The sequence below is a fragment of the Lynx canadensis genome, chromosome C2 (assembly GCF_007474595.2).
Source record: "Lynx canadensis isolate LIC74 chromosome C2, mLynCan4.pri.v2, whole genome shotgun sequence".
Lineage (NCBI taxonomy): Eukaryota > Metazoa > Chordata > Mammalia > Carnivora > Felidae > Lynx > Lynx canadensis.
In genome coordinates this window covers 42,614,557-42,758,735 of record NC_044311.2, presented here as the reverse complement: position 1 = coordinate 42,758,735, position 144,179 = coordinate 42,614,557, and the positions used below count along the sequence as shown (strand labels likewise).

Sequence of the window (144,179 nt, the reverse complement as noted above, 5' to 3'; positions counted from 1 at the left end):
AAACTCTTATTGTGGTTGGACGGACAGAAACTATTTAAGAGAGATACACACGTATCTTAAAAAACCTAAAAGAAAATCCCCAAAAGAATATAAATAAAAATCTATAGTTTCCCAACCAGTATAGAAAAAAAGGAATATATATTATATAGTATATGATATATTCATATATTTAATATTTATGTATCTAACAAGATAACACAAAATAAAAGGGCAGAAATAACTCTAAATCTGTCAGTCATCACATTAAAATTAAATAGGTGAAACTATCCCATTAAAGAGATTAGCAATTTGTAAGGAAAACAAAGAAAATAAAATTAACCAAGGTGTGGTCGTCAAGAACACTCCTAAAGTAAAACTGCACGGAACAGCTGAGTATCAAGTGATGGGAAAAGATATGCCATGTAAATTATTAACCACAAAGTAGTACAGCAATATTAATCTCAATCGAATAGAATTTAAATGAAAGAGCATTAATTAAGAGAAATAGCAACTGCATATTGATACAAAGAAAAAATAATGATCACAAACGTAGGCAAATAGCTTCAAAATCTATCAAGCAATAACTGACAAATAAAGGGAAATGGAAGAATCTACATTCACAGTGGATTATTTTAGCACATTTAGCGAAAGCTGACCAAGCAAATTAGTAAGGACATGGAGTCTCAGGGGATTGTTAACATGGGTTATTGCAATAATCCCCTAACTGGTCTTCCTGCTTCCCCTGTTGCCTACTTTGTGGCAAGATTATATTATTCAGCTTACTGAATCTGTACGATGTGTTATGCTATCCAAGAGGTAAAGTGTTCTCAATGTTCTATTTTTTTTCTCTTAAAATATTCTTACCAATTATATTTTCCATTTCAACTCTAAAATTTGCCCTTCAAGTTCTAAAAATCAGACACCTTGTTATAAACTTTGAGAAATGCTTTAGATTTAGAGATTAACTTGTGGAAAATTGACATTTTCTACAAATTTGAATCTATCCAGGAAGAGTATACCTCTGCATTTATTTGGGTCCACTTTAACATTGTCAGCAAAGTTGTATAATTGTCTTCATATCATCATTGTGCTGTCTAGAAGAAAATATTCTATATAAAAACTGCTAGTAGTTAAAAGTATAATATGGCAATCTACTTTACTCTGTTGCTTTGACTAACGATGCTCTGAATGGGCTCATCCAGCTTTTTCAGGCAGGTTCACTGTGAAGTTATCCTTATGGAGATCAGTCTTTCATTCATTATCATTCATTCATTCATTTAATACATGTTCATTTGGGACATGATTCACACTCTGACTAAGCCCTGGGATATCAAGAAAAATAAACTATGGTTTTCACCCTCAAGAGGCTTATAACTCTTAGAGTAAGGAAAAAGAAGAAATTCATAGATCCACAAAGTAGACAAGAAAATATAAGAAAAAGATACCCAAGAAGGACAGAAAGAGAAAAGGAGGAAAAATGAAAAGGAAACCACAGACTACATGTCATGAGTTCACAAACAACTCCTAGATTCCTTTCTCAGTCTATACCTATGCGATGTCACATATAATTCATGAAAAGCTACACAACAAATTTAAATATGTAGATAAAATAATTCTGTTAGCAAATGCATACTTCAAATACTGTGATAAACTAAGAAAGAGTAAATTCTGAATCTTATTCTTAAACTAAAGGACACTATCATGTTTTGCCACCAAATACCTTTTTTTTTAATCAGGTATCTGAATTGTTTATTTTTAGTTTAAAATAGTTGATTGTGGATTGCTTTGTGGTGAATTCACTGGCTTACCCTTTAAAATTTAAATATCTAACAGGCATCTGATTGACTGGGATGATTATAATCCTCCCCCAAAATGAAACTGTTTGTTGACATTTTCCAATGGCTTATTACTAATATGTTGCCAAGGACTTTTAAAAATCAAATTCTGCAAAGAGCAGCTTGAAGTAGGTGAACAAAAATAATTTACATTACTCACAAAGATAGTTTTCATTTAATACCTAGGGTAAACTAATTGAAAATCTAAAACTATACTGCTTTCCTATAGCGTATGAAAAGGGATTAGAACATGAAAAACAAAATCTCTTCAATCTCAATACTCCATACCTTTCTTACTCCTACCTCTACTGTCATACCTTGCTATCTGGTGATATTTAAGTCTGTGTTAATGGATTAAGGTCCATTGATCTCAGCTGGAAAATATGAGTCACCCTAACTGATCATTACATGCTGCCAAAGCCGCCTTCTTTGCGAGCAAAGCATGATTCTATTGAAGTTCGTCCCAAGTAATCATCTGTATAAACAATGATATGTGGTGTTAAACTTGAAGCACATTTTCTAACCAGCTGAACTAACTATTTTATTTAACTTTTACTGAGGAGCAATGCCACGTGCTGCGATTTTTTTTTAAGGAAAGAAGGTTTGTTTTCAAAGGGAATATAGTGATTGTTTATTTGATCAGATGCTGGTTGTTCAGCGCAGACACAGCAATTTTTTGCCCAAGGTTCATCATCACATTCAACAATCCATCTTAATGGGATCCTTTTGACTTGTTTCCGATGAGTGTTTAAATCAGAACAATAATTCACTCATTCATTGAATGGACCTTTATCGAACGTGTATTGTAAACCAGGCACCTCAAGGGGTTCTCAGGATGAAAAATGAAAAAAAAATTGTGATTCCTGCCTTACATAGACTATCTCTGGGACGATCAATGCAAAATTATCTAGTGAGCTAAGGGCTAACAGAGTTTAGTACAAAATGCATTTTTGGAAGATTAGAATTTGGGAGGATACATAGAGAGAAAGCTCTTTCTACATACGGGGAGTTGTTGGTGAAATGTTTGAGGTGATTTCCATAGAAGTGAGTCAGATGATGAGTTGATGAAGCAAGGGTGTTAGGGTCACATGAACTGAGTTTACCTCCTGGCTTCTCCACGTTCCAGCTGTGTGACTTTGGCTATGCTATTTGACTCCTCAGTAAAACCAGATCAATCACGTCTACTTCATCAGATTGTGTGAGAATTAAATGTAATAATGAAGGGAAAGCAATTGGTATAGTGCCTGGCAAGGTGAATGTTCAACAAATATGAGCTAAATTATTATTGCTCTCGAGGAAGGGAATGGAGCGCATAAAGGAATAAAATACGCCAGTGGCAGCTTAGGCTCTAGACGACTGAGTGGTGGGAGGTGGGGCTGGGCCAGAGTGCAAAAAGTCATGTGTGTCATGACGTGAAGCTGCTCCATTCATCCACACTGGAACTTCCTTATAATGTCAGGTAGTATCCTTGTTGTTTAAGATAATTTTATATCGTTTCATTACATATACTTACAGTATTCCAACAGATTGACCACCACTTGTGACACGTGACCCTTCCTTCGTTGGGAACAAGAAGGGGACCAAAGGCATAGAAGACAGTTAAGTCCTAAAGGGACTTTGCATGACCAGAGTAGGAGGAGGGGTGAAAAGCCCTCTGCACAGACATTTTCTTCATTCCAAGGAAAAAGAATGAAAGACTAATTCAGGCGGTGGATCTCAGAGAAGTTTGTCAATGAAACAGTATTTTTGCCTTTGTGGCACTCCCACTCTAGAAATAAACAAATACATGTGATAATATTTAATCATAAATGGTGTTAAGTGCCATAAAGGAAGCAAATACGGGGTAGACAGTTGAACTACTTTGCACAAAGTATTTATGAATGGCCTTCTAGAAACAAGGACTTTTAACCTGAACCCTAATATCAGCCATGGGAGACACGGTCAGAGGGGCCTCCTAGCCAGAAGAATGGCATGCATAAAGATGCTTCTAGAACTGAATGGAGACAAGTATGGCTGGAGCATTGTGGATGAGAAGAAGAGAAGCACAAAATCACAGGGAAGAGGTAGGTAGGGGTGAGATCACATACTGTTTGCAACTTATTTTCTGCATTTTATACATTTTTTTTCAATGTGAAAGGATTCCTGTTATAATTAGAACACACACACACACACACACACACACCTCTATGCATGTATATCTTCTGTAAAACCACTCTCGGGGCGCCTGGGTGGCGCAGTCGGTTAAGCGTCCGACTTCAGCCAGGTCACGATCTCGCAGTCCGGGAGTTCGAGCCCCGCGTCAGGCTCTGGGCTGATGGCTCGGAGCCTGGAGCCTGTTTCCGATTCTGTGTCTCCCTCTCTCTCTGCCCCTCCCCCGTTCATGCTCTGTCTCTCTCTGTCCCAAAAATAAATAAACGTTGAAAAAAAAAATTTAAAAAAAAAATAAAAAAACCACTCTCTTATTTTCTAAGTATTTTATAAAAATAATCAGAACACACCTCCAAAAATTCAAGCCAACTAAATTTCCCTCTTGGTCTCATTTCCCTTTCTTTCTTTCTTTCTTTCTTTCTTTCTTTCTTTCTTTCTTTCTTCTTTCTTCCTTCCTGTTTATTTATTTAATCTGAGACAGAGAAGAGTGCAAGTCAGGGAGAGGCAAGGAGAGAGGGAGAGAGAATCCCAAGCACACTGCCAGCACAGAGCTCAACACAGGACTTGATCTCACAACCATGAGATCCCAGGAGATCTCACAACCTGACCCTTAACTGACTGAGCCACCCAGGTGCCCCTCATTTCTTTTTAATTCCAAAACTTTCACTAAGACTTTCTTTATCAAAGATGCCTAAAAGAACCTAAAACCTCTTCAATGAGCAATAAATTGATATGCCAAGTATTTTTTTGGTATGCTATTGTATTCTGAAAAAGTAATCAAAAAATTCAAACTCAGAGAAAATTGCATTACCTTGCTATTTGAGGATCTGACACTCAACTTCTTTCTCATTAGCGTGTAGTTTGTTTCTTGAAGTTTCAAATCTCTAAGGCTTACATCTTAACTAAATATGATTGGCAGTGTAAAACATAATATGTTTACTTCAAACACCCGATACTGCGTTTTTTCTTGAAGAGAAGGCACAATTCCCCTCAGAGGAAAAAGTCATTATTCAAAAATCTCTAATAGTTTTCTCCAAGAAGCTGTAATATAATTCATATTTTTGAGAAAGTAATTTTAAGATCAAGGGACTTTTTCACCGTTCCCTCAATACAATAATTCTCTATAACTGAATACCTATAAACTTATGTTTTGCTTTCTTTATAGCTCAAAACCCTAGACAGAGCAAGAGCTTAATGCAAAATAAAAATCTAAGTACAAGTTGAATTCTATTCTCACTGAGTAACTGTTATAAGCTCTAGTTAGCTAATGACAGCATATCATGGCTCTTTTTGCAGTCTTGCTAACTCTGGCCTCACAGGTACTTTTTAAAGGCTACCGTCCATTTTATAATGTTCTTTAAAGTGAAGGGCTGAAAAGCTTTCTCAGCTCATCCTAGCTACTCTGAGCACTGTAAAACCTTCTTTCCCAGGGGACAGACTTCTAAATTCCTCCCAATCTAGGTCAGGCTAGACCCATTATTCTCTGTCTGCCTACTGGCATTTATTTTTCTCTACAGAAAAGGGTCAGATGTTCTCTGACTGCGGTGTATTTGTTGTTCATTTTAATTGTTAAACTAAATCTGTTGAAACATCATAGAATAGATAATGGAATCCTCTCACCACAGAACAGAATCGGTAGCAGTCACTTGTAGGTGCTCTGCCCAGATCCCCTGGACGTTCACCTTTCCTGCACCTACCTGCGGCTTCTTCACCTGCAACTCTCCCCTGGGACTCTCTGGTGGCAGGAGCATGCGCACCTGTGTCAGAAGCCGGCAGAATCCCTGGGGGTTAATGGCTTCCGGGAGCAGCAGTCAGTGATAAGGTTTAAAAGTTGGTAGACAAATAGCCTAGCTTTCTTCTCATTCTGGTGGAAAAACTAACTCACAGGTGTGTTCTATTCTGTCCCACAGAGTTTGCCAAGGACTCCCAATGTGTTCATTAATACACCCTGTATGACCCCCTTCCTTTACCCATCCTACATCCCTACAACCTCACCGTTGTTTTCTGGAATCTCTTTCCAAGTAAACTGCTTGCTCAAATCCTTGCAATAAGGATAGCATCTGGAGGAACCCAATGCAAGACAGTGCCTAAATTTTCAGAAAAGAAAAAAAAAAGGTAGGAGGAAGTTAAAGAATAAATTAACCAGTCCATCACTTATTTTGGAAAAAAAAATTCGAGTCAGTAAAACAGATAACTTAATTCTTATACACACACACATATTTTGGACAAAATTATGAAAATAAATGTTACTTTAAAAAGTAACACATATGAAGAGAAATACTGTAATCTTTTGGCCTGTCTTTTAGGGATGGAAATAATGAAGAAAGTTTACAGGCTTTGGAATCAAGCTGACCCCTGCCTCCTTCACCAGCTGTGTGACCTGAAACGGGCTCACCTAAAATGGAGACCATGTAAAGAAAGAGAAGGGTGGAGACGGCTATGGCCACACTGATAGGGTGCAATAATCATCAACTCCCTTTCCTTCAGCTTAATTTGTTGTATTTGTGCTGTGGCCTAGACTCCTTTTTAGAAGTTGATGGGTCTCAAACAAAAACTGGATAAATGTCTAAACTACCAGACCTTCAGAGATGACATTGTACTCAAGGTATTCTCAGGCATCATACTTTCTTAGAATTTTTTTAATAGTTGGGAGTCATAGAAATTTATCAAATTTATTGGAAGTTGAAAAATATCGTTAATGGCTGTTTTAGTTATCTTTATTTATTTGTTTTTTAATGTTTATTTATTTCTGGGGGGGGAGGGGCAGAGACAGAGGGCGACACAGAATTCAGAGCAGGCTTCAGGCTCTGAGTTATCAGCACAGAACCTGATGCTGGGCTCCAACCCATGAACCCTGGGATTGTAACCTGAGCCAAAGTAGGACGCTTAACCCATTGAGCCACCCGGGGGCCCCTTTTTTAGTTACCTTTAGTAATGACTAAAAGAAAATATTATGAAACACTCTCTAAAGATTCTGTGTACTTCTCTGGTATCTCCCATGTATATAACATTCGTTATTCTAAAAATAATTCTTTTCAAAATGCAAACCAAAAGCTTCATTTGAAAGAGGCGGTGATAAAAAATATTCTGCTTTTCCAGCACTATTTGTTGAGAATAAAAAGTTTTAGCTACCAGTATTTGGTTGTAATGAGAAATCTTACCTCTATTCCAAAGTCTAGATAAGGATCTAACAATACTAGATTTACATACTTTTGAAAGTTAATAATTAAATCAGCAAATATTGATTGATTGCATTGTAGGAAAGAGAGACATGTGCTAGATGGTCTAGAACGCTACATAACTCTTTTTTACTGTCGCTCTTTGTTCGTTATTCTACAGGTTGCCTAGGGCGGGTTGGACACCCAGCACAGAAAGGTCTTGTTCCTGTTTCACAGATAAGGCAAATCAGACTCATAGACAGGAAGTGACTTTTCCAAGATCTCAAAGCTTAACAGTGGCAGAACTGTGAACTTGAGTCTTCACTCTAATACATTTTCTTCTTTAGCAATGCTCTTCTGTTTAGTTTTTAATTCAGCAAACTAAACAATCCTTATGAAAAAAATAAAAAAACAAACAAAAATGTGATCCCTTTCCAAACCTAACAAATTTCTTTATGGACTTCTCTTACTGAAATGAAGTAAGAAATCAAAATGTAGAGAGCTGAGTTTCACTATCTGATGACAACAGCTAGTTTTCTTCCATGGATATTAAAAATGCTGGCTTTAAAATGAAATGGCAGGAGGTGGGAGGGCTGAGGGATGGGGGAAGGGTTCAGTGATGTGCCCTTGCAGGCAGCTCCTGGTTTTACACTCACAGCATCTGGAGCCCGATTAGCTTTTGCCCAGAATAAGATTTCTTATCTCAGTGATTTTGTCTGTGAAAACTCTGCAGTGTGAAAATTAACAAAATTTTTTAAATTACCGTAAATGACTCAAGTATTTTTAGATGTCTCACATGGTCACACAGGCCTCCTTTGACATCTCCAAAAATTGAATGTTAATACTGATTTTTTTTTTCTTAAAGTCAACACTTAACAATCTGAGTTTCAGCACAGAATTTGTTGTTGAATCTTTTGCACATTCATTCCCAATGCTTCACCCAAAGGGAAAGGGGACAAGGTAAATTGTACATAACTGTTCATTGCAAAGGAGAACAGGAAAAGGATCCTTGCCAAGGGCATCCGATCAGGGCTGTGCCCTGTGCAAAGTGGGGGCACATTCAAACCTTTCTTATCGAGAGATCTGTCTGGCACTCGTCAGGTTGTGTTACTTGATCACAGCAGGATAAAAATGCACACCCAGGGCAAATCTGTAAACACCAGCTTAATCTGCATGGGAAGAGTCACTGTCATCTCCTCTGACAGAAAAAGCCTCCAGGACACATTCCAACAGTGACAGTCACCTCTGTGTCTTAAAAATCTTGTTACATTTAGCACAGAACTGTTAGAAATGTTAGAAAGCTGCATGGGGGGGGGGCGGAGAATGAGTATTTCCTTTACAATTTTATTTCTTTAAGCTCTTAATTAACACTGCGACTGAAATAAAAATAACCTTATTACCCTAGAAGCTTTGGTATCTACAGCATTATTAAATGACAGCATTCTTTTTATGTACTATTAGAGCGTGAGCTATCTGACTACTCCGTGTTTTAGCACCTGCTATCGGATAGAATAGGTTAGAGAGGATCATCCGGATATTTAACTTATTTTTTTAATTAATGGGTGTCAGTAGAAAAAAAAAACCCAAATGATTTGGGTTAATATTTGTGGACAGACATGAGCCGACCTACAGGGACGCCTGGAAAACAATGGTCAGATATTGGTAAAAATTAAACCTGTATTAAGCAACGAAATGTAGCTCACCCACAAAGTATAATTTTCCCCAAGTCCTGGAAATCTTGCATGTGACTCTTCATAATACTCAATTTATCAAAAGATAAATAGCCATCCACTCTCCCCACGCACCCCTACATTACACAGAAATTCTAAAGAATCCTGACTTTTGAAGTCTTACTTCTTTGTAAAATGAAAATTCTTAACATTAGAGGGGTTTGGCAGTGGAGTAGACAAGAGCCCCTCTGAGAATTTGATGAGCGCATTGAGCTTCCTTTTCAGGGGAAAAAAAAATCACACACAGAATATTTGGTATACAGTTTCAGGGAATTCACCAACCCCCTAAAATCCTCCTATCCTGAGTTAAGAACTCCTAATGTACACATTGAAGTGAATGATTGGTTCTGAATGTGGTCAAAGCACTATGGAGGGATGGGCGATTCCCAAAGTCATTCAGAGCTGTCTTCACAGCTGGAAAATGTGGACTTTAAATTTCTTCCTAATGCCCTGCCCCAGTTCACCTGAGAATTGCTTAACTTTCAGCTCTACTTTCATTTAATTCAACATCCTGGCTAATTCTTGAGTAAACATATGTTTGACTATACATATATGGAGAGGAACATATTGAAAACATTAAGTGTTTAAAAAATGGTCTACATTAGTTACTTCCATATATGTTCATTTGAATAAGGTGAAGCATCAAGAAAACTAGTTACCAGGAGCCTTATTTATCCAAGATGAATACCTAGAGGTATTCCTTAGTATTAGTGTCAGCGTTTGCAAGAAAAAATTATCCCATTAAAATAGCCCTCATGAATAATTCAGAGAGTTCAATTTAATGGAGAAAGGGGGAGACAGAAACAGGTTATCAAATTTGTTGGAAACCCGTGTTGCTGCACAGCATTTTTTTTTATGAGCAGTCATAATGTGGGTTATTCTTTGTTCTGTATCTACAAGAAGAAGTGGATCTCAACATTTACATTTTTTTTGCCTTGAGTTTTCTGTTTTGTAGCATTCATAAACACATTTTTTCAAGTAATGTTTTCTGAAAAATGTGTTCTGAACTCTGGGTTCCTGATTCTTCTTCTTCTTTTTTATTGGTTCTTGATTGGAATTGTTTGCCAAAGTTGAAATAGTAACAGACGTAAAGGAAATAGACAAGGGATGGCAAATTTCTGTATGGAAAAGACAATCACTAAGGTAATTACAGTGGGCACTGGTTGTTTACCTGCTGTATTTTTGGCCAGGGTACAGTCCAGAAAACAAACAAACAAACAAACAGAAGCCACTCTAGCAATTCCTTGAAAGAGTGGCTTAGTAGAGAGAATTGAGTTTATACAACATTTGGAAGAGCTGGGAGGACAAAGGTTGGGGAAGGGAGACAGATGGATTAAGGAGAAAGAAGGACGGCGATGGGATCGAGTAGTTCATCAAATATGGAGAATCTCACCTCTTTATGAACATTTCAGGGACCACTGCTCCTCCTGTACAGAAGCCTGCTATATGTAGAATGTTTCAGATCTGAAACTTAACAACCAAAGGTTTTTAAGTTTTAACTATTAATCAACAAGTGCCTTTCCTACCGTGTGGAGAGCGTATTATTTACCACAGCAAAAAAAAGAAAAAAAAAAAAAAGAAAAGAAAAGAAAAAAGAAATATCATATTCCCTGCTCTTCTGTTTTCCTGTGCTTACTCTATAACATATTCATCAACTTACAAGTGTTTTTTAAACCTAAAGTTGCCAATGTTAGTAATTATGAACCAAAGAGCCGCTAAGTTGTGTAGTGCCGATACTTTCAATTACCTCCTCTTTTTCCTTATCATCCTCTTCAGCATCATCACAGTAGAGACACCAAGGCTGCAGGGTGGGAGAAAACTGTGTAAACTGAAGCAGCAGAAACATAATTATGGGAGAGATGGAGCTTCACTCAGCCCTTGTCGGGGGCTTCTCAGGGGGTAGATATGCGAACAGTGGAAATGGAAGTTCTTAAGAGGGGCAGGAAGAGAAGGGTTGTGGATGCAAGTCGGGTTCCCTAGGAAGCAAGAATCTGAGAAGGAGATTCATGTACCAAAGGCTTTCCAAAGGATGGGTTTGGAATCAGCACCTGGAAAAGAGAAGGCAAGGAAGCAAGAAGGGGCAGAGGGAGAAATGACCAGAGGCTGAGAAGTAACAGTCTCAGTGTGGAAGGCTCAGCCTACCTGGTTAGGAGCCCTGCAGGTGGAACAGTCTTTTAGAGCTGTCCCGATTTGGGGCTAGGAGGCCAGGCCTTTATAACCTCACTTCCGTTATTGGGTGTGGGTTGCCCTGGGAAGGGGTCATAGCTTTGGGCAAGAGAACCTTTGGGAACAGGTAGACTCAGAAGTAGGAAGGAGTGGCACAATGAAAAGTAAAACCTGTATGATAATGAAAGTTTTGGCAGTAGACAGGACTTACAATTAGACTAGGCATTGGGAGAGAGTAAAAAAAAAAAATTATCTATCTATCTATCTATCTATTTATCTATTATCATCTATCTTTGCCCTCAAAGGGGCTACTATTGAGTTAGGAAGACAGGACTTCTACCTGAAATAATATTAAATATGATATATAATGATAATGAAGCACCTATTTAATTTCATACTACAAAAATATATTATATAGGAGCCGAAAGGAGGGCGAAACTAGTGGGATCTTGGTCACCAGAGTAGGCTTCACTATGAAGGGAAGACATGAATTAAGCCATGAGGAATGGATAGATTTGCACACACACACACAAGATGGCAGGGATTATGAGTAAAATCGTCAAGTTGGGAATGAAGATTGCACGCTGCCTAGAATACAGGCAGAAATATAGTAGGTTGGCTAATATAGTAACAGAGAATGGAGGGAGGCTGGTAAGTCACACAGGGAAGGGTGGATTTAATGTGAGAGAAGGTAGGGAGGCCCTGACAATGAACGCAATGCAAGTGACTTTCAAGAGCCTGGGTGCAGCCTGGGATGAATTTGAAAGAAGCCAAGACATGAAGAGATCGGCCAAGAGATAACAACCCAGTAACTGAGAGGCCAAGTGCTAAAAGGCGGACTCATATTGTGCCAGTGAGGAGTGGGAAGGCATGGATTCAAAAGATACTTCCATCTTTCAACTAGTGAGTAAATTTTACCTGTGTCCTTAATAAAAAAAAGACAGGAACCAATTGTGACCAATACTGTAGCTCACAGTCATATTACTGCTCAGGGCAAAAGGCTGTCACAGCTTTCCACTGGCCTTGAGGATAAAGGAAGCGTTCACTGAGAAAACCTCTCTAAGAGAATGGTGTGTTTTTCTAACCACTTAGATATTCTTTAGGTCCATGAATAAGATTTTCTAGCTTTATTGATATAAAATTAGAATTTTCTTATTAAATGTATTGTTATTTTCTGTTGTTCTGATTTTTATCATGTTGTGGTTAATAACGGGCTCCAGAATTGGACCACTTGGGTCTTTGAGTCCTATCCCAATTCTATGACCTTGGACAAACCTTAGCTTCCTCGTTTACAAAACAAGAACGCTTTCTTCATTTGAGTGTTAAACGTCTACTTTAATGCACGTAAGGGATTTAGAATGCCCTGGAATACAGTGTTCAGTAGATGTTAGTATTATAATTATTTTGAGGTTAGCAGGTTTCCATCTGGCTCAATGAGGAAGTAATGTGTTATTTAATAAATAACGCTAATATGACATGCTATCTATTTGGGAGAAATAATTATTAATTTTTAAGGAAAATAAGAAAAGGAAAATGAAGGAAACCCTACCTCCAAGTTTTTAACATAGCTGTTTCCTCAAAAAGTTCAAATTTTTCCGGTTTCTGGTCCCCAGGGCTTCTGCGTCATCTCAGTATCTCAGCTTCTGTTCACCACCCACCAGCTTCATTGTCACCACTGGACAGTGTTCAGGTTACTCAGCCTGGAAACATGGAAGCATTGAGAGATGATCTCTCTCAGTGTTCCACCAACATGTTTTCAAGTTATTCATCTTTTCTTGATCTTGATTTTCCTTCTGTAAAATGTGGGTTCAGATATATGCTGAACCTATCCCACTTATCAAGAAGTTCAGAGGAACAGATGTATTTAAAAGTGCTTTGTAGAGACTAAATACTGTTCAAATGTACTTTATTTTCATCAGTAACACCATATTCTCCATTGTCTACCCTTCACATCCAGCACAGTTAACTGACAACAAAATCACTTTCATTTTAGGAGTTTTTCTAGTAAAGCCAACCCTGGGGGGAAATGGGAACTGGGTAATATGTGTGCTGGAAAGTTTGCTCTCTGAATTCCCTCTCTTATCTATGCTTGATGCCCCTTCTTGGTAGCCTGCTCCTAGCCTTCCATTATGTGTTGCTTCTCCAGCATCAGTGGCTTTCCATTAAAATCAGACCCCCAAGGAAATTTTCCATTTCATTTTCAGAGAAATTAAATCTCTCCCTCAAGTGACTGGACAAAGGTTTCCAGTCTGATACACACTGTGCCAGTATTCCATTTTGAGTTAGATCAAATGCTTCAGATCAGAACATATACTTCTGGCCTTTCTGGGTCTCTGACAATGCCTAAGGTCTTCTCACTGGCTAGTAATCTGGAGGCCAGTTAGTTTCATGGAGTTGCCCATCCCTGTCATGCTTAGCCCTCTGGCTCTGGGGTAAGAATTCTGCTGGCATTTTCTCAGCACTGTGTAACTGTGTGCTCCCAGACCTGATAGCCTCCTTCTTCTGAGCCCTATGAAATCCCAAATCCACTGTAAACAGCACCTCTCCTTCCTGAGAAATTCCCTTCATTTCCAAACTTAAGTCAAATTAGCTTCCCTCCAAAGCAAACTACCTTTGAGTGGACACTTGAAGTTGGCTTACTTCTACATGTTGATAGACTTCTACTGGCTTCAACTATGGAGAAAACAGTGCCTGATGGGGCTCATGTGCTAATTTTTCGCTTGTATGAATGTAGTGGTGGCTTTGTCTTGGACCTTCCTCCTACAAAAACCGATATTCAAATACCTCTCTAAACCAAACAAAAAAAAAAAGGTAATTATAAGAATATGGGAAAGGGTGCGAATATAAACTAGTGCAGCCACTCTGGAAAACAGTGTGGAGGTTCCTCAAAAGATTAAAAATAGAACCACTCTACAACCCAGCAATTGCACTACTAGGTATTTATCCAAGGGATACAGGTATGCTGTTTCAAAGGGGCACATGCACCCCAATGTTTATAGCAGCACCATCAACAATAGCTAAAGTATGGAAAGAGCCCAAATGTCCATCAATGGATGAAAGGATAAAGAAGATGTGGTGTACACACACACACACACACACACACACACACAACGGAGTATTATTCGGGAATGAAAAAGAATGAAATCTTGCCATTGGCAACTGCATGGATGGAACTAGAGGGTATAATGCTAAGCAAAACTAGTCAGTCAGAGAAAGACAAAAATCATATGACTTTGCTCATATGAGGACTTTAAGAGACAAAACAGATGAATATAAGGGAAGGGAAGCAAAAATCACATAAAAACAGGGAGGGGGACAAAACATAAGAGATTCTTAAATATGGAGAGGAAACAGAGGGTTACTGGAGGGGTTGTGGGAGGGAGGATGGGCTAAATGGGGAAGGGCCATCAAGGAATCTACTCCTGAAATCATTGTTGCACTATTTGCTAACTAACTTGGATATAAATTTAAAAAATAATAATAAATTAAACAAAATGTTAAAAAGAAAAAAGAATATGGGAAAGAGAACTACCGCGTCTACAAAAAAATCAGTACATCATAAAGTACTCTCTTATGTAAATACTTGATAAAGTCTTTGCTCATACATTGTCGCATTTAAAACTTAAAATTGCCAGGGGGAAGGACAGCTCTTCATCACTGTTAGTCTTTTAAGGAGGAAATTGTGACTCCAAGTTTAGGTAAGTGACGTACTCGAAGTCACCTGGTAAGCGAGAAAGAACTCCCCATTAGACATCTGTTGTCTACTGCTTGTTCAGAACCCTTCTATGGAACTCCAGGATTTCCCAGCTTACAGCATGAATTTTAATAATTTGTATGTCATATGAATATGGGTTTTAAAAAAATGCATGTAATTTTATCATATAATTAATTCATTATTTGTACTTTAGGAACATGGCCTTGCACCAACTGTCTCTCTAATCTTGCACTTAAATACAATGACCCTGTAAGAATGGCTTTCTGCACAGCGGAGCCCTCTGAGCTGTCAAGCTCAAATGCTTGTTTCCCGCTTAATGGAGAGGGCTTGCATGGGTGAAATGGTTTTATCCGAACCTAAACCCCTGCCATCAATAAGCGACTGGCCTGAAGGCATGAAGTGACAGAGTAATACTTTCACAATTAATTTCCTTAACTGGCGTTGCTGGTCTTTGGAGACGGGTCTCCTCTATGGGACATTGCTTAGAAGGAAAAGTGAACATTTTTCAGCATACAGTTGTCGCTCCGTTTCTTTAATCCCATGAGGTGAAGTAAATCTGTGTAAGCTTTGCAGTTCTGTGGCTGATTCAACACAGACTCAGAGAAGTCTATTCTCCACCAAATCTAAAGACACTTTTTTTTTTTTTTTTAATAGAGCAGCCAAATCACCTGTCAGGAGAAGAGAAGATGACTAAGAAAACTCCCATTTTATTGACAGCCTAAATACAATATTCCATCTTAGTCTCCACAATAGTCCTTTGAAGCCAGCTATCATACTTCTCATTTTTTAGATTAAAAAGTTGAGGCTCAAGAATTAAGTAACTGAAATAAGGCCATAGAGATAAAACGTGACAGAATTCTGATACACTCTGAATGCCAGGTCTTCCCCTCTTTGCCGCATAGTTTCACAGAAACTACACAGAAGTGTCTTCTCTGGAGCCATTGTGTAGTCATTTTGGAAATGATTCAATTGGAAACCAATCCAATTTCCCAGTTTTAAACAGGTTTACAGTTTAAAACATTATTGCAGGCCGGTCATTGTTTTTCACATGTATTTAAAGGCTGATCTATTCTGTCAGTGGAGCAGTGTGCACTTTCCTTTCTTTCTTTCTTTCTTTCTTCTTTCTTTCTTTCTTTCTTCTTTCTTTCTTTCTTTCTTTCTTCTTCTTTTTTTTTAGTTATCTGTTTTTTAGAAGGCACTCTATAAACAACATTCTGATTTAGAAAAGAAAGTCTACCTTGAATTTATACTTGGTACCAATTTATGTTGTAACATTACTGACAGTGTCACTTAATTTGCCTAGTTGCCTATGGTCTAAATGTAGGTAATTTACAAACCTTTAACAATTTTCAGCTTTGCTAAATGGTACAGAGAACTGCAATTACATTTAAAATGCACTGGCGCTCTATATGTCAGTAAAAAGCACCTACAAAGACATAATTACAATGTAATTGCCCACAAGTTCATGAAGTAAACATACATTATTAGAAGGCACTCATCTGTTCAATTTAAGTAACATTGCAGCTAACATATTGCATAAATAGGGAGCCATTTTGTGACTAGTTACTGTAATAACAGGAGTTTAAATTAAAATGTGGTGCCTAAGTATATGTATTCTTAAGATCATTTCAGATATGTTACTCAATACCCAGTGGCTTGATTTTAACCTTTAAAAATCGCCTTTTAAATAATGTATTCATTTTATGGAAATATTTACAATCAATGTATAGTGTCAGATCTGACTAAAAACTGGTGTTATAGAAAAAAGCTTTTCAAAAAGTTTTAAACCTGAGAAGAAATACACAGATGCATATTTGCCATAGATTTAGAAATAGATGCACATATACTAGGATGGCCCATTAAGATCTAATGCTGTATAGGGGCACCTAGGTGGCTCAGTTGGCTGGGCCTCCGACTTCAGCTCGGGTCATGATCTCATGGTCTGTGAGTTCAAGCCCCGTGTCGGGCTCTGTGCTGACAGCTCAGAGCCTGGATGGAGGCTGCTTCAGATTCTGTGTCCCCCTGTCTCTCCGCCCCTCCCCAGCTCTCTCTCTCTCTCTCTCTCTCTCTCAAAAATAAATAAACATTTTTTTAAAATTAGAAAAAAAAAGATCTAATGCTGTACGGAAAATACAAATCAGTAACTTGGAATCATTAAAGTAATTTTGCACTGCATTATTATACATATATCAGCCCAGCCTTCATATTTTTATCCATCACATCAAATATACAATATGTATGCCAAAGGATCTGACTTGCATATTTTGGAGGAAAAAGATAACACGTACAGAAGTCTTAGAAATCAGCTTTGGCTCAAAACCTTTCCATGACTCCCCTAAAATGACTGGCTGATCTTTGTTTGAAATACTATGAGGAAGTAAATGGTAGACATGGGTGGGGGGAACAGAAGAAAAAGGGAACCACAAATCCGAAGTTGATATCAGCATAATGTATTAGGAATAATTATACTTGTAGTATAAGACCTTTTGTCCCGAACTTCTCAAAGCACTTATCAAACTCTGTCTCAATAGCAAACCTAGTCCTAGGTTCAAAAACAAGAAGAAAAGAGATAAGGAAGCACAGTGCTTTATCCAGTTGCCCAGGACAGTCAGATTTTAGCCAAAACAAAAGAGAACAAACTAAACCTTTGGCAATATGTTCCACGAGTGCTTTCTAGGCAAGTGGGGTCTTAGTATTGCAAGACAAAAATCTTATTTCTTGTGTACTCTCCTCCGTCTTAGTTCCCCCCCCAAAATAGAGTCAATTCCTGCAAGATAGCATTAATCATTAGAACTCTCCTTGTTTAGTCTAATTAGAGAAAAATAATCAGTGACTTCTGTGTAGACACATTATTTTGCAATGCCTCTACACACATGTTTTATTGATATATTGAGGATTTAAACATAATAATTGAGTCATATTAACCTGTATATGAATTCGAATATAATTACTGACTTACCCATTACAGTTTGGACCTGTAGATTTGTGCCAGTATCTTGTCAGTCTTGCACAGGGCAAAAAAGCCCTTCTCATTTTCAACAATATTTGATAAAAATACATTTGAATTAGTAGAAATGGAAAGGAAGGTTAAACAAGTAAATTCTTACAAAGAATGCAATAAAATAGTCTTTCCTGAATTTATCATTAAGAAATCGTTAAACTCATTTCCTTGTCCAAAGTAACGATGGAAATTTCAAAAGCTTTCTCTCGATCAGAAGAAATGTGGCAAATCCAGCATTACGAGTACTGCTTTCAGCATGCCTTTTTCTAGTTTCTCAGTATTCTTTGGTTTAAGTAGAAAATTTGACCATTGAGTAACATCCATAATCTTCCATTTCCTGTCATGTTTTACCAGCACTCTCTCAATGGTCTGCCTTCACCTAGAACTAACCCTTTTTAAAGATTCATTTCCAGCTACTACATTCCAACTTCCAGGTGGAGAACAGTGAATAGGCCACCATACCCTGTCTAGACCAAGTCCTCCATGATTCTTCTGACTTCTGACTAGCCACCTGGAACCTGCCCAGCCAGAGCCATGATCAGTACCCACCAGAAGGCTGAAATATGGCTTCTATCTCGGTCCAGGCGTCTTGGGTAGCTGAAGTCATAGCTGAGTAAGTGAAGCTCTATTAGAATCCCATTAGGCAGAGTTCATCTTTTGCTTGTGCATTGGAGTTATCCTTTTACTTGAGACACTTCTGCTCTGCAATCATCTTTTCTCTGAAGAAGCTTGCCAGCATCTTAGCATGGTTCCTATAGGCAAGTATAGGAAATCTATAGGGGAAAGAGAAGGAAGGAGATGGACTTTTCAATCCTGTAAAGCAATGAACACTTCCCTTTTTTGGTAGTTTGAATCTCTTTGGGATAAGCATTATGGCTAACACAGTAGCTGTCTTTGTGGAATGATTTCCAGACTGCTGGGAAGAATTTTTATCCCTCTGAATATCTTGCATGTGTGCATGTATAAAATGTTTATTCTCATTTGATAATACCTGGAATTCTGCAGCTAGATATTACTTTGGATGTCTTAAGGAGTGATTTCTTTTAAGGTACAAATGATCATAAGATACATAAGACTTTAAACCTAATTAGTATAAGGTTCAAAATCAAAGTTTTGACTCAAAAGTCAATATGACGTGTTAAATTCTAAAGTGAGCTATGAGAAAAAATGTCTATAAGAAGATTTACAAGGGAACACTTGCTTTGTGAGTGCAAGGGATGCATGAGAATTCTTACTTTAAATGGGCTACTAAGGAGAAAAATACTGTTTGGGTTCTGTTCTGTTCTATTCAAAGAAAGGACCTAAGGATTGCAGCAGGAAGCTAATGCCAAATTTGGGTTCTAGAACCTGCAGAATAAATTATAATGGACCCCTCAGTATAGAGTAGTGTCCATTGGGAGGCAGAGGAATATCCCATTGATAGGAGTCTCCAAGAACCCTTAAATTCCCACTGAGGGTTGTCTTTTATCATCTATCAGACCCAGAAAGTAGAAGGCCACTCAGCCTAACAGAAAATCCCTGTCTCTCACCTTTCCATCTTCTCTTTTGAACTTGAAATGACTTAACACAGCAGCTACCAAGTGAAGTAGAAGGTAAGGAAGGGAATTGAACTGTAATCCTTTTAGGATGTTGCAGACAACCACTAACTAGCTTGTGGAAAGGGAAAGAAAGATTTAACTCATGAGAAAATTTAGTTATTAATTATCTTTTACTGGACACTTCCTAATTACTGAACCAAGAGTGTGTCTAAAAGTGAGCATAACATTCACGGGATCTGCCCAAATTTCTATCCAGGGAGAGAAACATTTGTCTTATTAAAAACATTTTGAACTGATGGTGAGATGGGAAGATAAAGTTGTACTTGGATTATATCACAAATTGTATTTGTTCAACACATGTATTATAACCACTATTGCTTTGTGTGAGTGGGTTTTCTCCCAAACATCCCTAAATAGGGTAGTTGTCAGGTCAGTGGGCAGTGGAAAGTGGGAGTTGGGGGAAATTGGAGAAAAATTAAGAAAAGAAAAAATAGCAAAGAGCACATGATAGGCAGGAAAAGAAGGTACGGGAAGAGCAAAATCAGTAAAGGGAGATGGGAGCATTGGAAGAGCAACATTTTCAGTGGGTTTATTAAGGGAATAAATGAGTAAAAGTGTGAATAGAAAAAATAAGTGAAATAAGTAAATTGCTATCCTTCAGGGAGTTAACTTTGAACTTTCTAGATAGCATACAAATTGCCTCTCCCCGGAAAGACGTATACAATTGAAAAACAAACTATTCCTTGATTTAAACACACAAAGTTGTTATATTTGATTCTGTAGGAAATTCCCAATTGGCTAATTCTTATACTTGCTGTGAAATTCATAGGAGATGAGCAATACAGAACTTTACCTATGGAGAAAGGTCAGAGTCTGCCTCAGGGTATTATTTCATAGACATCATGTTTGTATGTATTTATCTTCTTAGAAGGCCAACCATGTTTTCATTAGGAACACCAAACACATAAGAAGCATTGGCAGGCTGTGTACATAAGTAAATGAAAAGGGATCTTTATCTGTGAAACTGACAAATGCTTTTATTTGCCCTTAAAAGAATGAGATACTATTTAAATTTGAGTATCTTTGTTCAAAAACACTGCAGAGCCACATAACGCCTCCCCAGAAGATTCAAGGCTGATTAAAAGCTCCTTGAGAGTATAAAGACTGTTGTTTGCCTTTACTTTTCTTGTAACTTTTCTTGTAAAATATATAAAAAACATACAAAAACGTGAATATTTTAAGAGTATTCATTCTATTTATGTATTTGCTTGTTTGTTTTTTAAATGTTTATTGATTTTGAGAGAAAGAGAGAGAGTGGGGAGGGGCAGAGGGAGAGAGAGAGAGAGAGAGAGAGAATCTCAAGCAGGCTCCATGCTGCCCGTGCAGAGTCCTACGGGGGGGCCCATCTCATGAACAATGAGATCATGATCTAAACCAAAATCAAGAGTGGGACACAAGTGACTGAGCCACCCAAGGTCCCTTTTTTTTTTTACCTTACCCGATGTGGAGCTTGAACTCATGACCCTGAAATCAAGGGCCCCAGGCTCTACTGACTGAGCCAGCCAGAAACCCCATGTGTGTATGTTTTAAAAGCACCCTTTTACATATTTTATGTGCATATACCCATGATTCTGGGACCACAATCAAGATAGTGAATTTATCTATCATCCCCTAAAATTTCCCCTTGCCATCTCTTCTCCTTCCATGTTTCCACCACACACAGGTGACCATTGAACAGCTTCCTGTCACTATCAACTAGCTTGCATTTTCTAGAAGTTCACTTAAACAGAATCATACACATGTTCTTTTTCATTATTTCTAGATTGAACCATGTTGTTATGTGTACCAATAATATTTATTCCTTTTTATTACTGAGTATTATTTCACTGCGTGGATAAACCACAATTTGTTTATCCATTTACCTCTTGGTAAAAATTTGGGTTGTTTTCAGTTTGGGGTTACTCCAGATAAAACTGATATGCATATTCATATACCCATTTTCCTTGAGTGAATATCTAGGAGTGGAATGGCTGAGTCATATGGTAGATACATGTGTAACTTCTAGGAAACTGCCAAGATTTCTTCCAAAGTGGTTGTGCCTTTTTATACTCATATTAACAGTGAAGGAGAGTTCCATTACTCCACATTCACACCAACACTTTGATGTGATTACTTTTTAAAAATTGTAGCCATCCTAATAGGTGTATAATGTTATTTCATTATGGTTTTAATATGAATTTCCCTAATGAATAATGATGCTGAGCATTTTTCCATGTGGTTTTTTACTATCTGTATATCTGCTTGGTGTAGTGCTTATGAAAATATTTTGACCATTTTTATAATTGGGTTGTTTGTTTTCTTCTTACTGGGTTTTGAGATTTCTTTATATATCTAGACACAAGTCCATTATCAAACATATGATTTACAAACATTTTCTTTCAGTGTATGGCTTGTCTTGTTTTATCCTCCTAGCAGTGTATTTTGAAGAAATGCTCTTAATTTTGATAAATCCAATTTTTTAATATTTTCTTTTTGGATCATGATTTTGGTGTTTTAGATAAGATGTTTTTATTTTATGTTTTTATTTTATGTTTTCTTCTAGAGGTTTTATAATTTTAGGTTATACATTAAGTTCCGTTATTCATTTTGAGTGGAACATTTCCAATGGTAGGAAGTATGATTTTAGGTTCTTTTCTGTTTTTTGGAAGTCCAGTGTTATCAGCTTAATTATTTAAAAAGACTATCTTGTCTTCACAGGATTGCTTTTGCAACAGCATCAAAAGTCAGTTGCCTTCATATGTGTGGAGCTATCTCTGGACCCTTTTGTTTCATAAATCAATGTATCTATCTTGATGTTGATATAGACACTTGATTTTTGTAGCTTTAAAACAAATCTCAAACTTAGGTACTGTTGGTATTCCAACTTAGAATCAGTTTGTCAAATTTTACAAAATAGCCATGCATGGAGACTGTATTAAATCTAAAAATTGATTTGGAAAGAACTGACGTTATAACAAGTATTAACTATTCTGATCCATGAGCACAGTATGTCTTTTCACTTATTTTGAAATTTTTTTTTTTTCAACGTTTATTTATTTTTGGGACAGAGAGAGACAGAGCATGAACGGGGGAGGGGCAGAGAGAGAGGGAGACACAGAATCGGAAACAGGCTCCAGGCTCTGAGCCATCAGCCCAGAGCCTGACGCGGGGCTCGAACTCACGGACCGCGAGATCGTGACTTGGCTGAAGTCGGACGCTTAACCGACTGCGCCACCCAGGCGCCCCTCTTTTCACTTATTTTGGTCTTTAATTACCTTCAGCAATATTTTGTAATTTCTAATGAACTTAATTTTTGTGTGCCTTATATCAGATTCCTTCCTAAGTACTTTATATTTTTGTTGCTGTTATACATGGCATAATTACTTCAATTTTATTTTTGATTTTTTGTTTTTAGCATGTAGAAGTATAATGTAATTTTATGTTGATTTTATACTTTTCACCTTTCTAAACTCACTCATTACTTCTAGTAGCTTTTATTATAGATTCCATCAGATCTGTTACATATATAATCATGTAATATGTGAGTAAAGACTTGCATTTCTTCCCTTTGATTTTGGATGCCTGGTCTTTTCTTGACTTATTGCATTAGGTCCAACATCTAGTACAATTGGTGAATAGAATGGGTAAAAGAGGATATTCATGTCTTGCTCTCGATTAGGGTTTTACCAGTAAGCATGATGTTGACTGTAGGTTTTGTAGCTGTCCTTCATCAGGTTGAGGAAGTTTCCTTCTGGTTTTAGTTTGCTGATGGTCATAATTTTTTAATCAAGAATTGATGTTGCATTATGTGAAATATTTCTCTGCCCCTATTGAGATGATGTGTGGTTTTTCTTATTTTGTCAGTTGATACGGTAAACTGTGTGGACTGCATTTTGAATGTTAAACCTTATTCCATAGGCAAATCCTGTTTGCTAATGATGTAAACTGTTTTATACATTGTTGGAGGCCATTTGCTAAAATTGTGTTGAGATTTTTAAAAATTTATATTCATGGAGAATATTGGCATGTCGTTTTCTTATAATGTCTTTTTCTAGCTTTAGCGTGAGAGTAATTTTGGCCTCATAAAATGAGTTGGGAAATATTCCCTGATTTTCAATTTTCTGGAAGAGTGTATGTAAAATTGATGTTATTTCTTCTATTCCTTCTATTAAATGCTTGGTAGAATTTTCCAAGGAAGCCATCTGGGCCTAGAGTTTTCTTTGTAGAAAGATTATCAATTCTAAATTCAATTTCTTTAGTTTCTTTAATAAAGATAAGTCTCTCAGGTTATCCAATTTCTGAGTGACCTTTGAAAGTTTATCTCTTTCAAGGAATGTATTCACTTAATCTAAACTGTCAATTTTTTTTTGTCAGAGTTGTTCATAATATCCCCTTATCATTTTAATGCCTTTAGAATCTTTAATAATGGTCTCCTTTTCTATTCCTGATATAGTTTATTTGTGTCCTGTTATTTTTTTCTGATCAGGTGACTAGAAGTTTATAAATTTAAATGATCTTCTCAGAGAAGTAGCTTTTGGTTTCCTTTATTTTCTCTATTGATTTTCTGTTATCTATTTCATTGATTTCCTCTTTGAACTGTATTATTTTCTTTCCTGGGCTTTCTCTGAGTTTCGTTTGTTCTTCCTTTTCTATTTTGTAAGGTAGAAACTGAGGTTATTGATTTAAGACCTTTCTTATTTTCTAACATAGGTGTTTAATACTATAGCAAACAAAACTATTAACCTAGCATCTTTACCGACTGGAATTATCTTTCAATATCCGAGTGAGTTTAGTGGTTCTATAAAAAGTTAAACAGAATTATTAAAGATCTAGAAACTCCACTGCTTTAATACAAGGAATATGTTGAAGAAAAGTGTAAGATGGAATTCCAAAGGGAGAGATAAATAAAATAAAGAAGGATCTTAAATATCATTCTAAAGAATCCAATCCTTAATTATGAACAAATAAAAGAATCTTGAAGTCTAAATAGAGGTGTGCTGTGATCAAAATTTCACATTACATTAATCTCCCTGGAAGAAGTGTCAGATGAGTTAGCAGGAATCAAAAAATTATAGTCCATGGGCCAATTCCATCCCACGACTTGCTTTTTGTGAATAAAGTGTTATTGGAACACAGCCATGCTTATTTGTTTACATGTTGTGTTACAATGATAGAGTTGACTAGTTACAACAGAGACCATATGTCCTGCAAAGCTGAAAGTATTTACAATTGAAGACTTTATGGAAAAAGTTTGCCGACCCATGGATTAGAGTGAGTCAAGAATGATTTCACAAACTAATTAGAAAGGTTCTAGCAATAATTTTAATGAGGCACTATAAGAGCCTGACATTTAGCAGGGTTGCTCAAATGTTGAGCATCATTGGACCACGATTTTCACCATTTCCTTCAGCACTAAATCAAAACCAGGAGGCATTTTGTTAACCACCAACTGGTCTCTGCGAATAAAGCAGTATGTGGGCAAAGCAATGTGTGGATTGGCAGTGTTGCTTTGTTCATTCAGCAATGCCTTTCTTGATGCACGCAGTGCTTGTGCTCCCTCAGAAATGAGCCTGAAGCACCTTCTCCAATCTACATCATGGCTCATAAAATGAGTATTCTTCTTCCATAGTTTAGGTGTTCAGAAATTAATAGAATAAGCTATTGAGTATATATCGTCCCTCTGCCTATACTAAGAATGGGTTCCTCCTCTGCAGGTCTCATCCAACTCTAGGTCAAAATCTTTTCACACCCACCTAACGTAGTCATTCTCTTTCTGATTGTGTGCTGTTGAATTATGAAGCCAAACGGTGCCAATGGATCAGGAATTGGGCCAACAGCTTGCCTTGTTTTCTTCTGAGCATACTTGGCACTTTACAGATGGTTTTATATGTTTCTTGGCAATGTGTGACTTGCAAATTGCTCTACTGTGAAGGAAAGGGTAAATCTTGACCATTTTCTATTTTAGCAGAAAAACTCAATTTCGTGCTAAAAAAGCATGATTTGAGGATTGTTCTGGAGAAATCTGATTGTTTTACCAGTAAGGTCATTTTGCTTTTAAAACTGGCATACAAGTCTTCACAGTTTTATGTCACTATTTGAATGTACTTTATAACAGACAATGCCCTGAAGAGCAGAATGGTCTCTGGCTATCTGAATAAAAACTAATTTGGAGATATTACATGCTACATTTGTATTTCTAGTGTTCCTTATCATTTTCTTTAAAGACATTGTGATACATTCCCTGATTTCTACACATACAGATTTACAGTTTATAATCTCACTGGAGCATTGTTCAATATTTAAAACTACGGCATTATTCCGAATACTGCTATTTGATTTTCGAGTCCTTTGCTCCTCAATGAACAACTCTGGAGCCATTTATAATTTTCAAAATTAGGGACTTATAATCTATTAGTTAAAATTTAAAAAAAAACAGATTTAGCATATGGGAAATATATAACAGCAGGAAAAAAATCCAGGTGAGCTGTGTCCTGATAAATAAGTACAGCTGAGATAAACTGATAAACACTTTCTTTGCTGTACCTTCACAACCCCTAATATTGAATAATATTGAATAATATTGAACAATATTGTAAAGATTATTATTAAGCAAGTGATGGGATTTTGTATGATAATCTTAAACAGCTTCCTTTTTTAAACTACTGAAATGCCTGTGGGGGAAAAAAAAAATTGTAGTTGGTTTTTACATCCAAACTACCTAACTCTCTGTGAACCACTTGATCAATTGACCATTTTTGTGAAATTCCAAATTATAAATTTTGGTTAATACTTAAGTATTACTTAAGTTAATTAAGTTAATTGGTTAATACTAAGTAATACTTAAGTAATGTATAAAAGCTATTCAAAAAGTTTATTCAACTCTGTGGCTAATCTGCCATATATCTCAAAATTAAGTGAGAAATTATATACGAATCGCACGTAGGGGAGTATAATAATTTTTTTAAACTTTTAATAAAATATTTTAATCCAATAACCAAAATATTATCATTTCAATATGCAATGAATTTCAAAAATAAGATACTTGACATTCTCTTTTCATTCTAAATCTTTGTAACCTAGTGTGTATTTTGCATATACAGCATATTTCAACTCAAACTAACCACATTTTAGCTGCTCAACAGCTACATGTGGTTTTACATTAAAGAAAATTAGGGAAAGAGAGGATATGTTATCTTTGTCCCCACCCCATGTTGCTACTAATTATATAATTTCTTTCACTTTGTAAAGTCTTTTCACATTGGTTACCTCATTTGATAGGAATATACCTTGCCTTGAATAATGGGTTAGATTTTAAGAGGTGGCTAAAATTCCCACCAAGGGGAAACCCACGGGCAGAAGCAACAAGGAAGGAAAACAGGGGTTTATTAGGAAATTAGAAGTCAGGGAGATAAACCTAAGAAAATATATCAGTCAAGCCCTCAAGCCAGACCAGGCAGACTGGGTGTTATTTGCCAGGTGTTAGGGAGAAACCAAGGTTGTGAGCAAGAAAGGGACACAGTCAGATTAAACAGACAGCTGAGTACAGCATGAAACAGTGAGAGAGGCTAGAAGGAGTTTCTTAGGAAATTAACGCGTCAAATCTCAGGAAACGATCTAGGTAGAAGTATGCACAGAAGAGAGAGCCTAGCATTGTCTGGTACCCAGGAGATCCCAATATTAGCTCCTTTCCTCCTTTGGAGATTAGGGATTTTTTTAAGGGACCTTTAAAAAGAGATTTCTCTCTCTTACCCTCAACTAACAAATATCTTGCATACCTACTACCTGCCAAGGTATGCGATTGACCCTGAAGATACAAAAGAGAGTAAGTCAGGTAGGGTTCCTGGCCTCTTAGATCTTATATTTCCTTAAGAGAGACAAAAACGAATAAACAAAACGATCTCACATTATGATAACTACTATAAAGAAAATAATCATGGAGATGAGTGACGAGGGAAGGGCACTTGGAAGTGGTGGCAGTTAAGCTGAGATCTAAAGAATGAAAGGAGCTGGATTTGCAAGAGGCCAGGTCCAGAGTGTTCCATGTGCAGAATCCTGGGGGCATAAAAGAACTTGAGGTGTTCAAGGAACTGAAGAAAAAAAAAAAAACCTAAAGAGCATAATTTGGGTGGGGACTATTGCAGAAGTTATAGTGAAAGGGGCAAATGAGTGGGTCATGGTGAGTCTGTAGACCATGACAAGGAACTGGATTTTATTTTAAGAGCAATAGGACATCACTAAATTGTAGCGCTTGAAAGGTTGTAGACAAGTGAATGACAGGATTTCCATTTTAAGATCACTCTTGCTGCAGTGGGGGAAAAACTGCTTAAGGCTGATAAAGGTGGAAACTGGGATAGATTTCAGTTAGAAGGCAAGCAGAAGAGGGCAGGTAAGGGATGATGGTGGCACGGCTGAAGTTAAGAAAGGTCCTAGGGAAAATGAATGACCCCCTCCAATGTTCTTGCAAAAAGAATCCTGTATGATTGTGCCACAAAACTTCAGATGAAATGGAGGATGCGGTTTTGCCCTATTATGCATTTTTTCTTAAGGAAATGCTGCTAAAAAGTCAACGTGAAACTAAATTTTTGTTTATTCTAGACATTAGAACATACTTACAATCTTAATCCCCTTTATTTCTTTTTTAAATTTGTAATGTTTATTTTTGAGACAGAAAGAGAGACAGCATGAGCGAGGGAAGGGCAGAGAGAAGGAGAAACAGAATTTGAAGCAGGTTCCAGGCTCTGGGCTGCCAGCATAAAGCCCGACGCAGGGCTCCAGCTCACTAACCATGAGATCGTGACCTGAGCCGGAGTCAGACGCTTGACCAACGAAACCACCCAGGCGACCCGGATGATTTCCAAAATGTAATTTTCAGTTTCATTTTAGTTAAGGTGGTTAGAAAGCTTGCCCAGGAAAATAGGCAGCTATTAGGACTCCATGCAGAAGGAACAGCCAAACCCAAGACCCTGAGATGGGAGGGGGATTGCCATAATCAAGGAACAGAAGGTAGCCCAGTGGCTGGAGCAGAGCAAATATCCATCAGCACATGGTATGTGGTTCGTATTTAAGCAATGATCATGAGCTATCTCCTCAGTAAGAAACAAACAGAGAAAGGTCTCTTGCTACTCCACACTACAGCATTTAATTCATTTTTTACAGTTGCCTCACAAAAGCTGACAAAATCTTCATTACTTCTGGTGAACTAAGAGCAGAAACACTGGCCCTGCGCCCTGAGACACTTTGTTCAACACCCTTAAATATCAAATTCTGGAAAAACTTGAGGAACTTTCCCCTGCAGCAATTGTCCAAGCCACTTCACGGGTGACAGCCTTTGCCTCACCCTGCCCTGGGCCCGTCACACAACTACAAAGCAGCTTCTTTCACCAGATGGTACACACGAGCTCCCTAAACTCAAACCCTGAAGGAGACAGGAAAACTATTATAAAAAATTTAAAGTAAAGAGTAAATACAGGTAAACAAATGGATAGAATGATCATTTAAAGCGCTGTCTATATGGTTTTTTCCTGTTCCATTCCATCGTGGGCTTAAAGAGGCCTAAATGAATACTGGTGGTACAAGAGGCTGATATTAATAACCAAAGGAATCTGATGAGCAGGAAAACGTCATTAAGGAAAAAAAGTCTTTTCTCCCCCCTTATGCTAAGTGTTTTTATAGAATTAAGAGTACTGGGTTTTGAATTTGGTTCAATTTTTCTGGTAGCTAAAAACAAAATCATGGCATTATTTATCTGAAAGAATTACTATTGGATTATCCAATACCCAAATGAGGATGCCGGAAATCTCTCTCTTATTTAGTTCCTACTGACAAAACCTTCCTACCATAGTGGAGCTATTCTTATATTCATTCACTGCCTAATATATTATATATAATTAATAACAAGTGTTGAATTGAGTCACTCATCTGTTATCACCTTCTACTGCCTTAAAGTGTTCATTTTTAAAGTTATTACTCAAGTTTTAAGACATTTTAAGATAAGCCACACAAAGTACCTATCTAATAAAAGATTGTCTTGGTAAAAATTACATGTGTGATAGATTGATGGGAAAGGTATTTTGGAAATAGCCAGACTTTCTTTTCCTCTTTAATCATATCCCATTATACTTAAAAGTAAGGATATTTCTTTTCCTATGTGTAACTATGTGATATTTCCATAGACTAGTAAATATGCTTAAATACTTCTGCATTAGGAACAAATTAGAGCAAAACAAAATTCTGAAAAAGTTATGATTGTTAGGTTCATTTTCAAAAACTCAGATGGGTTAAGATAGCCTTTCAATCCAAATATGGATCAGGTAACAATTTTACATCCAGACCTCAAGAATTACCTGGCTCCTGGCCGTATCTACTTCATCGTCACTTTTAAGTACAACGTTAACAAAAACACTCAGAAAGTTTAACACATGATGCTGTGTTACGGGTGAAAACAAGTACTGACATCCAACACTTACTGACATCCAACACTTACTTACATCACTGACATCCAACAGTTAATCATTTGGTTGATCAGAGAACACATAGATAATTATAATAGAGTAGAAACAATCAAATGGAAAGGACTTGATAATCATTTAGTATCTAAGTTAGAGGTACCACTGATCTGTTCTATGACAAACTAAAACCAATAGATGCAATGAAATGTCTACTTCCCTCGCCAATTAAAAGACTCATATGCTAAAATAGAAATACTGAAACTTCAGAGATGAAGGAACATGTGTGAAAATTGGAAAAATGCCCAGAGAGTTGCGTAGAGATATGATATGTAGGAGCTCTAATACAAAACCTTACACTAGAAATGCTTAAAGCATCTCTTGCCTACATACCTGTCAGCTGTATGTATAATGTATAACTTTGAGAAGATACATTAGAACATTAATAACTAAGCATAGCATTAAATTCAGGATATATCCTAATAGACCTTTATAGGTGTGTTACTTTTTTTATATTAAGAATGAGAAGCAGTATGTTAGTAATTAAGTAAATATTATAGTAAGTATAACTTATACTGGAAGCTTACCACTCCCCAGGGAACAGATATTTAATTTGTGGCCGTGATAATAACAGCCTAATGAACTTCACATCTTTCAGGAGAGCTTAATAAACTTCAAAGAAGACAAAACAAGAATGTATGAGTAAAAGTACATCCTTAGCCTTTCATTAGGCAAAATGAGCATGAGTCCTGGCCCAGCATGGCTTCCAAAGTTAGCACTCCCAACTACAAAGCAAATGTATGCAGAGAAATGTACAACAAAAGACATAGCTTTTAAAGCTCCGGTTGCATTTCCACAAATGTTGCTTACAAAAGCCACCATTCTCTGTGTTAACAAAAAGTTGTGGATCTGTTCTTCACTAAATCCTCTTTTCTTGCATAATCCACCTTGTGCACTTTAGCTTGAGTGTGTTTTATCTGATCTAATCCTGGGCTCATTCACTCTCAGATAGAAGCAACAGGATTATTTCATACTTAAAGAGGTCCAATCTTTATGCGATCCATAAGAGGACACCTGGCTGATACAGAATTTAAGCAAAAGATTAACCAGGTGCTCGAGACACATAATGATTTCAAATCTAATAACAGTTTATGATAAAAAGAATTGCTGTCAGACCATATCAAAAATAAATTTTAAAATGCACGCATTGTCTATTCAAGTATTATATAGAAATTTTAATGCATGTAATGTTCACACACCTATACACATAAGAGTATTCATTTCAAGAAAAGAATGCACATTTTATTAGGAATTTTATGACCCAAAGCGCCTGTTCACATTTTCATTCATGTCTTTCTTTCATATTCAGCACATCTACAGATTAAAATGGTTTGAGTAGGGCTAGGCTTTGTAGCTTAGCAAATCAGTCCCTGGTTTTCTCTTTTAATGCAGTGGACAAGAAAGCTCAATAGAAAATAATCTAAGCCCCCATGAAGCTAGAAAACATGGATTAGTATTAAGTAAGTCTAGCTTCCTTGGTTTGGCTCTACAGGACCATTACATTATAATATGTGTGTGCGTGTGTGCACATGTGTTGTGTTTGTGCATATATACTTTAAGTTTGTTGATTGATTACATAGACATTTCCTGTGGGGCTCAGATGCTAGCGTCTCATTACTAACTTGTCAAAGGATCATATTCACTTATATTAAACACAGTTTTCTGATTCCAGAATCTGCCAGTGTTTTAAATACAAAAGAGTTGAGTTAAAGCCAGAACTATAGAAATATTCTTTTGACGATAAAATCTATGTAAAAATCTATACAATCGCTGTATCTTTTTTCCTTTGAAGTTTACATTCTAGTTATTTTTAAAAGGAAGAAAGTATCAAGACACTCAAAGAAAACAGAGGACAATAGTAACACTGATGTATATCTTGGAGAGTACCTCTTGGTTTTTACATCTGCATTGGAGAAGTGGGGTGTGACTGGTATATGGGACAGATTGGGAAGTACAACAATAGCAACAGTGTTTGCTGGATATTTCAACATGTTGAAATTTGTTAAATAAAATTAATCATCCAAAGAACTGAAAGGCCAATTCCATGTGGAAATAATGTAGGTCAAAATTCTATCTCTTTAAGTATGACTCACCAAAAGTCACCTCTCAAATGATTAATACTTTCTCACCTCCCTGAGGCTCAATTTCTTTACCTGCAAAATGAAGGAGATGGAGTGACTCTTAGTTTCTTTTTTATTTTAACGTTAATCTCCAATAGATAAAGATCCCTACATTTTACTGGTGGGAGAATACATTCCAGATATTTTCTACTATTTTAGAGTGATACATCAATTAATTAATCTTCTAGGAATAAGTAGGCTTCATAGCATAGTTAACAGTGCTATTAAAGTAACAATAAATTATGAGGAGCTGTGTTTCTGTGATTGTTCAGTGCAGTAATTTGGTTTCCACCAAGGTCAGTGTCAGTATAGATGTGCAGAACATAATAATCCTCAGGAAAAATGTTAAGGTGAAGTTACCTTACCAGGTTATAAAAAATTACATTACATGATTTGAAATGTATACTATATTGCTTATACTGAATTTATAAATTTGGTCTTCAAAACTAATATTGAAAAATTTATGAGAAAAAATTAAAAACTAAAGGCTAAGTTTACGATGTCAATACTTAATCAATTGATTCATTCCAGTTTAAAAAAATAACTGATCTTTTTCTTTGGCAATATATTTGCAAAATCATAAAATTATTTCACCTTTAAAATAATTGTGGTCATGTTAACACAACTAAGATACATGTCACAGATAGAAAAAAAAATGTAAAATTAGTTCTCTAGCTTAAAGTGAGTGATGGTCACGTCCTCATCAAATATGACCACTTATCATTGACTTAGTTGGGCCAAGCCTTTTTATTCTTATTAATCAATAGATCAGAAAATTGGTCTCTTGAAGACAATTAATATTCCCGTACATAGCGAACTGCCCTGCAGTCAATCCTGGGCATAGGTAACTTAGATTTCATTGGCGAAATGGAAAATGAAACAAAAGTGAATTTTAAATGTATAGAAAGTGGCATTAAAATATACCATGAACTTAGAAGGAAATCCAAAGAGAAAATGTGTGGAACGGTGAGGTTGGAGAAGAAGAGTTGCCTATATTGCCTATGTACAAATCAATTAAACATAAGTGGTTAGAATATAGAAGGAATAATCAGTACCCAAAATAGACAAGGCACTGTGTGTATATATACATAATTGTGTCACTGTCTGTTGGTAGAAGTCATGATAATAATAGGTAGACAGTTGGTTACTGATTATTATTTACTCAGTACTAGTTCAAACACTTTACATGCTCTATCTCATTAATCCCTAGGCTACGCAAATGAAATTTAAGTATCATTTTTCTCTCTGTTTTACAATTGAGAAAACAAAAACTTAAAAAGCCCAAGTATGTCACCTCATGGCAAGTCTAACTCCTTCTTGCACTTCACTATTCAGAATATACGTCACTTCAGTAGGCTGGAAAGATCTCTTCCATTCTACAGAAAGCTGCTTAAGTCCATACAAAGTCACCTTTGCCAAAACTACTGACAGTGTACCAGAAGAAGTGGAAGAATCCTATCAGTATTTATGTCATTACTTAAATTATCTCTCAGATACCTTATGGAAGTAGCCCAAATATCCATCAATTGATGAATTGATAAGAAAGATTTGGTATATATGTACAATGGAATGTTATTCAGCCATAAAAAAAAAATCTTGCCATTTGCAATGGCATGGGTGGAGGTAGAAAGTACAATGCTGAGCAAAATAAGTCAGTCAGAGAAAGACAGATACCATAGGATTTCACTCATGTGGAATTTAAGCAATGAAACAAATAAGCAAATGGGGAAAAAAAGAGAGAAAGACAAGTTAAGAAATAGACTCTTAATTATAAAGAACAAACTGATAGTTACCAGAACCGGGGGGTGGGGAGATGTGTTAAATAGGTGATGGGGATTAAGGAGTGCGCATGTCATGCTGAGCACCAGATGTTGGGTATGGAAGCGTTGTATCACTATATTGTACACCTGTAGTTAATATACACTGTATATTAACCAACTGGAATGAAAATAAAATTTGAAAAATATTATCCGTGAAATACTTTCTCTAATTTGTTCGTTACTGTGTTTTAAATCCTTTTTTTCATTAGTTTCCTAATCACATAAAAAAATAAAGCAAACAAACAATACCCAACATCACAAAAAGGTTGTTTAAATACTGCTGCCAGGTAACATATAGAATGCCCAGTTAAATTTGAATTTCATATATCCAAGAAAATTATTTAACTGGATGTCTTGTTCTGATTTGCAAATTATAGCAAACTGACTTTTTACATTTTTTACTATGTCAGTTTCCTATAACTGCAGTAATAAATTACCACAAACTCAGTCCTTAAGACATCAGTTTCTTCTGTTACAGTTCTGGTGGTCAAAAGTCTAAAATCAAGGTTTTGGCAAGGCTGTGTTCCTTCTGGAGGCTTCAGAGGACAATCTATTTCCTTGTCTTCTCTACCTTCTAGAGGTTGCCCACTTTCCTTGCTCATGGCTCCTGTCTCCCTTCTCAAAGTCTACCACCTAGAATCTTCTCCCATCTCTGAACTCCTGTCTCCCTCTTATAAGGAACCTGTGATAACATTGAGCCCATCCAGATAATTCAGTGTAATCTTCCCATCTCAAAACCTTTAATTTAACTACACCTATAAAGTTTTTTTTTCCATTTTTTTTAACGTTTACTTATTTTTGAGACAGAGAGAGACAGAGCATGAATGGGGGAGGGGCAGAGAGAGAGGGAGACACAGAATCAGAAGCAGGTTCCAGGCTCTGAGCCATCAGCCCAGAGCCCGACACGCGGCTCGAACTCGCGGACCGTGAGATCGTGACCTGAGCTGAAGTCAGATGCTCAACCAACTGAGCCACCCAGGCGCCCCTATAAAGTTTTTTTTTTAAGTGTAAGGTAACATATTTACAAATTCTGGGGATTAGGACGTGGAGATTTGGGGGCCACTATTCTATCTACCACGCGTAGTTTCTTAAACTTGCTAAAATACTTTATCTGTTGCTATGCAGTTTTTCTTGCACCCCATCCTTGCTCCTGAGCTTACTTTTTCTCTTGCTAATTTGGATGCTGCACTGATTCTTTCAGTAAGAGTCTGTGCCTGGTAGAGCCCCCTGACTATATGGATCAGAAAATGTGTTGTCATTGCTACCCATTCACTCATACTTTGTATTTGACCATACTGTGATTTTACTCTGTCCTCAGCCACTCTTGTGAGTCAGGCCAGACCAATCAGACAGCATTGTTCTTGATTAGGCAGGTGTCCTGTCAATGTCAAAAAGATATACTGATACTTTTGATGAGATTATTGAAAGAGATCCATCCTAGGGGGATTTAAACCAAAGATGACTGCTGTCTTGAGAATGGAAACTATCTGGTAATGGAGCCAACACTCCAGAGAACAGAGTTAAGGATGGAAAGAAACCTCGGTTTGTGACCCTAGATCAAGTTACCAGAAGCCAAAAATTCCCCTAGACTTTTCAATTAGATGCTCCAATAAATTTTCTTCTTTGTTTAAGCCAGTTTGCCTAATTTTCTCTTTACTTGAAATAAAAAGAAACCCATAAATGTATTAAAGTCCATTATTTACATGTTGATGTATTTTATAGTATTTTAATGTTTTTAACGTTTATTTATTATTGAGAAACAGAGAGTCAGAGCTGGAATAGGGGAGGGACAGAGAGAGGGAGACACAGAATCCGAAGCAGGCTCCAGGCTCCGAGCTGTCAGCACAGAGCCCAACGCACGGCCTGAACTCAGGGACCAGGAGATAATGACCTGAGCCGAAGTTGGACGTTCAGTCGACTGAGCCACCCAGACACCCTATGTATTTTATAGTATTTTAAACAACCATCAGTTAATTTTAAGGGAGGGAAGAAAATGAAACCCATAGTTTGCATATCTGTTAATACTGATTCAGAGATCCATACTGTCGATTTCTCTCCTAGTATGGCCACAGTTCTAAAAAGCTTAAAATTTGAACAAAAGAAAACTAAAAGATGGAAAGGATCAAGGGCCCCTTTGGAGATAGCTCAGAGTTCACCATAATCATATTTGGTAGTTTGGCCTCCATTTGTCCCTGGGAATGATTCTATAACCTACTCCTGCCAGGTTCTCCAAAGTCAGTAAAGAAAGCTGTAAGAGGAAGAAAACATTTTCTAATTATTGTGTGGCAATGGGCCAGCTGTATATCCTTGGAAACTCTATAAATTTTCTGGTCTTTCTATTTCTCCATTCCTTAAAGAGCTCTTTTTGATGTCTAGGAGCAGTCTGTGAGTGAATGTGAAGAGAAAGGCTGAGTATTCATTCTTCCCTGGTTCTTCCATTAATGGAATTGGAAAAAAACAAAAAACAAAAAACAAAAAAACCAAAACGACAATAAAAAACCCCAAACTTCAAGATATATGTGTTTTACTGGTAAAAACTAATTGCAACTTTTTGGAAGATACATTAGGTTTTAGGAGAAAGTTTGAAACTTAGCAAAGTTGTGCAAGTGTTGGAAATATGTTCTGATTGAATATGTGTCTATTTTGATTGGTCAGTGGTCATGGAACACTGTTAAATGCTTGCAATGTCATACTTGGGCAGGGGCAAGTAATCACATACTCCTAGCTTCCATAAAGTTATATGCTCAGCCATTGATTAAGTAGTATTTGTCATGGTAACATCAATGGCTATCCCAGTATGCTTAACATGTTCAATGATGCTTTAAACATACGTGGAAAGAAAACATTAGAAATGAAAGCATACACACACACAGATATATACACATAAACATTCATATACATGTAAATATTAACATATGTTTTATTTTATATACAAAGTTATATATTATAATACACATAAATATGCATACATAGGCACATATATACACATGCATTTTTTACCTCATCTTCAAAAGGAAATGGTTGCTTTCACAGAATACAAAAATAAATAGAAATATAAATGTAAGGAAATTGAAAATAAATTGCAAAGACACAGCAATGCATATATATTAGCATTAACAACATGTAATATAGAAAAGGAGAATTCCATATTTTGTCAGCATACAGAGCCCAGTACACCCAAGAGAGACTTAATTAAGAAGCTTCTAAACTGCAAGTTTATTAAATGAGCATACTGAAGAGGCTAAATCTTTACTTTTAAATACAATTTAGGAATTCTACCCTGCTGTTACTTACAGTTATGATCGTTTGTTTATCAGGAGTCTGCAATTTACAGTTGCTACTTATACATTATATGGTATTACATTTTAAATGTGTGAAGTTTTTTCGGGACCAAAAATGTTCCACTGGCATTTATTTATTAAGCATCAATATATAGATTTGCAAATATTATTTTTATTATAATTTAGAAAAGTCGTTTGCAAGACATTTGAGAAACATAAAAACTTAAAATCTACAAATGACCTCACCAGCCAGGGAGAATAACAGATATAACATTTGCATATCTTCATTGTCTTATGTAGATGGGTGCACACACAATTATGGAGACACAAATACACACACTCACATATTCACATGCACGTGTATACACAGCCACGTACTATGTTGCAAGCTGCCAACTTTTTTACCTTGTTAAATTTGGGAGAGGACAGAAGACTTTATCTTTGGGACATACAAATACTTTGTGTGGTAAAATTCTCAATAAACCCTTAGCTATTAAAAGATAAAGATCTTACTATGGGCATTGAAAGTTTGAGATTATGAGGAACTATAAATTTCTGAAAAACAATATAGAAATAAATCTCTCTTCCGTGGTTGAATTTAAGGGTATATAATGGTGAGGTAGCCCAGAGACTTGAGCTGAAGAGAAAACAGATTTTGATTTTGCCCTCTCTTTGGCGGAGATGTGTTGTTGTCTCTGAACACCCCTTTTCTTCCTCTTCAGTAGCAGAATTTCAAATTTATTCAGGGAGGCACATGGTCCTGCAGCTAAAAGGGCCATTTAAATAAGATCTGGCCAATGAGATGTAAAAAGACATATTATGTAGCCCTACAAAGGAAATCTTCATCCAAGTGAAAGAGCAAAACCTTTTTCCTCTTTCCTCCTGGGTAGAATAGGAAAATGATCACTGGAATTCAAATATCCTACTTGGAAACATTGGGGAGGGGCCTCCTTTATGCCTGCGAAGCCATAAGGTCTTCATCTTCCATCCCAGCCCTAGACTGCTGCCTCCTGAGCTCTCTCACACTGTTATCTGGGGGGTTACTGTCATAGCAGAATTCGTTTCATGACTGACAAATTCTCACTGTGGTAGAGAAAACTGGAGGGAAATTATTTAGGGGCATGGGCAGTTTGTTTAGGGAGAGGTAGTCTGACTGTTGACAGATGACCCAATGTCGAGGAGACAGATGGGATCAGGAAGGTTTCAGTCTCAGTCTACAGGAGCTGTGGTGCCAGTAGCTAATTTGAAGGGGTCTCCCCCCACATTATAATTTCCTTTTTTTTTAATCACCAAGACTTCAGTGTAATATATGGAAATGGTTATATCCTGTTATTAGTTATAGTTTAGAAAATTAAGGAATATCACCTTAATTTTTACAATGTTTACAATATGGAGAGGCAGTTGCAAAGAAATGAAAGGTTATCTAGTAATTGCAAGAGTGAGCCAACATGAGGTGACTGGCTGAGTGGAAAACGCGCATGAACTTGTGGAACATCCAAGCATTTCTCTCATATTCTCAGAAATAATTGTTGAGGGGCGCCTGGGTGGCTCAGTCGGTTAAGCGTCTGAGATCAGGGCATGATCTCACGGTTCATGGGTTCGAGCCCTGCATCGGACTCTGTGCTGACAGTTCAGAGCCTGAAGCCTGCTTCAGATTCTGTGTCTCCCTCTTTCTCTGCCCTGCCCTGCTCATGCTCTCTCTTTCTCTCTCTCAAAAATAAATAAATTTTTAAAAAAGAAAGAATTGTTAGGGGACCCCAGTAAAAATCTGGATTTTGTAACACAGGATAACTTGTTTTCCAGTGGAATGGCAATAGAGAATGACGGTTCTGAAGATGAAACAGTGGAGATGTGGAGTTATTAATGCATACCCAGAAAACCCATAGGAGAGCTTTGAAACCCTATTAGTTGTCGGAGTAGTAGTTTTAAATGTTTTCTTTTCTTTTTCTTTTCTTTTTGTTTCTTATTTATTTTTTAAGTTTATTTATCTATTTTGAGAGAGAGAGAGAAAGGCAGAGAGAGAGGAAGAGAGAATCCCAAGCAGACTCCACCCTGTCAGAGCAAAGCCTGACCCGTGGCTTGATCTCATAAACTGTGAGATCATGAGTTCAGATGCTTAAAACCGACTGAGCCACTCAGGATCCCCTACATTTATTGTAAAGAAAGGTTATACATAGTCTAAATAGTCTTCCCCTGTAGACTTACTTCATAAAATAAACACCTAAGTTCCTCATCTATGTTTTTTAGGGAATGAGCTTAATCTCTTCAGCCATGTATACTGATATTGAAAAAGGAAAAGTTCAACATTTTTAGACTTGTAGGGAATGAACATAGCATGATACAAGACAAGGACATATCTAGCAATTCTGACAATTCCATGGTGGCTTTTAAACGCAGTGAGTTGGGGCGCCTGGGTGGCTCAGTTGGTTGAGCGTCCGACTTCGGCTCAGGTCATGATCTCTAGGTCTGTGAGTTCGAGCCCCGCGTTGGGCTCTGTGCTGACAGCTCAGAGCCTGGAGCCTGTTTTGGATTCTGTGTCTCCATCTCTCTCTGCCCCTCCCCTGTTCATGCTCTGTCTCTCTCTGTCTCAAAAATAAATAAACGTTAAAAAAATTAAAAAAAAATAAAATAAATGCAGTGAGCAACAATTAAGAGGACTACAAGACCTGAAAGTTGAAATCAGTTGATAAGTAAAAGAACACAGGAAGAGAATTAGAAACTATATGAAGTAAAGAATAAAAATGAAAATCTAACATATGTTAAGGGGTCACTTGAAAAGCCAGAAAAAGACATTTTCATTCTTGAAGAAAACCTCTGGAACAGAACAACAAATTTTTTTTTCAGAGTGCTAAAACCATAATTTGATAAAGCTAAAACACATTTTTGAATATTTTTTGTACAAAAAATTCTTCCAAAGCAATGTTTCTCATTTTTTATTGTGTTAACATTATTTTAAGTATCCATAAGCTTTCCTTTGGCCAAATAATTTACTTCAAATTCTGTTTTGTATCTTTAGCTGTGTATCATTTATATTATTTCTAACACTTTAATTTTGGTGGTCAATATTTTAGGATAAAATTAATTACTGATTTTTTGAAGAGTTTTTCATTTATTACTTTTTTAAGACATACTTTTTTCAAAAGTTGTCTATAGTAAAGAGAAGAAAAGGTAATTTGTCTTTTTAAAATTTAGACTACTTAAACTTTGTCAAGTTATCTCTTTTTAAAAATTTTTTTAAATGTTTATTTTTGAGAGAGAGAGAGAGAGAGGATGAGCAAGGGACAGGTGGAGAGAGAGGGAGACACAGAATCCAAAGCAGGCTCCAGGCTCTGAGCTGTCAGCACAGAGCCTGATGTAAGCCTTGAACCCACAAACCATGAGATCATGACCTGAGCTGAAGTAGGACGCTTAACCAACTGAGCCACCCAGGCGCCCCTGTCAGGCTTTTTTCATGGTAGAAAGAAGGAAAGGAAAAGGAAGGAAGGAAGGAAGGAAGGAAGGAAGGAAGGAAGGAAGGAAAAGAAAAAGAAGGAAAGAAAGAAGAAAGAAAGAGAAAGGAGGGAGGGAGGGAGGGAAGGAAGGAAGGAAGGAAGGAAAAGAAAGAAGGAAGTTGAGGTTTGCATTATTCTAATTCTTGTAAATAGTAACAAACAGCAACAAGGAAAATGTTTCACTCTTAAGACCACTATTTGGGGCCTAGGTACCAATTGCTACTAGATGAGTCATCAGGCATTGTTTTTAGGATTCTGGGGGGTTGGAAGGAGAATATTTACATTACATATACATCTTTTTAAAAATAAGATACCTTTAGAGTACCAATGCTAATTCATGACCTGAGAGCTTTTACTTCATTTCTTCTATGTAACAACAAAATCTCCTGTCTTTCACACTGGGAATTCTGGTTCACAAGGATACTGGATATAAGACAATTAGAATATTCTACATTTATTTCCTTTATAACTACTTTATACACATAACAGTCTGAGAATAATATGGATTACCACCACAAAATATGATTATGAAACAGTTAAAACAATTTTGCATGTACTCTCCCCATGCTCCCCCCTTTTTTAGGTTTGTAATATAGCTACTATTACAGATCGTATTGACTATATATTACAGCCTTTCTTTAACCCTTTTATAATCCTAGTTCTCGAGGAACTATGTATTTAATGCTTGTCACCAGTTTCCATGTAAATATCTCTCTAGTACTTTTGATGCCTAAAGTTGATCTTATAGTAGATATTTCAGGAAAGGTCACTGTAACAATAATCTCCAAGGTCTGCCATTTTGATAACCTTTGCTTCTGCCCTCTGTACTTGAAGATCATTTTTGCTATGCTAAAAATGTCTTTGGTTTACATTTTCTTTCCTGGACTATCTTAAATATATTACTCTTTTTCTTTGATGATAGACAGTTGCTGTCAAAAGTTCTGATGATAGGGGTGCCTGAGTGGCTCAGTTGGTTAAGCGTCCGACTTCGGCTTAGGTCATGATCTCACAGTTAGTGAGTTTGATCCCCCCATCGGGTTCTGTGCTGACAGCTCAGAGCCTGGAGCCTACTTTGGATTCTGTGCCTCCCTCTCTCTCTGTCCCTCTCCTGTTTGCACTCTGTCTCTCTCTATATACATATCAAAAATAAACAAACATTAAACAAAGATTTTTAAAGTTCTGATGATAATCTAATTTTATTTCACATATAAATCACAGAATCATTTTGCTGAATTCCCCATGGTATATTTTATTTTTCTTGAAGTCCAGGAATTTTATAAATTGTTCTGATGTTGGTCTTTCTGGATTAATATTATCAGGTACAAAGTGAATTCTTTCAATATGTATTTTCAAATCCATGTGTTTGTTTCAAGAACAATTTATGGAGTTATAGGTCTTAATATTGTTTCTGCTCCCTTGTTTTGTTTTTGCTTTTCAGGGACTCCTATAGTCACATGTTGGGTCTACTTTGCCCACCTCCATGCTTTGTTTCTTTCTTTCAAAAAATTGTTTTTAATCTTCATTTCCTTTTTTTTTTAAAAAAAACCTTTCATTTTCTTTACCTTTGTAATAGTCCCAAGGAAGGATATTGTTTCATTTTCTCTTGAGTTTCTACCAGCTTAGTCTTCATATCTAAAAATTTTCCTTATATTTAGATTTTTCCTTAACTTCTATCACTGATTTCTGAGTTTCTCAAATTCATGTTTCTGTTGTTCTTTTATGTCCTGAATCTTTTTTTAATGTTTTTTCTTTAAGCCACCCTAACTTTAATGTCTTTTAACTTATTTTGGAATAGTATGTAATAGTTTGGGGCTTTTAAAAGGGTTTCCTGAGTGGTTCAGTGGGTTGATTTAGGGTCAGGTCATGATCCCAGGGTCATGGGATCAAACCCATGTTGAGATTCTCTCTTTCTCTCTCTCTCTCTCTCCCCCTCTCCCTCTGCCCCTCTTCCCTGCTTGAGCTCTCTCTCTATAAATAAATAAATAAATAAATAAATAAAATGAATAAAGTGTGCTGTTATAGCATGCTCTCCTTGCCCTTACAAATTTTATGTTACTCTTCTTTATTCTTGTAATGTAACTTTATACGGTAATTTACATTGATATATTTATGTTGCATATTTTATGTGAATTTACTTTATCTGCATTTTTAGAATAGAGCTTAGTGCAACTAGATTGCTAACTTTAAAGAGTTCTCCATTCACGTAAGCTAAAATGCATGCCCAAAAAATTAAAAAAAAAATTGTAAGACGTATAAACAAAGTGGCATGCATTGTCTATAGGAAGTTGGTTGTTTATGGAAGGAAGAGGAATAAAAACAGGGATGGAAATAAGGAAAATAAACACATAAATAAAAAAAAGAAGAAAGCCTCATGTGGACAAAGGATGATAATGCCATGAATTAAGGAGCATCATTAGTGCCATCTTTTGCACCTGAGGTCCTCCCACGACAAGAGGACTCTATGAAGAGAATGTGTGTTTATTGTATAAAAAATGGAAACCATAGGAAAGATAAAATTTAAATCACCTTTAATTCTATCACTTAGGGATAATCACCAGGAGCATTGTGAAACTCTTTTCTTGTCTTTTGTCCTGTGTGGATGTATGTGTGTATTATGCAATATTCATAGTCTATGCTCTCTCTGTTCACATGAGAATCCATAATTCTAATCACTCTATAAAGTTCATGTCTTTTCAATTGACATTACTTAATTTCTGAGTTCTCTAATTCCTGTTTCTGTTCTTGACATATTTTCTTGAATAATTTTCTTAACTGTTTTTAATCTTTTTTGAAGTAGTATGTAATAGTTTTGATTTTGATTTATTTATTGTTTTTACTGTTTATTTATTTTTGAGAGAGAGAGACAGACAGAGTATGAGCTGGGGAAGGAGCAGAGATAGGGAGACACAGAATCTGAGGCAGATTCTAGGCTCTGAGCTGTCAGCACAGAGCCCGACACGGGGCTCGAACCCACAACCCATGAGATCATGACCCGAGCGGAAGTCGGATGCTTAACTGACTGAGCCACCCAGGCACCCCTAGCTTTTATTTTTAGAAGTATGTCATTACAGCATGTTTCCACTGTCTTTAGGAATATTATGGAACTTATTTTGTTCCTTTTGTAACTTTATATGGTATTTTACCTTGATACATTTCTAGTGCTTATTTTTTTTGAGTTTACCTTATGTGTATTTTTAGAACGAGGCTTGGTGTAGAGAGCTTGCCAACTTCAAAGAATTCTCCATTGATATGAACCAAAAAGGCTTTTTGAAGTATACCTTCCAAATCATAATTAATAATAACTATATAGGTGTTGGTTATATGTTGTTATAATAATTTAACACTTGTTACTTAAAATTTACATCATGAATCTTACTGATTGATGCCAATTTTTGCTATTATATAGCTGTGATTGGCATTCTTGGGCATAGATATTGGCCTAAGCAACCAATTAGTTCTTCAGAATACATTCCTAGAAATTGAATTATAGTCATAGGGCATGTATTTCCTTATTTTTAATCAGAAATGTTAAAAGTTTGCAAACCATCAAGGTGTTCATTTCACCACTGTCATCGATAATTTGTCAATTTCATAGGGTAAAAATTGTATCTTTATTTTAATATTATTTCTTTGATGAAGAATAAAGTTAAACTTAATATTTTATTGATATTTTAATTATGAATTATTGGTTTTGTAATTTATTTTATAAATTATTTTTCACATCCACAACACCCCAAATCTATCTCACTAAATGGCCCTTCCATCCACTCAGCTCCTATATGATGAAACCATGACTCAATTGCTTCTCACTCTCGATTACCATTTATATTTAGTCCTTTCCCAAGTTCTCCAGATTATGCCTTCAAAAAATATATGTATAAAATCTCCCCAGTTTTCTCCATGCTCATGGCTAACATTTTAATCTCAGCTACCTGGTCTCTGAGTTTCTCTTCCCCCTCTACCATTTTCCACAATGCAGTCACTGTGATTTGAAAATATGATTATCTCTAATGCTTTATGGCTGAAAGGCTTTCCCAAACACAAGATGTTGTACTAGCTCTTTTATGACATTCTTATTTTTATTAGATTCCAATAAAATACATTATGTTTTCTTCATCATTCTTTTCTAGAAATACAGAAATTTGGGGTTGTATTTTTCCTTTGATATGAGATAACTTATTTAAATTTCCTGGTGGAAGAAACTCTTTATTATTATTACTAGTAATTGAGAACTAATTGCATTGTAGTCTGATAACATTGTTTGTATTCTTGTTTTTGGAGTTATTTGTAACCTAACATATAGATGATTTTAGTAGATGTTTATGTGCACTTGAAAAACAAGGCATATCCTGTACTCTGAGGAAAAAGTGCTTATTATATATCTGTAGACTCTATCTTACGGTTTTCAGGTCTTCTGTGTCCTTGCTAACATTTTGTTCTCTTGATGTATTTAGATCTGAGCAAAGTGTGCTAAAGTTTCCTATTTTTAATATGTGTCTGTTTCTCCTTTCATGTCCTATCATTTCTGCTCTATGAAAGCTGTACTGATATTTGGTGAATAGATATTAATATCTTCACTGTGAATGGTAGCCTTTAGCATTATAGAGTGTCCTACTTTGTATTAATTCTTCTTGGCCTGAATTCTACCTTGTTTTAGATCAAGATCATGGCCCCCACTTTCTTCTTACTTGCCTTTATTTGATATATTTTTGCTCCTACTTTTATCTTTCACCTTTTCAATTCACTTTATTTTAGTTATGTCTTTTGCATACAACATAAAGTTGAATTCTGCTTTCTTATTTAATCTGAAAATCTTTTTCTTATATTATGTAAGTTAAGCTCACTAACATATATTGATACAACTAATATGTTTGTCTCAGTTCTATAGTAGAGTATTATATTTTATAAATGTATGCATGTAGGTATGCCATTATATTAGCTGTTTGCTTTGCTATTTTTTTCTTTATTGTTTCCTTTGCTATTTGGAAAGGTTTGGACTTTTTTAATCGTTAGTTTTATACTGATACCTTCCTACAATACTTTTATCCACAACTTTGTGCTGAAACTATTTGTGTTTTCCTATTATCAGTATTAATGTCAGAAAGTAACTGTTTTATTTCCCCTTTGTTAGTATAATCTTAGTGTTGATGTTTGTTGAACAAAATATACTTAAGCTTCTAGTTCTTATCAGTGTTATATGTTTTCACTCCTATTACCGGTGAGTCAATCATCAAGTTTATTCCACTTACCATTTACTCTATGCCTCTTCTTCCCATGTTTTAATTGCTTCTATTATTTTTCTGACATCAGATCCTGTAGTATTCACACTGCATTCTGTCATTTTTATCTCCATCTTTTAGTCTGTAAATGCTTACTGCCAAGCCCCGAGACCTTATATGAAGAAGCTTCTCCACATATTATGTTTTTCTGAAGCTCTTTCTGTAGTATATTCCTCAGGAAAGGTTTATCAGAATAACATTCTTTCAAGTATTGCATGTTCATAAATCTTTGTAGCCTAGATATCAAAAGGATGTTTGGCTGGGTATAAAAACCTCTGTTCATGTCTTTTTTATTCCTTGAGTACTTGAACAAAGTTACTTTATTGTTTTGTAGTTTAAAATGTTGATGCTGAGAAATTTGATGTTACTTTCATTTTATTTCCTTTATTTTTCAGTTGATTTGTATGTGTGTGTGTTGGTGTCTGGATTTCCAAAGGTAATTTTTCCTTATCTTTAAAGTCTAATAATTTTACTAGGCTCTGTCTTGGTTTTCACTGCTCTGGTTCCATCTACTCAAAGTCTTCTTGATTTTTTCTAGAAAAATTTTATTGAACTGTGGTTTTAAATTTTTTTTCTGTTTCAGTACTTTAGTGTCCATCTTTAAGAACAACTTATTAAATACTTAATTAAATATTTAACTTTGTAGGTTTTCTCCATCAGTTTTTCAAATCCTTTTATTATCTTTCTTTATCTTTTTGTTCTCTTTTCACTTGTTAGCTATTTATCTTACCTCCTTTATGGTGTTCTGTTTGGTGTCTATTCACTTCGGTGTTCTGCTTACTTTAGTTTTATTTCTGAATATTTTTCTTTTCTTTTGCCAATTTTTCCTTCAGATCTTCCTATCATCTAGCCATGTAAGTTCTGACATTTAAAATTTCTTAATTGTGCTATTCCTCCAAAATTTCTACTATTTTCTTTATATAACTTAGAAATATTATGTTAGTGTTCCTATCTGTTTAGAGGCCATGTTTTATTCCTGATGTGTTCTTATTGTCTGTTGAAACACATCACTATTTTTGCAACAACTTTTGTTGGAGTAAGATTGTATTTTTCACCCACACTTAAAAAATATTTATTTATTTTGAAAGAGAGTAAGAGAAAGAGAGAGCACAAACAGGAAAGGGACAGAGAAAGTGAATCCCAAGCAGGTTCCGTACTGATAGCAGGGAGGTGGGGCTCAAACTCACGACTATGAGATCATGACCTGAGTGAAAATCAAGAGTCAGATGCTTAACTGAGCCACTCAGACATCCCCCTCCCAACATTTTTATTTTTATTTTTTATTTATTTATTTATTTTTTTAAAAATTTTTTTTTTCCAACGTTTATTTATTTTTGGGACAGAGAGAGACAGAGCATGAACGGGGGAGGGGCAGAGAGAGAGGGAGACACAGAATTGGAAACAGGCTCCAGGCTCTGAGCCATCAGCCCAGAGCCTGACGCGGGGCTCAAACTCACGGACCGCGAGATCGTGACCTGGCTGAAGTCGGACGCCCAACCGACTGCGCCACCCAGGCGCCCCCCTCCCAACATTTTTAGAAGGGATAGATTTCCTAGGCTGTTAGAAAGAGGCTCCTTGGAGGGGGAGTAGGCAATAGTGTAGCTTTTCCAATATTATGGTGCTGTGGTCTAAATGTTTGTGTCCCCTTAAACTGGTATATTAAAAGCTTAATCCCTAATGATGATCGTATTGGGACATGAAGCTTTTAGGGGGTGCTGAAGTCATAAGGGCAAAGACCTCATGAATGGGATTAGTGCTTTATAAAAGAGGCTCCAGAGAGATTCCTAGCACCTTCCACCATATGAGGACACAGCAATAAAGTGCCAGCTACAACCAGAGAGAGAACCCTCCCCTGACCATTCTAGCACCCTGATCTGGGCTTTCACCTACCAGAACTGTAAGAAATAAATTTCTGTTGTTCAAAGCTACACAGTCTATGGTATCTTGTTATAGCAGACTGAATGGACTGAGACATAATAGTTCAAGGGTTTGCTCTTTTGCTGTTACCAAAGGTGCTGAAAATATAGCCTTTCCATATAGATTTGTCTGCTCAGGAAGATTTTCAGACCTCAGAGCTACACATAGCCCATAAGCTCTACAAGCCTTATCAACCTGGATGGTGCTTTCAGTATTGGGTGTTATGCTTCAAAGTACCCTTTGGAAACTATGTCCTCCTTTCCAATCCCTTCCACCTTCTGATACTTCAACCTCTATTTATTTCAGTCATTTCTGCTCAATTTTATTTCTGTCATTAGGTGTGTTTGTTCTTCCCAGTTTTCCCAGAGTGACTTGTGTCCTTCCAGAAGTCAGAAGAGGTTGAGGAGGGGGTTACTGAATACTTAACTAATTCTCAAGGCCATGAATGTTCCTTTTCCCCTTGGTTTGTGGAATGTGCTATAATATTTTTTCATTCTTAGCTTGTCCCACAGCACATCTGCTGATTTGTGTAGGTCTTTGTACTAGTTTAGCCATGTACATCTATATTTTGTAGTTTCTTTATGTTAATAACTTGTAAAATTATAGAACATTATAATTTTAGATTTGAAAGAATCTCGAGGTAACCCCTACAATAATAACTAATTTTCAAGATTAAAAAAAGAAAATCTCAGATCTTCTCATGCTCACAAGATTTATAGCTATTACCACACATTGTAATATTTAATCACCTCCAAAATATTACATTGTATCTCAACTCAGCAAATAGATAGGAAGTACCTCAAATTTGAGGAGAATGTCTTATTCATCTTTGGAATCTTCTATAGTTATCTGGGATGAAGCTATGGGTATATGGGGAATTTACAAGGTACTTAATGAGGTGAAGTAAAATAAACAAATTTGATTATTCAATATTTATTGAGAACTTCCTACGTCTAAGAGGTTCTAGACACTTCTTAGGTAAGAAAGATTCTTTTAATACCCTGGTTTATTAGAGCTTATATTGTCCCACAAGTAGGCAGACCATGAAAAATGAACATGACAAACATGTAAATTATGTAGAATGTTAAAAGATTAAGAGCATGTGGAGCACAGAAAGAGAGATGTGGAATGGAGAATATAATTTTTAATAGTATAATCATCATGAAAATAGTGACATTTGAGGCAGACTTAAAGCAAATGAAAGACCTGATCATGAAGATACTTGAGGAATGTTCTAAGCCAAAAGAATGGACAATGCCAAAGCCCTACGATGATAGCATATCTGCAGAAAAGAACAGTAAGGAAACTAATGTGGCTGAAGACACAGCGAACCAGGAAAAGAATTGTAGGACTTCACCTAATTGACAGGCTGGTGAGAGGGGGTGCTGTATAAAACAGAAGCTGGAGTTAGATCATGTTAGTTTCAGATGCCATGGTAATGATTTTGGCTTCCACCCTGAAAGAGGGAGGAATTACAGAGTTTAGGTAATAAGGAATATCATGATCCAGCTATTTTTTTAAAAAAAATTACTCTGACAGCTGTGTTGAGAATGCATGATAGGAGAAGGAAAGGTGGCAACAGGAAGACCAGTTAGGAGGCCACGTCAGTAACGCCAATGAGAGGATGGTGGCTTGACCAGGTGATAGCAATTGAGGTGGGACAAACTGGTCAGTTTATAGGCAGAACCAACACGATTTTTAAATATATTAGATACACAATGTGAGAGAATCAAGGATGGTCCTAAGGTTCTTGGCTTTAGCAACTGATAGGGTTTGTTTATTCTGGTTTCCTCAGGACTTTCCCAGCTGTAGCAGTGAAAGCCTTTCATCCTGAGAATTCCCTCAGTCCCCAGCAAACTTGGATAGTGGGTCCCCCTAGCCACCAAAACAAAAGCATTGCAGTCCCCTGAAGCTCTAAGTAGAGTGGATTTTTGTGGGAAAGCCAGCAGTCCAGTTTGGGACACATTAAGTTTGAATTATCTATGATAGTTCTGAGTGGAGACATTGAGCAGGTGGTTGAATATACACATGTGGAGTTCAGGAGAATGGTCTGGACTGGAGATACAAATTTGGGAGTTCTTGACTTACAGATAATGTGTACATTCCTGAGTCTGGATAAGGCCATCAAGAGAATAAGTGAAGATAGGGGCAAAAATCCAACATGAAGAGGATCAAAGAAGAGAAGAATTGGGCACAAGAAGATTGAGAAGGAAAAAGCACGGAGGTGGGATAGAAACCAAAAAATTGTGGTGAGCTAAAAACCAAGAGAAGAAAGCATACTAAGGAGGGGGTGAATGATCAATGGTGTAAATAAATGTCAATGAAGAGTCTAGTAAGAAGAGGGCAGAGATCATGACTACTAAATTTAGCAACATGGATGTGACCCTAAAAAGCAAGGTCTGGGTGATGTGGGCACAAGAGCATAATTGGAAAGGGCTACAGGGAAAGGTGGAGAGGAATTAAAGACAGCAGATATGTGGCATTACTTCCAGGAGTTTGTGGTAAATTTTCAGAGAATCGGAGAAGCAGCTGGCAGAGAATTTAGGTTAAGAAAATATTTTCAGGTAAGGGAAATAATATCACGTTTGCATATTACTGGTAATGACCTAGTAGAGAGAGAAAAACTGACTGTATTTTCTCTCAATACAATCAGAAGAAGGAGAAGAAATGTAAGGGGTTTTCTTAAGTACATGAAAGGATAGATTCCACAACAAAAACAAGTTACTAGACAAATGCAGATTTAAACTGCCTACAGCAGACTTTTACCAAAAAATGAGACGAAAGCAAATGAAATGAAATAATATGATATGATATGAAAAAGAAAATGACAGTAAAACAGGCAGGAGTTTTTCAAAATATTAACTACTGAAGTTTGTGCTATAATCCCCTAGGTGAAATTTTAATCTATCAATATGCTAGTTCAAGACCAAATTGTTTAGTGAAGAGAATGACCCAAAGGTATTGCATAATCTTCATTCTCCACAAAATATTTGCTTGTCATTTACTAAGTTAGAAAAAGGCACTACCAATAAGTAGTTTAGAAGGCTTTCCAACCAATATGTATTGAAACAAAGATCAGTTTCAGAGCAAAAATTTCATTAACTCAAATATCTGCTTTCTCAGCACTTTCAATTAAGAAAATTATAATATCTTCTGTATTGAATTGGGATGAATATACAGATACACTCTTCAGAACCTTCTTTGAACTCACAGTTTCATGGTCTACAATGATTCTACTGGATATAAATATAGGTGTATTGTTTTTTCCTTATGTTACTTTTCTTCACTTCTCAGTTTCTTTATTATTTTTATTTGTACTTAATTTAATTTATTTATTTTGAGAGAGAGAGAGAGAAAGCATGACCAGGGGAGGGGTGAAGAGAAAGGGAGAGAGAGAGAATCCCAAGCACAGAGCCCAACAGGTCTCAAACTCACAAACTGTAAGATAATCACCTGAGCCAAAATCAAGGGTCCCCCGCTTAACGGACTGAGCCACCCAGGCACCCCGTTTCTTGGTTTCTTTAAAGTAACCATCAACACGTTTTGATATTAAAATCAAAGTCCATATAATTTTTTAGCTAAATAGTTCTTTAGGTTGCAACCCACTTTGCTAACTCACCTAAATGAAGAGGGGATTTTTTTAAATGTTTATTTACTTTTGAGAGACAGAGAGAGAGAACGAGTAGGGGAGGGGCAGAGAGAGAGGGAGACACAGAATCCAAAACAGGCTCCAGGCTCTGAGCTTTCAGCACAGAGCCCCACTCGGGACTCAAACTCATGAATCCTCAAGATCGTGACCTGAGCTGGAGTTGGATGCTTAACTGACTGAGCCACCCAGGCACCCCGAAGAGGGGATTTATCAGCAAAAGCCAGGGAGATGAAAACCAGACCAGATGACAGTAATTATAGAAGAGGTGCTAATTAACACTATCAAAATGAAACAAATGTGCTTTTGTTAATGTGTCACTTGCACGCTATTGCTCCCCAGCCTGAAGAAATATCCAGTCTATGATGACACCATTGTGTTCTGTCATAATAGTGCTATTAATACATCTGAACGGAGACTAAGCAAGATTTTGCAGCTGTCAGACAAAAGGTATGTCCTTTCATTTCCAGTTACTTTTTCCATTCTACTATTATTTTATTATAATTATTTAAATGTTTTAGGCCATAATCTAAAATACAGACAGACATAGAAGTCCTAAATAGTTTATGTTATCTGAAAGGTCTAAATACATCTTATGAAATTGTATTATGTGACTTTTATAATCCTGTTGAAATGCTTGAATCTGCCTTTTCATGCTGAATACAATGAATTTTATGAAGTCAGCCGTAAGTATTTCTAGATTTAAAAAGTAATCAGGAATGTTTAAAACCGGCAGCGGAGGCTGCACGCTTTCTCTCTCTTCTCTCAAAAACATACCAGAGTGAGAAATAAGAACTAAAAATAGAGTGTATTCTATCCTTAATATAAGCGGAGAATGGCAATAATCACACACGCACATGGCCTCTGAAGAATATGGGCCAGATACAACAAAATTCGAAGCAAATCAACAGAGGACATAGAGTTTCAATATGTAGCCTTTTTTGTTTTTAATCTCTAGAGGATAATAAGTGAGGCAATTCCTGAGTGGTGCTACAGCAAACTTAGGATGAGGAAGGAGGACCTGAAAGGGGAGAGAAGTGAGCCAGGAGGAAAGCAGGAAGGCTCCCTGGGGCCTTATCCCCAGGACTGCCCTTCAGCAATGAGCAGTACACCCCGAAAAAGAAATCCCTGCCCCGGGTCAGGCACTTCAGAGAGTCTCCTGTGTCTTGTCTATCAGAAACATGCAAAAGCAGATTCATGAATACATGTATAGGCCCCTCTGTCATAGCGAGTTCGATGCTCAGCCCTGGCACCACACAATTAAACATGGGCTCTCGCGGCTGACACCATTCACTCTCTGGGACAACTCTTATTCACAGAATGCTCTCCTTTTTTAAGTTTATTTATTTATTTTGAAGGAGAGGGGGATGGGAGAGGGACAGAGTGAAAGCAGAGAGAATCCCAAGCGGGCTCCACGCTGACAGCATGGAGCCCGCTGTGAGGCTCGAACTCACGAAGGGTGAAATGATGACTTGAGCCGAAATCAAGAGTATGACTCTTAACCGACCATGCCACCCAGGAGCCCCTCGTTCACAACATTCTTGCTGAATGCATCTGTAAGCCTTGGTGACCTGCAGGTTGTGCCGTAAGGATGGGGGCAGTTTCAAGCTCAAGGAGGATTTTTGTAGCCAAAGCAACTAGGGAAGGGAAAGAGACAAATTAAGTAACTTGCAAATTCTTTCAGTTCAGATAGTATGAGCGTAATATTTCTTGTACAATATGTATTTCCCAATAGTGCCGACCTTCTATTTTCTCCCTCTTCTTCATGTTCTATCACTTAGTTCCCCGGGGTACTTAGAGTTCCCGACTGCACTTTGTAACAGTCACACACAGGGACTGAGGGATATTTCACAACGTTAAACAACTTACATTCTTCTTATATTTATATAAATGTAAGTCTAGATGTAACAGGATACGTACGGATCCCTGGCATTGGTAGCTACATGGAAACTGAACACTAAGATTGTATTTTAATAACATATTTACTAAGATTTCATCGCTATAGAGAGTGGTTGCTGCTGGTCACACTAGATCAAGATTTTATCTCTTTTTATCTCATTTTATTTGAAAGAATTGAGCAACATACTGCTGTTTTTCGTTTTCTTTAGAACGTTTCAGCATTGGAGTATTGAAAGAACTGTATAGTTTTAGATTTTAAGAGACAGTGAAAGCCTGATATGAGTAGAGCAGTTTGGAGAAAACATTACAAAATATTTTAATTGTATCAATACAAGTTATATGTTACCCCATTATAAAGCTCAGATATGGTCCACATTTGTCAAACCACCAGAAAATAGGTATTGAGGCTGCATGTGGGATCTTTCTACCATTGACTACAAGTCATTTCAGGCTAAGCTCTTTCCTCAAAACAATTTTCAATATTAAAAATAAAATAATTGAGATATAGTCCACTAAAAGGGAAAGTTGTAGCAGAATTCGTGTTCAAGGCAATATCTACTTTCTTGAAGGGTATTTTGTGGAACACAAAAACCTCATTTTTGTATAGGCAGACTAAGCACCCAACAAAAGCACTTGAGTCACAGGTCTTTCACTCACCACTTCTAGTCAGGCTGACATGTTCTCATGACCGTGAAACTACTGAGATCAGGAAGATGCTGGCAGATATACCCATGGCCGAGGACCGGGCTAAAGTGGTCAGAGAATGCATAAAGTATTGACGCTGTCTGCTCAAGCTGCCTCACCCACCGCCTCAACGTCCTTAGGAACACGGAATAGCCGAACAACGGAACATAAGCAATACACCTGCCCAGGCCTCTAGCTAAGAGTCTAATGGTCAACGGGGTTAACTGGGAGAGAGTTCAAGGAGGGTCCGCTCACAGGAATCTTCGCCCAATGCTGAGCTCCTCCACAGCCTTAAGAAACTGGAAACAAAACGCTGATGGGGCCAATGAAAAATTTCACTCAAGGGGAGAAAAACAACATAACAGATGACAGAAAAGTCAAGAAAACATTTTGGAACACTTATTCCAAAAAATAGAATGCACATTTATAAAATGTGCCTCTGAACCTTTAAGCAAATTTGAAAAGACGGACTCTGTGAATAATAAAATCTGTAAATAATACTACTTATGCCTTATCCTTTCTAGATCTATAGGTTCTATTATTGAATTACTCTTCTGAAACAATATTTAAAATATTAGTGATAGCATATACACTTATCTTTAGTATTTTTCTGTGAAACATAATGCAGAACACAAATAAAAATATATCAAAAATGGATGGTTAAAAATACAACAGGAAAATATGAAAACTCAAAGTAATGTGTACAGTATTAATATTGTAAAATTTTCAATGGTAAAACACTGAATTAAAACAGTGAGCATTTTTTATTCATAAGGGGCCATATGAAATTTAATTTTATGAACAGTTGTTCACGTACCAAATACCATAGCATCAATGCCATCAAGGTGATCCAAAGAAAAAAGTTCTAACGAAACATCAACTATGGTTTGAGATGATTGACCTCAGAAAGAAACATAACTCCACCAAGGAAGGTAAGTTGTCCTTTGTTCAGGAAAACAGTAAAAGTTCAGTATATCTTATCACTTATCTAGGAAATCAGTACAGGATAAAATTTTGAGTCTGCAAACCCAGTATGTGTTTATTTAAAATTTGTAGAGTTGTAATGTTCTACTAATATGCTACGCAGTTGTTTCAAAGGACATGGATTATTGAGATGGAAGTTTTAACATTTTTCTCTCATTTACCTGAATGTATCACCATAATTTGGAGACCACTGGGAATTCTGCAGTAATGGTGGCTACACTTGGGGTGAGCAGAGCATAACAGACAGAGTTGTGCAGTCACTGTGATGCATACCTGAAACTTATGTAACATTGTGTGTCAACCATTCTTCCGTAACCAACCAACCAGCCAACAAACAAAACTGTTTTGCAGAATGAACAGCAATTCATAATTATCTGTTGGTGTCGTATGAATAGAATATGTATGACTTTCACCATAGTAAAGGCTTAAAAAAGCAAAAAAAAAAAAAAAAAAAAAAACCAAACAAACCCATAACTATCTCAACTGATTATAAAAAAGACCTTTATTAAAATTCATCTGTGTGCGTGTATATACCTAGAGCAAGTTTTAGGCCTAATAACTAAATACAATAAATAATCCTGTATAAATTAAACCCAAATACATTTATATGCAGTCACTGCTATTTTTTTTTTTTAAGTAAGCATTACATTCAATGTGGGGCTTGAACTCTTGACCATGAGATCAGGAGTAGTATGCTTTACCAACTAGGCCAGCCACACGCCCATACACTCACTACTATTTTTCACTGTTGCTTCAGGAGACCTACTCTATAATAGGCATAAATATGGAAAGGATATGGTGAAAACGGTGTAATTTGTAAGTTACATAATACAAGGAAAATCCAGGAAAGTCTTCAGAAACAGTAAGAATTCAGTAAAAGAATTAATCCCAAAATAAATATACAAAATTATTATGTAAATATATCAGGAAAAGAGAGTTATCAACAATAGCAAATACGATAATAAAAAAGAACACAGAAACCATAAAACACTTCGAAATAAATCTATCAGGAATGAACTTAACAAGAAGTAGGCAATCGGGGCGCCTGGGTGGCTCAGTTCGTTAAGCGTCTGACTTCAGCTCAGGTCATGATCTCGTAGCTTGTGAGTTCGAGCCCTGAGTCGGGCTCTGTGCTGACAGCTCAGAACCCCGGGCCTGCTTCGCATTCTGTGTCTCCCTCTCTCTCTGCCCCTCCCCCACTCATGCTCTGTCTCTCTCTCAAAAATAAATAAACATTAAAAAAAAAGAAAACAAGAGATAGGCAAAATTGTGTAAGGAAAACTTTTAAAAATTCACTAAAGAGTTGAAAACTGCCTTAAAGTACAGAATCACATGCAATATTCTTGGATGGTACTGCTCTGTGTCTTAGAGATATGTTTTCTAAAAATTAACCCATGAGGTGCCTGGGTGGCTCAGTGGTTAAGTGTCCCACTTCAGCTTGGGTAATGATCTCCCTGTTCATGAGTTCGAGCCCTGTGTTGGGCTCTGTGCTGATAGCTCAGAGCCTGGAGCCTGCTTCGAATTCTGTGTCTCCCTCTCTTTCTGGCCCTCCCTTGCTCACTCTATCTCTCTCTCAAAAATAAATAAACATTAAAAATTTTTTTAAATAACAAGAAAAAGAAAGAATTAAAAAAATTAAAAAATAAAAATTAACCTGTAATGAATACTAATTAATAGCCCAATTGAACTGGAGGGAAAAAAACCTTACAATTATTTCAAAGTTCATTAAAATAATACTTACATGAATATAACTAGAAAAATAATTTAAAATAAAAATAAGAAAGATTTGCTCTACCAAGTATTAGAAGTCTGTTTTAAAAATATAATGAAATTGTCCCTGGAAAAAAATCAGTGGAATGCACTAACAATTCCCGAAATAGATTTATGTGTATATGAGGATTTAGTATGTAATAATAAAGGTTTTTCTTACTGTGGTGGGGGTAGGATGGATTAAAGAAAACATGGCATTGCAACAATTTGATTCTGATGAAAAAAATATTGTATCCTTTCTTCATACCAAAGTCTCAAGTGAATTAATGCCAAAAATCTGAAATGAATTAACAACTTAACGGGAAGAAAATAATCACAAAATTAAAAGAATATTTAGGAAGTTATTTTTATAATTTTAGGGTGGGAACAACTTTCTAAGCAAAAGACTGATAGTTTGAATTACATAAACACTTATAATGAACAATAAAACAATAGAAAATGTAGTAATGAGCAGGATCATGAAGAAAAGAATATATAAATGGCCAAAAAAAAAAACACATGAAAAGTTGTTTAGGAAGATATTTTTCAGGTATGAAATTGGATAGGACTTAAACATTAACATTTTAGTATCAATATGAGTGTAAATTAAACACTGATATCTTTTTAGATATAAAGTAAGTAATATAATTTGAGGTTACTAACTTAGACAGTTATCCTAAGAAAGTAATTAGATAAGTGTGTGAGGGTTTGTGTATAAGGGTACTTTTTGCAGTTTTGTTTATATTTCTTAAAATGGTAAAAAATTAATGTCCAATGGTGGGGGTTTACGACCATTTAAAATGGTTGACATTAAATAGTATATATACCACATTGTTAAGAGAAAAAGAGAAAGTTATGCAAACAGCTGAAGGCAGATAACCTCCAAGACTATTTTATAAGGGTGCATAACGACAACTGTTAGTAACAATTATCTCTGGGTAGAAGATCTTTATTTTCTTCATAATTTTCTGAAAAGTTTGCGGTCGGTGAGGATGAATTTTTCTTACAATTAGAAAAGATGAAAAAGTTGACATGGCTATTTTCATTAAAAGAGTCTTATTTAACTGAATAAGTAATGAATGAACTAATTCTTCTGTTTTCACTTAGTTTCATACACTATTTTGTTGGGGCCATAGTTTTCCAACATCCAGTGACTTTATCATTTTGCTTGTAACTCTCCAAAAATATGACTTTACTCATTTCTAGATAACTTTATTTCAAACAATACGTAAAACTTGGAAGCCATTAAAATATTTAAATACATGACTGAAACTTAAAAACAAGACATGCATTTGCCATAATTGCTTCATTTTTATTTCCCTACTTTGTGCTTAATAAATATCATGTTTTTTTTTTTTCTTTCTGTGATGCAGAGTATCAGAGATCACCTGTGAACCAGGGATATGTAAAATTCCCTTCCCACATGGCACTGAGTACAATACATATGCTTTTGCCTCTCACTGTATTGTAATTAACTTGCTAAAGTTTCACAGGACATTAATCTACCCGTTTAATCGTTATAGTTCATTAAGCACATTATTTAGTATGTGGTCATATTTTACATTCACAACATTCCTCAAAACAATTTTATTAGTTATTTCTCACATATTGTTATTAAATTATGAAATATAATCCAACAGAACAAAAGCACTCAAAAATAAAGTTGTCTCTAGTTCTGGCTCCAGAGAGAATCTGGTACAACAAGTAAAGCCATGGAAGTCCTTTTCTGGATCAGAGCTGTTTCTACTAGATCTAAGTTAGTTTAAGAAAACCTAAAATGGTCAGAAAATAACTGGTTTTACCCTTCAGTCTTACTACACGATGTCCAGATTTTCAAAACTATGTTTAGCTGATATTGCATGTGACTATTAATCCTAAAACTCACCATGTGAACTAGATTTCTTGTTAGCCCTTCAAGGAAGTTCATTACTGATTGATAGTGTTTCCATTTTTCTACCTGCCAATACGGTGTGTTTCTTTGCATTTTCATGTATTTTTATTTAACGTTCATAGAGAACACGGATTGGGTTTGTGTCATTCCCTTTAATTACATGTCAAGTAGAAAACCCACGTGGTGCCATGGCCACTCAAGAAAAAACAAGCAAACAAACATGGGAAGGTTTCCTCTACTCGTCTTCTTCCCAATACATCTCCAAGTTCTGTGAATTGTTCTTTTAAATGTATGTAGGATCTTTCATTTTCTCATCTCTTCTGTCCATCCATTGCCTGGACTTTTTTAATAGCCTCTACATTGGCCTTCCTTGCTTCAGGACTTCCTACATAGCCCCACCAGAATGGTCCTTCTAAATTTACCCCTCAAGATGTCGCCTGGACCTTTAAAACCCTCAGTGGCTCTCATCTGCCTGGCAAGAGTGAAGCTCCTTGGCTGGCATCATATGGTCTTCATAATGGGGCTCCTTCTTTTAATCTTCAGCCTCATCATCCTCCATCCAGCTTCACACCTGTTTGAGTTTGGATAAGTTGCTACCGCTACCTAGGATGCAATCCTTATAGAAAATTTTGTTGGTCATTTAAGGTCTTCAAACTTCCAGGTCTACAAGTATCATTTATGGTACTGTTCCAAGGGCCCCATACCTTGAGATCCCAAGGACCTGGGTATTTCCGACATAGGTAATGAGCCCTGCACTGGTGATTTTCCACCCAGGCTGCACATTAGAATAACCTAGGGTCTTGAAGAAAGGTGGGGTGGCACTCACAAGAAGTTTGGACAATGGTGTGACTTAAATACTTCCCAGGTGACTTCTAATGTTCATCAAGAAACCACTCAGAACCACTGAACTAGACTTTGAAAACACTGCTTTAAAAACCATGTTCAGAAAACAACTCTTCTGTGAAGAATTCCTTGATCCTTGAGACAGAATACATCACTCCCAAAGAATTGATTCCCTGCTAGAATAAAAGCCATGAAAACAGCCATTCTATATTTGCCTTTGCAAACTCAAACACCTAGCCAAATTCCTATGTAAGTGCCCTCTCTTTCTCTCTCTTTCACACACACAGACACATACTCACAGTTTCTCTGCCTCTCACTCCTCCCCCTTTTCTCTCTCTCTCTCTGCCCCCCCCCCTCTTTTTTTTTTCTTTTGTTCTCTCTTGCTCATGAAGATTTGAGAAAACCCTCTGGAGCTAAAGGTGATATCATATTCTATGTCAGATGAGCTATGTAGTCATCACAAACCATCCCAACAAAATCAACCAATCAATAAAAACCATTTTGTTCACTAAGCACCCGGTCTTGTAAAAAGGAAATATAAATGATTAAAAATGAAATTGTCCTTAGAGAGTACAAACATTGTTTTCCTAGATGAAAAACAATCTTCACACTATGTATTGTACTCGATCACCTCCTAAATACTACTTTAGCTGTACTTTCAGGGGTCAGCTCTACTTTTTCCTTTCCTTTGTAGTGTCTGAGTGTGAGATGGCATGTATTTATTTGGTAAACAAATTAAAAACATTTATTTATTTCCCTGCTCTGAAAACTTTTTTTTTTTTTTTTGAGAGAGAGAGAGGTGGTGTGTGTGTGCGTAAGCAGAGGAGGGGCAGATGGAGGGGAAGAGAGACTCTTAAGCAGGATCCGTGCTCAGCACAGACCCCGATTTGGGGCTCAATCTCACAACCATGAAACGATGACCTGAACAAAAATCAAGAGTGGGATTCTTAACCAACTGAGCCACCCAGGCGCCCCTGAAAACTTTCTTAAATCTCAATAGTTTCCTTCTTTTTTCCCTTCGTTGTTATTAGATGATAGTCTGACTTTTAGGATTAAAAACTTACTCTCTTAACAATGCTTTAAATCAAATGTCCCAAACCATGAAGAAATAAAGACATGCTCCTTTTAGCACGTAGGGACCATCATCCCAGCATTTCCTGGATATCATCCTTTGTACCATCACTGTCACTTAACGGACTGGCCTTACTGTTAGCCCACTGGGTGACAGTCCATTGTGTTTATATGGGAGAGCTGATATGTACATGAAAACCCTTATAAAACTTATAAATACATAGAGCAAAACCAAGAAAGAGAGAGCAACACAGGGAGAGATTGGGCAGAAGCAACAACAAAGAACAAACCATAAGAAGTGGTTATAGCCCCAGGGAACATGAAAAGGGGAGAGATTGGCACGAAAGTAGGGGAAACAGATTCAGTATAGAGAAGATTTTGCTTGGGATAAAGATGACATAAGCCCTAGAAAATACTTCAAGAGACATAAATTATGAAAAGAATATTAGAAAACTGCAAATGCATGTGAATGCTCCTCACATAGATCCATTCATGGGCATGGAAAAAGAAAACGTCGAGATAAGTGTTTTCTAATGCTACTAATTGTTTTCATTAAGCAATTATGTGCTTGCCTGAACTTTGAGCACATGCTGTTATTTATATGAAATGTTTACCACACATACATGGTCCAAAGGAAAGAAAGCTGGAAAAATTGAGTTAAGTCCTCAAATATTCCATTATAATGCTTTCATTCTCTGGAAAGCACAAATGTAGATGGTATTTTTTATTTGTGAAGTGTAAAAATAAATTTTACTTTAAACTCAATAGTGTAGTGTGTATTTTTATATTATTATTTACATTTGTTTACTTGTATATTTAGATATTATGTACATTATATATTTTTATATATTTTATTTATATTTTTCTTATATTCATCTTACTCCATATTCTTCCACATTCATATAGAAGAAGTTGGCTACATTTGGAGAGAATATCCAGCTATCCATTACCTAGAGAAAGTTAAGACTGTGTTTATGGGGAGGTCATTATGATTTAATCATGCCAACGTGTGCTCTCTGTAGAGAACTGTTTAAAAGTGAATTGGAAATTTCAACAGTCCAAAAGCCAGGGGAGCTGAAACCTTTGAATTTCTATTGGCTTGATCTGGACCTCATGGCCTAACTATTCATTAGCAACTACAGAAATAATTTTTGTTAAAATGGTCCTGACCTGATAACTCAAGTTTTCCGTATTGAAATGGGATTCAATGCTGTATCAGGGAAGCCTAAATATCTGCTAAGTTAGATCATCAAGCACAGGGTGGCCAACAAGTCCTGACTTGGTTTTTTGTTGTTGTTGTTGTTGTTGTTTGTATATTTCAAGGTTGGCCAGACAGTTACCTTGCTGGTTTTTCTTACCCTGACTTTTAGATGCCAAACTGGAACCTCAAAAAATGGTAAGCCATTATAAAGGTAACACCACAATATTGAGAGGTTGTGCTTACTAAAGAGTTCATAGAGTAGGTAACTGTCACCTGTTGTTATCTCCAAGTTTCTGAATCTCATTCTCACATTTGGTAGTCCCATACATGGGAAACTTTTCCAAAATAGAATTTTTTAAATCTACATTTTCCTCCTCTGTGCTAAGTGCATTTTCTACTAACCAGATGCACTTGTATGAGGTTTAATTTGGAACAGATGTGAGGAGAGGGCATCAGGTGTGGAGTGGCAGAGATGGAGATATCTGAGATTTCCTGTGGCCTTGGCAGTTTTCTTGTCATGGAACCAAGCATGCTTCTGGGCTTGGCGATGGAAATGGCGGACTTCAGCAAAAGTACTGTGGTTCTGATGTGGGCAAGGTCAGTTCTGCGGTGTGATGAGTGGAATAATTACTGTTAGCTGAACCTAGAATCTATTCCCTCAGTGCTTCCAAAAGTTCTGTTATATTTCTAATATTTCTTAATAATCCTCTACAACTTAAAATAACTGGAATAGATTCTACTATCTGCAACCAAGTGTATATGTTAGAATAGAGAATTATAATTTAAAATAATACCTCTAGGGACTCCTGGGTGGTTCAGTCAGTTAAGCGTCCAACTCTTGATTTCTGCTCAGGTCATGATCTCACAGTTTGTGAGACTGAGCTCCACACTGGGGCTCTGTGCCGACAGTGTGGAGTCTGCTTAGGATTCTCTCTCTTCCCCCCGCCCCCCCCCGTTCCTCTCCACTCATGCTCTCTCTTTCAAAGTAAATAAGTAAACATTAAAATATAAAATAGTACATTATTAGGACCTACCATTTCATTTTCCAGGAAAAAAAATATTGGAGACTCCTCCTTTCGTGAAGTAACGTTTCTCCAGGGACAAACAATACTGTCTGATTGCTACTGTGCCTCCAGAACAGCATTACATGTTAGAAATAACTGCTAAGATAATTGGACTAGTCACTCTCCCCATGCAGCCTATGCAGCTCTGAAATAATTTTAAATAATGAAATGTTTTAAAGTAAGCTACTTTGTTGCAAATTAGAAAATTGGAAGAAAATGTTAGTAATGTCCCTTGAAAGAGGCCAGTTATCACCTAGATTTTCATATTCTTACTTTGTGAAACATTCCCTGTAATTTTCTTCCCTTACTAAATCTCTAAACACTTCTAATGGTTCAAAAAATGATTCATAGAGAACTTGAAGAAAGAGCTAACCATCGAGTGATGAGGAAAATGAAAAAGATGGACTGGGTACCAATTTCTGTTTAGAAAAATCTGAACACACTTGGGAGGACCACAAAAATAGAGATTCCAGCTTTCACCATCAGATGAAAAATTTGGTGAGCGTATGCATTGCTTAAAAAAAATCTCATTCATAGAATCCTAAAATTTATAGAAATATGAAACCTACGTGATCTAGTTCAACAACTTAATTGATAGGCAATTGATTCACCTACGTTGTGGGGGAGGGGCTTAAAATTTATTTATGCATTTCCTCATGCGTATGTGTCTTTGCCACTCATCCAAAACATGTGGGCAAATGCCACTCTCAAGTAAGCCTTCATGCTTCCCACTTTTCTATATCCAGTAGCATACCCCCACATGTGTATGTGTATGTGTGTATATATAACTTTGGGAAATGCATCTTATATTTTTCTTTCTATGACATCACAATACACAATTAGTGGTTTCTAGAGCCATTAAACTTTGCTTCCGGAACAATACACATAAATCTGTATATTTATACACATATACAAATATAATTGTGGTGGGTGGAATGACATGAAATAAGACTTAAGGGTCTTTTACTTAGAATTAACCTGTATCCGGTGATGATTTATGGGAAATACAAAGGCTAGAATGCTATGCAGATGTTCATTGTACAGTATGAATAGCATGTTAAAGTACATATATAGGAATCTGGTCTCTTACCTCCAGAACAAAAGCCTCGATTCCGGCCATCCTCCTCGATACAAAATTATCTTGGGAGAACAGGAAGAAAACTCACAGAAATGCAGCAAAAAAGTACATAAACAATCGAAATCCAGCAGCAAGGAAGACATAAAAAGTCCTTAGTGAGTCAGATGTAAAGTTTACAGTCTTGTTTTTTCTTTAGTCTGCATTTCAATGGTCTTTCTATTTTGTTAAATGTACGTGAAGGGAAGAGTCTTATTAGAGGTTTGTTGACTAGCTGCTCACTTTGATATGCCGTACATGGTGCATTGAGACTTTTAGCTGTCAGGTACAGATGGAAAAGGAAGTATTCTTAGATTTGCAGTGACTATTCTCCACAATTCTCACAAACACATATTTTGAACTAGGTATATTTGCTTTCTCTATCAGCTAAATGCTGATCTTTTACCAGAAACAATATAGAATCTCAGAGTCTGTACATATATTGTCTTTGTAGAACAAGATGGTCAATGAAGCAGTCACTGTTAAAACCTCATGAGAACAATTAAATCCCAGCAATTAAGCTGATGACTAAATTTGGAAGTAGAAAAATGTTAATGACATACTTTCTGTAGCCCTTTCTGGAAGGGCAAACTTACTTTCTTCACCCCTCCCGCAACCCAATTCCTTTAATCAAAATGAACAGACAGAAATGATTAAAAATACCTTATGAGTACCTAGAACTAGGACTTGGGAGGCTACAGCTAGAAAGAGCTGGAAAATATATTCTCAGAGTGTCAAAGTTTCAAGCTTTTCTTTTTATATATACAAATATTTTAGACAATCAAAATGTATTCATATGAAGATCGTTTAATAATAAGCCTAGAAAAAACACATTAAACTCCAAGGCTTTTTTGCTAATCCATTTAGGTTAGGTTTTTACAGCATTTTGTATGGGGAAAAGAAATAACTTATTATTTGTGCTCAGTGACCTTGAACTCTAAAACTGAGGGTTGAAAGTGACTAGGAGAGGCAGGAAGCAAAACCCATAATTGAGTCTAAATATAAATGTGGACTTTTGTGTCTGAGTGAACTTCAAACTGTTTTGATATGATAGATCTCTTACCTACGAAAGAGTTCATCCAAAATAGTTGTTTTCCTAGTATTGCATAAGGAACAACTAAGGATGTAAATGTATTATCTTTTTTTTGTTTAACAAAAATTTGAGTAGATATAACGTGCCAGGATGTTTTGCTAGATCCTGGAACTACAGAACAAATATTCTACCCTCAAGAAACTATTTATTTGAGGAGACCAGATGCATATTTAAAATGTTTATATGAATACTATAATGCAAATGTGCACAGAGTATTCTGAGAACACGAAGAAATACCTCTTTTAGCATGAGGGTCCTAGGCCAAAGGAGGATTTGACTCCTTAACTGTGACTTCAAAAATGTACTTGGACTAGGCTGGATAGAAGACAGCAAAGGACACTCAGGGTCCTGGGAACAAAAGCATGGATGGAAGACATACTCTAGGGGATTTGTTGGTTGGTCTAAATATATTTCCACAGATGTGGGATTCTATCATTAAAATATATTTGATTTTGTAAGTTTGAATTCACTTTGAGAAACATAGGAGCAAACTTTAAATAGATATTGTGATAATTATTTGTCGATTCAAAACCACTCTGTGGATGAATTTATTTTTCCTTAGGAACAAGGTATCGAATTCTCAGTATTTGCTTCTATCAAGAAGTTCTAGAGACTTTTCTGGACTCTTCCCCAGGCAAATTCTTCTTTTTAATGTACTTTCTACCTTTGATCTACATTTTCTCCGGAAATAGATGAAGCCTATAGGCTTACCACAAAAGCAGGATTTCCAGCCTCAGCACTACTGACATTTTAGACTAGATAATTCTTCGTTGGTCTGGAGCTGTCCTGTACATTATAGGATGTTTAGAAGCTTCCCTGGCCTTTACTTATGAGGTGTTCGTGGAAGATTCCCACCCTTCCAACAGTTGTGACAATCAAAATATCTCTAGACATTGTAATACATTCTTTGGGGGACAAATCACCACTGGTTGAAAACCACTGCACTAACATAAGCACTAACATAAGCTGAATGGGGATCCAATGTTTGACTTTTAGTAATAATATAACATTGAAAGATTATTAGGTGACTTATGTAGGTAGTATTCAGCCACCAAGTGCCAAATCACTCACAATAAAAGCCAAAAGTATACTGGACAGACATATATTAGGAAAAGTCCTATGCTGGTGCCAGCATCATAACCCCTGCTAGTGACATTGTCATTCCTTCCCTGAGCACACAAGGTAGGTCCAGCTCATCTGTGACAAATGACAAATACTGTCATTCCAGTAAGAAAACTGGAATGACTAAATCTTCTTTCCTGAAGTGATGCTACACTCTAACCCATGGTTCTCAACTTCAGGTGCCCTGTGAAAACTTCTAAGATTTATTTCCATTTTTCAATTTTTTAAAAAAATTTTATTTAAATTCTAGTTAGTTACCATGTAGTGTAATATTGGTTTCAGGAGTGGAATTTAGTGATTCATCACTTACATATAACACCCAGTGCTCAACACAAGTGCCCTCCTTAATGCCCATCACGCCTTTAGCCCATTTCCCATCCACCTCCCCTCCAGCAACCCTCAGTTTGTTGTCTATAGTTAGGAGTCTCCTATGGTTTGCTTCCTTCTCTTTTTTTCCCCATCCCTATGTTCCTCCTTTTTGCTTCTTAAATTCCATATGTAAGTGATATCATATGATATTCACCTTTCTCTGACTTATTTCGCTTAGCGTAAAACACTCTAGTTCCATTCATGTGGTAGAAAATGGCAAGATTTTATTCTTTTTGATGGATGAATAATATTCCATTGTGTGCATGCGTGTGTGTGTGTGTGTGTGTGTGTGTGTATCGCTTCTTCATCCATTCATCGGTTGATGGATATTTTGCCTCTTTCCATAGTTTGGCTATTGTTGATAATATTGCTATAACATTGGGATGCATGTATCCTTTCAAATCAGTATTTATCATCCTTTGGGTAAATGCCTGGTAGTGCAATTGCTGGGTCATGGGATATTTCTATTTTTAACTTTTTTGAGGAAACTCCATACTGTTTTTCAGAGTGGCTGCACCAGTTTGCATTCCCACCAACAGTCCTCAAGCATTCCCGTATTGTTTGTTTGTTTAGTATTTGTTTTTAATTTTTTTGAGAGAGTAGGGGAAGAGCAGAGAGAGGGGAATAGAGGATCCAAAGAAGGCTTTGCACTGACAGCAGCAAGTCTGATGCAAGGTTTGAGCTCAAACTGAAATTACGACCTGAGCCGAAGTCTGACGCTTAACCCACTGAGCCACCCAGGTGCCCTACCAGGGTTCCCCTTTTGGAGGAGATTTAAGGAATAGTGAAACTTTGATTACTCTGCAACGTTCTGATTTAATTTAAACAATACTGATACCCCAGTTACACCCAGAGGTTTGGATTTAATTGGATTTAATTGGCGTGAGGTGAGGCCTAGGTATTAGAAGTTTTAAAAGTTCCCATGAGATTTTAATGTGTTGCCAAGGTTGAGAAGCACTGCTCCCTTTACCTTACCTTGGGCTACGAATCACCCTTTTTTTTTTCTTTTTAATCTCCATTTTGTTTAGGGATATTGAGAGGCAGTTAACTCTTCAGTTATACATATACATAATTATATATCATTAGTTTTTATAAAGGTCATAAATTTAGTGTCTACTTTAAAGCTAGTAATTTAGTTTTTAGAACTGGGAATTTAGTCTTTAACCCACTCTTTCCCAAACTTGTCTGCACATCAGAATCAGCTGATTTTTGTATTTTTCAGGCTCAGGTCACATCCCAATTAATTCTCAGTCTCTGGGGGTGCTCCAGTGTATCAGTTATTGGTGAAGTTTACCAAGTGATCCCAGTGAGCAGATGTGTTTGGAAATCACTGTTTTAACCAGATCTGGAAAGGGATCTAATTGTTTGAGCCCAGTAGATATAGATCATTGGTTCTCATCTGTAGCTGCACATTAGAATCACCTGGGGAGCTTTTAAAACTCCTGAAACCCAAACTGCACCCCAAGTCTATTAAGTCAGAATTGCCTGGGGGAGCGGCCAGTCACCAACAGCTCTTAACATTCCTTAGATGATTCCAATAAGTAGTCAAGCCATGGGTCTCAGACTCTAGCATGCCTCAGAATCACCTGCAGGGTTCAGTAAAACAGATTGCTGGGTTCCATACCCAAACCTTCTAATTCAGTAGGTCTACATTGAGGCTCAAGACTTTGCATTTCTAGCAAGTTCTCAGTTGCTACTATTGTTGCTGGTCCAGGGACCACACTTTGAAATCTAAATCACTGGTTTGGAAAATCAGGTTAATACGGGCACCTCGGTGGCTCAGTTGGTTAAGCTTCCGACCTCGGCTCAGGTCATGATCTTACCAATGTGAGTTCGAGCCCCATGTGGGGCTCTGTGCTATCAGTTCAGCACCTGGAGCCTGCTTCAGATTCTGTGTCTCCCTCCCTCTCAGCCCCTCCCCTGCTCACACTTTGTCTCTCTCTCTCTCAAAAATAAATAAACATTAAAAAATTAAAAAAAAAAGAAAATCAACTTAATAAATGAAAGATGGAAAGTGACACATGGAAAATTAAGTCTAACTTCCAGGAATTTCTCCAGTGCTGCCTATTTTACTGATTTTTGAATTCTATTATTTAAAATTTCCATGAGAAGGACCACCTGACTGGCTCAGGAGGAAGAGCATGCAATGCTTCATCTTGGGGTGGTGAGTTCCAGCCCCATGTAGGGTATACAGAGTACCTAAAAATAAATAATAAAATCTCCATTATAACTATTTTAATATTTTCTTTTTCTTATATTAATTCTCTTCCACTTGAATTAGTTTTCCCTTTTTTATATCTTTCTTCTTCTTCTTCCTCTTCTTCTTCTTCTTCTCCTTCTTTACATTTCATTAACCCAAATGAGGGTATCTACGCAGCAGCAATAAATACAATGTCTGATGAAGGAACAATGATTGCAGAAGTTGAGGCTCCACAGAGGGAGAAATGAGCACCTGCAGCAGAGCAGGGTCTGCTTTAAGGTATGCAGATTGTCCACCAAGTGCTAAAGTACTTATTCCTCACAGAAGGTTTAAGCTGCATGGAATCCTTGCCCCATTTCTCTGGCCCCAGGACTCATTTGGGAATCTCAGGTATCTGCCCTCCTACTTTAGACAGTAATATGTATAGCTTTAGGCAGATGATGAATGTTTGAGTCAACCACTCAGAAAGCTCTGGAGGAAGTTGCTGAGTTTGCCATTCTATAGCGCAATCATTTTCTTGTTTCTATAACAGTCTATGTGACGCTATTCTTCTCTCTCCATACCTTCCCCCATGTCCACCCCCACAAACACCAAAAATAAAAGAAAAAAAAACTTACTTAGAAACAAATTAGGGAATTAGAGAAAGATCAAACAAACTGTACAGTAGAAGTAATCAAACAAATTGTGCAGAAGTAAACTTGACAATTAAAAAACAACAGCAAAATAACCAGACAGAAAATCAACACATGAGCAACATCTTACACCAATTGGATCTAACAGACATAGAGAGAAAACTCTATCCACCAACAGCAAAATATACACTCTTCTCAAGTATACAGGGAACATTCTCCAGGGCAGAGTGCATTTTATGCTACAAAACAAGTCTTAGTAAATTTAATAAAATTGAAATCACACTAAGCATCTTTTCTGATCAAAATGGAACACGACTAAAAATCAATACAAGGAAAACTGGAAAATCTACAAATATGTGGAAATGAAATAAGACATTTTGAAACAACCAATGAGTCAAAAAAGAAATCACAAGAGAACTTAGAAAATATTTTGACACAAATGAAAATAAAAATATGACATTCCAAACTATGGGATGCAGTGAAAACAGTGCTAAAATAGAAATATATAGTTGTTATTGCTTACAATAAAAAAGAAAGATTTCAAATCAAGAGCCTAATTTTATAACTTAAAGAACTAGAAAAAAAAGAACTAAACCCAAAACTAGCTGACATAAGGAAATTACAGAGATTAGAACAGAAATCAACAAAATAAAGAAGAAAAAAGTACAGAAAATTCATAAAACCAAGAATTATATTTTTAAAATATCAACCAAAAAAAAACCTTGGCTAAATTAACTATGTAAAAAGAAAGGAGATTCAATTAAATTGGAAATGAAAAAGGAGACATTATAATCAATCTTACAGAAATAAAAGAATTATAAGAGAATACTATAAAAATTGTATGCCAACAAATTTGATAACCTAGATAAAATGTATAAATTCCTGAAAACACAGAGCCTACCCAAACTAATCATGAAGAAATAGGAAGTCTTAGCAGACCTGTCACTAGTAAAGGGATCGAATCAGCAATCAAAAACCACCCAGTAGGGGCTCTTGGGTGGCCCTCTTGGTTAAACGTTCAACTCAGGTGACTTTGGCTCAGGTCATGATCTCATAGTTTGTGGAATTAAGCCCCAAGTTAGGCTCAGTGCTCACAGCTTGGGATTCTGTCCCTCTCTCTCTGCCCCTCCCCAGCTCATATTCTCTCTCTCTCTCAAAATAAATAAATAAACTTAACAAAAACAACAACAAAAATCTCTTACCAACAACAAAAAAGCCCAGGACCAGAAGGCTTCATTGGTGAATTCTATCAAATATTTAAAGAAGAATTCACATCAATATTCCTCAAAGTCTTCCAAAAATTGAAAAGAACACTTGAAAAGTCATTCTATGAGGTCAACATTACCCTGATACCAAAGCCACATCAAGACAATACAAGATATGAAAACTATTCATCAATGTCCCTGATGAATATTGATATAAAAATCCTCAACAGGGGCGCCTGGGTGGCGCAGTGGTTGAGCGTCCGACTTCAGCCAGGTCACGATCTCGCGGTCCGTGAGTTCGAGCCCCGCGTCAGGCTCTGGGCTGATGGCTCGGAGCCTGGAGCCTGTTTCCAATTCTGTGTCTCCCTCTCTCTCTGCCCCTCCCCCGTTCATGCTCTGTCTCTCTCTGTCCCAAAAATAAATAAAAACGTTGAAGAAAAAAAAAAAATCCTCAACAAATACCAGCAAATCTATTTATACACATTTATACACAATAACCAAGATTCCAAGATTTATTTCTGGAAGGAAAGGATGGTTCAACTTATAAAAATCAGTCAATTTTGTATGATCACATTAATATAATGAAGAACATAAACCACATGGTTATCTGAACTGATCCATAAAATATCTGACAAAACTCAACATCCTTGCATGATAAAAACACACAACAAATGAAGAATAGAAAAAAAAAAACTACTTCAACATAAAAAGGCCATAAGTGAAAAGCCCATAGCTAACACCATATTTGATGGTGAAAGACTAAAATCATTCCCTCTAGGGGCGCCTGGGTGGCGCAGTCGGTTAAGCGTCCGACTTCAGCCAGGTCACGATCTCGCGGTCCGGGAGTTTGAGCCCCGCGTCAGGCTCTGGGCTGATGGCTCAGAGCCTGGAGCCTGTTTCCGATTCTGTGTCTCCCTCTCTCTCTGCCCCTCCCCCGTTCATGCTCTGTCTCTCTCTGTCCCAAAAATAAATAAACGTTGAAAAAAAAAAATTTTTTTTTAAATCATTCCCTCTAACATCAGGAATAAGAGGAAGGTGTATGCTTTTGTCACTTCTATTCAACATAATTCTGGAAGTCCTATCTAGAGCAATTAGGCAAGAAAAAAAAGCATCCAAATCAAAAAGAAAAAATAATACCTTTGTTCAAGACAAAATAATGTCATGGGTAGAAAACCCTATAAAGATCCCACAGAAATACACATTAGAACTAATAATAAATGAATTTGGCAAAGTTGCAGGATACAAAATCAATACACAAGAATCAGTTGTGTTTCTATATGTTAACAATGAATGATTCAAAGAGGGAATTTAAAAAACAAGTTTACTTACAATAGCGTAAGAAAGAAGAAATATTTAGGAATAAACTTAATCATGGAGGTAAGAGACTTGTACACTGAAGACTGAAGGAAATTAAGGAATGCTGCTGAAGGAAATTACAGAAAACAATGAAATGGAAAGACAGCCCCTGTTTATGGACTGAAAGATTTAGTAATGTTATGATGTCAATACCACTCAAAGTGATCTATGGTTTTAATGCAATCCCTATCAAAATCTCAATAACATTTTTGAAGAAACAGAAAAATCCATCCTAAAATTCATGTGGATTCTCAAGAGACACCGAATAGCCAAGAAAATCTTGAAAAAGAGGAACAAAGTTATAGATCTTATACTTCCTGATTTCAAGACTTATTACAAAGCTACAATAATCAAAACAGTATGATACTGGCATAATGACAGACGTAAAGACCAATAAAATAGAACAGAGATCCCAAAAATAAACCCTCACATTTATGGTTAAATGATTTTCCACAAGGGTGCCAAGACCATCCATTCAGAGAAAGAGCAGTTTCTTCAACAAATGGCATCAGGAAGACTGGATATCCTCATTGCAAAAGAATGAAGCCGGATTGCGAGCTTACATCATATACAAAAATTAGCTCAAAACAGATCAAAGACTTAAATGGAAGACCTAAAACTATAAAACTCCTGGAATAACACAGAAAAAGCCTTCATTACATTGGATTGGCAAGTATTTTTTTTAATATGACATCAAAGCACAGGCAAGAACAACAACAAAAAAAATAGACTAATGGAACCACATCAAACATACAAACTTCTGCATATAAAAGAACCCAATCAGTGTAAAGGCAACCTACATAATAGGACAAAATGTTTGCAAGTCATGTATCTACTAAGAGCCAATATCCAGACCATACAAAGAACTTCGAAAACTCAACAACAGCAACAAATAACCCAATGAGAAAATGTACAAAGAACTTGAATAGACGTTTCTCCAAAGAGGTGACGCAAATGGCCAACAAGCAAAGGAAAAGATAGGCAACATCACTGGTCATTAGAAAAATGCAAATCAGAGCTAGAACGAAATATTACCTCACACCTGTGAGAATGGCTGCTGGTAAAACAAAAACAATACAAAATAACAAATGAATAACAAGTGTTGATGCAGATGGGGAGAAATCAGAAATCTTGGCACACTGTTGGTGGGAATGGAAAATGGTGTAGTCACTATAAAAAACAGTATGATGGTCCCTCAAAAAGTTCAAAGTAGAACAATCATATGATTTAACACTTTCACTTATGTGCATATACCCATAAGAATTGAGAGCAGAATCTTGAAGAGATATTTGCACACCTAGGTTCCTAGCAGCACTATTTACAATAGCCAAGAGATGAAAACACTCCAAGTATCCATCCACAGATGAATGCATAAACAAAATGTGTTATATGCACAAAATGAAATGTTATTCAGCTTTAAAAAAGAAAATAATACTAGCAGAGGACGTTTGGACATGAACTACAACAGCTCTTTTGAAGGGCCTTTAGCCTGACAACCTTTGGATGTAAACCACAGCATTGACTTTTCCCTGGGGCTTTTAGCTTGCCATTCCTGTGGATTTTGGACTTCCCAGACTCTATAACTGTATGAGATAATCCTTTAAAATCTCTATCTCTATCACTATCTCATCTCTATCTCTATCTCTATATCATCTCTATCTCTCTATCTATCTCTCTCTATGTATGTGTGTATGTGTATATACATATGTATATACATATATATGCATAATCTCCTATTGATTCTGTTTCTCTGGAGAACTCTAATATAGAACTCTGAGCAATAAATGGATAAAACTTGAGGACATTATGCTAAGCAAAATAAGCTAGGCACAAAAAGACAATGATAAATACTATATGACTCCATTTATATGAAGTATTCAGAATATTCAAATTCATATAAACATAAAAATGAATGGTGGTCGCTAGGGCCTGGGAGGACAAGGAAATGGGGAGTTGTCTAATGGGTGTAGCATTTCAATTGTGCAAAATGACAAAGTTCCAGAGATTGGTTGCACAACAATGTGAATACACCTGACACCAGTGAACTGTGCTCTTAGGAGAGTTAAGATTGTTTTGTTTTGTTTTGTTTTACCACAATTAAAACAAAATGAAGCAAAACAGAAAACAATGACAAGCTATCAATACCTGCCTGGTTCTACTGGATCTGAAATAAACTACAGAGTTAAAATTGGGAAACATCTGCAATGGTTTCAATGACAAAGAGAAGACACATGAGTTGGAATGCACACCCAAACTGAAATTGAATCAACAATTTCCAGCTGGCATTACAAATTGTGGCAAATCAACAAATAGACAAAAGGTCAAACAAATGAGATATTTTCCTATATATAGCATGCAAGGATGCATGAGGTACAAGGGCAAGGACACACGCCTCTATTCCACTCTCGGTGGCAAGTTCCTTATGGGATCTTAAATCCATTTAAGTCAACACAGGATGTGTGGGAAAACTGAAGTTATTCAGAAAGGAACATCTTAAGAACTGAAAATATGTATTATAGGAATGTTATTTGAATGTGGAGGTTAGGTGTTTTACATATAAAAGTTAAGGGAATCCAGATTTCTTGATGTATAAACTAGAGTGGAAGAAAAAAGTTACTAAGTTATTATAAGGAGGAGGTTTTCCAACAGTTCTGTCTCCTTAGCACACTGAACTGAAGGATATGGACTTCAATTCAGTAAAAATTTTCCTGGGAGCAAGAGCAGCTAAACATTGACAAAGAGAATGGTAGGCTATCGGTATTGGCCGTGTAACAAAGAAGTCTGTACCCGAACTTAGGTGCTTAAAACAACACACATCCACTATTCATTATTTTACCATTTCTGTGGGTCTGAGCACGGTTTAGCTGGGTAATTTGATCAAGGCCTCACAAAATTTACATCAGAGTATTGACTGGAGGTATAATCTCGTGTTATCTCAGAGTCCTCTTCCAAGCTCACTGGTTGTAGGCAGAATTCAGCGTCTTGGGGCCCCTGGGTGGCTCAGTCGGTTAAGCGTCCGACTTCGGCTCAGGTCATGATCTCACAGCTCGTGGGTTCGAGCCCCGCGTCAGGCTCTGTGCTGACAACTCAGAGCCTGGAGCCTGCTTCGGATTCTGTCTCTCTCTGTCTCTGTCTCTCAAAAATAAATAAATGTAAAACAAAAAAATTAAAAAAAAAAAAAAAGAATTCAGTTTCTTGCAGCTGTGTGGACTGAAGCTCCCTTCTCTGGCACATGGCCCTTTCCACACCATTGGCATTTGCTTCTTCAAGGCAAACAGGAGAGAGTCTGTTGCTGCTCCTTGTGTCTTGCCTCTAGACTCTTTTTGAAATGGCTCACCTGATTAATTCAGCCCACACAGGATAATTCCTTTTTTGATTAATTCAAAATCAACTAATTATGAACTAATCACATCTGCAAAATTACTTCACTTTTGTCATTTAATATAATAGAATCATGGGATTAATACCCCATGATATTCGCAAGTCCCACCCACACTAATAGGGAAAGGACTATATTATGCATGTGAAAGGCCAGGACTCTTTGAGGCCATCTTGGAATCCTGCCTACCACACGATCTCAATTTTTGCATATCTGACTCCAAACTGTATCACTTTCTATTTAATTGCTGAATCTCACCCTAACTATGGAGTAGATAGAAGTCCCATTTGTTCCTATCAAAAATGCTTGCAGAACATTTTCCCAAGAGGAAAACTTGTGGATGGGCCAGCCCAGCATAGAGGTAGAATAGTCAGCCTATATGTGGTTGAAGGGGTGCCATATGACCATGCCTGCCTAAAAGTGCCTTTCCAGGCTTGCAATAAAACCCGACATCACCTTCAGTAGAGCCACTCTGTGGGATTCATCCTCCAGAAATATCCCCAGTTAAAAGTCAAGAGGTAAATGAGTTGGCGGGGATTGGTCTGAGGGTGGGGGGATTCAAATTTAATGTTGATGACACTCTTATAGGAACACCTCAGTGTTCAACTGAGATAGGAGTAATCTCCATACTTCAGGATTGACATTACAAGCATCCACATACGTGTCTCCTAACATAATATCCATTAAATAATCACACTTAAATCCTTTGTTGACTTCAAAACCAAAATGTCACAACAATCTCCCCTTTGCTTAATGATCTACAGAACGGTTGGGTTATTTTCCTTGAGGTTATTCCCATATTTCATAGTTGCCAAGCAGATTGAAGTGATAGGAATTGCACCATTCCCTTTAGGAGACTATTTTTTTGTTGTTGTTTCAAATACATCAGTAGAGTTATGTTACATTTTCTTTTCCCCAGGGGAAATTCCTTGACTTTGCATAATAAATAAGGTGTCTTTATTAACAAACCTCAGAACTTCATCATTTATTATATTGCTTTAACTTAGCTACATTCTTTTTCCCCTTCTACTAAAGAACACTGTAGGTATTGACTAAAACATGACATTTATTCATTTGGCATGCTTCCCTGTTTGTATGTCAGTGGAACATAGCATGATCCAGAGCACGCATGACGTTCTCTTCAGGAAAGAAAAGGCACATGTTTATATAAACTGTGGCTTACAAGATGTGTAACAAGTTCTGATAAAATGTTGATTCAATGTCCTGGCTGATTGTGCACATGTCATACGTGCTATTTAAGGAAAGTGACCACATTGTATAGATTTTTTTTCTTAGTGTCTGTTAAAGCAATAACACAGGAAGCATGTTATTATAACCTACAGGGATCATAAATACTAACCCTATAGCGTTTTTATTACCAACTTATATCAGAGGCAATCTGGCACTCTTTACACATAAGATCCTCCCATTAGTAAGCAGTCTTATATTACAGACATAAAATATTTGTAAGCATTTTTGACTTGGCCAAACTACTGCAGCTGTGTCACATTTGTTTTTCCTTATTTTAATATGAGCTTATTTAGATGAAATTGGAATTGCCTTCTTCTCCTGTAGATGACAGATCTGGTTTAGTGCCAGGCCACTTAGTGAGGTCTATCAAACAACGCTCTATTATGTACAGTGGCATAATTTGAAAATCACAAGACCACTAACTCATAACACATGTGAGTGTACTCAGTTGTTTCAAAGTCTAGCTTTTTACAGATGATTTTATATTCCATTTTAGAATGCTCTTTATTGTCTCTCCTGCAGATAGTTCATCTGATCATCTCTGAACTATTTTAACATTTGTTTTACATTTTTAATGGAATACACAGCTGTATATCATAACTAAACAAACACAGCAAAACGACAAGTCAAAACAAATTTTCCTTCACTTTTGTGTTGCATCAACTTGCACTTGGGAAATCTATGAACTGGATCGGAGAATGAGGTTTTCCTAATTGTGACTTCCTCTCATTCCCCTATCACTGACTCCCCTACCCAATGCTGGGCTATACTGCTCTCATTCAGGGGCTTCTCTAACATCCTAGGGAGTTGGTGGTTCCTGTCACCCAATGTATTTCCAGTAGTATCAAGCAGTAGCAAAGTAATTCCCTTTCTCGATCTCCTCTCAAAAACTGAGAGAGTGAGACTCTAATCCTCAAGTTACATACTCCAAGGTTAGTGAGCAACAGAGGTTTTAAGCAATGCTTGTTTTTCAGGATTAATATGAAAGCCTCATCCATCTACTGGGCACAGACACTTTCTCAACTCTGAATAATTTCATAACAACTTCTCTGAACATCTGTTTACAACAGGAGACATTCTCACTATCCTGAAGACCCCCATGGGGGAAAAATTCTGCTCTCTGCATTGTTTTGCTTTGCACTTTAATCTCTGCTTGACTGGTCTGGATTTTACCTGTTGGCTCAGCTCTCAACTGACCTTGATCCTAAATACTATGTAGCTCCAAATGTATGTGATGAGTTACATATTCGTATCTGTTTAGTTCTTTTCTCAATTTTATGAGTAATCACTAACCTCTGTATTAATGGCTTTAGACTGTTCTATTAGTGGTTTTAGACTACAAAATCTTCTAGGGCTGGAACTATAATGATAACTAAACAATGAAGCAGTGTCACAGCGCCCTGTTGGGTACCATCCAGGTTAGTAAATACTCAAAAAGTAATTATCAGTGAATTACGGCAGTAATGATTTAGTGCATCAGAGAAATCCCATAAGGTACCCCAATGAGAAAAAGCTACACCCAAAGTGTAACTAAGTTGGTAATAGAATAATAATAGTATATTGCCCCTATAAGTTTCTGGCAAAGGGGACAAGCCGAACATAACTAAAACAAGGGAATGAAAAAGTGAAAAAGAGCATGGCCAAAAGTCCCAAAGAGCAATGTTTTTATAATTATCACCTGTTGAAAAAAATTTAATGCAAGTTCAGCTTCAGATATACCTGTAAAAGTGTGGTAAATTTTCGTTGAGGATCAGGAAACTAGACAAAAAAAAATCATGTTTGTTACGCAAAGTGTGATTTTATTATTTGAGTTTTAGTTTCAGCAGAAAACATTGAAAAGGATGCAAAAAAGCACAGAACAATTGTTTTGACTGAATTTAACATTATCAGCCATTTTCCTTTTTCCTTCCCTTAATTACCTGGTTTGTTGACATATTTAGCAAGTTGGTTGGATAATCAGCATCACAAAATTCTGTAATTAAATCACAAATAGCTAGTGACCGGTTCTGTTGCCATAAAAACATTGCAAAGAGTGGTTTGCATGGGCTCAGAAAAAAAGGCTTTCTTGCCATTCCGCTATTAGGAAACAAAAATGGCAAAGGACAGAATTTCACATTCACATGATAATCAAAAATAGTGTTCTCAAGGTCCATGTAAAGAAACATGGAACCAGATTACTTATTTTTCAGACACGTGTGAGAATTCGCAACCAATCAAACTTTCTTCTTTCCTCTTCCAACAAACACAACTGAAGTGCGAACTTTTAGGGATAAAGAGATAAAGTAACGTGAACACTTTTGTTTTCTTCGTTACCCAATCAAAATTCCCAGACTGTACCTTTCATTAATTCTATGTTATTCTTCTAAAACTCCGTTTTTTCAAAAAATAATAATAAAGACAAAACATCTTTTAGAACAACATATACTAAGTTTTCAGTTGGGGGATTTTTTTTTTTTTTTTTTTTTTGATGACTTCTGAAAGCCTTTTGACGTGGACTCCAAAAAAGGCATATATATATATATATATATATATACTTAGAAATGCGTTTTTAAAACAGTAAAACCCTGAGAATTGCAGAACTGGATATTCTCAGCTGCCGCTGTGAGAAAAATCGCGGTAGAGGGATGAAGCCTGAAAGTAAAATTTTAGCTGCTGGATAACGAGGAGATTCAGCGTCAGAAGGGGATCAGCTGGCCAAATGGTAAACAGGCCCTCTCGGAGCAGGGTAGCTTGAAGCCAGTGGAGCTATTTGCGAGATGGGGAGAGAGGCCCACGTGACGCGCGCACGGATGGCGCGCACATGGCCCCTTCCCCCACTGGGCCTGTCCAGTCGGCTCCGCCAAGTGTGGACTCGTGATTCAAACTGACAAGAACCTTGCTCCCTCCCTGATCCAGAAAGAAAGAGCCTTGTCAAGTCGAATATCCTGCTTGCTACACAGGAGCCGAGGTGCCAGGAACAATGCGGGGAACTCAAAATGGGCCCTGGATCAGCCAGAGGCCTCGGGCCCTGGCGTGGCTGCTCCCAGGGCAGCGAGAAGTGTAACTGAAGCTTAAATGGCATTGCGTTCCGTTTTGGAGGAAATGCTGGTTCGTTTTTGTTGTTTTGTTTGCTTTGCTTTTCTGTTATTTGCTTACTTCTGAACTTTGAAGGCCAGCTTGGAAAGTAAAATACACATGTTTTGTTGAGGAAAACAAATAAATACTCAACAGACACTTACCCAAAAAACAAATTCTGTTCAACCGAATAATAAACACATTAAACTCCCCTTAAGCCAGATGAAAGAGCCATTGGGGGTGCGGGTGTAAAGATGAATAAAACCTTTGGTTTCCAGGGGACTGACACAGGCTGTAGGGGGTGACACTGTACATTTACAAGATACAGGAACATCACAGAATTTAACGGTTGAAGGCCTGCTTTTGATTTTTTTTTATTTCCCCTCTGCTTGCTCTGTGATCTTTGGCCAGTCATTTGACTTCTGCGCCCTATTTTTCTACCTGTGAAATATTTATGAATAACTAACTCACAGGAGAAGTATGAGAATTAAATAATATATGTAAAAAAAATGCATTTTGAATGCATGAAGTGCTCTACAAAAAGTTAGTTATAATTTGGCCGGAGGCAGGCAGGCAGGACCCGTGGTTTCTAGCTCACATTCCTGACTTGATCTTGCTCTGTATTTTCAGAGACAAGGTAAGGTCCCTTTCAGAGCTCAGATTCTATCTTCCAGCAGAATATATTTCAAGAAAGAATTAAGTATAATAGATAAGAGGAAGTGCCAAAAATAAATAAATAAAGCCCTGAGGAATAAAGGACCATATCCAACTGGGGTAATAGCAGAAGGCTTCTCAATTAGAGCTAACACATACCTGATGGAAATGGCAGATTCCCACAATGGGCTGCTTTATGCTGGTATAAATGCCCCAAAACCAGTGATCACTGTTTCCTAGGATTTCCATTCACAACTCCAATCTACTGTGTGTGAGCGTTTCAAAGAGATTGGTCATTAACAAGTGAGGAAGCAGGATGCAGTGCACTGGCACCTAGAGTTGGCTTTGCAGTTCCATCTTTTATCCGGAACAATAGAGGAAGGACATCTGTGCTTGGAGGCTGTCCTCCCCACCAAACATAATGATGTCTTCCCGTTGTTTAAAGGGAGAATATCTTCAAAATGAGAACGATTTCTGGGAAAATAAGTTTTCTGTAAGGTAGTGAGGAAAGGGTAAAAGAGAAGACGGTTGCCAGGTGAAACACAGTTGTCACAACCCAGAAGGCTGATGTTGACGTTTGTGAAGGAAGGGCTAGGTCTGTAGCCCTGCAGCATCAGAAATATCTTGAATACTCATTAGAAACAAATTTCCTGGGGGTGTGGGAGGGGTGGTGGGAGAAGATGGTTCAGTTGGTTAAGCGTCTGACTCTTGGTTTCGGCTCAGGTCATGATCTCTCAGTTTGTGAGTTCGAGCCCTACATCAGGTTCTCTGCTGTCAGCTCTCTCTCTCTCTCTCTCTCTCTCTCCCCAAAATAAGTAAACATTAAAAATTTTTTTTTAGACACAAATCTCCTGAAGCAATAACTCTGATTAGAGTTTAGAGCTTGGAACTCTGCATTTAAAAAGAAACCCACACCAAGAGTGAGATGTATGAAGTTCCTGTCCCAGACAAAATTTTTATGTGGGTATTTAAGAATTTGTATCAGCGGGGCACCTGGGTGGCTCGGTCAGTTAAGCATCTGACTCTTCTTTTCGGCTCAGATCATGTTCTCACAGTTTGTGAGTTCAAGTCCCACATCGGTCTCTGTGCTGGCAGTGGGGAACCTGCTTGGGACTTTCACCCTCCCCCTCTCTCTCTCCCTCTCTCTCTCTCTCTCTGTCTCTCTCTGGCCCTCCCTCACTCATGTTGTCTCTGACTCTCTGAAAATAAATTTTAAAATGTTTTAATTTAAAAAAAAAGGATTTTTATCAGCATCTGATATTCTCATGATTCAACCTACAGACCACTTGCTTCTCGTGAGAGAGTCGCTGAATATACACGTACCAGGGACCTGTAAGTGTTAGCAAGTCCCAGCAATGAGGAAACCTCCTTTCCCTCCGTTTAGGCTAAATCTTATAGGACCCCAACTGTGACATTTAGCACCTTTCACTGCATTGATCTATCAATGTGTTTCTCTCCTCACCCTTGACTCAAAGATCCTCAAAGGTAAAAATGATTTTCTACAATTTTTTTTTAATTTTATTTATTTTGAGGGAGAGCGAGCACAAGCAGGGGAGGGTCAGAGAAAAAGAGAGACAGAATCCCAAGCAGGGTCCGCAGCATCAGTGCTGAGCCCCATGCGGGGCTCAAACTCAGAAACTTCGAGATCATGACCCCAACCGAGATCAAGAGTCCCCCGCTTAACCGACAGAGCCACCCAGGCGCCCCACGATCTTCTTCATTTTTAAATCTAAGGCCCTCATACAGTGTCTGGCAAATTTCAGATGCTCAATAAATGTTCATTGACTAGAACTAAAACTTGGGCGCCAAAGAAACTTGCCTCAGCCGTGAATGTTAGCGGAGAGCCAACCCCAGAGAAGCCGCTGCAGTTGGCAGCTGTGGAGCGATCGACGAGAGACGACAAATGGTTGGTTTGGCAGGAGTGTGGAGTTGAGGCTGGAAACAAAACAGGGCAGTCCCACAAAGGAATGCACCGGCTGTATCTATTATAAACTCTAGTTCAAAGGAAAACACAGAGGAACCGAAGAAAAACAACTTCAAAGCGTCAAGCATTCGGCAATATTTATTAAGTAACCACTATGGGCCAGGTAGCCTGCCAGATTCTGGGGACGCAGCATTAAGCGGAAAAGATGTGCCTGCCCTTACAGAGCTAATGGTCACACACATATCAAGGTGCTATGGGGGAAATGTAGAAGGGGCTATGAGGATGTGTACTAGGAAGGCCCGAGTGTGTGTGCCTCTGTGTGTAGCTATGGCTGTTAAGATAAGGGCTGAGGGGCTCGTGGGGAAGATTTGTCTGAGAACATAAGATACAACCAGAACCCTGAAAGGATAGGCAGGCCGTGATCAAGGGAAGAACAATCTAGGCAGATAAAATTATATGTATAACATCTCTGAAGAGCTTGTCACATCAGAGGAAATTTTAAACATTTTAGGTAGGTCATTAGAACAACAATGCTTAATGTTTAAAAAATTTTAAGTATGTCATCAGAACAATGATTTTTAATGCTTATTGGTTCCAAGGCAGTCACCATTATTTCCTGTGGCTGGCTGTTGCAAAATCTGCCTATCCTAGCTACCAGAAAACCAGAAGCTCCGGGGTAGACTTCCATCCTTAGGCTGCTCCTTAAGTCGTTCTGTAATGGTGACAACTTTCTTTTTGTATGTTTATTTATTTTTGAGAAAGAGAGAGAACGAGTGTGAGCAGGGAAGGGGCAGAGAGAGAGGGACACATATAGAATCTGAAGCAGGCTCCAGACTTTGAGCTGTCAGCACAGAGCTGGAGGCAGGTCTCCAACTTGTGAACCACGAGATCATGACCTGAGCCGAAGTTGGATGCCTAGCCAACTGAGCCCCCCAGGCGCCCTATAGTGGTGACATATTTAGCCAGGGAAGTCCCATTGGAGAAGTCACTTGATTTTGGCACGTCCATGGTCTGAGGATGTAGGAGAGGAAGGATTTTTGAATATTCTCAATTGACCAAAATACTGTGCTTTACAGAATAAGTTTTTTGGACGTGAGAGAGAATTTTGTAGCCAAATTGTATTTTCCCCAAAAGTAATGACTTATACAGGAGGTTTGTAAAACTCAATCTCTTATGCTTGTAGGAGGTCAGATTGCACTTCAACGTCAAGAGTGCTGGCACGATGGAATACCACCAGCAGCCTGACATGTAGTTCTTGGCAACTCTTTTTGGTACCCCCAGTTTTTGGCCACAGTTATGAAACCTTCTTGCCTCTTGATGTTATCAAAAAAAATCTAATTTTCTCTTCTGAATGAACATTCTAGTAGCACTCCATTTCTTCTGTGTGGTATACACTTCATCTCCTATTTTAATCATTTTTCCAAGATCCTGAGTGTCATCAAGAAACTGGGGTTCTTCAATAGCTTCACTCTCCCTGTACAAAAATAATTTGTATGCAATGTTTGTTCTTTGCCTAACAAAGGGAGCATTTCACTCTTATTTTGATATATTATATGTGGTATATACACTAGCTGTTTCAGCCTAGGGAGAATTTTTATGACCAACTAACAAACCCTAGAACAGTATTTATAATGTAAATCCTGATATACCATTATTTATACTTCAGTTCAGTAGCAAAAATTGGTTCTATGATAAATAAACTCTTGTTACCCAATCATTAGTCTATTGTAGCCACACTGACAAGTCAGGCCACAGGCAATGCAATATCACTAACAAAATGAATTAATTTATCTTTTTCAAAGGCACATTGGGGAATTGGAAATGTATATTTTATAGCAACACTCCAAATAGAAAATATACCTAATAATTCAACATTTTAGGCAGATGTTTCAACCCATCAAGTTTATTTTATTCAACAAATGTTTATTGAGTGCTTCCTATGTTCCAGGCACTTTTCTAGGTGATGAGAGTAAACTCTACTGTGGAAAAGGAAACAGAGGATACGCAAATAAAGAAGAAGAAAAAAAGACAAAACAAGTACAGATTCTGATAATTGCTTTGAAGAGAGAGAGAAAACAAAACAAAAACAAAACAAAACAACACAAAACACAAGCAAGTCAGGTTGATACAATAGTCACCAGAAGACTGTGTTTCCTAAAGTGACCAGAAAATACTTTACGTCACTTGAAGGCCTTTTTCTGCTATGAAAGTCATGCTGATAAATTTACACTGAACCACATGAAATTGCTTATAATCAACATTTTCATTCATAAAAATGGCAAAAATGGCATATCATTTGGTTCAACATAATAGCTGGTAACCCTGAGAACCAATAGCAGACAGAATCTTTAGACCTATGGTTTTTATATTAATGCTTTATTTCAAATTCATAATTATTGTGGGCCTGAATTATCTGAGATTCAGCTTTTCATTCTTTCTTTTTTTTTAAGACCCTGCATCTAGTTGAAAAATTTATCACTCCATAGGTCAGATAGATTCCTGAGCCTTATGTCTAGTCCATAAATAGACTTTAAGGACAGGATGTCAGGATGTCTGAAGAAGAAGGGGCCTGTTGGAGCTTCTGTAAATAACACAGTAGCACAGCACTAGCTCCAAAGTTTCTGCGCACCGCATTGGTGAGAACATAGTGCCTTCGGAGCAATGTTCCTTCAAACTCAGCTCTTCCAGCTGCAAGATCTGCAGTGTGTCATTTAACCTCTCCTAGCCTCAGTGTTTTATCTTTTTTTTATTAAGTTTGAGAGAGAGAGAGAGAGAGAGAGAGTGCATGTGCTTGTATGAGCAAGTAAGGAGGGGCAGAGAGACAGGGAGAGAGAGAATCCCAAGCAGCCTCCCCTCCCAAGAACCCAACATGGGACTTGATCATAAGAACCATGAGATCATGACCTGAGTCAAAATGAAGATGCTTAACTGACTGAACCACCTAGGCTCCCCTCAATGTTTTATCTTTTAAATGAGAATAATTACCCTACCTTTCAGGATTGTTGCACATCTTATGGATACAGTAGAGTAACAGGATATACACATTCACTTAGCGGTAATACAAATTCAAATTTGCACTCTTGGGTCTCAAAAGTGGGACGGAAAAGAAAGAGAAAAGGCACTTGCAAAAAAATGTAGGAGATTCCACCTACTTATGTATTCAAAGAACTCATGAGACAGTGTGAGTGAGCGTTAGCTGAGAGGTGTGAATCCACACTTCCTTCAGTTGGTCTCAGGTCCTATCCATCTCTTGTGGTGTAAGCATCTTACCATCTTGAGTTATTTTTATAGTGCTTTAAGATAAGCATTTCTGGGGGCGCCTGGGTGGCGCAGTCGGTTAAGCGTCCGACTTCAGCCAGGTCACGATCTCGCGGTACGGGAGTTCGAGCCCCGCGTCGGGCTCTGGGCTGATGGCTCAGAGCCTGGAGCCTGTTTCCGATTCTGTGTCTCCCTCTCTCTCTGCCCCTCCCCTGTTCATGCTCTGTCTCTCTCTGTCCCGAAAATAAATAAACGTTGAAAAAAAAAATTTAAAAAAAATAAAAAAAATAAAAAAAATAAAAAATAAAATAAAAAAAAAGATAAGCATTTCTGTTTCGGTGCAAGCTAACTATTCAATCTATGAATTAAAGCAAGAAAGAACATCCTGTCCCAAAGCTGATGGAAAAAAAAAAAAAGAGCGTTGGTTCTGGATTTATTAAGAGATGGAGTTTCCATCTCCATGGTGATGTTATTGTAAGAGATTTCCAGGAATAATTTTGATATTTGGCTCTACAAAGTAATGTTAGAAACTAAACTCACAGAAGATGCAGTGTTAATGTGAGGTATGTCAAATGCCCCTGGCCGGTGCCTGACAGACTGTAGATGATCAACATGGTTATTTGCTCCTTCGGGGGAAAAAAATGGGGTACTCATCCAGGTGGTGGACACTGAGCCAGTATATCTGGCTGTCACAATCTGAATTTCTATGGACAAAGTACTTCCTTGGTGCAATTTTGCACTTTTCAGGCTTGGTCTTGTATGTCACTGTGTTCTCACCAGCACAATAACTTATAAATGATGTCTCATACACTGGAAGAAGTTGAAGAAACATTTCTCGGCTGATTTAATTTAAAATTGATATTCTTTTTTTTTTTTTTTTTTTTTTTTAATTTTTGGGACAGAGAGAGACAGAGCATGAACGGGGGAGGGGCAGAGAGAGAGGGAGACACAGAATCGGAAACAGGCTCCAGGCTCTGAGCCATCAGCCCAGAGCCCGATGCGGGGCTCGAACTCACGGACCGCGAGATCGTGACCTGGCTGAAGTCGGACGCTCAACCGACTGCGCCACCCAGGCGCCCCAAAATTGATATTCTTTAAGAATCTTTCCAGTTGCATTGCAGGTCCCAATTTACAGCTAACCCATTTTGTCCAACAGGGAGTAGATGGAAAAGCAAAAACTATCTGTCATTCTCTTTCTTTTCTGTGTTTGTCATCTGGGAAAAGAGAAGCCATGTAAATCACAATAAGGAGCAGCCAGTATCCTCCTGTATCAGAGCTTGTATCACAGTTATTTATAAGGGACAATTCCAACTGGTCACTACCCCCTCTGTTCAACTGACACCCATGCCCTTAAGGTTTTTTACATATTTAAATATCACTCATAATATGAAGGACATTAAGCTGTTGTTGTCATAAATCAGTTCTTATTTAGAAGTTTCGTAGGACAAAGTAAGTTCTCTTTCAGTTTTTTTTATTTATTTTTATTTTTTTTAATGTTTATTTATTTTTGAGACAGAGAGAGACAGAGCATGAACGGGAGAGGGTCAGAGAGAGAGGGAGACACAGAATCCGAAGCAGGCTCCAGGCTCCAAACTGTCAGCACAGAGCCCGACGCGGGGCTCAAACTCACGGACTGCGAGATCATGACCTGAGCCGAAGTCAGACGCTCAACCGACTGAGCCACCCAGGTGCCCCAATCTTTCAGTTTTAAAAACTATTCTGTGGGGCCGCCTGGGTGGCTCAATCGGTTAAACAGGGCCTGCTTGGAATTCTCTCTCTCCCCCTCTCTCTCTGCCCTACCTCACCTCACGCTGACTCGTGCAGGCGGTCTCTTTCTCAAAATAGATAAATCGGTAAACTTAATATATTCTGTGCATTATATGGGGGAAAATAGCTTCTTTGTTGTTATAAGGAAGACACGTATAATTCTAAGAGTGTGTATAAATTCATACAGAGAAAAGTTTTTTCACATTTCTATAGTTTTCATTCACTTGTAGATTCAAATGAATCTGATAAACCGAAATGTAGAAATAAGCATGCCACAACTGTTACAGTTTTCTGTCTGTAAATGTGATTCACAATCCTGGTGGCAGGAGTTGGAGAACAGGGGAGAAGGTATATGATTGATGGAAGAGATGGACTTTGTAAAATAAGCAGCTTAGATAATAAAGCTCTTATTCATATAAGCTCTCCAGCCAGCATTTATTTAAACAGTTAGATAGGCAGCCTTGAGAAAAGGACATATAGACTGTGCATACAGACTGTGCAATTTGAGAAAACCTTTCTCTCACACACTCTATCTGTAGCATTTGGCAGAAATATCTTCCATTTGGAATAGTCATCATTTCAAATTTTCAAGAGTTGTAGTAGCTCTTTTTTAAAGTAGGAGCAGATTATGGTCCAGGCTGGTTTTTCTTGTTTTATTTTGTTCGTTGTTTTTGTGTCACTGTTGCAAACGTAGTGACGAGAAGTATGTTAGGCAGAGCAGTGACCTCATCAGTAAATACACTGACAGAGTGAATTAGCCATGTACAGGTTCTGATGGGCTCTGTGACTTCAGAGGGTGCCTGTTCGGCTGTCCCCAGAGCCCCCACCCCTGCTAACTCTGGGCACCGTGAACAGAGGATTCCCAGAGCAGCCACACAATGCTAAGGACCACAGACAAGTGGACAGTAGTGTCATGGGCATGTTTTCGAATCCCCAGTGTCTCTAGGAAGCACTAAATAGAGTTTGCTACCTCCGGTAGAGGTCTCTAGGGGTCAAGAGCATGAGAACTGATGGGGGCAGAAGGAGTCCCTTAGCAGCCTCTATTAGAAAACAAGAAGTGTCCCTGGCCTCACAAGTGTCACAGCTGAGCTGGACATCAAGGCCCTGACCTGTCACGTATATATACCTGAGAAGTATCAGACAAGCCATTGGATTCTGCCAAAACCGCTTCTCTAACACAGGCCAGACGTGTGAACGACAGGTAAGGGAATTTCCTGCAGCTCGACAAGGAGAACAGAGCCGAAGACCATCCCTGAGCTCGCAGAGGGGGAAATGTGATTCTTCACTGCAGGATACATTTCTTTGTTCATTTAGAAAGACGTATCAGAGGTAGTTTTAAAAATAAGTCGTCCGTTTATAAATGCAAGCTTTACAAGGAGTATTTATTGAAACAAATTGTCTAAACACTCCACCAGCGCAGTGGACTGAATCCAGACTTGAACTTAAAGATGCAGGGTGGTCTAATATTGTGAAAGGGATGTGTTTCTGAAGACCTCACATCATTCAATGTACACATGATTTAAGATGGACTTTCCCATGGGAATAAACATAAAGGTTGTGTTTTTGATTTGCATAAATTTCTAGCCAATGGGGCTTAGAGACACCTGGCCTGGCTTTTTGTAAAATCTTGCAGCCATTTCATGTCACATATTCTTTTCCCTCCTGTTTTAAAAGATTATTTTTTCCCAGTTATAGGACGTATACGAATCAAAAAGTGCCTTCTTTTACTTGACACTTTCTGTAAAACTACCCCAAGTACCCTCTCTTAAATTAAGAGCACAGAGTATTATGGGAATTCTAGATCCTTTTCAAAGTGTATTTTTTATTACAGCTAAACAGCTTTCCAAAGTTTTTCATCTTTTCAGCAAGTGTTAACACAGCAACTTAAGGAGAACTCGAGCGACATTATTAGAGCTAGGACTTCAGTTTTAGTATGGATACTTCAAAAATTAATACTATAATCATTTCCAAAATTACTCACAAAATTTCTGCGATATGTACGTCGTGATCAATGATATCGTTTATTTTGTATTTCCGTCTGTCAGCAAGTGACAATAGCAGATACAATTTCCATTTAACCTCACCTGCCCCTTTAAACCCACAAAATTCTTGGGGCACCTGGCTGGCTCAGTTGGTTAAGCTTCTGACTCCTGATTTCATCTCAGGTCATGATTTCACAATGTGTGAGTTCGAGCCCCACATCAGGCTTTTTGCTGACCATGAGGAGCCTGCTTGGGATTCTCTCTCTCTCTCTGCCCCTCCCCACCCTCAAAAATAAATAAATAAACATTTAAAAAAATCGAACTACACAATTCTTGACCATTTTCCAAATCTGGTGTACAAAATGAGCGTACTAATTTTCATGCCTTTTGCAATTCCCTTATTTCAATCAAGTGACCTATACAATAAAAGCCACTCACTGACAGAGACTATGTGATAGGTACTAAAGTGAGTGATGTTTATTTTTGATTATTTCCATTTTAGAGAAAAGGATATTGAGGATCCAGTTGGGTTGAGTAACTTGAGAGGGTCTAACCTACCTCTTTGTGGATTGCTTTCGTTCTGCCAATATTTCTGAATGCAGCACCGTTTTGAGAAGGGTTTGATGGTGATGAAATAACTGATATTGATGTGGTGGCCTTCAAAGCTAGATTTTAGGAGACTGAGAAGAGAATACATGGCAAGGACACAAAGCAAGTAAGAGCCATCCCCTGGATGGAGCTTTTTGGCCTCAAAAGTTAGAAGGAGGAAAACAGTGATTATAGGAGGCCCAAGGTTCCAAAGAAAGCTTTTTAAATTTAGGTTAGAGATCTATATATTTATAGGCATGTTTCTCTACAGAAAGTAGAAACAATTTAGAAGGGGTTTGTCTCATGTTAACAAAGTACAGAAATCTTGAGTCTCAATGTCTGACCCGGCTCAATGATAGAGAAAATTGTGAATTAGGCAAAGAGTGGTTTTTCTTTTAACATTTTACTTTTCACCCTTTTACTTTCTTCTAGGGCTGTATCTCTAATAAAAATAGCAAAAATAATGATAATAGTTGCACACGTTAAAATAAGTAAGTTTAATGGCAAATTTAAGTAAATTGACTCACTCAGTTGCTCGAGCCTCCAACTCTTCATTTTGGCTCAGGTCATGGTCCCAGGGTCATGGGATCAAGCCCTGTCTCAGGCTATGTGTTGAGCATGGGGCGTATTGAGATTCTCTCCCTCTCACCATCTGCCCCTCTCCCCTGCTCACTCGCTCTCTCCCTAAAAAAAAAAAAAAAAGAAAAAAGAAAAAGAAAAAGAAAATTTAATATATGTAAAACTCTAAGTAAGGTTCTGAGCACTTTATCTAAATTAACTCATTTAATTTTCATAACATTTAAAATAGGACAGTATCATAATCCCAACTTTATGGATGAGGAAACCATGCCACAGACAGATTATGTAATTTTCTGAAATTGTCCACTGTCAAAGTACTTATGTTGTCTCCCAGGATCATCACTATTTTCATGGTCTGAGGGCCTGTGTCTTTTCATTTGTCTTCTTGCCTTTATCAAAATGTATTTGCCCTGTGTCTCATATAACTCATTGATGAGGTAGATTCAGACCCAATCATTTAGCTTAATGTGCCTTATTTCCAAGGTAATATATTTGTATCAAATAAAAGAAGGAGGTAATAGCTGGGTCTTTTTTACTATCAAAATTCGCCAACTCACAGAAATAAAAATCATTTTCACACCCGAAAACAGAATTTTACTTATCTAACGCAGACATTGGGTTACAGAATTAGAGCAGAATTGGTTTTAGACTTTTTTTTAATTAAAAAAATAAGAAAATATAAGTTAACAAGAGGTATTATAACAATGTATTTAAAAATAAGAATATAAAAATATTTTTAAAAATAAAACCATGACAACATTGTGGCTATATGTCATCTCCGTGTAATGATGACTGAAGGAAATAAAAGGAAGATGAAGAGTATAGACCAGTAAAGACAAAACTCTTAAGCATAGAGAAAAAATGAAGAAAGTTTAATTTCTTGTCTCCTTCAGAAAACGACTCTTCCTTCAACATACAACCTCCTCTTAAAGGCCCCAAATTCCTCACGATGGCTTCAGATTTCATACTCCAATTCTCTCTACCATCAATCCTTCTTCCGCAGTTCCGCTGTCCTTCATGGTAAGACTTTCAAGAGCAAGAACAGTTTGCCCTGTAAGAACAAGAAAGTCAGCGGGCCAGATGTGAGTCCAAATCTCACCCTTCCTAGCTTGGTGAGCTTGGTAAATGGCCAAGTGATAGGCAGAACAAGATCCCTTACCCCAAAGATGTCTATGTCCTAACCCTTGGAATTTATGAAAATATGAGGACACATGGCAAAGGAGAACTAAGTTGCAAGTGGAATTAAGTTTGCTAATTAAATGACCTTAAAGTGGGAAGACTATCCTGGATTATTCAGATGGGTGCAGTGTCATCATAAGGGTCTTTAAAAGTTGAAAAGGGAATCAGAAGACAAACCGAGAGAGATGGCAGTATGTGAAGGACTGGCCCCATGTTGCTGGTTTTAAAAATGGAGGAAAGAAGCCATGAAATTAAAAAATGTGTAAAATCTCAAGAAGCTGGAAAAAGCAAGAAAATGGATTCTCCTCTAGAGCCTCCAGGAAAGAATGCAGCCGTGCTGATACCTTGATTTTAATCCAATGACAATAGATTTCTAAAATGCAGAACTGTAAAATAATACATCTGTGTTGTTTTAAGTGACCACGTCTGTGGTATTTTCTTACAGCAGCCATAGAAAATTAATCACTCCCAAAACCTTTTTCTTTTTTTTTTTCTTGTGCAAAACAAAGATACAGAAAATAACGCATAGTCTCACAGAATTGTTGCAGACACTAAAAGACATGATGATTGTGAAGAGAGCACTGTAAACTAAAAAACACCACAAAATTTTTAGATATTATAACTTAAAAGAATTAGTCCTTCTTGCCCTCAAACTTTCTCTAAAAAATATTCAATTGAATTGATTGAATTCTCAATTTAAAAAAAAGTTATGTTTACTTATTTTTGAGAGAGAGAGAGAGAAACAGAGATAGAGACAAAGTGCAAACGGGGGAGGGGGAGAGTGAGTGGGAGACACAAAATCCCAAGCAGGCTCCAGGGTCTGATCAGACCCGACTCAGGGCTCAAACCCATGAACCGTGAGATCATGTCCTGAGCTGAAGTCAAACGCTCAAATGAATGCGCCACCAAGGAGCCCCTGAATTCTCAATTTTGCATTTGGCATTAACAATGCTATTTTGTATTTATGAAGAAGTCGTAAGTTGGCATTTTTGGTTTACCATAATATACAACTTGATTCTGAAAATAGAGCATAAAGTATGGTGCTCTCAGCAAAAAAAAAAAAAAAAAATTATAAATTTTTGCTGGTAAATATGCCAAATTATTTCATGTTTTGAACTAAACAAAATGGGCCTTAGATATGATTCTTAAAAATAAAACTGTCATCCATAGATCACAAACCTAGAATTGTGGAAAACTTCAGAAGTCAATGAAAGATGTCAGTTTTTTTCAAAACCTAAAAAGTTTTTATTGAGAGTTATTAATAATAGCTCTAAAATCTGTCCTTTTGTGAGTATAAGATTTTATCTCATGTAAGAAAGATGACAGATAGCTAGATCTATAAAGGCTACTTATTATATACTAGTGGCTCTCCAGTGCAGTCTGGGGACCTCAGGGTTTCAACCTCCCTTCAAGGAGCCTAAGAGGTCAAAACTATTTTCGAGAAATACTGTTTTAATGGCAATATTATTTAATTTTCCATTCTCATTTTCTTGCAGGCATACAGTTCCCATTTCTAATCTGGTGAGTAGTGATAGATAAAACCTATATAAACAAAAGTTCTTTGGGGGTCTTAACAATTTTTAAGAATGAAACGTTGTTGTGAGGTATATTGATCAGTCAATTCTCCAAACTATTCCAGATAAAACAGAGGTAGGGAAATGTTATGGCTAAAATGTATTCTCATAGAAAGGAGCTAAGAAAGAGAAATACAGTGGCAAGCCTCATTAAGAGTTTTCCTTGAGGCTAGAGTATCCTGAGAAAAGCATGTGTGGGGAAATGGGGTGGGGCCAAGGGGGTGTAGCAGCTTACCTAATAGCACCCTGATGGCTTCAAAGATGTGATGCGAACTTTCCAAAAGTGCCTGATTTACTCCAGGGGAGTAGTTCACACCTCATTATGGGCCCACAATTGCAAATAAATGCACAATAATGAGAGCTACAATAATATTGCAAAACTATGCCAGGATAACGACAAAAGAACAAATTTGTACACAGAATTCTCCCCAACCATAGAGCACCCTTTGCTAATTATTAATATCCTGTGTTAACTATATAATCTAGCCATTGGACTCTTTCTAAAAATTATTTTTGACTCATTTGCTGATGATTACAGAACGAATCATCTTTGATATATCCTCCTTTGATTTCACTGCAATTCTCTGACTGCTGTCAGTGAGGGGCCCCCATTGATTTCTTTTATGAAATAGCTCATAGCTGTCAATCCCTCTTTATTTTCAGTCCTGATACTCAGGATCTTCTTGCTAGGCTGCTCTGATACACTTTTTTTTTCCATTTCATATAAATAGATTAAAAGGTTTCAATGGTTAATTATTTTCATTCATTCAATTGAACTTATTTTCTACCTTCTACATCTCAGGAATGCTTACAAAAATGGTTTTTAGGCTCGAGAAACACGGTGAGGAACAAGACAAACAGAATCTGTGTTCTCACAGAGCTTACATCCTGGTAGAAGTAGACAAATAATAAATAGGTAAACAAATACATAAAGTATTTCACATAATGATTAAAAATGAAGGAGAAAATGCAAATGAGTAATGTTATAGAGAATGATAGGGGTGATATTTTTTATTTTATTTTATTTTTTAAATGTTTATTTATTTTGAGAGAGCAAGAGAGTGAGTGCAAGTGGGAGAGGAGCAGAGACAGAGGGAGAAAGAGGATCTGAAGCAGGCTCTGCACTGACAGCAAGTCAGATGCGGGCTTGAACTCTTGAACTGTGAGATTATGACCTGAGCCAAGTCAGTCAGTTAACCAACTGAGCCCCCCAGACACGCAAGGGGTGATATATTTTTTTAAATTTTTTAAAATTTTTATTTATTTTGAGAGAGAGAGAGAGAGCTCGAGCAGGGAAAGGACAGAGAGAGAGAGAGAGAGGGAAACACAGAATCTGAAGCAGGCTCCAGGCTCGAGCTGTCAGCACAGAGCCCGACACAGGCCTGAACCCATGACCTGTGAGATCATGACTTCAGTCCAAGTCGGATGCTCAACTGACCTAGCCACACAGGCACCCCTTAGATAAGATGGTCAGGGAGTGCTTCCATACGGACTTCATATTTAAGGTAAATCTCACATAATGAGAAGGAGAAAGCTATGTGAAGATAGCGAAAAATATTTAAGCATACCAAAAGATAAGGTCCTAAAGCCTATCAACCCCACATACTATCTAGAAAATGAGAAACATAAAGAAGACATGACTGGAGCATGGAGAGACTGAGGAGTTCTTGCACAAGATAGGTGGTCATGTTAGATTACACAGGTCTTCTAGAACATGGTAAGGAGTTTGAATTTCATTCTAAGTTCAAAATGAAGTTACTGAAATGTTTTGAACACACCTTGCATGGAAAATGGAATGCAGGGGGTCAAAGAGTGGAAACAGAGAGAATGGTTTGAATTCTCATAGTCCTGGCAAGAAAATGGTGTGAACTGGGTAAGGTAGTAGCTGGAATGGTGGATGCTTCAGGATATTTTTTGGAGGCAGAGTTCACATGCCTTGTTGATAAACTGAAGGTAATGAAAGAAAAACGAAAGAAAATGGAAGAATCAAGCATGGCTCCCATGGTTTCCAGCAGATGGGTCCTAACCTCATTTGTCCAGCCTTCAAAGCAAGCGTTCTACATCCCGAGCTCCCCTCTCCATACTACAAAACCCCAGTCATCAATCTTCCTTATTCTTTTCGCATACAGTGCTCATTCTCACTTTGCCCAGACGGTTTCCAGTCATCACTCCTCCACGTTCACCAGTGCTGATTATTATGATTCACATTGTAGTTTGTATCTCCTTACTGAAGTGCCATCTTTTATTATGTGTTGCTTCATATTAGTGAATGCTTCATATTATGTGTTGCTTCATATTAGTGTCCCCAGGTATATAGTAAGTAACTATCTTATGTTCTTTAAAAGCCACATGCCGACTAACCACATTTGAGAAATAAAGCCTTGCTGTTTAATGGCAATATTTATTCTTTGTAGCACCTATACCTAATCTGATGCTATCTAATTTACCTGTTTATTATCCGTTTTTCTTATTAGAAAGTTCTTGTCATGAGAGCAGAACTTATCACTTCTTGGACCCTAACACTTGCAATACGTCCTGCCCAGAGTATCATATTTTGTGTCAGGAACTGTTCCAGATGCTAGGGATAAATAAATAAAGCAATGGTAATTGCCCTCATGAATTTTATATTCTAGTGAGAGACACCCACAATACATAAGATTAATAAGTAAAATAGATAGTCTATTAGATAGTGGTTAAGCATTAAAGAAGATAAATAATCAAGCAGAGCAAGACAGATAGGATGTGTACATTTGTGGGGAGTGCGAAGGTGCCACTATCAGGATGGGCAAGGAAGTCCTCATTGAGAAAGTGACATTTGAGTCAAAACGTGAAGGAAGCAAGAGAGTGAGTCTTGTAGATAGCTGGGAAGAGCTTTCTAAGCAGAGGAAACAGCAATGCAAATATCCTGAAGCAGAAGTGCACCTGGAGTTTTCTGGGAATGGTTTAATTTGTTAAGCCTCTGAAACAGCATGAGCCAGGGGGGAAAGAGGTGGGAGATGCAATCAGAGAGGAAAAGTGGGGGTAGAAGATGGGAACAGATAATTTAGAGTCTTGAGGCCAATCAAGGGCTTTGGCTTTTACTCTTAGTGCAATGGGAAATGACCGGGAGATTTGACACAGAAAAGAGCCATGAGATCACTAATACAAGGGCAGAATCAGGGAGATCTACTGAGAGCCTACTGCAATGTCTCAGGTGAGAAATGATGGCGCCGCTCAATGGAAGAGTAACAGTGGGATGGGGAAAATGGTTGACTCTGGTCCTTGAAAATACTTGTTAAACTAATGAGTAGTAAAAGGTTTCCCATCTCAACAGTGATGGCTAACACTTCGTTTAAACACAATATAGCCTGTTCATAAATTGAACAAAAGACATGTACAAATATTTTTATAGGCATTTTTTTAAGTTTATTTACTTATTTTGAGAGAGAGAATACACACACTAGTGCACTCGGGGATGTGGCAGAGAGAGAGAGGGAAAGAGAAGGAATCCCAAGCAGGCTCCGCATCGTCATCACGGAACCCAATGCAGGGCTTGAACTCAGGAACCCTGAGATCACGACCTAAGCCGAAGTTGGACGCTTCACCTACTGAGCTACCTAAGTGCCCCCAAAGATTTTTTGAAATTAGATCAATAGATATTCTTTTTAAACGTCCACAAGTAAACATTTCTACTTCTGTTAATATAAATTCAAGGAGTATTTATTTATAGACAGGTAACATTTACTTTTACAGATACCAAATGGATTATGCATCTGGTTTATTTACCATACATCTCCCTTTGAAAATAATTCCGACAAGATGGTGGCATTTGTAGAAAAGTCAAGGAGAATATTTTTGTTTGGAAGGAAAAACAAATTAAACAAAGCTTGAGATCTGCTATTATTCTGTCTGCTTTGAACATAAGAGAGATGATAAATATTTCATTTAAAATTCTAAATTAATAGTTTTATGAAAATGAAAATCCTTTTCCCGTCTGTGTAAAAGTGTTTCTTTTAATTTATTTTTATTTTTAGCGTTTTTATCTGACACTTCCTAATTGCTTCTTCTGAATGAGTGTTAATATATTTTCACAGTGCTACCTGGCTAGATGTCATCCTTAGACACAGGCACTTGAGTTCTACCTTATGTTTGTTTACCAGTAAAACTGGTTTTGAATGATTCCGTAAATGAAGTTTATGTTCTGGAGCCATCCTCCAAAAAAAAAAAAAAATTCAGAACATGTGAAATTTCTTTCTTTTTTAAGGAAATTAATTAGCTTGTTGAAATTGTCTTATTGTGCTTTTTTGAGTTGGTTTACATTCAAATCGCTGTTTCCAAAACAGAAAAATCTGTGATTAGCTGGAGTTAAAAATCTAAACAAGAGATCCCCAAGCTCCAAATCATGTAAATTGTAATATCCCTGACAGTTTACAACTTCTTTCCCCCCAATGGGAATATCCTATGTGGTTTATTACAAGCCATCAAAGGCAGAGCTCTCAAAATCTGCAATATGGTGTCTCAGTAGCCCTCACAAACCCTAGCTCAAGCTGACAGGTTGCAAAAAGTCAAACACAAACAAAGGAAAACATATTTAATGTTTTCAAAATATGACGATGCGCACAAATCACTCATATTCTGTAGACTCGGTGCCTATGTGTTGCTTCGGGCAGCTTTAGCGATGCTTGAGGCTATGGCACCCGTAACAGCACATTTTACAATCATCTAAAATGCACCGGCTTTTGATATCACCAATCACATTCTCTCTGGCGCACAGAGACAATTTTGTTTCCATTTCTAACAGATCTGTGGTCGCATTCGGGCAGTAAGGACACTATTAGGAATAGAATAGAAAAAGAGGACCTGTGTTTGTTTCCGAATTTTTGTGAAAGATATTGGATTGCCTTCTCTGACACAGTTCATAAACAAACTTGGCGAACATCAAAGGCTCTAGCATTACAACCTGCTGAGCCTAGATTACATACCTCAAAAGTAAATGTTACCTCAGTGAAAACTCTTCTGAAATGTAAAATCAAATAAAACTCACAGTGTCCAAATGGTTTCGTTAGAACTCAGGCGTCGTGTGTGAGAAATGTTTTTTACAACGATTTTACAATGATTGGATCATTAACCCTACATTTACTCAATTATGTGCAATCCCTAATTTGTTTGACACCAGTTTGTTTCCTCTCAGTTTATCTTCGCACGTATAGTCCTGCCACATGGGCTTTGGCCGTGGATATGGGAGATACTGGCTGTACTAGAAAAACAGAACTACAAATGCCCCTTTTATTGCCTTTAACATACACTGTACTATCCATGTTACAATACAGGTAAATTATTCTTTTTTAATTCTTTTTTAGTTTTTATTTTAGAGAGAGAGCATACATGCAAGTGGGGAGAAGAGCAGAGAGAGAGACAGAGAAAGAGAGAGAGAGAGAGAGAGAAAATCTTAAGCAAGCTCCACGCCTAGCAGATGCGGAGCTCAATCTCATGACCCTGGGATCATGACCTGAGCTGAAATCAAGAGTCAGTTGCTCAACTGACTGAGTCACCCAAGCACCGCTAGATAAATTAATCTTGAATATGAAATTCAAAGATCGTATCACTAGCAGAGGTAGCCACTTACAAGCACATGGTTGGCCTGGTTGGCCTTCGTGAAGCCTTATTTCTAATGATTCCCATCTAACTGTTTTACTGATACACACACACACACACACACACACAAACACACACTGCATAAATGATTGACTAACTTCAAAACAAAGACAACATCAAAGTGAGAAAGATTCCGCCAACAAATCCTGTTTAATATGTTTATTGGTGACCCTCAAACAAAAATCCAAAGCACTGAATTTTTTCATACTTGCCCAGATGAACATGCATCTGTGAGAATGAGAATCTCTTCTGTGGGAATCCACAAAATCATGTTATATAGTATCCTTAATTATACATCCAACACAGTTATTTGGGAAGATTCCAAAAATCTGAAAGAATTTGAGAGAAAACATCTCTCAATTCTTAAACTTTGTTCAAAGTGACTCCGATTGCACACAACTGTAAATCTTCATGTAAATCATGTAAATCTTCACTGCTAATATTGACTACTAGTAAGTCTTCAGTCTCAGGCATTGTATACCTACAGTCCAATTTTATCGCCTCACTAGCCTGCTTCCTCAAGTGAAATTCACTGCTCCCTCACCTGTGACCTAGTAGGACTGACCTAATAATATATGAATCATGACAACTACTAGACTATATTATAATTACACATTATGTGTCTGTTTCCTCAGATAGCATGGGCTTCTTGAGGGCGGGGCATGTATTACTCATCTTTTATCTCTAGCACCTAGCATCATGCCTGGAACATAGTCAGTAGCTGATTATCGCTAAATGTTGATAATCTCAGGTCAAGTCACTTCCCTTGTATCTTAGTGGAAAACTACTATCTGAAAAACTTTGGTCTTTACCGATAACATATTTTCAGAATGTGACTTACCACTGAAGATGCTAAGACCTTATTATATTTGCATCACAATTTTATTAAAATGATAATTTGTGCAGAAACTCTAATGTTTGTGGTAAAAGTATTTAAAATCACATTCAAAATGATATATTCCTATACACCTATTGGCATGGCTAAATACCTCAATACCTACTGGGACTCCTACATATTGCTGGTTGAAAGGCAAATGGAACAACCATTTCAGAAAAGTTTGTTGCTAAAAATTTTAACATATATTTATGATGCAATGCAGAGATCCCATTCATAGATAGCTACACAAGAGAAACGAAAACATATTTTCACACAAAACCTGTGTGCTAATGATTGGAGCAAACTTTCTCAGATCCTCAAAAACTAGAAGCAACCCGAATGTCCTCCAGGTTGCAAATGGATAAACAAATTGAGATAATCCATTCAGTGGAACTCAGTGATCCCTATAACAAAATGAATGAATCTCAAATGCAACATGTTGAGTGAAAGAAGCCAGTTGTAAAAGGCTACACCTTCTATTATTTCATTTATATGACAATTAAGTTTCTATCTCTGCATAACAAATTACCACAAACTCAGCAGCTTAAAACAGCCTCCCTTTATTAGGTCACGCTTCTGTATATCAGCAGTCAGATCAGGCTGATACTCAAGGTATCAGTTGGGCTGGGCTTTTACCTAGAGGTTCAAGGGAAGAAGCAACTTCCAAGCTCATTCAAATTGTTGGCAGAATTCAAGTCCTAATGATTGTAGTACTCAGGTGCTTATTTCCCTGCTGCCTGTCCATCAGGGATTGCTTTCAACTTCTAGCGGCCATGTTCAGGTTCTGTCCATATGGCCATCTTTATCAGAGGAGGCTTCAAATCTCTGCTTCAAATCTCTGATTCCTTTTCTGTTATCAGCTGGCAAAAATTCTCTGCTTTTAAAGAACCTATGTGATTATGTTAGACCCACCCATATCATGTAGCATAATTATGGGAGTTGTTATGGTCAGGGTTAAATGCCATCTTAAAATTGTGTTCCCTACAACAACTTTCTGGAAAAGGAAAAACTGTAGGGAAAGAGAACAGATCTGTGGTGGCAAAAGGGTTAAATGTAGGGGAAGGGGCTGGCTACAAAGGGACAGCAAGAGAACATATTTTGGGATGAATGAAAACATTCTATATATTGATTTTAGTGGTGGCTACCTGACTTTCTGAATTTTTCAATACTCTTAGAACTGTTCACCAAAAATAGTGAAACTTACTGTTTGTTAACTTAAAAAATAAATTGAAGAAGAAAAAAATGAGATTAAAAGAAGTCTGTTCCTTCCAAGACTGAGCTACCTTAAATATCATCTTAAGTGAATCTAAATCTATTATTTCTATCCTTGATCAACTTGGGTACTATCTAAAGGACAGAATAATCTGTTGTAACACATTTTTATTAGAAAATCTAATGACAAATTGGAAGGAGGCAGAGTCCTTCATGCACTTCTTCATTTTATCTCACATTTTCACTAGGAATTCTTGTTCAATTTTCAAAGCTTCCAATGAAGTCTTTCTTCAACTATTCCAACATCTGATTGCTCTGCTCTCTGAAAGTCATATAACACTTGACTTTATGTCATCAGTTCTTTTTTTAAGTAATCTCTACACCCAACATGGGGCTCAACAAATAGCCATCAACTAATGAATGGATTAAAAAAAGATGGAGTTTTATTCAGCCATCAAAAAGAATGAAATCTTGCTATTTGCAACAATGTGGATGGAGCTAGAAGATAGTATGCTAAGTGAAATAAGTCAGTCAGAGAAAGACACCATATGATTTCACTCCTATGTGGAACCTAAGAAACAAAACAGAGGAACATATGGGAAGGAGGGGGGAAAGAAAAGAGAGGGAAACAAACCACAAAAGATTCTTTTTAAAAAAAATTTTTTTAATGTTTATTTATTTTTGAGACAGAGAGAGACAGAGCATGAATGGGAGAGGGTCAGAGAGACAGGGAAACACAGAATCTGAAGCAGGCTCCAGGCTCTGAGCTGTCAGCACATAGCCCGACGCGGGGCTTGAACTCACGGACCATAAGATCATGACCTGAGCCGAAGTCGGACGCCCAACTGACTGAGCCACCCAGGCACCCCAAACCACAAAAGATTCTTAATGATAGAGAACAAACTGAGTGTTGATGGAGAGAGGTGGGCAAGGGATGGGCTAACTGGGTGATTGGCATTAAGGAGGGCACTTGTTGTGATAAGCACTGAGTGTTGTATGTAAAGGGATGAATCACAGAATTCTACTCCTGAAACCTACACTGCACTGTACGCTACCAACTAAAATTAAAAAAACAAAACAAAACAAAACATGGGGCTCAGACCCACAACCCCGAGATCAAGAGTCGCATTCTCTTCTTCTGAATGAGCCAGCCAGGTGCCCCTGTTATCAACTGTTTCTTGTACTGGAAGGTTTTCTCCTGAATTTTCCTTAATTTCACCTCTGGCAATTAAGCCCTGAAGTCATACTGATTACTATAGGTCATACTATAAGCCCTGAAGTCATACTGACTACTCTTCTTTTCTAATCTCACGTCCAGTCAGTAGTCAGGTCTTGTTCATTCTACCACGGACAGAGCTCCCATATTCCCTCGTTCCTTCCCACCATACTCCCTCATTCATGAATCCATTGCTTCTTGATTAGATCCTTGTCATAAATTCATGTTCACTTTCTGTTTTCCATTTCCAGGCGTTCTACTTATTAGGTTTTTTTTTTCTGCTACCAATTTAACCTTGTTAAATGACTGCCCCAATTAATTCTCTTCCTCAGAAATTTCAACACCATCCTTCATACACTCTCCTGATTGAATAAAGTCCAGTCTCTCTGACGTTGACATTTATGGTTCTCCCAAGTCTGGCAGAAGTCTTCCTTTTTAGATTTTTCCCTTTGTATATGACATACAATGAGAAGATTTTACTGAAAACAAGCCCCAATATTTTAACTGTATCCATGCTGTTTTCTCAATCCTGCATAACACATCCATTGCAATCTGCTGCTTTATTTTCAAGGCCCCAATGAAATAAAATTCCTTCTCAGAAGTCCTCCCTAGGGTCTCACCACTCTCAACTAAAGTGAATCTCTTTCCTTTTAATATTCACAGCATTTTCCCTTGAATATATTAAAAACACTCTATAGGTTATATACTACATTAAATTTTTGTAGTTGTGTTGTTTCTTTTTATTTATCTATAAGTCACTAACATTCCTCAGAAATGAAATTAAAGGATTGTTGAATGGATTAAAGTATGAATTTGTAGCAATTAATTATTGTACAACTAATGTTCCCTGGTGGAAGCAGAAGAGATAACAAGCAAAGTTCCAATTGGGTTAAATTAACCAAAAGGAGAAGTGAGGCACCACTACTGTCCCACAGTATATGGTTTAGTTAGAGATTAAGAATATAGGGCAATATACTGTTGTGTATTGTGTACTCACACTTAGGCCAGACACAAGGCATGACCTCTGCCTGGGCAAAGATCAGACACAGAAACCCAGGGCTGGAGATGGGCATGGTCTTTGTCTATGAATTTATGTGAAATTGGATGAAGAACAAACAATGTGGTTTAATATCATCTCAATGGAGGAGAGTCTTCATCTGTAAATATGAATAAATGGAGGTGGAGTATATTTGGTAACATTTCCTCACCTAATTGGCCTTGTCCTTTCCCCTAGATGTTTCTAAGCTCAGAGAGGCAGGAGCTACAGTTTTGTAGTAGATGGATGTCTCCAGTAAGAAAAGAAGGGCAAGTTAATTACCAACCATCAGAAAAGGATGTTAAAGTAAAAATCTTTCTTTCTTAGCTTTAGCTGAGACCCCAAAAGTAGAGAATAAACATTATGCATGCTGAGAACTCCAGAATGGGGGACTAGACCACGCAAGACCTACAAAAGAAGGTGGTGAAGAACCCATCTTCTGATTCTGAATTTAACACTGTCCTTGAGGATATTTACAGGTTGGAGAGGCCAAGAAAAATGACTGTTTCTGGAGAAAGAATTTCTCTGGGGAAAATTATTGAATTTTCCCTTGCCCATAAAGAAGGGATCGGGATAGAAGGGACCACTTCCATAGAGCTAACAATGTGTCTTCTTGTATCAGATGGCATTTGACCTGCACATGGGAAAGTAAAAAGCTAAAGTCTATGACTGGAAATATCTGTGCAGCTGGTGAGCAAAGACACATGATGACATTGAGAGAAATGGCAATTTCCGTCTTCATTTGGCAGAAACGAAGGCACAAGTTTCCCATGGGCCAAATGTGGACCATGTGAAAGGGAGTCAGACTCAAGCCAGCCTGAAAAGGACTTTCCCAAGTGAGATGCCTGGCATGACAGCAGAGCCTCTTCAGTGAGAGTCTGTGTGCCATGGACCGCCCACGCTCTGAGGATGGCAGTTGTTAGCAGCTAGCCAAATGGAAACCTCACCATATGAGATCATTGCAACCAGAGCATCTCAACAAGGTATTCTCGAAATAATCCATAAAATTACGCTCTGGGAGAATCAGAATTAGGAATCTAGGGTGTCCTTCCTAAGAACAACATCGTTGGATTAAGTTAATATTGTCAAATAAGATCTTTACTATGTCTAGCTTCTCCTTTTCCTCACTCCATCTGTAAGAAGGATTAGAAACCTCAGCTAGCAAGAGGAGCAGATACAGGAGGGAGGTGTTAGGGATAAGTAACAAAGACGGAGCTGGCCATGTTCTTCCTCTTCTTGCCCGATGCCTAAAGCAATACCAAGCTGGCAAGGAGAAAGAACTTTGACTTTATGTGAAATTCATGTCATATTTAATGTTACCATGAATGGGACCTTTTCATAATGCCTGTGAGTCCTTGATTTTACCGAAACTGACTAGAGGACTTACTACCTAAGGATGTCCAGGGAAAGTAATGGTACTTGCTTGAAATTTCATCCAAGGAGCAGAGAAGAACAAGGCTGGAGAAGAGGTTTGAAAGATTAAGGTGAGGATGGAAGGGAGTGGAAGGAGTAGGGAGAAGGAAGGCAGAGTTGAATTCTGGCTGCACCCTGTGGATCCTCCCTCTTTCAAGGTGCTAGTTACGCTGCAGGAGATGACAGGCCGATTAATCAAAGGAATATACAGTGGAAGGCAATCATTCATACACCTTTAAGTGCAATTTCACATCTCCATATCTTTCCATAGACCACGTTTACTGATAATTATGCTTCCTTAATAAAGAATTTAAGGTGGGGGACAAAAAAGGTATTGATCACATTAGTCATATTTGGGGAAATAGTAACCCCTGCCTGGAGAAAATTGTGCTCCTTGATATGCTACAAAACAGGCAAATGCACTCATATAAAAAATGACAAAATTCTTAACTGGTGTGCTCATGATTGTTTGAAATAGCCATACACAACTTTCACATCTTCTTTTTCAAGCAGAAGCAAGAAGTGTAAAATTTAATGTTTCCTTTCTATAGTCTTAAAACATTTCCATGATATTTATTTTATTTCCTTTAGGTATCCAGTGCCCTCCTACTTTCTAATATCCAGGTCCCAGAGAAACAAGAAAGAAACCTTTCTGGCAAACCTTTTCATCCTAACTTTTCCAATTATTGAAATAAAGCATTGAAACCTTTTATTACTGAAATTGTGAACTCGCTCCTTTTTTTTTTTTTTTTTTTTTTTTTTTTTTTGCTTTTAGAAAACAGTTGAGAGGGAAGAAATCACTTGGTGGTGGGGGGCGGGGGGTGGTGTTAAGTGAAACCTTCTTATTGCCCCTAAAACTTAATGATGTCCATGTTGACCCTGAAAGAAAAATTATTTTTGACATTTAATAGCATGTAAAAGGTGAGGTCGGAAAACTAGAAATTCAGATCCCGCACCTCACAATTACCAATCTAATTGGTTTACAAACTTTAATTTCATTTTCTTGTGGCAAGGGATCATGACTGATATTTTCTTACCACAATTCTTAGAAATTCCTTTCTTTCACAAATATTCATTGAGTGATTTTTATATTGCAAGCACTTCTCTGACCATTTGTCATTCTTATATGTGTTGTGCAGTCAACTGGGTCTGACACTAAAGAGACTCTGGGTAATTAAACAACATTTCTTTTTATATTTTGTCTCCCAATCTAGTGTACTAGAACTGGTACTAATCTCTAATACAAAACTTTCCAATGGGCTCAGCCTGATTTTGGGTCAACTTTGAACATCAAGGTCCTAGCTATTGCTTGGGACTTTATTCTAGGACAAATACAGGGTGACTCCAAGAATTTAGGGCTGGACTGCAGTTGACTATCCAAGAAAGAATCGACCCAAGTTTCACTGTTTTTTTCGAAGATCCTATTAAATAACAAATTTTACCATATTCTGACCTTGAATAAATTACCAAACCCAGATCTGGATTGTTGCCAGTTTGACCTCAGAGAGTTATGAGTGAGCAGTTAGGGCTGGCATGGCAACAAAAAGAAAATATGCCTTGCTAAATTTTCTTTCTTGTACCCAAATCCTTTTTTGTTATACATATGGCTCCGGTGGGAGTAATTACAATGTGTCCAATGTCATCCTTGAATAAACTATGCAAGACCTAGTCTTTATATGTTCCATAGAGCACCTGGCATTTTGTGAGCATTTAAGAAGTGTTTAATGATGCAACAATGGCAACTAAGAATCTAAACCTTGGTTTCCTGTGGCTATGGTAATCTAAGTGGAACTCTGCTATGACAAAGGAAGAGGAAACATCACTTCGGTTACTTTATTACAGCCTATTATCCCATCTGATCTGTTTATTAGAAATCCCCACACTCTATTTTACTTTAAAAAGCACTTGGAACACAATTTTGTTTTGAGAATAAAACAAGCTCATCTTCTCAGAGCTCACAAGTATCTATAATGCTCTCATTAAACCTTATTGAATATGATGAGATTTGCAAGGGATGAAGGAATGTTACATGACACTAGACTTTGGCTAGTTGCATATATAATGACACTTAGGAAATATAGAAAATCAAACTTTTCTTTTATTACTAAAATATATTTGTAAGAAGAGGATTCCAGAAGCCTTGTTGGTAAAATGACCACCATCAGGCAATACACAGAAAGTAGCAAATTCAAAGGACCACATGATCATTTTTCTTCCACAGGGGAAAAAAAGTTTCCATTTTTAACTTGACACAAATAACTTACACTCACGAATTCTTAGAGGTGGGAGAATATTAGAGATTCTGTAGCCCAAGTCTAGGACCCGGCATGTATAAGATTATTTGGTTTAACAACATTGCTTTCATTAGATATTAAATGTGGGTCTTAGATTCAGAGGGTCATATTCATATTTTTAAAGGTCAACACCAGCCAAACGATCAAAAAAAAAAAAAAAAAAAAAGACCCCAGAACAGATAAAACAAAGGATGGAGGGAAGAGACTGAGAAAGTAACTCAGAAAGAAAAATAAAATTGTCAAAGAAATGGCTCCAAAGTCAAAGAGAACTCCCATCTCTCTCCTCCTCCCCCCACTTTTAAGAAGATTTCACTTTATCTAAAGAGTAAAGCACATGCTTTTAGATCCAAGGGTACCTGGTTCAAATCTCAGCAGGGGCAGATTTCTCACAAACTAAAAAGGCACTCTCCCTATTAAAGGTGCTGACTTAATACAGTTATATGGACCATTACTGTACAGAATGGGGATTCACAAACTATTTTCTAAATGGGGCCTTTTTGTGCATGTACAGTAATTCCTATAGAAGCCTTTTACAAATAAAAAAAGGAAAAAATGTGGAGAAAATCTAAGAACCCATGATTTGAGCCTTTAATAACTATTGGTGTATTAGAGACAGCCATCTGCAGTAATATAGCAGATCAGGTCTTCCTGGAAATGACCTGAAAAAGCATTCTAAGGATAAAAGCTTAATATTTGTGCAGACGTCAGATGCCTAGAAAAGATGAACAAAATACACCTTGAAGTTTGGCCTCAATGGTGGACCTCGAAATGCATGCTTTCCACGGAACTCCATTTCAACAGGAAGTAGCACTCAAACAGTTCCTCAGTAAAGACTATTTTGCTTGAGATTTCCACAAGAAGACTTCATTGAGTAAATTTTTTACATGACACCATAACTTGACGGCTGAAAATCTTCCTTACCAGTGAAACCATGAAAAAGTCATGTGGTAAACATTCTATCTAATCCACCTTATGAAAGAACTCTGAGGAAATGGTTAGAAATCTGCTTCTACCATAAATTTATATATGGAGAGCTAGCCTTATTTGGTTCCACATATTTGTGATCATTTATATCACTCTCCTGACAACATCACTATTCAGAATAATACTGAATTTTGAAAATACTTCCTTCCTCACCAGTTTCATTATTTGTACTTCTCTGGGACCTACTGGAATGGAAATAATTGCAAATTTGGGCAGAGAGTCCAAAATATGAGTGACCCAACATATGAACAGTCCTTGCAAAAAGAGGATTTTTTTCTTACAGAATAAATCTGAGCACTGGGTCAATATTTCAAGTATAGACTTTGGAGAAAGTAATTTATTTTTTTAAAATTTTTCAATGTTTATTTTTGAGAGAGAGAGATAGACAAAGTGTGAGCACGGAAGGGGCAGAGAGAGAGGGAGACACAGAATCTGAAACAGGCTCTTGGCTCTGAGCTGTCAGCACAGAGCCTGACATGGGGCTTGAACTCACGAACTGTGAGATCATGACCTGGGCTGAAGTCATACGCTTAACTGACTGAGCCACCCAGGAGCCCCTACACCCAGAATTTTATGAATCTTATCTTTATTCTACTGGCTTCAAATGACAAAAAAAAAAATGAAACAAAATTTAAACGCCCAACTGATTTAAGAAAAGATGTAAAAAGAATGGTTGTTGGTTTTCATGAGTAATAAAAAGAATAAAAGAACTGGTTTGGGAACAAAATTGGATCCAGAAGTTTGAAGGATGACATCAGAAGTCAGCCTGCTTTTCCCTACCTCTCATGGGGTTTTCTCTTTAGGCTGGCTCCTCTCTCAGGCAAGCACCCCTCTTGGTTCCACAGGAAGGCTGTCAGCACGTGTAAGGTTGCACACATCTTCACAAGCTCATATCCTATGGCAATAGCTATTCCCTTCCCTTCAATGTTGCAACCCCCTCTTGACACTCAAGAAAGCCTTGATTGTTGTTTAATCGAACTGGCCTAGATTTAAATGGAAAAAAAAATGTACGGGGATTTCCTCTGATTTTAGCCAGTGGAGACAAAAGAAAACCATGTGGATTTCTTACGAGTTTGACCAAGACGGTGACCAAAGGACATTCTTTTGGTTTCAAATGTCTTTTGCATAACAACTTTTGACTCACTCAATTCTGACCTGGAGTATATCCAGAGGTACACATACACACACACACACACACACACACATACACGCAACAAAATCGTACAATTTTGAAAACAGACTGAGCAATAATGTAGGGTCAGAATCTGGAAACAATTTTAACCAAGTATAAAGCTACTGAATCCTGATAAAAGTAGAATCTTGATAACATAAAAAGTAGAAGACGCATAGCTGATCCCCAATAAACATGAATAAATGAATGAATGAAGTCATTTGACAGAAGAAAAATGAGGTGAGTGGTGCGTCATGGAAGCTGACAGAAGAAACTTCTCATGAAGGCAAAGAAAATATATTTAATGCTCTGGGTGTATTAAAAGTGAAAGTGGCTTTTTCCTTGGCAAGAGGGCAGAGTACAACTTGACTACTTGCATTGCACACTTTTTGGATCCACATCTAGTCTTTCTGTTGCTCAAGTTTCTGTCCATGGGAGAGATAAATAAAGAAAAAGAATTATTACAAAGGAAATAGGATCTTCTTAATGTTACCAACATGACAGACTTTGCTATGGATGTATACAAAAATCTTTCTTCTGATGATATTCCACATGCTTTGACAGAAGAAAAGGACCACAGTTGTAGCACAGCTGAAACAGCTTCAGGGAGAAACTAAACCGATTTTGAAGATGTTGGAAGATCCAGAAACTACAAGGCAAATGCCATCAACCAGAGATGGTCAAATGCTGCTTGACCAACTGATGGACAAGCATGGCAAGAATATTTAGATACATTCTAAATATGCAGAATTCCAAATATTTGTGGGAATTACTCTGGAGCAGCAGAACATCTTTACTTCTTTAGAGTATTGGTTCCAGCAAACACAGAAATGCTTTGGGCAGAAAACTGGCCTCTGAAATCTTAATGCAGAATTGGGATGCAGCTATGGAAAGTCTTACATGCTTAAAAGAGATCATTGATAATTTTGTGAGATCTTAATTTTGGTCTCCTCAGTAATGAACATGGCTCATCCACTGGTCTTTATGTGTTGCCTTTGACCACCCCAAAAGGTGTGATAACATGATCGATCTCTTCCTTTACCAGTCACACTATCTTAATGCAATTCAGACCATTTGTCCACATATTTGACTACAGTTGTCACAACAAACAAAAATGTTCAAAAATGCCAGCAGGTGCTAAAAGATCTGATTAAAGTCTTTCAGCAGGAGTCTTACACATATACAGACACAGACCCAATTACAGAATTTGTTGAATGCTTATATGTTAACTACAACTTTGATGGGGCTCAGAAAAAGCTGAGGGAATGTGACTCAGTACTTGTGAATGACTTCTTGGTGGCCTGTCTTGAGGATTTCATTGAAAATGCTCATCTCTTCGTATTTAAGACTTTTTTTCACATCCACTAGTGTATCGGCATTAACATGTTGACAGGCAAACTGACCACGACTCCAGAAGAAGCTCAAAGGCGGATTGTAAATTTGATTAGAAATGCAAGTTTGGATGCCGAGACTGATTCTAAATTAGGTCATATGGTTATGAATAACGATGTAGTCTCACCCTATCAGTGAGTGATTGAAATGACCAAAAGCCTTTCATTTAGAAGGCAGATGTTGGTCAAAAATATTGAGAAGAAACTTAATCAGAATAGTAGGTCAGAGGCTCCTAACTAGGCAACATAGGACTCTGGCTTCTGCTGAAGAACTATATAAAGACAAGATGAAAAAACTATAAAAATAAAGATGAAATAATAAAACCATTATATAAAGGGTGATATACATTTAGAAACAATATATTGAGTATGCATTTGGGGAAATTTGAATAAAATAAGCTGTTTCTTTTGTTTGTTTTTTAAGTGAAAGTGAGTTTGGGAAGCTATAAAAAAAAAAGCCTGGATAAAAAAAAAAATCAAATGAGATACTAAATAACATTCTGTCCTGATTAATATTTAGTTATGGTTTGAAAATATTAAATCTGTAAAATAATTCATCCATCAATTTAGCAAAGAAAACAATTATTGAGCATTTATGTCTGATACCATGACACGCACTTGGGATAAAAAATGAAATCAGGTACATGCTTATCTGGGTATCTCTACTGAAAACAACAAGCAGGTAAAGGTGAGAATCAGTAGAGTAGGAAAAAGTCCAGAGAGTTTGCTAGACTTGAGTGGCTAAGTTCAAGGCATACCGAGTGCTGAGTGAGGGGTCAGGAATAACTTAGGGAAAATTAAACAATTGACCCCAAAAGAGAGCTGACCACATTCATTTCACAATAAGAAATCAATAGAATGTTTCTATACATACAGCAAGAGTGGAGTTGAGGGTGACACCTAGGAGACAGATGTGGACAAATGTCTGGGCCAGGGGAGATGAAATAAGGTACTTGAATAGGATGATGTTATCAAGAAAGAATCTCAGCATGGTGGGTCAGTTTCTAGACACATTTCAAATATTGCCCAGTGAAGCTCAAAAATTTCTTCCAGATGGTTTGCCTAACATGTCTACCATTATGTTTATTCTTGGACTTATTGGATTAATAATTATTTAATAAACTCTGTTATTAATTTTTGCAAGACTCACTAAAAGGAGCCTTGAAGTCTAAAGAAGTGGTTTTCTACTAGCCTATGGGATAGCCATGTTTTCTAAAAAGATCTTTGCTCTCATCAAAAGAAGGTGGAGTTTGGTTTGGGGAGAACAATGCTTTAAGACTGGATAATTCAAGAGTTTATAATCCAATAATATTTAATTTCAGAATTCCAAAACATAACACCGAGCATTTTAGCCATAAAATTGCTCTGAGCCTCACATGCCTCAGCTGTATAATACAGATAATGGACACATCACAAGGTCATTGGGAAAATTAAATGACATGATATATGGGAAACCATAGTACAATACACGGCATTGTATAAACTCATTTCTTAAAGTTTTGTTTTGGCCTCATTTCCTAAGTATACGCTAAAAAATCCTCATGTTTGTCTTAGTTTCAATAATTCCTATTTAAATTTTCTGGTAGTCATAAAAAAGTCCTGGCAGTGAACTTCTCAAGTGGTTGAAGTCACTTGACCTTTAGCCTCCTGCTTTAAAAAATCTCTCAAGAGATATGTTTAATGGCCCAGAAATATACTGCCTGTCATGTCCTATTGCCTAATTAATGGCCAACTAAGAGGCCCTGTATGGACTGCCCCGAAGTAATTGTGAACTGATCTTGTACTCAAGGAAATGAATTGGCTCCACGACATCAGCACTGTCATAGAGCATTTACTGTATTTAAATTTCCACATCCCTTAGAACAGACAGAGCATGCAAGGGCTGGTTAACTGAGCATACAAACATCGGCTGAGCGGATAAAAAAAAAAAAGTCACATTGCTCACTGTGCCAGACAGAGAATCATACATTATTGGTTTCTGAAAACCCCTTGAATCAACTAAAAACCTACCAAGTAAGCATTTTTATTTTAGCCATGTTTGTGATAGAAGTCACTGAATTCTTTTAATGATAATCAGAAAAAACAAAACAAAACAAAACTTGTGGTTTGAAATTGTTCCGTTTGAAGGTAAATGAAACTCTGGAGAATGGGAAGCAAATATATTGTGAAAGTTCATGATTTGAAATGGGTGGTAGAAAGTATATATCCCCAAATCAGGGAAAAACTGGGGGTCTTTTAAATTCTTTTTTCTTTCCAGAGAGAGAGAGAGAGAGAGAGAGAGAGAGAGAGCAGTAGGAACTAACTTGCTGGTAAAATGCCACCAAGTAATTCTGGATCTTTCCTAATGACTAAAAAGTATTTAAGATTAAATATGAATGTTAATCTCAGGGTGTCTAGTCTGTTCATCTGTAAAGAATTCAGATCACTAGTATTTAGAGATTCATTGGAGTACCCTCAAAGTAACATTTTCAGTATTCCTGTGAGGCTGTGACATTTTTAGCTTTAAAAAGGTACTTTAAGCCACTTTGGGAGGGGGAAAAGTGTCCAGATGGATCCCTCAACTTGAAAGCAACCATCCCCTTAGCTGGGCTCCTGGAAAGGAAGGGAGAAAAAAAAAAGGAGGGAGAAGTAATTGGCACATAAAGATACGAGAAAAAGAAAGATCAATGAAAGGAGAAAAATAGGGAGAGGACTGGATAAACAAGCCAGGATTACTTAAAATCCCTCAGATTTGGGAAAACAGAGTCAAAGCTCGAAGGATGAAGAAGCAGTGCCACGGGGCTACGTTTAAATCAAAACGCTATCTTTTTAAAATGAGATGATTTAAAAAAAAAAAACATTAAACTAATTCCTAATTTCGTCTTTGCATAATGACACTCTTCCCATGTCCTCATCTTGATGCCCCCTGTGAAAACACCACATCTACTAATGAGGGTAAATGGGCATAGCATGTGACCAGCACGTGACCAGCATGTGACCAGGAGTGTTAACAGTTCTGTGGCAGTTACTCAGAGGCCACTGCAGAATACATTTATTTAGGACACCACACATCCCTAGGGTGAGTGTTTGTTTTATAGTCTTGGCTTCTCCGCCTGACCCCTATCCGGGTTGCCAAGAGTAACATCATTCAATTTGTAATTCAATGTTTCACCAACAACGTTCGTGTTTTGTAGACACACAGAAGACAGAAATCTTTGAAACCAAAAGGTGCCTGAATTAATGGAGCTGACATGCAGCCAGCAGTAAACGGCAAAGGACCAATGAAAACAATCACCGTGTCCCGTGTCAATTCTGTTTCTAGGTAACTTTGCCTTCCTGCCTGACACGTGGATTTTGTATCATCCTTAAGTTGCTCTAATATTGAAACGTGAAATTTGGAGGATTTGAAATAAATGTAGCTAAATGGAACTTTTGGATGAAGGGCCTCTGGTTTGTTCAGATCTGTTAAAGTAATAGGGAAAGGCACAAAGGATCAAGGCAAGAAAGGCCCCAATCTTTGTTCGATGAGTGATAAAACAGCATTACTTGGGGAAAATTGGCCTGACCTTCACCTGCATGATGCTTCCGCTGCCTCAGTAATTCTTGCTTTGCTCTGATTAGGTAAAGATTGCCCCTTTCCCTGCAGGAAAAGTCAAAGAACAAAAAGGGGAAAAATTCTTGACTTAACTATAAAGAATTTATTTTTTTAATCACAGTTGGGCTTATCCAAGCCAGTTTCTAATCTTATTTTTTTAGGCTTAAAAAAAAAAAAAAAAGAAACCTATCTTTTAAAAGAAATTCTTTGGATCATTTTCTTTATAACCCCTAGTCTAGATCTCAACTCACATTTCTTGGATGTATTAAGAAAAAAAAAAAAAAAAAAAAAAACCTCTTCCTCGCTTGAAATGATAGCTTTTTCCATTTCTTTTAGGCTCTCGTCTAAGCTCTGCCAGGAATGGACGGAAGGGAGAAAGACATAGGCCCTCTCAGCTGGCTGGAACAGCAAGCAAAATGCATCAGTTGGCAGAATCCTGCCAATGTTCCAAGGAAACCTGAAGCGGGTTCCCACCCCCACCCCTCCATGGATGCCCGTGGAAGACAGAGCTCCATGGAACCATGATATTAAGTTGCAGACTCTGCCTGTTCGTATAGACCAGAGCTTTTCTGTGACATTACTGTCAAACAGCCCCCTGTGTGACTAATATTTTTAACAGCATGCTATTTAAAATTTGACAAGGATATAATAATTCATTCTTCAGATAGTCAACATACTATGAGAGTAAGTCATGTCTTCAAAGTATCTTTCAAAGGGGCTATTAAAAGTAGGTTAAAGTTTTCCCCCTACAGCATGCAATTTCATTTTGGCTTTACCACTTCAACCACATAAAATTAAATTTTGACTTGAGAGTGACCTACTGAAAATTAGATGGAAAAATAAGGGGAAAGATTTAAATTACTGATTCAAAGGAAACTAACATGTCTGTCTGCAATTTAGCATACAGTTTGCTGAGCCTTCCGAGAATCTTATGTTTCTGGTAGTCACTATTTTCCTCTTAGGATTCAGATTGTATTTTTAATGGAAATGTTGTAGAACTTAATGGAATGTAATATCTTGTGATATATAGACTTAAGGCAACACAGGAAAGAATTAGCCACACATATTTTCTGCCATAATCCTCCTCTCTACTCCCAGCCTTCTTGTAACCTGTGATCTAGCCACCCAAATCAACTAGACATTCTCTCAAATAAACTATGCTGTCTAAAGCTCTGATAAAGTTGTTACCTGCTGGTCCTTCTCCTTTGAAATTCTTCACCAGCAATCAAGATTTATTCTACATTGTTATAAAAATAAGGTGATTTCGAAGGTTTCACTTTTGGAAGGGGATACGGCAATAGGCATTGATGTGATTGTCCTAACAAAAGTAGAATGTGAGTGTTTAGAGAAGACTTTCGGACATTTGCTACAGAACTATATGGAGAATATTGCACTGAGGCCCATGGGAATCACAAAAATGACGTAGGATATTTCACAAATGGATTTTTGGTATCTTCCACTTTGAATTGTTGTAATTATGAAAATTATCTTTCTTTCTAATTATAGATCGATACATAGACAGATAGATAGATACACAAACACACATACACATATTGGTTAGGATAGCCTAGGTTGTGCTGTGTTAACGAGCAGCACGTTAATACCAATGGTTTCACGCAACAAAATTAAAGTTTTGAGCAGGCAAATCTACCGTGGTCTCTCCTTGGTCACTTTCCACAGCACCTGTATGCCACGTATTTACTTGGCATTCCGGCATGCTTTGATCCTGTAGCACACATACTTCTGTGAGCATCTCTGCAGACGAAGAGCAAGAAGAGAGTTCAAGTCATCAAATGCTTCACCCAGCTCCTCTGCTCATATTTCATTGGCCAAAACATGTCCTATGGCTGACACCCACTATTAAAGGGGCAGAGGAGTGCAATTTTCCCTTGTGCCTTATCGAAGACAAGAACCAGAGATGGGTGGTCTGTACTTGTGCCTACCATACAGGCAGACAGAATTTCACAATCAAATGCCTTGCTCTTTTTTATCTCCAAATTACTCTCATCTTCACTCTGTGGCTTATAATTATTGCCAAGAGCAAACTGTGTTAAAAAGCGAACACTACCAGCATTCATCCACAGAACCGGTTTATTTTACCATTACTTAAACAAAGAAGAACATCATCCTTCAAAGCCTCAAGTGTTTTTGGCATCTGAATATATCCGTTTAACATAACTTTTCACAAAGTATTCCAAGTATTAGAAAGAGTGAACCAAGTACAAGAATTTGTTACAAAATCACCCACAGTAAGAACAACCTAAGTGCAATATGAGATAAAATGCTTTAAACACAGGTTGATACTTTTCTTTCCTATTCTTTTATAAAAGTATAAATATGTAGTCTATACCTGCCAATTTCAACTGCTTGGCAATTCTCCCAAGGATTTACTCATGTCACGCATTTAATGACAAATGTATCGGCATCATCTGAGATGGGAATTGAGATGCTCAAAACTACAGTCAGTATCTCCTATTGCTTTATACTCCATCAAAGATGATGCAAGCTGACTTCAAAGGGAGCTCAGTACTTGCATCAACTCTGCAGGGGTGTTGAGTAAAATGAGGAATGGAAAAAAAAAAAGGAACACCATTATGTTTTGAATTTCAAGTCCTAAATCATTATTTCCTAGCTGTGCATGAGGTTACGTAGACAGAAAGTGAAATGACAACTGGTCATGTCATTGGGATGATGATATAGGAGGATCAGGAAGCTTAAGAAGATGATTTTTTTAAAGTCACATTAAAAAAATCTCTCTCCCCTGGTGTTCAGATATTCCTAGGACATTTTTCAGTGATGGAGCGACACTCTGGTACCCCCATAACGTCCAGGTGCCTGCTGGGGATTGACCTGTTTCAGAACTCTCTTCTCAGGAGTAATAATGTGCTACCCCTGCAGATAATTAAATGTGAGGTATCCAAATAGTCACTTACATCTGCTGTCGGGCCTCTATTTCTAAACGGAATCTGTATGGTTATTTGTCAGTAATGGAGAATTCACTTGTTATTAATCTTCAAAAATGAAAAGTATTCAATTTTATTTTAAAAACACATTTATTTTGCCATTGCAAAGTGTGTACAAAATGCTGTTTCCCACGTGGCGTTGTATTCATGGTGTGGACCTAATGGCTTGAAAGAAATTCATATGATCCATTTGTTTAGAAAAAATCTTTTCAAGTGCCTAAGTATTTAGTTATAGTCAATTGCTAAAATAATATTTATCTAGAAATGTGTGTGTATGTGTGTGCGCTTATGTGGGTGACAAAAGGCAAAATAATTTATAGCACGAATTTGGGGTACATATTCAAATAAGACAGAATTCGTATTTACTTGAAAAACAGGAATGCCTCTGGATTTAGTTAAGTATCTCAGTATAGTACCATGTGATTTATAACTTTCCTGGAAGTGTTTTTTACAGCATTACTTTTGAAAAATAAATGAGGAAAATTTAAGCCAAGGCAGTACTTAAATTATGGTGTTATGATACCACATGAAGCACCAGAGAGACCCAAAAGGCAAAATGAAGCTGGAACTCATTGTGTTTCTCCTGGTATCATCAGAAGAGCAGCAGTCTTTACCAAAAACATTTGGCCGCTCTTTTTAAACTAAACTTTTACATTAGGTGACCTCTAAAGATGTACTGCATAATACCTTTTTGTGCATTCTACAATTATGAAAAACATCCCATACAGTCAGGTGATCATTTTGATAAAAGCAGGATAAGAAATCTTTTTAAAAATTGTTTAAATGCTTATTTAATTATTTTGAGACAAAGAGAGAGACAGAGTGTGAGCTGGGGTGGGGGAGGGTGTGAAGAGAGAGAGGGAGACACAGAATCCAAAGCAGGCTTCAGGTTCTGAGCTGTCAGCACAGAGCCAGACGCAGGGCTCAAACTCAGGAACCTGAGATCATGATCTGAGCCAAAGTCAGATGCTTAACTGACTGAGCCACCCAGGTGCCAAAAGAAATCTTGATAGTACCTCTAAACTACTGCAGTGTTAATGATAATACCACTATTATGCCTCTATTTTTCCAGAACTGCAGGTCACCATTCCTCACTGCAGTATTTAGTGTTTCCTTCGTACATATTGCTAAAAGATCCCTTTCGCCATAGGTCCTGGACCGTACCCTTTGTTCCTTATGTACATTTAGATCAGTGACTTCCAAAGTAGGGTACCTGCAACTTAGCCTGTGTGCAAGTCAATTCTTTACATAAAAGTACCTTTAAGTAGAAGTTTTACTTCATCGTTTTAATTTTGTTTATGCTTTGTAAATGGTATGTTGAGTATAAATATACTTGTGTTTCAAGTTAAAAAATAGATATGTTGGGAATGTACATTTACACATTTATAAGGAAAAGGATATACACATAAAAAAAGTTTTAGATCACTAGTCCACCTACCACTCAGCAAAGGTTAAAGATATATTTATTATACTTTAAATGCCTAGGGCTAGTTTCAAATTAATACGGCATGTACTTAGATTGGCAATGGAAAAATTATTGTTATCAGATAGTAGTTTTCTCAGGGATTCAGCATGGCATCCTAGATGTGTTTGATAGAGTATTTTGTTTCCTAATGTAAAGTGCCTGATCTATGAAATCAGATTAAAATTTAAATATAGGAAAAAAATTTTTTAAAATTCAATATAGGAAATTAGCTTTACATACAAAACTGTTGGCTAATAATTTTAAAGTCAAATATTTCTAAATAGGACTAATAATTTTCTGATTGAATACTCTGCTCCTGGTATGTATCTTCACATCATGGTGAATAGAGACTAATTGTGTCAATGAAAAGGGGTTCCCCTAATCCAGAAACACTGGGATTCGGTATGTGCCATTTAACATTTCATCTTCATATAGCATTACCCCAACTTCATAAATTAATTTCAGTAGAAATAGAATGCTAAGGAATGTTTACATTTTTATTATTTGATTTTACTTTTATTATTTTTTAACATTTTATTTTTAGGTAATCTCCATACCCACCATGAGCTTGAAGTCATGACCCTGAGATCAAGAGTCATGCTCTACTGACTGAGCCAGCGAGTTACCCCAAGAATGCTAAGGAATATTTTTAGGTTAACATGCCATCCAGCCAGGTTTGTGAGTAAGAGCTGATTTTTTTTTGTACCTTCAAGAGACTAGAAGGTACAGTTACTGAAACGCTTTGTTGACATAAGAATGGGATTGCTTATTTCTCCTTCAAAAAAAAAAGTGTCAATTACCTTAATAATATTCACAAACCTCTTTATTCTAATACTTAAAAATTATGTCTATATATATACAGGATATAGGATAAAAGACAACCTTTTACTTCCCAACATTTCCTGTTGAAACTATGGTCTCTTTTCTCTGAGAAATTTCTTTTATTTTTTTTTATTTTTTTTAACGTTTATTTATTTTTGAGACAGAGAGAGACAGAGCATGAACAGGGGAGGGTCAGAGAGACAGGGAGGCACAGAATCCGAAGCAGACTCCAGGCTCTGAGCAGTCAGCCCAGAGCCCGACGCCGGGCTCGAACTCACGGACCGTGAGATCGTGACCTGAGCCGAAGTCGGACACTTAACCGACTGAGCCACCCAGGCGCCCCGAGAAATTTGTTTTAAATGATAGATATTTCTGCCTTTTTGTTTACAGCAATAGTCTTTAGTTTTAGGAGCACTGATATTTCCATTATTCTATTACATATATTCGTCTGGCCCAAAATGAAGAAAGAAACTTTAAAATTATGTTTTCCACAGTGAGTAATATAGTTTGATCAATCATCAATAAAGTGTTAATAATTTCCTACTTGGTATGTTGGTATGTTAGGGTTGGGGGCAGGCACTGTGTCAAGCTAGGGTGATAAGATAAGCCAGTACTGAAAGGTGTTATATGCTACATTCCACAGAGTTCCCGGATGAACTCAGCAAAGAGAAAAAGAAACACACACACACACACACACACACACACACACATTCTCATGAAGAAATTGCAATGGTATCAGTAGAAATGTAGGATTTTATTTGGACCTAGAAGGATGGACACTTGACAATGGGTTAGGGAAGGGTGGGTGTGAAAAGGAGGCCACTGATTTCAGATAGAGAGTATGGCCTGAGCATGTTTAAATTTTAGGTCCTGGGCTAAACTGCAAACAATCTTGCTGCCCCTTTCCACCTCCATCTTCCATGACCTCTCCATGGAGGTAGAGGTAATCCACATGTGATTTGGGTGTTAAATCAACAGATGGTATTTATTGAGCACCTACTATGTTCCTGGTATTATTCTGCATATTAGGGGTATATCAGTAAAGAAAAAACAAGGGACAAAAATCCTTTCCCCACCCCCTACCCCAATCCATTTGAGACTAGAACAGTTCCCCATAAAAGTCCATATCTTAAATGCTGGAAAATATTCCAAAACATCACAGCTATGTGTGATGTCAAGTATTCCTTGACATGACCAGTGTCATAGACCACCATAACATCCACTTGAGATCCTAAAGCTTAACTTGGCTTTACTGCACCCGATGTAGTTGGGCATTAGATTGGGAATTGGCCTGTCTCTGTGCAGTAATGCTACCCCTAAGCTTCCAGCCTGTCTCACCTGTTACAATTTAGTAAGAAAAATAAATGACAGCAGATGTTATACCCAGTGACATTAGGGAGAATTGCACCCATTTAGTTCAAATCAAGCCATTCTTCACCAGCTGAAGATAAGAGAAGTTACTTTTAAAGGCTTCTGAATCAATGGGAAAATATTTGCTGAAACAATGAACCCAAAAGAGATAACCTGACTACTCCTGGGGGAAACATTTTATTAAATTTCCCACAATTTGATATGCTATTCTGTAAGGATAGAGTGTTATAAAAGGATATATTCTGGTTTCTATGAAGATGAGAGGAACTTCTTTATATAGTATTTCATTTTCTTGCATTTATTAGAAAAACGATATTTGGGTACATTGTATAAAAATAATTGTGAGCAGCAATGCTTGAGTCCTTGCAATCAATGCAACTTAATGTCTAGTTGCAAAAGGAACTTACAGGATCAGGAAAAGTGAGACAATAAAATAAAACTAATCAAGCAAGATTAAAAGACAAAGTCTGATGAAGTTGCCAGGCTTGGCTATGAATCTATGCGACCTTGGGAAAGTTAATTAATCTCTCTGATTAAGAGAGCAATTGTTACAATCATAGCTTCAAAAGAAGCAGCTGTGAGTTTTGGATTGTGAGACTTGTTTGCTCTTAATTGTATAATCACCCTGAACTGATACAAGCAAGCTTTTTTCAGATTCCAGGACCTCAAGTTGGCTATTCCAAAATGGAAAATTATTTTTCTCTTTCTCTCCTTTCCTCTCCTTCTTCACTTGCTTCCGGAATGCTTCTTTGCGCTTATTGTACGCTAGGCATTCCCTCAGCCAATATCCAATTGTCTTCCTACCACCCACTGTCAGGACACCCAATGACTGTGCATGACATCTCCAGTCTTCTTGCCTAACAATTACTGGTTGTAATAGACACTTGAAACAGCACGGTCAGACCCTGATGCTCTGTTTCTAACCCACTACATTTAAGAAAACTCACAATGGTGGATCTCTAGTAGAGGGGAAGTTAAATAGGTCATATATTTAACAAGCCTAGGTTATCAGTACAACGGGACACTATCCTGTGACCTCCCCACTTTCTCTCCCATACTCCAGTCTTTTTGAGTCAGTGTCAGTTATAGAAACTATGGAAAAAATCCACAGAGAAAACTCGTATGCTGCTATGCTTATGTTCATAGTCAACTCCACGCCCTTCACATTACTTTGACGCAGAGTAGGCAAGAAAGGAAAACCTTTTAGAATTCAAGTGTTTCAGTTCCTCAGCTTTCATAGACTTCGGTTTTTTGTCTCTAACTGGCTGGATAAAAAAGTGGCCCACATCAAGTAGTCCCCAAACTTATCTTCCCCCTTGTCATACCAAGATAATATGGCAAACACTTTAGTTGCCCCCTCCACAATGCACAATTATCTGCATTTGGATACCCAACTCAATTATATTTCCTACTCTCCCCTGTGATTAGGTATGAATAAAAAATTCATTTTTCATTGATGAAATATAAAAACAAGGAAGCAGAACTTCTGCTTAAAAGACACTAGCCCTGGACATGCTATTCCTGTTTCCTTCCCATTTGGCTGAAAATGAATATAAATGAATAGAATAACCTTGGAAATCATATGTAGAAGACGGATTTCTATAGTTTCCAATGTGTAGCCCAGTAACTAGGAGTCTTGACTGCACATGGGAATCAGATAGGACACTTCTAAAATGAACTAGTGGCTAAGCTTCAAACATAGGATTCCAATTTAATTATTTTGGCTTTTGCCCCAGGAATATTATTATTATTACTGTGCTATTATTGTTTCAGATGCCCTGGTGTTTCTAAAGTAAGAAGCCCGAAATGTCGCCCAGTGCAGTAAATGGTTACTCCCTAATTTGCCCTTCCCTGCTCCCCCTTTCCCTTGAGATGGATGCTTTCCATGCCCTTAAGCACAGGATTCAACTAATCTATGCCTACAAAGAAATAACAATTTTTTTCCTGTAGCGGCTAATTGGAGTGGGGAGATTCTACAGGAGAGAATCAGAGTTCTCCATCTAATTGTTTTTTTTTAAATGTTTATTCATTTTTGAGAGACAGAGAGAAACAGAGTGTGAGCAGGAGAGGGGCAGAGAGAGAAGGAGACACAGAATCTGAAGCAGGGTCCAGGCTCTGAGCTGTCAGCACAGAGCTGATATGGAACTCGAACCCATGAACTGTGAGATCATGACCTGAACCGGAGTAGGACACTTCACCGACTGAGCCACCCAGGAACCCCTATAGTTCTCCACTTAAAACAAATGAAACAATGAAACTTACTCTTCAGTTACCAAATTTGCCTCCCATGGGTCTCTCTGCCTTCACTCTTGCCCAGGCAGCCAAAAGGAGCCCTTAAAATGATGAATCAAATTATGTCACTCAAAGCCCTGTAATGGCTCTCCATTTTAATCAGAAGAAAAGCTAAAGTTGTACAATGTCTTAAAAGGCCCACACACTATGGTGCCTCTGAGCTCAACACCTACTTCTCTTCCCTTTGTTCATTCTGTTCCTTATCTACTGACCCCTTTGTTGTTCCTGGTGTATGCCAAATACTTCCCACCTCAGGCCATTGCACATACTCTATTTCTATCTAGAACACTCTTACCCAAGTATCCAAGTGGCTAATTTCCTCACTTCCTTCAAGTATTTGTTCAAATGTCACCTTTTCAATAAGGTCTACTCCTCATCCTACTTAAAATCTCAATTTTACTACCCTCAGCATTTCCAAATTTTCTTTTGCTGTTCTACTTTATTCACTTGAAAATTAATACATTACTACAAACTCTATAATTAACTTATTTATGATGTTTACTCTATTGTCATCTTACCCCCACGAGAATGTAAGCTCTATGAGAATAAGGATTTTTTTTTGTTTTTGTCTAATTTGTTCATTTCTATATCCCAAAACCCCTAGAACAACACAGAGTAAGTACTCAAATGTTGAATGAATTAGTGAATAAACTAAAATTTCTAACTCATTCTAGGAAAGGTTTTTTATCTACTACAGAGAGATCAAAGAAATATAAATGGTTTCTGTCCCCAAGGATTTCAAAGAAATGTACACAAATTTGGTTTTTGAAGGTAAAGAAAATGGTACCAACATTATGTGATCTGTAGGCCTTCAAGTACAAGTCTCACTCCAAAACATCTTTCTACACACACACACACACACACACACACACACACATTGCCTTATTGCTTTATGTTAGCATTGGATTTCAGACTTAGGCCTTTATAGGCTGATGCTTAGAAGAGATTATAATTGAGAGAGAAAAATGCGAGCAGGTAGAATTGAAGAGCGATCATTCTGGGAAGGCAAGAAGCAGAGTCTCAGGAGAGGGAAGAGCAACGTCTCTGAAAAATTGACTTGCTTCACAATATTGCCTAGAAATTACCCAAATCACACAATTCTATTTTAGTCAGTGGAGGGAGGTTAGAAATCTGCTGTGGCACAATGGCTGGCACATAGTAGGGACTCAATAAATATTTATTTAATGAATGGATGAAGCGAGAGTAAGCAGCATGATTTATCATTGTCTTTTTATCATTTATTTTTCCCTACAAAATAAGGTCTACTTATTTAGATTAATATGCTCACTTTTTGTTCTTCCTCTCCCCACAAAAAGGCTGGGAGGTAAAAGGATAAAACAAATGTTTCAGCATAAAAACTATGTGCGATATTTGTGCAATATCTTTCCATCTGTACCTGCTGTGCATAATTTCAGAATTCACTGCTTTCATCAAGTAAAGAAAACCCATTTGCTCTTTCATCTGTGTATCATCTCACACTAATTTTCATCAAAACCAGCCAAACCTTTATGGACTACCAGTCCCCAGGATTCCTGCAGGACTCCCCTGTCTGCCTCTGATATAAGCAGAATTAGGCTCTGAGTCTGAACTGTGAAAAATTTGAGTTGTTTTTGTAAGCTACGGTAAGCACAGTGTTTATATCTGGAAAATTGACCTATCGATTATTGATGATTGTTTTCCTAAACAGAGAATCTCATGAATTTCACATGCTTTTGACTTTTTTGGTCTTTAAACTCTTATTCCAAATCTGACATCTTCTGCGTGCATCAAGCGGACCAATCTTAAATACAAAGAAATGCGATCTATTATTATCTCATATTCATGAGAAAATAAATGCCATTGCTCTATGCATCCTACCTCTTTTTTAGGAAGTTGTCCCTCTCCATACCAAATCCTCATTCATTTACTTATGAAGTTCTTTGTCTCAGCTGACATTGTGATCTGTTCTTAGTTCAATTTGAACACTGACTCATTATCTGTTGCCATGGATGATGAGATGACAATGCTGCTCCGGAAGTTGATGATACTCGCCTAGGTCTACATCAAAGCTGCCAATATTTATTGCTGAGAGTACTGCCTCTACAAGAGCTAAAATAGCTATGGTTTGAGCACAGAGTCTTATCACTGGAACAGCCATGATGCCGGGTCCCAAGGCCATAGAAAATTTAATAAGCCATTCATATGCCAAGGCCACATTATGTATTCTGTAACTTACCTTATTCTAAAATAATGACGTATTTCATATCAAAATGACATCAATCACTTTCCCTTATTTAAATTTCAGTGCACTGAATGCTTTGAGTTCTGTGCTTTAAAAATCTTACAGCCTCCATTTATTATGGTTTTGGCTCAAATGCCTTAGTGGCAAATGTTGTGTATATTGGGGAGAAAGGAAATCCATGAGGAAGTCAATTGGGGTAGTCTAGTAAAGGAACAGTGTAAACTAAATTCTGCCATTTTTCTCAGCCTTCCATGACAAATTCATTGTTTGCTTGGTCTCTGTCTTCCCACAAGATGAATTCGCTCTAAAGGGACCCTATGAATCCCTGAAAAGTTTAACTCCCTGGCGTTTTATCCTCAAGCCTCCCTAGTTACTTCTATATGTATTAACTCATGATGAGAGATAAGACACCATCATACCACTTCCATTCCATTATGTAAAAAAAGGTTTCAGGTACTAAAGGTTTTACGGATAGAGTCTCAGTCAAATATGGGAATATTATATGTCAGCTTCAGTGACAAAACAAACCTTAAATATAACAATATTAGTTTTATATTTTAAATTATAATTTAACTGAAAAGAGAACAATCCTATCGGTGTCATCATCTTCAAGCAAAAGAGTACAGAGCTGAGTGTACAGTCATTGTTAAAATGAAAGAAAAGTACATAAATCAGAACACTAAGAAAGACGATTATAGATTTGGAGGAGAGAGAGAATGGAGGACCAAGCTTAAAATTATAGGAATTTCAGAGTGAAAAAAAATGGAAACAGACAAAATAATGAATGACATAATAGAAGAAAACTTTCCTGAGCTAAAGAAATTCTTCATTCTATAGATTAAAAAGGATCAGTAAGTTTGTAGCAAATGATTTAATCAGGTATGCTTTTGTAAAAGTACACATGCCTAAATTCAATCCCTGAAGATTCTGATTGATTGATAACTGTATTTTTTAAATGCTTCACAAGTGATTCTGATATATATCCTTAGTTTCACAATGATTCTTCTAAACATACTTGTTATAGAAAAGAATAAGTATATATCTAGTTTTTTTAAAAAAATTGAAAGAAGTAGAAGGGGAAAAGAAGAAAGAAGAAAGGAAAGAAAGAAGAGAAAGATAGTTGATGTTTTAAAATCAGGAAAAGAGTAAGTAAGAATCGTTTAAATGAGGTAAATCCTTACCTATTTTAAATTTATTATTATTATTATTACTTTTTTTTATTTTGAGAGAGAGAAAGCAAGGGAGGGACAGAAAGAGAGGCTCAAGCAGGCTCAGCACTGTCAGTTCAGAGCCTGACACGGGGCTGGATCTCATGAACTGTGAGATCATGATCTGAGCCGAAATCAAGAGTTAGATGTTTAACCAACTGAGCCACCCAGGTGCCCCAATTCTTAGCTATTTTAATATGAGTTTCACATATATTGTAAAAAAGTAATAAATCAATAAATAGTAATATCACATCACCTGGAGAAAAAAAGTTAATCACTGGAAAACAGTTACAATTGTTACAAGTGGTTTCCTCTATAGGTTAAGTCTTTTGGTGCGAAGGACAGGCAAATATTATAAGACTGTACATAACAGTTTTATTATTCCCATGCACTATTTTCAAATACAATGCTAAAAAATGAAAAAGTGATATCATTGTATTTATAATAATTACTAACACTTATTGAACACTTATTCTTTCCATGTTACAACCATACTAAACATTTTAACTGTATTACTTATTTAAACATTGAAAAAATCCCTATATAGTAGGTAAAATTATACCTATTTTCCATAGGAATAAACTGTGGCTTAATGAAGTTAAGTAACTTGTCTAAGGTCATAGAACTAAAAATTTCTTCTAGAGTTAACATAAGTATCAATGCTTATGATAATTGTACATAATAATTAGGAACCTCTTTCATATCAACATGTTTATCATATTTTAGTAGTATTTTGAGAAAATAAACTTTTACTTCAATTTTACACTTTCAGAAATATGCTGAAATTTGCTAATATGCTAACTGCTAGTTTTCATTTTGTTCAGATTATGTTAATTTTCTTAACAAACGTAACACAGTAATGAACACATTATAGAAGGTGTCACTTTCACATTTCTCCAGAGAGTCTCAAGGTTGCAACATCATTATTGAGAGACTGTCAAATATCAAAAAACAGCTTTCCTTTGGAAAAACAAAATTCAAGTGACTTTGCCTTCTTGTTTTTTTTTTTTAGCTTAGTTTCTCACCTCTTCTTCACTGTTTTTCTTCTGCATTCCTGATCTTCAAAGAAAATTATTAATCTCTGACATTCAGTATGAAGAAATATATAAAGCTGATTCTTCCAGAGAAGCAAAATATTACACCAAAAATAACATAAAATGAGTCAAACTGTGGAGTGAATGTCTGTCCAAACATTCCTCTAGGACAGGGATTGGCAAACTCTGACCCACTGGCCAAATGCAGCCCAGTGCCTGGTTTTGTTTTTGTACATCTCGCCAGCTGTAATTGGTTTTCATAATTTAAATTGGTTGGGGAAAAAAAATTGAAGAATAATATTTTGTGACATGTGAAAATTATGTGAAATTTACATTTCAGTGCCTATAAATAAAGTTTTAGTGGAGCAGGGTCTCAGTCCTTCATATATATATTATCTATGACTGCCTTTATGCTACAACAACAAAGTTATATTTGCCAAACAGACTAGATGCCTCTGAGAGCCTATAATACTTACTATCTGGACCTTTGCAGAAAAAAAAATTACCATATTCTGCTCTCGGACAATGAAAACTTTCTAAGTGTCAGTACTAGCTATTATTAATGGAGAATAAACACTGTCCAGTTTTAGAGGTCTTAATAACATCATCACCACTTTCAGGCAAATAACAAACCAAAAGTTACAATGCAGATGTAACCTACTCAGGCATTTACATGAATTCACACAAACTATTAAGAAGACAAATGTAGTGAGCAAAAAGTTCATTTTTATTTTTTGATATTTAGATATACACTGGATACACCTCAAGTTTGTTGGAGACATTATCTCCCATAGTTCCATTATTTTCAATAAAAAGACAATTGCTTCTGTAGGAAGAAAGCATATCCTGCTACAGCTGTATCAACAGAATATTCTTTTCTTTTGGAATGCAGCTGACATTGCATGTCAAGTTTGACATACTTGGCCAATGATGCAAAATATGACCTTCAATGCCCATGAGCATAAGTTTGGAAGACTTCCCCTGAATGAGTTTTATTTTTTTTTTAATTTTTTAAAATTTTTTTTGGAGGAAGGGGGCTGGAGGATAGAATTATGGGTCCTTATTTTTTGATTTTATAATTTATATGCTTTATTTAATTCACAATTCTATAAAGTATTTGATTAAAGTATTCAATCTTCTACAATATTTTCCTTATGTAGAGATTTTAAACGCTATATTTAAACACTAAATATAGATTTTTAACACTATAGATTTGGAGTTTAAACTAAGTACTAATCACTGACCATGGTCAATGTCAGGGGAGATTTCTAAGAACTGTTTGCTATTGAATTCAGAATATTCCTCTAGCAACCATCTATTCAAATAAACTCTGTTTTGATTTTTAGCATTCATAAATTCTCTTAGTGAACAATAAACAAGAACAGCAATAACAACAACAATAATATTTCCATGTTTCAAATGTGTTCTTAAATGGTTCCACCTAAATCTCCCAAACTCCAGATCTGGAAACACTTACCGATAATAAAATAACTTTCAGTTGGTTAATCTAATATTCTTGGTCTATACTAGCATTAAAAAAAACATAATTTAACTGAGTAAACTTAAAGTCAAATTGGCATTATTCAACAATTCATGAATTGGGGAGCATCCCATCTAGCAAATTGAGAGGAGATCCAAAAAGCTGTACAAAATGGAAGAATTTAATAAACAGAAGGGGGCAGGGGCAAAGAAAGAGAGGCTTACCTCATCTTCTGGGGGGCGGGACAGGAGGGATCTGTCAGGCAGGTTTCCTTACTATTGCTGACCAGGAAATTTCGGATTGACTGGGTTAAGATACGATTACTGGGAAAAAATAAAACTGCAATTAGGTTAGGTACCAAGTCTTGGTTTGCTGAGGGCATTTAGCACAGCTGACTCCGTTTTGGACCTGTTTCTTTTTTAAACACCAGCAAACCCATCTTAATTGTCATTTTAAGTCGTTACAATAAAAGCCTACTGAATGTTGAAGACTTATCTATCATAGTTATATTATAAAGTTATATGTAGTTAGCCTATAGTACATTGACAAGCAGATAAGCTACATTGTCTGACTTCTAGAAGAACTAAACACAATTTATATGCATATGAAATTGGAGGCTGATATGCACCTAAGTAAATAGACACTTGCTTTATAGTCACTGTGAAGAGGTACTGAGACGAGGGCATTCAGAAAGTCCCATTCTCTGTGTGAGCATTAACAAACGGAAGAGCAAATATAACTTCATCCATTGTCCCCAAAAGAACAATGACATCACTAAATTATTACTGTAGGAATTAAAATATTTTCCTAGAAGATCTAAATCGCAGGACGGTGGATGAAACACATTTTACACGGTCTTTCACTTCTTTGACCTATTGAAAGTGTCCAATGTTGTTTATGCTTACCCTGAAAGTCAAGAGTTCCTTGTGAGGTATTAAATAAATCCTTTCTTTCTTGAAATGATGTAGTTTTACATGATAAGTATACTTTTGAGAAAAAAGGTGAGTAATGCTCCTTCAAGTGACACTGGACTTCCCACCAAATCCTGCTCACCATAGAGGGACTCTAAACAGGTGATTTCTGGGGCACCTGGGTGGCTCAGTCGGTTGAGCGTCCGACTTCGGCTCAGGTCATGATCTCACGGTCCGTGAGTTCGAGCCCCGCGTCGGGCTCTGGGCTGATGGCTCAGAGCCTGGAGCCTGCTTCCGATTCTGTGTCTCCCTCTCTCTCTGCCCCTCCCCTGTTCATGCTCTGTCTCTCTCTGTCTCAAAAATAAATACACGTTAAAAAAATTAAAAAAAAAATAAACAGGTGATTTCTGCCTAGACTTGCCCTTCCGCTCTACAGAGGACATCACTAAGATGAACCAGGTTCTACCTGCCATCCATTTCTTCTTTTGTTTTTGTCACAAACAGGTGGCCAAAAACAGGTTGTTCGTTAGAAGAAACACCTCCAAGTTGTTGCCACCTTCCATAGATTATCTAAAGACATTATTTGCGGGTTTCTCTTTTAAAAAAATTAAAGAATAAATGCCTAGAATCTAAAACAGTCTTCGCAACGCTCGATTCTTTCCAGTCTCTCTGAATGAGATGCTATTGCAAATGTAAGTTCCGATAATTCATCACCTTAAATCATTGGTCTGAAAGAGCAGGGCAAGACTATTAGAAGTGTTTTCAACATATTGCACTAAAAAAAGTGTCAGTATCTCTCCTTTCTCTGACTTCAAGAGAATCACATGGATGGGACATTGGAAGCAGTGGTTTTGGGTGCATATGGCAAACCTCCCATCTCCAAGTTTATGATGAATGTCAGTGAAGTTTGTGGCTGGATAACAGTAGTCCTACATCAAGGAGATTTATGGGGAGGATGCATTTAGTATTATTCATGAGCCACTTAACAAGCTTCAGCCAAGGATACAATATAGCCTTTGTTTATAGTCCCAGGAGGTCTTTAGAAGGCCTTTGAAAATTGAAGAGATTTTTTGATAAATGGTAGAGGATCTTGAGGTGGGCCTGAAAGCTATAAGTGTATTTTCCTGTTAACTTGAAGAGTCCTACATTTCATCCTAACTTCCCTGTTTCCTCAATAAAAAATTATCAGATATTCTGCTGGTATTTTATTTTGCTATTGTTCTGCTACATTAAATAACCAAGAGGGACACATTTTGTAGAAAAATGTTCATTTCACTCTCTATTACAGGAAGTTGGAGCATCTTAACAGGCTATCCAGACTATTTGAACAGAAATGAAGCAACATATGTTTGAAACTGTCTTTTATATTATATTCTTTATGTTTATGACCCACATTCTTCTCAATGAATCATTATTTATGGCAACTTATGTGTATAATAGTTTCGACTTAACCAAGAACTTCAGTTCTGCAGCTAACTGAAAGATCTGGGAATCAGACAATTGCACTGGTGTGGCAGGGTTGAATTAAATTAGGAAAACAATTCCACCAGTCTTATTAGTGTGAGAAAGAGTAGATGCCTGATAGAACTGTTAACTAAGGGCTGTAGTTGACATATTTAGACAGGAATTGTTAAAATATTTTGGAATATCACTGACTTTCTGAGCAATTTACAACCAAAAAAAATGTGACCATGTTAATAAGCAGGAAATCAAAGTACTTTTATTTTAATGAAAACAGAGAACATGACAAGGATTTCACCTTACTTGATTCTTAAAAGTGCTTCAGAAGCATGTTTATTCAATCCATTTTATGGCCACTTTGCATAAGGTCTTGGATTGGAATGTGCCTGAGTCTACAGTTTGAGCTTTAAAAAATAACCGTACCGTTGAAGAGGGAAACCTCATCGGAACGGTGTGGCTTATAGGTTTTATTTTATATCTGATGCTTTTTATGCAGAAAGCTTTATGCTACATAAACTGCTTCACTCTCAAGCCCATTCTTCCCTCCAATTTCAATTATGGAGCCACTCAAACCGCAAGAGGTAGGGCCTCAGACTTCCTGTCCCCTACAGTGTCTAATATCACTCCAGCGTGGAAGCAACTCACAGAATCATCTGGCTTAAGTCCATTATTTATTAGATGCAGACACAGACAAGTTACTTACAAAACATCACACCATTTGTGAGGTGCAGGAAACTTCTTTATAAGAGTTTCTTTTTTAATGTTCGGTTTATTTATTTTAAGAAAGAGTGAGAGTGTGCAAGCGTCAGGGGAAAGGGAAGAGCAGAGACAGAGGGAGAGAGAGAGAATCCCAAGCAGGCTCCACGCTCAGTGAGGAGCCTGACACAGGGCTCGATCCCACAACTGTGAGATCATAACCTGAGCCAAAATCAAGTCCCATGCACAACTGACTGAGCCACCCAAGAACCTGTGAGGGTTTCTTAATCTATCTCTTATCAAATCCCAGAGATGTTTGAGGATGGTTTAAGTGCCCTGTGAGACAGTCAGCAAAACTACTAAATCAATGTGCCTGGAGAGAACACATTTTTAAGAAGACGTATCTCGGGGCGCCTGGGTGGCTCAGTCGGTTAAGCGGCTGACTTCGGCTCAGGTCATGATCTCGCGGTCCGTGAGTTCAAGCTTCACGTCGGGCTCTGTGCTGACAGCTCAGAGCCTGGAGCCTGTTTCAGATTTTGTGTCTCCCTCTCTCTCTGCCCCTCCCCTGTTCATGCTCTCTCTCTGTCTCAAAAATAAATAAACGTTAAAAAAAATTTAAAAAAAAAGACATATCTCATAACTGCTTGGACTTTAAACCAAGTTTAAAATATAGCAATATTGAAGCATCGAAATTTAAATATAGTGTGGCTGTTGAAAAAAAAATGTGAAGCCGTCATAAACAATCTACTGGCTAGATACTGAAAAATACACCACTTTAAATAATTCAACACACACAAAAGACATGCTAAAATAATTTGAAGGTTAACACATAAAAGCAGGGACAGAGAGAGGAGGGAAAAAGAAGGCTCACTCAAAAATTCTATTAATCCTCACTAATGTTCTGTTTGGCCTCCCCTAGGCACTAATTCTTCGGGAGAATGCCAAAATGCTAGATGATATTACCTTGAGTTTCCTGAGCAGAGAGCTCCTTTTAATAGTATGATACAGCAATGTTTATGTTATAAAGGCTAGCAAGTAAACAGGGGATAATGTTTGTAAAGTGGAAAGTCAATCTGGAGTTCATGAAAGGTATTTTGTTTACACCTCAAATAAGCTCGGTAGCCGGCCAAATAATTATCATGGCCTTCCTTCATTGTTGACATCAATTGCCATTAATACATGCAATGAGGAATTTTGCTGGGGCCAGCATTTTAAAATTGAAGACCATCTCTAGGAACATACTTGTTTATTAACTCCTGTGGCCAGTGGCACCAGCCCTAGCGTGGGCAGTGAAAATGGTGCATTTCTTTACTTTAGCTGCTGGCATTTTTTAACATCCCGCTAATTCAAATCTTCAGACTAATAATCTATATTGGGCAAGGCAAGCGTGCTTTAAAGCAAGGGTGCTGACAGTTTGCAGATAAAGGGAGCAAATGTCTTTTAAAAATCTCTACAGGTGCTTATCTTGTTCTGTCAAGGCAGTGATTAGAACACGCAAATATGATCGGGTTCACTGATCAAGGTGATGTGAGTGACTGCCAACAGAAGCCCCCGACATAAAGATCCGGGCCTGGTATTATGTCTGTTTTCAAAGTTAAACTTATCCATATAATCATTTCTTTGGTTGAAATAGAGATCATCTCTAGAGGTGACAAGCAGTTGGCCCTCTCTCTCTCTGCAAAATTTTATCTCCTTGTTAATAAGAAGTGATTCCGTGCCCAAATGTAAAGTTTGTATTGGAAGTAAAATTCTTTTTTCCTTCTGTAAACATCACAGAGAATCAGTTTCAAGATCTTGAAAATGTTGTAGGTTTTCATATTGAAATTCACATAGAAACATAGTGGGACGTATATGTTCCTGATGTGAGTTCCCACTTATCATCCCTCCCCTCTTTCCGGAAGGACCTATCAGCTTGGAAAGCTGTGCTCCGACTTTGGGTTCAGGCTGCAGACAGGTCGGAGTGAATTCCAGGTGGAAGCAAATGGAAAGTGGAGAAATGGAAGCAAAGATGAGAGAGCAGAGCAAAATCTGTCTGAGACAGAATCAACTCTCATCAGATGATTAAACTTCTAACCATTGCAATCCACTCCCCTTTATTCTTTCCTTCATTCGCTACTCGTTTAAGAGCTCGGACTACTGAACACTGAAACGGGTAACTCAGGAGTTTTTTTTAAAAGAAAAAGAAACCTGGGCCCCTGCCTCCAAGGAGGTTATGTGGGAGACACCTGCATGCAAGTGACCCTAGTAATAATTTAATGCCTACCGTGTTCCATGCTTCACATAAATTAACACTTTAACTCTCTTATCAAGCTTGCAATGTAGGTACTATTTTGATCTCCATTTTACATTTGAAGAAACGGGGCGTAGAGAGGTTAAATAATTTGAGCACACACAGCTGGTAAACGAGAAAGCCAAATTTCAGACCTGGAGGCACGAGGTCAGGTTCTTACCCCTCAAACCACCCTGCCACTTAACCTACGAGGGACAGACAAGAGAGTAAGAGACACAGGTGGGAGTGCAGGAGGGGGTGCTGGAGGAAGAGGTGTGAGGAGCATGTAGATGGATATGATCAAAGAATCATTTCAGAGGAAAAAAGAAGGACAGGAGTTGGAACTTTATATTTGACTGACAGTTCCTGGAAAGAAGCAAAGAGGCCTTGTAACGGTTTTGAAAAAAATATTTTCATTTCCCTCTGCTTGTATGTATGTATTGTGTTAACCTTCCCCTTGGTATCAGTTGTTCAGCAACCTGAAATTTGCAGTGAATCTCTCAACAAAAAAGGCTATTCTGTAATCATAATTTAGTTTATCTGGAAAGTGTGACTGCACTTCTCAAAACACAGACATGACTTCTCAACAGCCATGGTTATTTTGGAGGTTAAACACCTGGATAAAACAGGAAATAGCTGCCTTGTTCCTAGTTATCTAAATTTAAATTTAATGAAATTCAATGAAAAGATGTGTTTTTACCCTTTTTCTCTTGTTTCTCTGCAGTTTGGCCCAAATCGCCTCAATAGTCTCCCAGTTGTGATTTACACTTCAGCGGTTAGGAAAGCTGAACACCGTTGGCTCTGAAAAACGAGTAAGCACAGAAAATGGGAGGAAAGGTTTTGCATTTGGTCAAAAGTATATTCCTATAAAATTCCATGCAGACAAAGTAAAGGGATGTTATTTGATAGAATGTGCTATTTGAAGTAACAACTTTTGGTTGGAGGCATTTTACACTCATGGTCATAGACAAATATTGCCTCTCCTTTCCTTCCTTCTTTCACAACAAATGTGTATGTTAACTAGAAGCCGACTGTTTCAGGAGATGCTATATTGAATTGTAGGATAGTAAGAAAGTCGTGCAGCTGATATACTGTGAGGGGAGCAGCTTAACAGCAGCTTTAACTGATAATTCCTAGTTTTCTGCAGGCTCATTAGTGTGAACAGTGCGGAATTGGTGAAACACTGTCCTAATCAGTACAGTTGTAGGTTAGGCATTAGACGTTAGGGTTTCCAGAAATTGGACCCCTGATAGCTCTTAGAACTAGAGCCCATGTCTTATTTCACTGTCCCAAACCACTGGAAAAAATAATAGCCACAGCATGTTTAATTTCACTGTCTTGTAAGTATTTGGGGGGAAAAATCTTTTAAAATCACTTTTGGATTTTCATTAATATCTCTTATAATCTCTTGAGAAATTTCTAGCAAAGCAGCCAGCGTATATGTGATAATCACAAGGTGTGGATTATAACGGAGTATACTTTTGTGTGCTTTTTATTCAGGTGCCTACCATGTCACAAGGATAGTATTCATAATTTGTGTTCTCCCTTCTCAGATTTTCGTAAAAATTGCCTTATACGTCTACATTTTATTTGCCGGAACATGATTATAATTTTCCACTATTTGTGGCCTAAATGGAGTTTCGGAATTCAACCCAGTGGTCACCTAATACTTCAAATAATGAAAATAACATGAAAAACAACCAAGTATTCTGCAACGACATGAAGTGTGAAAGTTTAAGTATTCTGGTGACAGCCTGTAACAAGAATAGAAAGTGGCATACCATTAATCAAGTTACTTGATATGTTGTAAAAAGGTAGAATTGGTGGAAAACACAGATATTTCCATGATATTCTCAAGACAGTAATGTCTGCAGGTATTCTTGTGGAGCCTTCGTGCTGAGGACCCTTTTGTCCAAAGCATTTTAAGAAGGTCTCCTGTGAGCCCTTTTCATTAATCACCGGCATAGTCCACACAGGAGTTTGCCAAAAGGGCTGGAGGAGAGTCTTGTGTTGAGAGACCTTCAGAAACAGATGACAAGAGCACCCCAGCCCCGAGACGGGGTCATGTAGAGTGGAAATATGAGCTCCTCACCCTTGACCCCGTTGCCTCTTTATTTTGATTCCTTGAACAATGCACGGTTGGCAGGCACAAGCGGTGGCCGGTCCTTCTTTCTTTTGTTAGGCTTGGGAAAAACTCAGGGCAGCTCACTGTGACTCCCACCTAAGGGCTTGCCTGGTTTTTAATTAGAAAGAATTACAACTCACACCATATTTTTTCAAATCATGGTTTTTGAAATGACCCAAGCAATAACACATTTTTCAAATTTCCACAGTCACATGAACTTGTTACACAGCACCATTTATTTTATGAATGAGAATTTTTCGGTGGATCTGCTCGCATATTTAAACTGTAGCTGTTGTATCTCTCGGAGTTAATGTCTTTTCGAAGTGGTTCCACAAATGCTAGTGGACCCAGATCATAGGAGGACATTAAGAAAAAGGACTGCAACTCTAGAGGAACAAGATTAACATTATCTATATATATATATATATATATATGTCTTGGAGAAATAACAGCAACAAAAGTTATAGCAATTTCTCATACAACTACCCATTCAAGTAGCAAAAATTATAAGTACAGCTCTTTCTAAAAACACAGCTTAACCTAATTTACTACTAAAATAATCTGATCCCCTTTATAGTTGATGATTCTGAGATTCTAAAAGCTTGTGTATGTGTTGCCCCAATCAAGTAAGTTGCCATGGGCTTTTGTCCAAGGAAAATAAAAAAATGTAACATACAAAGAAACTGTGGAGTAAATGTCACATGGCTTTGGTCCCAACAACTCAAAGAAGAATAAGCAGAGAGTTAATACAACTAACATTCTGGTACATAATACCAGAAAAAAAAAAGATCCTGCTTTTCTGTTTTTCCTAGAGAAATATTTGTCCCTGAATTCCCTTTCTTTTTTTTTGTTTTTTTTTTTCAATTTTCCCCTACCACTTCTTCCTGTTCCCACACAAACAGAAATATTGAACTCAATATTACCATTTTCAGTGAGAGCTGTTTCACTGGTTAGTATTTACATCCCATAATCTGCCTAAACTTTCAAAAAGTTCCTCGGGGTTATTATGGAGCTGGTGCTAGCAAATCTATGTCACATGCAGCCAAAGTAGTTCCATTTGTTCGACTGCAGCTCAGATTCAAGCACAAGCACCAAGGTTGATTATTTTCATTATGGGTTTGAAATTTTAACAATTCCCTTAGCATTTAATGAGACTTTAAAGTAGACTTCACACTTAGTGTTGTTTGTTTTTTAGGCTACTCCATAAATGCTACATCATTACCTCCTCAATTAGGTGTGTGGCCAAAAAATAAATTAAATGGGATACTTTTCTTCTCTTTGGAACGCATGATTCCTGTCCTGGCACCCTGGAAAAGTGGAAGAATGCATTATGCAATTATTCATTCATTTAAAAAACACTATGTCTATCAAAATACTTCGTGCCGTGTTATTTTTCATCTCAATTACCTACTAAAAAAATGGAAAGAAGCAGGTTTGGGGAGGAAGATTATGGCATGTAAGGTGAAACATCCAAATGTCAAACTTTGGAAGGCAGTTAGAAGTGTAGGCCTGAAACCAGAGCTGATATCAGGAGAATGGACACGTTCACAGGGGAGATATTTTAGAGACAATAGAAAAGATGCTAGGACATATGATTTCCATAAACATCCTTATGTTTTTTCACAATAGTAAAGATAAATTATTGCTTTTTTTCCAGATTTGAAAGCATACTGCAGCACCTTTAATTTAAAGCAAAATAAGTCAGTCAGAAAGATCTCATATGATTTCATTCATATGTGGAATTTGAGAAACTTAACAGATGAGCATAGGGGAAGGGAAGGAAAAAATAAGATAAAAACAGAGAGGGAGGCAAACCCAAAGATACTCTTAAATCCAGAGAACAAACTGATGGCTCCAGGTGGGGGTGGGTTAAATGATGGGCACTGTTATATGTAAATAATGAATCACTGGGTTCTACTCCCAAAGCCAAGGCTACACTGCATATTAACTAACTTGAATATCAATTAAGAAATTTAAAAAATTAGGGGCGCCTGGGTGGCTCAGTCGGTTGGGTGTCCGACTTCGGCTCAGGTCATGATCTCGTGGTCCGTGAGTTCAAGCCCCGCATCGGGCTCTGGGCTGACAGCTCAGAGCCTAGAGCCTGTTTCGGATTCTATGTCTCCCTCTGTCTCTGACCCTCCCCTGCTCATGCTCTGTCTCTCTCTGTCTCAAAAGTAAATAAATGTTAAAAAAAATTTTTTAAAAAGAAATTTAAAAAATTAAAAAAAATAAAACATATTCTCTATATTAATATACTACTCTCTTTATCATAACCTAAGGGATTTCATAAACTGACATTTCCTAAGAAAACCTAAAAAATATCATGACACCGTGCCGATTTTTAAAAAGATTCATTTTCCAGTTAATTAAGCAGAGTTCAACATTGCCTCCTATCCTCTCTGTGCTTTTCATTGCGGCTTCTATTTTTCGTGAGAAGTCTCCCTTTTCAATTATTATTTCCTTTCCATTTGTCTTCAGCTTGGCCCCCTCTCTCTCACATGCCAAGGGTGGGTCCCCATCCCTATTTAAAAATGCTTACACCTCTCCAATTTACAATCAAACAAACAAAAACCACAATTCCGTCCCTCATTCCACCTCTTACCGTATTCCTTTTAACAGCTAAACTTCTAGAGTTTGGTGTCTGTATTTCCACACACCACTTCATTTGCACCCATGACAAGCAGCCTTCTATGTCTACAAACCCATGGAAATTAGCATCACTAGCAACTCCCCGCTGGCTAAATCTAACCTAAATCCCCAACCTCACTCATCTCTGTAGCATATGACACTACGGACGATTTCTTCTTCCCCAGACTCCTCTGACAGCACACTGGTCTGAGCCTCCTTCCCATCCTTTTAAAAACTGTGTGTCTTGAAATTGTTCTGAACAAACCAAAGTTGCAAGAATTATATAAATAATTCCCTTTACCCAGAATCACCTGTTTGTAATATGTCGTTTCTTTTGTCCTGTCTCTTCTTCTCAATAGATGATAGGTAGATAATATATACCAAGTTTTTTCCTGAATGTTTTAAGCAAAAGTTACATACTTCCCATTATCCCATGTCACTTCTATACGTATTTCCTAAGAACAAAAATATTCTTGTACATCTCCACGGTACAATGATCAAATTCAGGAACTAAGTATTGGTATAAAACTGTTACCAAATACAGTCCATTTTCTTAATGAAGTTTATGGCTTCTTTCTTTGTACAGACTTTTGTGAAGAATTGCACAATGCATTTGCATAACTCTGGTAGTCTATTTAATATGGACAAGTTCCTCAATCTTTCTTTGATTTTTTTAAGCCATTGACGTTTTTTAAGAACATAAACGAATTGTTTTATAAAATGCTTTTTACCTTGTGAGAGTTCTCTCGTTTCCTCCATATTCAATTCAACTTTAAACATTCTGGGCTGGATGTACTGCATGAGGAATGTTATCTGCTTTTCAGAATATCAGATCTGGTGGACCATAATGTCCATTTGCTCCTTACGAGTGATATTAATTTGGATCAATTGGTTAAAGCTTATCTCCACTGTATGCTTATTATTTCTCTCTTTGTAGTAACAGTTGAGTGTCATTATTCAAAATAGTTATGTGCTATAGACTTTCTGTGAACACTGAATTAGCAAGTACTGAACATTGTTTCTAAAGGAAATACAGGGTTAACTGTCTGAGAGCCTCTAATCATAACAGTTTCATCAACCAATCAATCCATAACTTTGTTTTATGAGTATTTCCATTGTTTATTCAAAGAAACTTTACTCAATATATGTTGTCAACTCATTAACATTAATTGAACACATGGACAACATTGTAATTCATGCCTGAAGAAACTTATCTAACAGTGTTTTCTCCACGAGTCACATTATAATGTTCTCACCCTTAAGACTTTCACTTTGGAGACAAGGTAAACAGCAAAATAACCAGCTCACTTGGTTAAGCATCCAACTCTTGATTTCAGCTCAGGTCGTGACCCCACAGTTTGCTGGTTCGAGCACATGTCGGGTTCTGTGCTGACAGTGCATGAAGTCTGCTTGGAATTCTCATCCTCCTCTCTCTCTTGCCTCTCCCCCTGCTTGTATGTGTGCTTTCTTTCTCCTTTCACAAGATAAATAAACTTAAAAAAAAAAATTTAAAAACAGCAAAACAACCAATAAAAAGCACAAAAATACAAAAACTTGACAATAAATATACCTTGAAAAAGACTCTTGTTTACAGAACGACAGCTGAAATAAGAAGGCAGAGTATTGCCCTGTTCAACCTCAGATGAGAATGTGCACATTGGGGACTTCAGACTTTTTACCTTTTGGTGCATATCTATGAATGACTGAGAAAATGCTGTGAGTGTTGAACTTGGGGTTACCTCCTTTTAAGGAGCAGGTGAATTCACAAATGTGGAATTTGTGAATAAGGAAGATGAACTGTAATAGTAGTTTGTGAAGAGATACTTGATATTATGTAAATAGACTGAACCTCATTTAACCTCTACACTCACCCTTGATTCTTTCTTTAATCAGTTTTTACAATTATGGTTGCACAATAGTGATTCCATCATTCTTTCTATATTTATTAATCAGCACCTCGCTGTAAGGAACAAGTTTCCCTTCTCCTCTATCTATCTATCTATCTATCTTCTATTATTGTCAGTAGAAACTCCTGGAATCAACTTTTATTTAATGAATTCTAGTATATTACTACTGTCTGGGTTTATGGGAGTCCCTTCATGTTGGCTCCTGGATCCTTATGACATTTCTACATCATCTTTTCAGTACCTATTTCCAATACCACCAATATTTCAAGCTTATCTTGAATCTTCCCTTACCTCCCTTGTCTTAGAAGTAGCCATCTTCTCAAGCACTGTGGCTTATTTCAGTGGGGAGTGTTCAGTGGAGAATGCTTCTTCCTGTCTTCCTCCCCTTGATGCCCTTTCACAGTCTCTTTCTAGAGTAGTCTTCTTCTGCCATCCCTTACATGCAGGGGTCTTTACGTTTCTGTTTTAGGCCTCTTCTCTTTGTACCTAAATAACTGCATCACATCCATCGCTGCATTTCTCTCTTGGGCATAGGAGCTGCCAACCCGACTTCAAAGATACTTGAGTATCATAGGTACTCAATCGATGAACACTTTATGACCATGGGATAGGGATTAAGTCATCCCAAATTGTGTTTTACTCTGTGAATATGCTACTTTTGATGGATATTCTCTAGCCTTCAGTATATCTCGCTATATGTAATAATTCATCATGTCAGAATGGGTTCCTACTGTGGCCCCTTTCTTAGTTTTAGAATTATGTTTCCTAGAAAATTTGAACAAATCAACAAATAAGATTGTAAGATAACATACAGGACACCAAATTAAATTCAAATTTTGGGTAAACAATCAGTAAACATGGGAAACTATGTCCCAAATGAGCTTTAAAATTCCATGATTTATCTGAAATTCAAATTTAACTGGGTGTCCTATATTTCTATTGCTAAATCTGATTAGCCTAGTCAATAGATTATAAATATTTAATAGAATATAACATACGAAGTTATGTAAGTCACTCTCATATTATCTCAAAGTAAAAAGTAAAATTGTGTTGAAAACTTATCAACTGGTACTATAGAAAAGGATGAGAAAAAAAAGAAGATACAATTTTCCTGACTGGTATACTTTGGACATTTCATGAAGAGCCTCTGAATTACAATTTAATTTAAATTTAAAAGGTTTTTAAACACATATACAAATAAATTCAAGCACCGTTCATCACTGTGATGATGTAGCAGTAGCAGTGTTCCTCATTCTCAATGGTGAGTCGAGTGGGTTGGGCCACATGATATAAAACAGAATATGATTTGTGGAGGATGCTGGGTAGTTGGTGCAGGATGACATCTAATCTACAGAAATGCCCCAGGTCAGCCCTCTTAGAGGTAAAGACCTTTGCTTCCCAAGTACACAAAAAGATTTGGACAGAGTGGAAAACTCTGTTGGGTAAACAGAAAAACAACACCAAAAGACCAAACAGTGGAAAGTACAAACAATGGATGTAATTTAATTCTTTCAATACATAACCCCAAATTCTAACATGTGAATTTTTGCAGTAATCATAAAATGGTTGAGGTAAAAGTGTACTCACTGATGTGGATTCATAGTGTGATGTCACAATCAGTTTGTTTTTCTATCAAAGAAGAGAGAAATAAACAATTAATTCAAATGTGTCTAAGATTTTTAATGGTCATACCAGAATTGAGAACTTCAGTACAATCTCATCAAATTCACCTTTTTACTGGAATGTGCTTGAGTTTAATTAAAAAGAACAGATTCCAACTTTGAAGGTGTAAATTTCAGTTACCAATTTAAATGGGAAATACTCTAAGTTTTTAGCTAACCAGGCATAGGATATTTCCATTTCCTCTTAATAAGTTGACTCGACATTGCAAGTTTGTATAACTTGTACTAGAGTAATGGGTAGGAAGTTTAAAAGTCCTAATATTATATGACATTCAATTCTAGTTTATAAAATAAAATGGAGAAAAATGATAAAAAGAATAAAGAAAAAACTCTAGGGATATGATTCTCTCAACATGTATGCCATTTGAAAGTCATTATGGATAATAGTTTGCTGGGATGATGATTCTTTATTGACTGAAATTAGTTTTTATCTTTGTAAGAAGTCTACCTTACTAATTCTTTCATTAGCATCTACTGCATGCATGATTAACAACTGTATTCCTATTGTGGATACAGAGGCATGGTGATGGCCCCAAGAAGCCTAGGTCAATGGAATAGAAGCCATTGTTCTGTGTTGGTAAATGAGGTAGAGATACTGTAAATATTCCTACTCAATAAACTCTGAAGTTGTGTATGATTTTGATAGTTAAAAAGATGTGCTTAGATGTCCCCTTTCAATATATTTCTTGGTACAGTACTAGCCTACAGCAAGTGGAAAGGAAAGTGGCAAGTAGAGTTTTCTCCTTGACTTCTTTATTAAATGATAAATGAAGCGTTGATCTTTCCTATGTAGACATGCTTTTGTATGAGATATGCTTGACAATTCTGAAGAATTAATGGAAATCTGTATTCCATAAATCACTAAAACGTTTTCCTAGTTTGAGAGATTGTGACACATGGCAACAATATAGATCTGGTAATGGCGAATCTTACTCATTTAGTGCTTTTCTGGGATTTCACTATTTAGCTCACACTTTCCGTAACAAAGTTCTCAATGGGAAATTACTAATCAATGAGCATAAAGTTTCAAGCAAGCAAGATGAATAAACTCTAGAGATTTGCTATATAACGTTGTACCCATAGTCAACAGTAATGATTTGTAAACTTAAAATTTTATTAAGAGGGTATTTAACATAGTACTGGAAGTCCTAGCTATAAGCAATCAGACAACAAAAAGAAATAAAAGCCATCCAAAGTGGCAAGGAAGAAGTCAAATTTTCACTCTTTGCAGACGACATGATACTCTATATAGAAAACACAAAAAACTCCACCCAAAAACTGCTAAAACTGATAAATGAATTCAGTAAAGTCACAGTGTACAAAATCAATTCTATACACCAATAATAAAGGAGCAGAAAGAGAAATTAAAGAATCAATCTTATTTACAGTTGCATCCAAAACAATAAGACTCCCAGGACTAAACCTAACCAAAGATATACCCTGTACATCTGTACTCTGAAAACTGTAAGAGACTGATGAAAAAATTGAAGATGATACAAGAAATATAAAGACATTCCATGTTCACGGATTGGAAGAACAAATATTGTTTTAATGTCAATGCTACCCAAAGCAATCTACATATTTAATGCAATCCCTATCAAAATACCACTAACATTTTTCAAAGAGCTAGAATGAACAATATTAAAATTTGTATGGAACAATAAAAGACCCTAAATAGTCAAAGCAACCTTGAAAAAGCAAAGCAAAGCTGGAGGCATCACATTTCTGGACTTCAAGTTATACTACAAAGCTGTAGTGATCAAAATAGTATGGTAGGGACACAAAAATAGACATATAGATCAATAGAA

General features: G+C 37.1%; 1 pseudogene; it reads left to right on the top strand.

The window, feature by feature from the left end:
• Positions 1–62,162: 62,162 nt before the first annotated feature.
• On the top strand, positions 62,163–110,550 carry LOC115522822 (annotated as a pseudogene).
• Positions 110,551–144,179: the final 33,629 nt, after the last annotated feature.